The 142460-nt window shown below is 47.5% G+C and overlaps 4 protein-coding genes across 4 annotated transcripts in view; 1 reads left to right on the top strand and 3 right to left on the bottom strand.

Moving 5' to 3' along the window:
* Positions 1–2573, bottom strand: part of RABAC1 (Rab acceptor 1) — a 4301-nt gene extending 1728 nt beyond the window's left edge. Inside the window, exons 1-4 of the mRNA XM_036742877.1 lie at positions 2171–2573; positions 1983–2068; positions 429–644; positions 43–140 (exon numbers count right to left, since the gene is read on the bottom strand). Coding sequence (XP_036598772.1) covers positions 43–140; positions 429–644; positions 1983–2047 — 379 coding nt within the window. The 5' untranslated portion in view covers positions 2048–2068; positions 2171–2573. The remainder of the gene's footprint in view (positions 1–42; positions 141–428; positions 645–1982; positions 2069–2170) is intronic.
* Positions 2574–44672: 42099 nt separating this feature from the next.
* On the bottom strand, positions 44673–74329 carry ATP1A3 (ATPase Na+/K+ transporting subunit alpha 3). Its single transcript, XM_036746337.1, has 23 exons — positions 74148–74329; positions 68055–68144; positions 67584–67643; positions 67129–67332; positions 66146–66259; positions 65638–65772; positions 65279–65396; positions 57471–57739; positions 56638–56836; positions 56355–56464; positions 55586–55720; positions 54805–54997; positions 51306–51481; positions 51052–51188; positions 50018–50168; positions 49394–49562; positions 48725–48879; positions 48276–48399; positions 47400–47545; positions 47044–47174; positions 46019–46120; positions 45341–45432; positions 44673–45114 (listed from the first exon to the last, which is right to left on the bottom strand). The coding sequence occupies exons 1-23, from the start codon at positions 74151–74153 to the stop codon at positions 45086–45088; spliced, it is 3045 nt and encodes a 1014-aa protein (XP_036602232.1). The 5' UTR covers positions 74154–74329; the 3' UTR covers positions 44673–45085.
* A 6784-nt stretch (positions 74330–81113) lies between these two features.
* GRIK5 (glutamate ionotropic receptor kainate type subunit 5) lies at positions 81114–112497 on the bottom strand. The gene is made up of 20 exons (XM_036745414.1): positions 112475–112497; positions 105682–105811; positions 104991–105155; positions 104432–104529; positions 104182–104347; positions 103753–103931; positions 100208–100261; positions 99678–99839; positions 98395–98547; positions 97198–97302; positions 96859–96966; positions 96154–96357; positions 95226–95339; positions 94887–94996; positions 93895–94068; positions 92909–93074; positions 91290–91515; positions 88728–88856; positions 88498–88619; positions 81114–81545 (listed from the first exon to the last, which is right to left on the bottom strand). Exons 2-20 carry the CDS (start codon positions 105758–105760, stop codon positions 81114–81116), a joined length of 2946 nt encoding a protein of 981 aa, XP_036601309.1. The 5' UTR covers positions 105761–105811; positions 112475–112497.
* A 9324-nt stretch (positions 112498–121821) lies between these two features.
* On the top strand, positions 121822–130441 carry ZNF574 (zinc finger protein 574). The gene is made up of 2 exons (XM_036742875.1): positions 121822–122160; positions 126926–130441. The coding sequence occupies exon 2, from the start codon at positions 126938–126940 to the stop codon at positions 129581–129583; it is 2646 nt and encodes an 881-aa protein (XP_036598770.1). The 5' UTR covers positions 121822–122160; positions 126926–126937; the 3' UTR covers positions 129584–130441.
* Positions 130442–142460: the final 12019 nt, after the last annotated feature.

Below are 142460 nucleotides of genomic sequence, written 5' to 3'. Positions count from 1 at the left end.
AACCTGGAACCCTCTCCCTGGGGGATGCAGGGGCAGCCTCACCGAAGAGGACCAGCTTGGACTGCAGGGTACGCAGGTAGAGGATGTAACAAGCTCCGAAGAAGACGGCCAAGGCCACCAAGAGCATGGGGGACGTGACCCTGTGGGAGCACGGGAAAGACTCAGAGGCTGCACGAATAATGTGCCGGAGTAGAGAATGCCGGCCTGGAGGAGGGCCAGGGCCATGGGCTAGGACCCTGGCTGGAGGGCGGAGCTTACAGAGGAGGTGCCCTGGAGGCGGGCTCACAGCCAAGTGGGGTGGGGGGAGGTTTCACATTAAGTTTGCACCGTGGAGGTGGGGCCTGCACTGATTAACGACCTTAGGGGCCTGGGGCTCCAGCAGAAGTTTGCGCCCTGGGGGTGAGGTGTTGGGGAGGGGCGGGGCTCACACGCAGTACAGGATGAGGCCCAGGAAGACGAAGACGTAATTGCTTTGGTAATGCTCCACGTTGCGCACCAGGCGCTGGCACAACTCGCCAAGGTTTCGAGGCCTCGAGAAGCGCCGCTGGTCCAGGAAGGGGCCCCAGGGCCGGATGGTGGCCCGTCGCTGCTCCAGCCACTCCCGGCCAGCTAAGCCTGCCGGCAGTAGCTTGGGCAGCAGCGTCCTGGGGCAGAGAAGGAAAGTGGCTCAGTAGAGGATAGGAGATAAGGTGCAGGAGGAGGTAGGGGACCAGGACACCTCGAGGGGACTAAGGAAGAAGGATACCTGAAGGGGGCGGAGCTGAGGGATCAGTACGCCAAAGTTCCCCTGCCAGGGGCAGGGCAGAAGGAGTCAATACAGCTGGGTCCCTGATAGGACCCGGGGGTTCAAGACCCTAGGATTTCCCAGGGGGCGTGGCTGTGGGTCAGGAAATCGGTGGCCCTATGGGGTGGGGCTGGGGATCTGGACACCTGAGAAGGAGGTAGGGCTAGTGGTGGCTGGGGGTCTGGACGTCAGGGTCCCAGAGAGGAGAGTTTGGGAGGTCAGGATACAGGATCCTGAGGCGGCGAGGTTTCTGGGAGATGAGAATGGGGGTCCAAATTGCTAGGTCTTGGGGGTGGGGTTTGACAGTACTTTCTGGGTCCCAGGGGGTGGGCTGGACTCATGCAGGGTTAGTGGTTGGAAGGGACTCGGCATCTGAATTCCTGGCTCCTGGAGGATGGGAGTCTAGACTCCTGGGTGAAGGGGTAGAAGTGGGGAGCCTGGACTCCTGAAGGGTCAGGAAGAGACCAGGTATCTTAAGTCCTGCATACTGGGGGATGGGATGGGGGTCTGAACTACTGGGTAAAGGGGTAGGAGTGGGGGGGTCTGCACTCTTGCAGGGTCAGGAAGGGACCAGGTATCTGAAGTCTTGGATACCGGGGCATGGGGTGGGGGTCCGGACTCATGCAGGGTTGGGGTATGGATGAGACTGGGCATCTGAATTCCTGGTTCCTGGGGGATGGGGGTCCGGACTCATGCAGGATTGGGGTGGTGGTGCACGGGACTGGGTATCTGAATCCCTGGGTCCCAGAGCATGAGATAGGGGTCTGGACTACTGGGCAAAGGGGTAGAAGTGGGTGTTGTGGACTCTTGCAGGGTTGGGGTATCTGAAGTCCTGGATACCGGGGGATGGGGTGGGGGTCCGGACTCATGCAGGGTTGGGGTGGTGGTACACGGGACTGGGTATCTGAATTCCCGGTTCCTGAAGGACTGGGGTCCGGACTCCTGAGTAAAGGGGTAGAGGTGGGGGGCCTGGACTCCTGCAGGGTCAGGAAGGGACCAGATATCTGAAGTATTGGGTATCAGAGGTAGGGATGGGGGTCCGGACTCCTGGGCAAGGGGGTAGGGACGGGGGTCCAGACTCATGCAGGGCTGGGGGATGGACGGGACTGAACGTCTGAATTCCCGGTTCCTGGAGGACGGGGGTCCGGACCCCTGGGTCCCGGGTGGTGGGAGTTTGCAGTCCTAGCTCCCTGCTCACTTGGCACTGAGCCCCGGACCCTCCTCCTCCGTCCCGGGGTTAAACAAGTCGCTTCCCGCCGCCATCGTCTCCAACAGCTCCTACGGCTGCGGGGGGGAGAGCAGGGAGAGTCTCGTCGCCGCCTCCGGGACGTCCCCCGGGGTGCGCCCCCTCCCCATTCTCCCGCCCCCCGCCCCCTACTCGCTTACCCTCAGCTGCTGCAGCCACCGCCTGCGGAACCGATGTGGCTGCGGGACCGTTTGTCGTGACGAGGAGGCTGCTGGGAGTCGTAGTCTGAGGGGTGTGGTGGCGGCTGTAGTTCCTCTTCTGAGCTGGGTCCTGGGCTACCGGAGCGGAGAAGCGTGGGAGCAAGGCATCATGGGAGATGTAGTCCGGAGGCGGGAGGGCCCGGCCGGCGCTCTCCGCTGCTCTCTCTGATCCCTAAGGTAGGGCTTTGGGGGAAGTCGATTCAGGATAATGCGACAGCTGTAGTTCCTGAGTCTGAGGGAGCATGGCGTTGTGGGAGCTGTAGTCCTTAGGCCCAAGAAATGGCTACGGTCTTAGGTCATTGGGATTGTGGGAGCCGTAGTCTTCTGATACGAGATTGAAGATGGTTGTAGCCCTCAGGCAGAGGGCATTGTGGGAGTTGTAGTCCTTGGGCCTCAGAAATAGACGCGGTCTTCTGTCATTGGGATTGTGGGAGTTGTAGTCTTCAGGACTAGGGTAGTCGGAGAGCTGACTCCAGGCTAGTTTGGCGAGACCCCCAGTGTGGCAAGGGCTGACTCCCATGTGTAGCCTAGGTGTGTCTGGGAGTGGCTCTAAGGGAGACATCTCTAATAGGCATTTCTGGCCTCTTCTCCCTTTCATTCCTGCTGCGGGGGAGGGGGGGAAGTAGGAGGCAGGGGCCAGAGGCTGACCGCTCTGCTCTCCTCGGAGAGAGGGTAGGAGGCTGGACTTCTATCTGCTCCTTCCATCTTGTCATCTAGGAAATGTGATTGTCAGGGTCAATCTTACTTCTGATGGCTGTTTCGTTATTAGGGGAGAGCAGGACCCACCCCAAGTTTTCTATTCAAGGCTTGACTCCTTTCCCCTCAACCACCAGGTCCACAATGAACACACATTGGAAGTAGCAAAGAGACCCATTTTTTCCAAGTGGATAGAAAAACAAATCAGAGAATGTCTACATAGGAGATTTTATACCAGACAGTACAGAGTGAAGGAGCTCTCCCATTGGGAACGACGCAATTCAACTAGAAGGAGAGAGCCCCTTAGATCTGGTGGGGGGTGGGGGTTGGGGGAGGAACTCTCCAAAATCTTTAGTGTAGCGTGTGGGGGGATAGGGCCACAATGGAGACTGCTCTCTCCTCTCATGTTGGCTTCTTCCCAGGCTTTTCCTTCATCCTGAAGTGGGGTTAACATCAAAGCTAGAAGCCAGAATTGCCCAAGGGGACTGTGGAGCCTCGAGAGACTCAAAGCTTGAAGAGGACACAAAAAATGAGAGACTAGAAATCTCTTCCTCTTCCTCCTCCTCCTCCTCCTTCTCCTCCTCCTGCTCTTCTTCCTCCTCTTCTTCTCCTCCTCATTCTTCTCCTTCTACTCCTCCTCCTCCTCTTCTTCTCCTTCTCCTCCTCCCCTCCTCCTCCTCCTCTTCTTCTTGTTCTTGTTCTTCCTCTTCTTGTTCTTGTTCTCCTCCTCTTCCTTCTCCTCCTCCTTCTTCTCCTCTTCCTCCTCTTCTCCTCCTCATTCTTCTCCTTCTACTCCTCCTCCTCCTCCTCCTCTTTTTCTTCCTCCTCCTCCTCTTCTTCTTGTTCTTGTTCTTCCTCTTCTTGTTCTTGTTCTCCTCCTCCTCCTCCTTCTCCTCCTCCTCCTCTTCCTTCTCCTCCTCCTTCTCCTCCTCCCCTCCTCCTCCTCCTCTTCTTCTTGTTCTTGTTCTTCCTCTTCTTGTTCTTGTTCTCCTCCTCTTCCTTCTCCTCCTCCTTCTCCTCCTCCTCTTCCTCCTTCTTCTCCTCCTCCTCCTCCCCTCCTCCTCCTCCTCTTTTTCTTCCTCCTCCTCCTCTTCTTCTTGTTCTTGTTCTTCCTCTTCTTGTTCTTGTTCTCCTCCTCCTCCTCCTTCTCCTCCTCCTCTTCCTTCTCCTCCTCCTTCTCCTCCTCCTCCTCCTCCTCCTCCTCCTCCTCCTCCCTCTCCCTCTCCCTCTCCCTCTCCCTCTCCCTCTTCTTCTTCTTCTTCTTCTTCTTCTTCTTCTTCTTCTTCTTCTTCTTCTTCTTCTTCTTCTTCTTCTTCTTCTTCTTCTTCTTCTTCTTCTTCTTCTTCTTCTTCTTCTTCTCCCTGAGTTCAAATCCAGCCTTAAACTCTGAGCAAATCTGTCTCCATCTCAGAAGTTTTCTCATCTGTAAAATGGGGATGATAATAGCACCTACCTCCTAAGTATGGTGTTTGGAAGAGTACTTGTAAGAATAAAATGAGATAATATTTGTAAATCTTAAGGCATCTACAAATGCTGGCTATCAGTATTAAGTGCAGCTGGAAGGAACCTCAGCCCCCTCTTGGGAGAGTGGTAGTCCTAGGATTTCAAACTGTAAAGCACAAACATTATTGTCCAACTCTTTCACCTGATAAATGGGTAAAGGGGAGAGAGGCATTTGTGGTTGTTCATGCCTGATTTTTCATTGCCCCATTTGGGGTTCTCTTGGCAAAGGTTCTGGTTCACCATTTCCTTCTTCAGCTCATTTTATGGATGAGGAAACTGATGCAAACAAGGTTAAGTGACTTGTCCAGGGTCACACAGCTAGGAAGTATCTGGAAGCATTCAGATCTGAACTCAAGACAATGAGTCTTCCTGACCCCAGGGTGGGCACACTATCTACTGTGCCACACAGGTGCCCCAGGAGAGGCCTTCTCTGGTTTCCCAGGACTCCACAGGTGCATGAAGGTGGCTGACACAGGGTATACTGTGGGACTAGTAGTTCTGGGCCACAGGAAATGGTTGGAAGCATAATTTCTGACAAACTGATCTAGATATTGACAAAATAATACTAATGGAACATTGTGGGAGCCTTAGCGTATGCCTAAAGACAGGGGTGTGTGGTAATAAATGTTTAACAACTGACTGAAAAAAATGTACTCAGAACACACATTTACATTTAATCTTCACTATTAACTTTTCATTCATTAATTTCTTAAGTCTGAACAATCAACAAAACAATGAATCAAGCCCTGCTTTGTAGCATTTTCTGATTTTCAAGGTGTAAATATTCATGTTGTAAACATAAAATTCAGCCCTCGGAGCTGGCGTGAGCTGCCCCCAGCACACCCCTGCACGTATCAGATTGTGGGGCCTATAGTGCCTAGGAGTTTTAATATTCAGGCACTTGATACAGTGTTGTGGGTCACAGGATACGGAACTCTAACAGTGGTCTAGTTCGATACTTTGTTTTACAATAGAGAAAGTGAGGTACACAAAGAGATGATGACTTCTCTAGGGTCATACAAATCCTGGAGTGTGTTTGGAGGCCAATAAAAATGTAACTACTGAAGTAGTTTCCATGATATTTGGTATCTCTTATTCTATGGCCTTGGCCATATGCAAGTACACATTTAGCTATTTAAGATTTTTGTAACAACAGATGCCAGCCCTCCTCTGTGAATGTAAACAAATGGATACTGCTTGTGATCGGGTATACTATGTGTATTATATTGATATATTAGAGCTTTTTCTTCCTAGTGATAGAACTCTTGCTGCCCTTCACTCCATAGAGATGAATTCATAAGAATAATCAGAAAGGAAAGTTGTAAACTCTTGAATAAAGGGTTTAAGTTTTCTTCAAGCTCAAACTCCATCTTCCGCTGGAAGCTTTTCTTGGTCTCTCTTCTCTCTCCCCCAACATTCCCCTCCTGTCCACGTGCTAGTGCCTTTTCCTCTGAGATTATCTCCCATCTACTTTGTACATGTCTTTTATGTGGCTACTAAATTACTTATCTCCACCATTAAAATATGAGCTGCTTTTCTTCCTTTGTCTTCCCAGCCAATTTAGTTCAGTTGCTGTTCAGTCATGTCTAATTCTTCATGAACATATTTTGGGTTTTCTTGTTAAAGATACTGGAATGGCTTTCCACTTCCTTCTCCAGCTCATTTAACAGATGAGGGAGCCAAGTCAAACAGGGTTAAGTGACTTGCCCAGGGTCAGACAACTAGTGAATGTCTGAGACCACATTTGCACTCAGGAAGGTGAATCTTCCTGATTCCAGGCCCAGGGCTTTATCTACTGTATGATCTGGCTGCCTGGGATGGATCAACTGACTCAACTGTTCTCCCTCAAAACTTTCCCTTAACAATGTGAAAAAGCTGTTTAAAGGCTATTTGGCCTTATACCCCTAAACTTCTGGGTAAATCTGTTTCAAAGTTGTGATCATGTTTTCAAAGTTGCAGTAATGCTCATCTCATTTGTTTATTTGTTTTTGGTAGTATACTAGTTTCTATAGATAACAGATTTTTGCATCTTGAACTAAAAAATGAAAGTTCAGTCTTTTCATCTCCCCACTGGACATCGCATTCAGTCACTGGGATGACTGGGGTCCAGAACATAGAAACCTTACTGGCACAGCTTCAGAGGAAAAACTTTTTTTTTTTTGGTATGTAAGGGATGTTTCTTGACATATGTCTGCCTTAGAGTTATGGAAGAAGCAGTTACTAAGTTGTCTGACTCAAAGTTCTGAGACAGCAGTTGGTCACTTGCATACGAGAAGCTTTCGAATATTGGATCAAAAGAAGCACGCAATCTGCTTTAGTTATTTGTAGGTAAAGGATTGGAGAACTTTTAGGTCAATAGCTAGGGAAATGGGGACACAGACTGTTTTATCGATCAATCAATAAACATTTGTTAAGTGGCCACTATGTGCCAGGCACTGTGCTAAGCACTGGGGATACAAAAAGAGGTAAAAGATAGTACTGCCCTCAAAGAGCTTACAATCTACATGTCTACAAAATAAGCTATATACAAGATAAATAGGAAATAACCAACACAGGGAAGGTACTGGAATTAAGATGGGTTGGGTAGATCTTCCTGTAGAATATGAGATTTTAGTTGGGACTTAAAGCCTGGGAAGCCAGGAGGTGGAGATGAGGAGAGAGATGCATTGTGCCAGGTATGGGGAACAGCCAAGAGGGTATGCCCAGAGCAGAGAGATAGAGAGTCTTGTTAGTGGAATAGCCTAGAGGCCAGTGTCTCTGGATTAGAGAGAACATAGAGGGGAGTAAGGTGTGAGAAAACTGGGAAGGTAGGAGGCAGCTGGGTTGTGAAGGGCTTTGAATGCCAAGCAGAGGGTTTTGAATTTGATTCTGGAGGCAATAAGGACACGGAGAGTGAGGTATAGAGGAGTCAGATGACTCCTAGGTTGTGAGCCTGAAGGACTGGGACAATGGTATCGCCCTCGACAGTAATGGGGAAGGTGAGGGGTTGGGGTAGGGCTTAGGGGGGAAAGACACTGAGTACTGTTTTGGACATAGTAAGTTTAATACGTCTATTGGACATGCAGTTTGAGATGTCTGAAAGGCAGTTGGAGATTCAAGATTGGAGGTCAGGAGAGAGACTGGGGCAGGAAAGGTAGGTTTGAGAATAGTCAGCATAGAGATTAAATCCTTGGATCACCAAGTTGGATGAAGATAATATGCCTGGTCCCAAATAGAAGTTGAGCATTTGATTACAAATCTTATGCTAAGGTGGGGTCCTTGGCAAACAGGATCTACCTGCTAAACCAAGAAAGGTTGGGGGAATGAAAGAGAGGGAACGAGAAAGAACAAATTTCAAAACGATGTCAGAAAAACAAAAACCAAAAACAAAGCTGCAACTGACATGTCACTTGTTACCAGGCTGATTGGTTGGAAAGCTCTCTACTGCCATCTGCTGCTGAGGAGTAGTAACCAAGGGAGAATTGTTTTCTATTATAATTTACTGTTAAAAAGAATAGAGTGAGACAAAGGTTACTTCTGCACATTGTTGCTGCTCCGAGGTGGAGGAGTAGAATCCTGCAAAGGACAGGAGGCTCTCGCCAAAGTTTAGGTTGAAGCCTTTTGCCTTTACTTCATCGCTATCCAGCAGAAGGTCCAGCTGAGCAGAGGAACAGCAGGTAGCAGAGAGGATCCAAGAAGCTGCCTGGGGGGTGGAGTGCTCTGTCTGAGAGACATTGTGCCCAGTGAGGAGTTAGTGCTTCATTTCATCAACACAATGGAAGCTTTTGTTTAGCCAGAGCAGTGGTTATCAAAGAACTTTTACAGAAAGTTATTGGGACAGAAAAGAGATACCAAAGTCTGCAGTTCCAAAGTTGTTAACTGTAACAGCAACCACACTGGCACACTCAGGATGGCTGCTAGCACAGGTTCTTTGATCTGCTTTTCTAAAGGAAAGCAATTTTGAAGAGTTCAACAATCTTAGTTTAATTAAACATATATATATCATTCACTTAGTTCAGGGGGAAAGTCAGCACCCTGAACTTCAGAGAAAATACAAACAGAGATTACAAGCAGAAATTACCAGTAGAGAAAATAGCACAGATCAACAGACATATCCAACTGTCTGACCACAGCAATATAGAGAGAGAAACACCAACATCTGGGTTTTCAAAGCCAGGGGGGCTCCTTAACCCAGAGTCTCCTCTGGCCAAATCACTGGAACACTCTTCCAATGAGTGAGCCCCAAAGCAAAATGCCAACCCCAGAGTATATATGCACTTTTCAGAGCCAGAGGGCACCATAACCCTCCTGACCCAGTGCCTAATTAGAAATTAGCAAAAGGTGTGAGCCTTCCTACAAACAAACCTCCTTTACTCAAGCTTCCCTTAATGGGCTCCACATGAGGCCTATTAATGGGCGGGGAAGATCTTCCCATTCTATTAACCTTACATTAACATACCCTTGACACATGTATTCCTTATAGGTGTGCCCTCCCAACACCTCTAGGAGTTACTATTCTGCCCCCACCCCAGTAACCCATCCTGTTACCATAGGCTTCTATGCAACAAGAGAACCAAATCAGGACTCAGACCTGGGGAACATTCTGTCTCATCTCCAGCTTTCTCAAGACTTCTGCTGAATGAAGAGAGTATCTGTCAATAAATCTCATTTACTGAAGAGAGCTAGGTTGGCACAGGGCATGGAGGGGCTTGTCTGTAATGATAACTTGCAGAGAAGGTGATAGTCTGCATTGGTACAGGGATAAGGGAGTTTCTTCATTGAGAATTTCCTATTCCAATGGTCAAAGAAAAAAACCATAATGCAACATTACTGTCACCATATCATCATCACTCAGCACAGTATTTGGCTCATAGGAAATACTACAGAAATGTCAGCCATTGTTACTACTACTGCTGCTGTAAATCCAAACATTTCTTCTTCAGAGAGAGATGGCCATCATGTTGTTAGACATGTCTCTACCCTGGACAATTTCAGAGAACATTTATAGGAATCTTGAGCAAGGAAAAAGTCATGAAATGTTAAAATGCAAGTGTGTTTTTTGTTTGTTTTGCCGGGGTAGGCTTAACATTCTAGAATAATAACCACTTAATCGTCTACAATAAGCATCTCTTGCTTGGAAAAAGATGCCTAAACCAGCAAGTCTCCTCATGCTTCTCAAACATGTCTCTCTTTAAACAAGAAATGCTTGAAGTTTGAAAAATATTACATTAACAAAAATGCCCTTTGTGTCCAACATACATATCCAAAACGCAGAGGAGAGTATTAATATTTTTCTTTGACCAATGACCAGCACTATCCTCACACTTTGCCTTTTTTTCTGTTCTTGGCCTAGGTTATTTTCCTTTCTGGGGGTTGATAATAAATCACAAAATCACATATTTGTAAAAGTAGGAAGTAACATGGATGGGAGAATCTGGTCAATTCCATTTTTCAGTTATTTTCTCCAAAACCAAAAAAGTAACCTTAACCCATTTGGTAAAAGAAGTAGATGACTAATTTGAGATTGGTATGCCAAGTTTGTGGGAGTGGTATTCTGAGTCATGAGGAATTCTTGGGGGGATCTGTTTTTGGAAGTCCTAGATGGATGATGATGAAGCGGGAGTCACAGAGAATTGTGGGATTGGTAGTTTGTGGTGTTGGAAATGGTGAGAGCTGTAGTGCCAGCAAGCACAGCATTATGGGAACTAGAGTTTGTTTGTGAGGATGGTATTGTGGGAGCAAGATCTCTATGGCATGAGGCATTGTGGGATCTGTAGTTTCTGAGAGTTATAGTTTCCATGCTGTGGAAATAATTGGTTTGGCTGGTTGTTGTCCTTCCTTCTCTAAGAGGACCAAAATGACATCACTATGCTAGAGTCAAGTTTCAGTTTGCCTGACTGTCCTGTGCCAGTGTCTCCCATGTCACACAATCAATTCCAAAGTTCTGAAAGTGTCATCGTATTGCTTCTTCTGACCACCATGTGAATGTTTGTCCTGTGTGAGTTCTCCATAAAAATAGTCTTTTTGGCAAGCATATGTTTTGCATTCGAACAACTTGGCCAACCCATTGGAGCAGCACTCTCTGAAGCAGAGTTTGAAAGCTTGACACTTTAGTTCGAGTAAGGACCTCAGTGTCTGGTACCTTATCCTGCTGGCTGATCTTCAGAATCTTCCTAAGACAATTCAAATGGAAGCAATTCTGTTTCCTGGCATGGCACTGGTATACAGTCCAGGTTTCACAGGCATACAGCAATGAGGTCAGCCAATGGTTCTGTAGACCTTCGGTTTGGTGGGCAAACTTCTGTCTCACACTTTCCTTCAGAGCCTCCCAAACACTGAGCTAGCTCTGGCAATGTGTGTGTCAGCCTCATTATCAATATGTACATCCCTGGAAAGTACACTACCAAGGTAAGTGAACATATCCACGACACTCAAAACTTCTCCATTTGCTGTAACCAATAGTTCCCTGTTTAGATGGTGTGGTGGTGGCTGATGGAGCACCTTTGTTTTCTTGGTGTTAATTGTTAGGCCAAAATTAGTACAAGCAGCAGAGAATTGATTCATACTTTTTTGCATCTCAGCTTCAGAGGCTGCATTGAGCGCACAATCATCTGCAAGCAGAAAATCACACACCAACACTCCCTCCACTTTGGTCTTGGCTTGTAGCCATTTCAAGTTGAAGAATATATCATCAGTGCAGTAGCTGACCTTGATGCCATTTTCATCTTCATTGAAAGCATTTGACAACATGGCTGAAAATATCATCTCTGCCCATTGAAACAATAATCTTGAAAGTAGAGAGCATGGAGGGAGCCGTAGTCTTTAGGCATGTGGCATTAAGGGAGTTGGATGAATAACAGAGAGTGCCTTTGTCAAATTTATGGGAGAACTCCCTTTATCTGATCACAATGCCTTATGACCTTGTTCTTCATCCTCACCTCCAATTACTTCCAATTAATCCACCACTCAGTTATTTCCCAAGCCACCATCCCTTCACTGGCTACACTCTCCTTCCTTTCCCATCTTGACCTTTTGGTCAAGGACTCTGTCCTCTACACTATCTTCTACATTCAAATTCCTTGCTCCTTGTCCCATCACAATCATGCTTTGCCAACCTCCAAGCTTTGATTACTCCCACCATCTGCAGCCTTTGCTTCTGTTTACATGCTGCTGAATGAAGCTGGAGAAAATCACAAAACTGTGCTGATCAAGTCCTCTACAAATTCAGGTAACAATCTCAATAGGGCTCTCACTGCTGCAAGGCAATGCTTTTACACCTCCCTAATCAATTAACTAACCCACTCATCATAGAAGTTACTTGAAATATTTTCATCCTTCTACAAGCCTCCTACAACACACACTCTCCATACCCTCTCAGCTGAGGATCTTGCCTCATGCTTTATTAAAAAAAAATTACTGAGAGCTTCCTCTTCTCTCCTCTTCATCTCAATTACTCAGACGTCTTCCTCCATCCCTGTCTTCCATGAAGGGGTGGCCATTCTCCTTGGAAACTCCTCTACATGTACCCTTGATCCCATTCTATCCCATATTCTCCAGTAGATTGCCCCTCTACCATCCCCATGCTCTCACCAATCTTCATTCTCTCCCTGTCTACTGGTTACTTCCCTATTACCTATGAAAATACCCATGTCTCCCATATCCTTCAAAACCCTCACTTTATCTGTCCATCCTTTTTAATTATCCTCCCATATCTCCCCTCCCTTTTGAGAGTGCCATCTACAATAGATTCTTCCACTTCCTTTCTTCTCATTTTCATCAATTCTGTGCAGTCTAGCTTCTAGCCTCATCAGTCAACTGAAACTGCTCTCTCCAAAGTTTCCAGTGATTGCCAATTCTAATGGCCCTTTCTCAATCCTCCTCATTCCTGACTTCTCCTTGTAATGTTAAGCAGGGTGGGACTTTTTTTACTGTTTTCTCTTTTGGAATGCTAAGGCAATCAAGTGCCTTTAATGAGTCTTTCCTCTCCTGATTGTTAATGAATCGGGCAGGTAGAGTGGGACCTTTTGCTGCCTTTTGTTTTGGAGTGCTTCTCAGCACTGAGGCAGTCCTGTGTTTTTGAGTCTTGCCTTTGTTTGAATCAAGATTCATTGATTGGAAACAAAGTATATGATATAGTGCTAGTGATTAAAGATCTTTCCCAAGCCCTTTTGCTAAGTAGGTCGCTGAGACCTCAGGGCCTTGAACAGGGTATATATGATCTGAGGTTGGTGTTTTGTTTTGGGGGCACACTCATTGGAAGAGTGTTGGTGATTTGACCAGACAAGACTCTGGGTAGCCATTGGAGCCCCCCCCCCCCCCCCCCCGCCAGATGTTAGTGTTTCTCTCTCTGGGTACTATGTATATAATGTCTGTGGTCAGACAGGTAGAAGCCTGTCTGTTGATTTGTGTTATTTTGCTCTGTTTATAATTTCTACTTGTAATTTCTGTTTATATTTGCTCTGAGGTTCAGGGTGCTGACTTTTACCCCTGATCTAAGTGAACGATATATGTATGTTTAATTAAAGTGAGATTGTTAACCCCTTAAAATTGCTTTCCTTAGAAAAGCAGATCAAAGAATCTGTGATAGCAGCCCTCCTATGTGCTCTTGTTGTTGGTCTTGTGGTTGGTCTTTCACCTCCACAGCAGTTGCTAGCAACATTGTTGTTACACTCCTCAGCCTTTGACACTTGATCACTCTCTCCTCCTAAGTATTTTCTTCTCTCTGGGTTTCTGTGACCCTGGTCTCTCCAGGTGGCAAAGTGGATAAAGCACTGGGCCTTAAGTGAGAAAGAGTTGAGCTTAAATACAGCCTCAGGACAAGTCATTTAACCTCACTCAGTCTCTTCCAATTTCCTCAACTATAAAATTGACATAATAATAGCACCTACCTCCCAGGGTTTTTGTGAGGATCAAATGCAACAATATTTGTAAAGTGTGTAATATAGTGCCTATTACATAGTAGGCACTCAATAAATGCTCCTTTCCTCCTTCCCTTCCTTCCTCCCTCCCTCCCTCCCTTCCTTCCTTCCTTTCTCCTTCCCCTCCCTCCTTCCTTCCTTCCATCCCCCCTCCTGTTTGACTGCTCTTTCTGTCTCTTTGTTGGATATTCATCTAGTTTGTGTCCTCTAACTGTGAGTATTTCATAGGGCTCTCTTCTTTTCTCCGAATAGAATGGAAGGGACTCTTCCTCTGTAGTATCCATTTCAGTAATCTCATCAGCTCCCCTGAGTTCAATGATCATCTCTTTGCCAATGATTCCCAGACCTAACCTTATGTGTCTAACCTTAGCCTCTCTCTTGAGCTCCAGTCCTGCATCACCAGCTGCCTTTTGGATGCCTCACACTGTAGCATCTTAAACTCAACATATCAAAAAATGAACTCATTATCTTTCCCCCTAACTGTGCCCTCTTACTGACTATCCTGTTACTGTGGGGGGCATCACCATCCTCACAGTCACCCAGGATTGTAACCTAGCAGTCATCTTCAATTTGTCACTTATTTATTCAATTCTTTACCCCATATATCCAACTGTTGTCAAATCTTGTCATTTCTACCTTTACAGCACCTCTAGTATATGTCCTCTTCTCTCCTCTGACTCTGCCACCACCTTGGTGCAGGCCCTCATCACCCCATGCATGGACTATAACAATAGCCTTACAGGATGGGACCAGCATTTTCCTGACACAACTTCTTTCCTCCCACACACAATATGGGAAGGTTTTACCAAAAAAAAAAAAGATAAAAGTGCCTCTGGGACCTGATTCATCCCTTGTTCCATGACACAGCTTCCTGCTGTTTTAGGGCTATAAAAAGCTCCAGTCATGAAGAGTCTAGGGACTCTCAGACTTGGTAGGTGCCTAAAACCACATGAGTCACTACAATGTTTTAGTTGTTCCAGTCGCATCCAACTCATTGTGATCCCATTTGGGGTTTTCTTGGCAAAGATACTAGAGTGGTTTGCCATTCCCTGCTCCAGCTCCTTTTGTAGATGAGCAACTGAGGCCAACAGGGTTAAATGACTTGCCCAAAGTCACACATCTAGTTAAGTGTCTGAGGCCAGATTTGAACCCAGGAAGATGAGTCTTCCTGACTCCAAACTTAGTACTCTATCCACTGTGCCACCTAATTGCTCCAAGTCACTATATCCTGATGACTCATGTTGTACCTGCCAGACTCCTTTCCAGATGGAGACAAGGGCAGGGGACACATCCAGAGACAAAAAGTACCTCTGTATCATTTTTGCATGTCCTTACTATCTCAGGACCTTTGTGTTAAATGTTCGATGTTTCACAAGAAACTCATCAGTCTTGAACTAAGAGGGTGCTAGCATTAGAGCTGCCCTTCCAGTGACTTGCTAGTAGGTCTCCTTGCCTCAAGTCCTCTTCCCACTCCAATCCATCCTTCACTCAGCTGCCAAAGTGATTGTCACAAAGCACAGGTTTTACTATGGCACCCCTTTACTAAATAATCTCCAGTACCTCTATCACCTATAGGACCAAATGAAAAACAACCCCTGTTTGGCATTCAAAACCCTTCATAACCTTCCTCAGCCTCCTTCCCACCTCTGCCTCATACTTGGATATTCAGCTACATTGGCCATCTTGCTCTTCCTCACATTCAACACTCCCTGTCCCCACTCAGTTCCTTTTCATTGATTGTCCGTGCCTAGAATGCCCTACTCCTCACCTCTGCCCCCAGCTTTCCTGACCTCCTTCAAGACTCAGCTCAAATCCTACCTTCTGTGGAACAACCAGCCCCACCTTCCCTCTAGGATTATCTTCTGTTTATATGGAATGTATCTTATATGTACTATGTATCTTGAATCTTGATGTATTTTTCATCTCTCTTATTAGAATTTGACCTTGGAGGCAACCCAAGTTTCTGACTTTTGTTGTATCCTCAGAACTTAATATAGTGCCTGGCACACAGTAGGGGTTTAATAAATGCTTGTTGACTGGTGGAATTTTCCATAGAATCCTAGACTATCAGATTTGGTCAGCTCTGATTGTTAGGATCTTGTTCCCTTTCCATTAGGGTGGGGGAATCCCAGTGTGAGAACTCCCTACATCAACTGTAGATCCAACCCTTCTGTTACTTAGCAGATAAGGCCCAGGGAATTGCTTGAGGAGGCAACTCAAGAAATTTGAGTTTAGGTGTTGCCCAGTGTCATAATCTAGTAATCTGAGCTCCGGTCTTTCTGACTCAAAGCACCAGTTTATTATTATTATTTATTGAAATAATAAAATATTATAAATAATACTAAATATAACAATTATTCATAATAGCTAACCTTTACATAACACTTTAGGGTTTGCAAAGATCTTTACAAATATAATCTCATTTGATCCTCTCAGCAACCCTGAGATTGTCATCTCCATTTTTACAGATGATGAAACTGAGGCAAGTAGGTTAAGTGACTTGCCCAAGTTAACCCAGCTAGTGTCTGAGATTCCCTCTTCCTTATGTCCACAATAAATCTACCTCCATGTAACTTAAAACCATTCCTCCTAGTCCTGCTTTCTAGGGTCAAAAAGAACAAATAGAACCCTTCTTCCTCATGATAGTCCTTCACATCCTTGGAGACGTTGGTTAGGAGGCATAATTAGATAAAGCTTTGTGCCTGGAGTTGGGAGGAGCTGGGTTCAAATCCAGCCTCAGCTACTTCTAGCTGTTACTTCAAGAACCAGAATAAAAAACTTTTACCTTGCTGAATAGCCCCAAGCAGGACAGAAGTGAGACAATTTCTTTTTTCTCCCTTGAAAGTTCAAAAACTGGGTACTGAGAAGGGCTTTGCTAAAGAGTCATTTAGAAGCATTAACTTGTGATCCTGGACATGGATTTTTCCAGGTCTTAGGTTTCCTGTCTTCTTTCAAGTCCCAGCTAAAATCCCACCTTCTACGGGAAGCCTCCCCAAATCCCCTTTAATACTAGAGCCTTCCCTCTGTTATTTCTCTTTTATTTATCCTATATGTAGCTTGTTTGTACATAGTTATTTGCATATTGTCTTCCAATTAGATTATGAACTCCTTGAGGGCAGGGACTGTCTTTTACCTTGGAATGCCCAGCACTTAGCATAGCAGTGTGTTGGGCACTTTAGTAAATGTTTACTGATTGACTCATGAAATTGGACTAATTGGACTTGTAGGTCCCTTCCTGCTCTAGAGCTGTCCATGATCCTGAACTAAAGTTGGCCATGGGAGAACTGAGTACAGAACATAGGGAGTGTCATGATGCAAATCTTACTTCCTATATCATTTCCATATTAGTAAATGTATTACAGTCTGCATATGAATGAGTGATCCTCTTAGGTCATGTGAAATTGGGAAGATTAAATTCTCAATGGAATGGGGGCAAACCTGAGTTTTGAGTTAAATAAATGATGAGTTATTGTTGGGTGGAAGGTCCCAGGACTCCATTAATTCCTTGCCTTGACCACCAGACAAGACAAAGCAGGTCATCTGACATGTAGCTTTCTCTTCCCCACTCCAGGTTTCCATTACTCACTCAGGGATTGAGAATTAAATCTCTATTACCATTTCTTCTATGAAGGTCACAAGCAACCCATGGGTCCACTCAAAATCCCTGGAATTCAGCCTAGGCTCAACTCCCTTCCCCAGCCAACTCTCCTTCCTCCAAAGCACTTTACAAATACCTCATTTGATCCACACAATAACCCTGGGAGGTAGGTGCTCTGATTTGCTCCATTTTACAGATGAGAAAATGGAGGCAGAGAGAGGTTAAAAGACTCACCCAGTGTCATGCAGCTAATAAGTGTCTAAGGCTGGATTTGAACTTGATTCTTCCTGACTCCAGGTCCAGTCCTCTATCCACTCCTTCACCTATCAGCTCCCCTCCTTTGTCCTTATCTCAGGAACCCCTATTCTATTGTGAACCCTTTGAATTGAATGTATGAAAATTTTAAAAAGTATTTATTAGGCTCTTACTATGTATAAACAGTCAATCAATAGACTGGATGCATGGCCAGCAAAAGAGACTAAGGTGGGAGGGGCAGGGGAGTCAGATAGATGGGAAGAGAACCAGGAGAGAAAGAATTGTGCTAAGCACTGGGGATATAAGTAGAAAATAGGAGACGGTCTGCTCTCAAGGAGCTCATATTCTCAGGGGAGAAAAAGCACATAGAGGAAATTTCAATTGCCAGTCAGATAGAAAGGACTAGTGGTCCTTAGGGTGCAGCAGCAAAGCAGATGGTAACAAATCCTCTTTAATGTCATTTCCAAGGATAAAAAGCTATCTGTTTCTGCTATTGAACCATTTGTCAGGGCTGAGGTCTTTGGTGGTGGGAGCTTCCTTTGCCTGGTCTTTAGTAGCTGTGGCTGCTGAGCAGGTGCAGACAGCAGCACCTGCCCTTTGCTGGCAATTGGTCAGTGGTTGCAGCTGATTGTTGCCTTTTCTCCTCCTCCCTCACTGAAATTATTTTGCATATCTTTTATATTTAATTTTCTATGTCCACATTTGTTTCCCCCAAATAAAATATAAGCTTCTTGTATGCAAGGAGTATTTTTTTCTTTATATCCCCAACATGTAGAAGGGTGGTAGGCTCATCAACCATGTCATGCCCACTAACCAAGGCGCTGTCCTGGGCTCTCTTCTCTTCTCCCTTTATACTATCCCGTTTGGTGACCTCATCAGCTTCCATGGGCTCAGTTATCATCTCTATGTAGATGACTCTCAGATCTATCCATCCATCCATCTACCCTTCCATCCATCCATCCATCCATCTCTGTCTATCTATCTAATCTATCTATCCTTTCTGCCTGCCTATCTATCTATCTATCTATCTATCTATCTATCTGTCTGTCTGTCTGTCTGTCTGTCTGTCTGTCTGTCTGTCTATCTATCTGCCTGCCTACCTACCTACTTATCTATCTATCTATCTATCTATCTATCTATCTATCTATCTATCTATCTATCTGTCTGTCTGTCTGTCTCTCTATCTCTCTATCTATCTACCTGCCTACCTACCTACTTATCTGTCTGTCTATCTATCTATGTATCTATCTCCCTAGTCTCTTTTCTGAGCTCTAGCATCTGGCTTTTGGACATCTCAAACTGGATGGCTCCTGTAGCACGTCCAATTTTAACACATCTAAGAAAGAACTTGCATCTCCCCTATCTCCCCACTCTCCCTCATTCCTAATTTCCCTATTATTGTCCAGGACACCCTTCCTTTTTCCCCTGCCCTGGACACCCACCCTAGGTGTCATCCTTGACTCCTTATTCTCACTCACCCCACATATCCAATCTGTTGTCTAATTAAGTTGTTTCTGTCCCCACAAGATCTCCTGGATATCCATACCCCTTTTCTCTCCACCCACACAGTTCCTACCCCAGGTTTTCCTCACCTCTTGCCTGGACTATCATAAGAGTTTCCTAACTGGTCTCCCTGCCTCAAGCCTCTTCCCATTCCAATCAATACAACACAAGCTGCCAAAATGACTTTATTAAAGCAATCTGATCATGTCACCCCACTTTCTCCACTTTCTCCCCATTCAATAAACTTCAGTGGCTCCCTATGATACCCAAAAACAAAATCAAACTCCTCCATTTGAAATTTAAGGCCCTTTATACCTTCCCACCTTTCCAGTCTTCTTACACATTGCTCCCTCCACACACTTTGTCCAGCCATACTGATATACTGATTTTTCACACATCACTCTGCCTCTATGCCAAAATAGAATACCATCCTTCTTTACCTCCTAGAATCCTTGGCTTCCTTCAAGCCTCAGCTTAAACACCTTATGTCCTGGGAAGCTTTTTGTCCATGGCTGGGTTGACAATTTCTCCAAGGTTGCCTTGTAAGACCTTCATTAGTATATGTCTTATATACACCTCTGTGTGTAAATGCCATCTTCCCTATTAGAGTGTAAGCTCCCTGAGGGTTAGAACTGTTTCCCTTTTGCCTTTGTATTCCCAGCACTTTACAAATGCAGGTGTAGATTGGATATAATCAAACTGGATTCACAGGAAATGCAGGCTTGGGCATTAATAAGAAAAGGTGGTAGCTGTAGGACCCATGCAAGTCCTATCCTCACACATACACACATAAGGATGCAGCTAGGAGGCACATGGATAGAGCACCTGTCCTGAAGTCAGGAAGATCTGAGTTCAAATCCAGACTCACACACTCACTAGCTGTGGATATATAACTTCTTTCTGCATCTGTAAAATGGGAATAGCAGCAGAACCTTCCTACTAGGGTTATCGTATCAAAGGAGGTAATAATTATGAAATGCTCAGCCCAGAGCATAAGCACTATGCAATTGTCATCATTATTTTTAGTAAGACAGAGGAAGAGGTAAAAGCTCACAAAAGCTGGCTCGGCTCAAGCTTGGAGTGCCATCTGGAGGCAGAAATAGAGATTACATCCTAAGTAACTTTTCCCCCACCGCACTCCCCCACCCTCAGGAACTAATTTAGGTAGGTAGGTCTCCTGAGAATAAGTTCAATAAAATATGTTGCATAGTCCAGCCCAGAGTCTTCAGGTCTTTGTTGATTGCTTTGAAATGATCTAGGTCAACAGTATCTACCCATTTGTATTTGAACCAGCCTTGCCATTACGTTGATATAGGAAACAGCCAACTTGGAGATTCCCTTTTCAAATGTTAATAGCCACCTTCTCTGCAAGGTACAGTGTCAGAGTCACTTGGAGCCCTGAGAGGTTAATCAATCAGTGAATACAGGAACACGTATTAAGCACTTACTAATCAGAGAGGATGCAATGGGTTGGACAGAGATCTTGAACCCAGGTCCTGATGCTGAGGCTAGCTGTCTACCCAATACGTCAGATTGTTCACAAACCATCCCTTTTTCTTAGCTGATGTACATAACTGTTATATCATTGTAGACAGAGATGTTCCCTCTCCCAGCCCAAATGTAAAGGTTCCATGCTCCTTTTTAAGATAGTACAAGAAATTTCACTGTATGTAGAAGCACCTCTAAACTGGAAGAGAAAGAGAAAGGGCAGGACTTGTGGAAACTTTAGCGGTTAATGCCCACCAGGGACCCTTTAGGCAGCTCCAACATCACCTGGTGCTTCTTTGAGTGTCTGGATACTATGAACTCATGCTTAAAAGTTAATAGTCCATGATGCTTTGTAGGTGAGTTTTCCCACATGTCCTGGTGGCATCAACATCTCCTCCTGATACTGGTCTCTAACTCCAAACACCTAAGAGAATTGGAGTTAACTTACTCCTACATCACAGTCAAAGGAAACACCATCTAAAATCTCCGTGTGTCTAACTAACTTCCATGCCATCTACACCTACCTCTTTCTCCTCCTTGTCTTTCTGCCTCCTGAGTATGTGATTCATCTTGTTGTAAGAAGCAGGAGATCAGTCTGGCTGGGATAGCAGGAGGTAGAAGTCTGGTGCAGATGGAAGCCAAATCAGGCCCCTTGACACTGTTCCTGAAGGGACATATGCATCAGGAGATGGAAGTCATGCATGGTCGGTTGGCACATCTTTGCACCTGAAGCTAGAGATTGGGCAGGTGCAGAAGGATGTGGAAATCTCCTGTGTACATGACATTTGTAAAGTGCATTGCACTATATTAAAGCACTATATAAATGTTAGCTGTTATCATTATGTATATGGGACCTTCCTTTCTACCTTACATCATCTTTTATGAAGTCTTTTCTCCTTGCTCACCTTGGAGACCAGGGAAAGATTAAAGTGGAAAGTGAGATGGAGTTCCAGAAGCCCACCACTGACCAGGGTGTCTCCTGATTGGCTGAGGGTTCTGGGAATTAGAATACTTGGGAGCCCTTGAAGGAGAGGCATGCAGGGCTGACACTGTAGGAAGCAAGAGGTCATGGATCTTTGAAAGGGGTGGAAGATACTGGGGGAAATTTAGGCAATGTCAAAAAATAAAGGCATCAAAAAATCTATTTTAAAAACATTTTTCCTTTGGTATTTTTGTGTCTTCTTTGAATTATCTCTCCTGGATCTACTTTCCAGGTCAGTTGTTTTTCCAATGGTAAAAAAGTTTTACATTCAAATTGCTGTCTTCCTAATTTTCCAATATATTTCCCATCCTTCTCTCAGAAAGCCATAGCAAAGAGTAAGAGAGGAGAAAGACAGTTGAACAAAACTTACAAATACATGAACCAAATGTAATGTTATGTGCAATAGCCCTTATTTCTCTTTTTAAAAATTTTAAAAATTAATTAATTTTTAGTTTTACCTTATTTCTTAATAAGCTCCGGCAACTCACCTGTGAAATGAAGGAATTAGGCTGCAAAATCGCACAATTCCCTTCCATTTCTAAAGCTGCAGATGCATGAGCTGTTCACAGCGCCATCTGGTGGTAACATCTAGAGTTTTCATTCAGGAACATTTTTTTTATGGCTGGATTTTTGTCAATGTATGAGCAGCCTAGGGATGTTTCTGGAATTGTGTGTGTGTGTGTGTGGTGGAAAGGGAGGTGGATGTCGAAGAGGACATATATATATACTTTTCCTATTGATAATCCCCTCCAGATAATAATAGCTTTTATGTCAAACAAGATATTTTTTTTTTCGCATTGAATTAATTTATGCACTAGTCAAGTCGTGGAGAAGAATTTTGACCAATGGAATGAATCATGAGAAAGAAGAAACAGAACCAAAAAAAAAACAACCCAAAAACAAAAACAAAAGAGAAGCAAAAAAGGCAAGCATGTAGTGTGCCTCAATCTGTATTCAAACTTCGCAGTTCTTTGTCTCGATGAAGATAGCATTCTCCATCGTGAGTCCCCTGGAGTTGTCCTTGCCCCTTAGGTTGCTGAGAAAAGCGCAGTATGTCAGGGTTGGTCCTCACGGAATCCATATATCTGTGGCTGTGCACAACGTTCTCCTGGCTCTGCTCCGCTCACTCAGCATTATGTCGTGTAGGTTTTTCCAGGTTGTTATGAAGTCTGCATCATCCCCATTTCTTATGGCACAATAGTATTCCATCACCTTCATATACCACAGCTTGTTCAGCCATTCCCCAATTGATGGGCATCCCTTTGATTTCCAATTCTTGGCTACCACAAAGAGAGCTGCTATAAATATTCTTGTACATATGGGTCCTTTTCCCGCTTGTGTGATTTCTTTGGGATACAACCCTAGAAGTGGTATTGCTGGGTCAAAGGGTATGAACATTTCTATAGCCCTTTGGGCATAGTTCCAAACTGCTCTCCAAAATGGCTCACAACTCCACCAGCAATGCAACAATGTTCCAATTTCCCCACATCCTTTCCAGCATTTATCATTTTCCTGTTTTGTTATTTTAGCCAATCTGACAGGAGAGATGTGGTATTTAAGAGTTGTTTTGATTTGCATTTCTCTAGTCAGTAGTGATCCAGAGCATTTTTCCATATGCCTGTAGATAGCTTTAATTTCTTCCTCTGAAAACTGCCTGTTCATATCCTTTGACCATTTCTCAATTGGGGAATGGCTTGTATTCCTATATATTTGGCTCAGCTCCCTGTATATTTTAGAGATGAGGCCTTTATCAGAGATACTAGTTGCAAAGATTTTCTCCCAATTTTCAGCTTCCCTCCTAATTCTTGTTGCATTGGCTTTTTTTGTACAAAAACATTTCAATTTGACATAATCAAAATTATCCATTTTGCATTTTGTAATGCTCTCTATCTCTTGTTGGGTCATGAATTCTTTACTTTTCCACAAATCTGATAAGTAAACTATTCCTTGCTTTCCCAAATTACTTAGAGTATCAACTTTTACTCCTAAATCATGAACCCATTTTGACTTTATTTTGGTATATGGTGTAAGATATTGGTCTATGCCCAGTTTTTGCCCTACCATTTTCCAATTTTCCCAACAGTTTTTGTGAAATAGTGAATTATTAGCCCAGAAGCTGGCCTCTTTGGGTTTATCAAAGATATTTTTAAAGCACATAGCCTGGCACATAGTAGGTATTTTACTTAATAAATACGTGTTCCTTCCCCTCTTTAAAGTTTCCAAAACACTTAACAAATGTTATCTCACTCAATCCTCACAACGACCCTGTGAAACAGGTGCTATTTTTGTCCCCATTTACAGATGAGTAAACTGAGGCTGATGGAGATCTGAGACTCACAGAATCACAGGGGATCACAGAGCTGGGAAGTGCCTTAAGCAGGATTCGACCTCAGGTCCTACTGATTCCACATTTGACCTTCTATCCACTGCATCACAAAGCAGCCTCTTGAAATGGAGGCAGTTGTTGTGTTTCCAGAGGCAGCTAGGTGGCTCCATAGTGACCTGGAGCCAGGAAGACCTGAGGTCAAATCTGGCTAGCTGTGTGACCCTGGGCAAGTCACTTAACCTCTGCCTGCCTCAGTTTCCTTATATGTAAAAGGGGGATGATAACAGCACCTGCTTCACAGGGTTGTTGTGAGGATCAAATGAGATAATCAAGTGTTTAGCACAGTGCCTGGCCATGTAGTAAGTGCTATATAAATGTCAGTTATCATTACTATCCTTATGCCTCTGTGCTAAACCTACACCATCTTCTTCACAGGTTACGTGGTTTTATACTTTGGCACTGATGTCTGTAATATTAAAAAGAAGAATGAGAGTTGAATACTTGGAACGTTGGCAGGAGGCTTTAAAATTGTATCCCCATGAGGAATACATGACGTTAGGAGTACCTTCTGGCCCTGAGGTCAAAGACACTGGGGAGGGAAGGAAGAAATATACATTTATTAATACCTACTATGTGCCAGGCATTTTACAAATATCTCATTTGGCCCTCACAATAATTCTAGGAGGTAGGTGCTATTATTATCTTCATTTTTACAGTTGAGGAAACTGAGGCAGACATTAAATGACTTGTCCAGGGTCACACTGCTAATAAGTGTCTGAATTTGAACTCACTTCTTCCTGACTCCAGGCCCAGTACTCTACCCATGCACATTTGAAAAGTGTTTTGGAAACTTTAAAGTGGAGGGTGGGGCACACATATTACTAAATAAAACACTTACTATGTGCCAGGCTATGTGCTTTACAAATATCTCATTTGACATAAAAGTTATTATTACCTGAAGGGGATTATCAGTAGGAAAAGTAAAAAAAAATACCCTCTTCAACATCGCCCCCTCCCCCCCCCAAAAAAAATCCAGAAACATCATAGGCTGCTCGTACATTGACAAAAATCCAGACACAGAAAAATCTTCCTGAATGAATAACTACCTGGCTGCCCCTCTCAGACATAGTAGTATGAATGACATGGATTTGCTCTCTCTCTCTCTCTCTCTCTCTCTCTCTCTCTGAAATAGGTGATACAAGGAGGCAGAGAGAGGTGCTCTATAAGTTACCTGAACTGAGGACATTCTTGTATCCCCAGGGAGATAAAAGTTAGGGGGAACATCTGGAACCTGAAGAATCTCCCACAAAGGAGAAAGATTATATGAAAATATATGAAGAGAAGGTGGTGTGTGAATGCCTAGGGCTACCTGTCAGGGTCAGGCCTCCACCTGAGAATTGCTGTGTCCATCAAGAGAGGAACCATTTGCATCCAGGAAAGGCCATGCCCTGGACCACGCCACAGCAGAAGCATGACAGTGGCAGGTGAATGAAGTGGAGAGAAAGAGGTTGATGGAAAGTTGGAAGAGCCTAGAATTTGACATGATACGTGGTCTTCAACAGAAGGACCCTGTCCTTACTTAATTGGAATGGTTAGAAAGCTTAGAGAAGCAATTGGTATCTATAGCCCTCATTTTCCAATATATCCTTTGTCCTCCTCCCCCCTCCCAGAGAGAAAAAACACAAAATTTAGTAAAACTCATCTACACATCAAACTAGCCTGTCATCAAATGCAATGCTCCACCCCCATACCCCCCATCTCTGCAAAGAGGCCATCAGGTCTTAACAGGGGGGAGGAGGGGCAACTCAACTGTAAAAGGGAGGGACTGGGCTGGATGAGCTCCGAGTCTTCCACAGTGATCTTCTGCTTGGTTCCTGCACACGTTTCAGTGCCAAGGGTGCAAACTCTTCAATTCTGTGCTGCCGATGGGTGGACAGCCTCAGAAACTAGAAGTCAAAGGATTAGCAAAGGCAGATGCTCCTTAACTGTTACAGGTGACCTGTGGTCTGCGAGTCAATCCAGAACTAACTGGGCTGAACATTGGATTGGATGACCAGGTGTTATAGAGACTAAGATATACTCGCAATGCATTAGCATGGAAAGGGAGAGGTGAGCAGCGAAGAACATTGTCCCCTCAGCATCTTTTCATGTATAGCTCGAGGAAAGAGGGCAAGAGAGTTCCCCTTCCTACCCACTAGTTGCTCAGGCTTGCTGGCAGCTCAGGGAAAACCTGATGAGACATAGAATGATGGACAGAATGACTCCACTGTTGTAACAGAGAGCACCACAAAACTACAGTGAGGGACTATGTAGATATGTGCTGGGGGATTTGTTTTTTATTTAATTGCTTAATGGGGGGAGGTAGTGGGAAGGACAGATTGATTAAAAATACTTGTCACTCAAATTTTTTTTAAATCTATAAAAAATCATGGCAAGGATACCAATATTTTCAACACAAGAGTATTTCCAGAGAGCACTGACTGTGGTGACTGCCCAGTGCATGAAGAATGAAAGAATCACTTGAGGAAGAAACTCAGCACGAAGACTACCATGTTATTGTTCCATGACTGGAATTTTGGTTGGTTGATTGTTGTCCTTCATTCTCAAAGAAGACCAAAACGGCATCACTATGCTAGAGTCAAGTGTATCTGACTGTGGCTGTTCAGACTAACATGAGCTTGAAATGTCTCCACATAGTCCATGCAAACATTTAAGGTGGATTCTCTAAAATCGCACATCTCATGTTTCTTTTGAGCTACTTCAATTCCACTTTGCTTACAGAGCACAGCCGTGATTTGGACACGCCATGCTGGGCTGTCCTGTGTCAGTATCTCCCATATCCCACAATCAATTCCAAAGTTCTTAAGGGAGACCTTGAGAGAGTCCTTGTATCCTTCTTCTGAACACTATATAAACACTTGTCCTGTGTGTGTTCTCCATAAAATAGTCTTTTGGGCAAGCATATGTTTTGCATTCAAACAATGTGGCCAGCATGTTAGAGTTGCGCTCTCTGAAGCAGAGTTCAAATGCTTGGTAGTTTAGTTTAACAAAGGACCTCAATGTCTGGTACTTTATCCTGCCAGGTGATCTTCAGAATCTTTCTAGGACAATTCAAATGGAAGCAATTAAGTTTCCTGGTATGATGCTGGTAGACTGTCCAGGTTTCACAGGCATACAACAAATGAGATCAGGCAATGGTTCTGTAGACTTTCAGTTTGGTGGGCAGCCTAATACTTCTTCTGTCTCACACTTTCCTTTGGAGCCTCCCAAACACTGAGCTAGCTCTGGCAATGAGTGAGTCAACCTCATTATCAACATGTACATCCCTGGAAAGTATACTACCAAGGTAAGTGAACTTATCCACAGCATTCAAAACCTCTCCATTTGCTGTAACCAATAGTTCCATGTATGGATGGCATGGTGGTGGCTGATGGAGCACCTGTGTTTTCTTGTTGGTAATTTTTAGGCCAAAATTAGCACAAGCAGCAGAGAATTGATTCATACTTTGTTGCATCTCAGCTTCAGAGGCTGCATCGAGTGCCCAATCATCTGCAAACAGGAGGTCATGAACCAATATTCCCTCCACTTTGGTCTTGACTTGTAGCCTTTTCAAGTTGAAGAATGCAGTAGCTGACCTCGATGCCATGTTCATCCTCATGGAAGGCATTTGACAAAATGGCTGAAAACATCATGCTAAAAAGCACAGGAGCAAATAAACAGCCCTTCTTTACTCCACTGGTGACTGGGAAAGCACGAGAGCATTGTCCATTATCTAGAACCTGGGTAAGCATGCCATCGTGAAATTGACATACAATGCTGATGAACTTCTCAGGGCAACCAAATTTTGACATAATTCTCCATTCACAACTGACAGTGTCAAAGGCCTTGGTCAGATCTACAAAAGTGTACAGACCTTTTTTCTACTCCTGGCATTTCTCCTGGAGTTGTCGGGCAGCAAACATCATATCAACCGTTCCTCAGCCCTTTATGAAGCCACATGGGCTCTCAGGTAGATGACTCTCTTCCAGGTGAAGGAACAGCTTATTAAGGAGGACTCTGGCAAGCATATTGCCAGCAATGACAAGAAAGAGGACCCCCCACCAATGATTGTCACAGGACAATAGATTTCCTTAAACTCCTCTTGCCATGTAACCAGGAAAATTTCAGCCATGAGTGGAATGTAGGGTATACCTGAAGAGCAGCCCACAGAACCCATTGTAATCACTCCCAGTCTTTCAAGAATAGTCTTGAAAGATACTTTCTTAGAGAGGGAAAAACTTAGAAACCTCCTGAAGGAAGTATTAGCCAAAGGCACCCTCTTAGAGTCCTGAAGTCCATGTGCATCACCCATAGTGTTGGTACAGAACACCGGGGAAATCCAAATGTTTGTAGACTATGAGATTTTGAAAGAAAGTGACCAGTGAATCATGAATGTGTTTGAGATGCTCTGGGTTGTTTGCTAGGAAGCTAGTAATCTTCAGTATTGGACTTATGAAGTTCATCCTAACACATCACCATAACAAAGGAAGACAAAGAGAAAACAGCCTTCATCTGCCCAGCATCGTTATTATTCTAATCATTAGAATTGTTAGCTTTGAAGAGAGCCATTACTAAGATGTTCCATGATACCGTGTATGGAGTTCAATTTCAATTTTGGGTTGACCTATTTTGACCAGCCATCTTTTGGGTGGTGCCTTGTAAAGTAGCAGCACTAGCCAACAAGTTGAGCATGCCTTTATGTTTTTTTATGTACAGCTTTTCAAAAAATTAATTAATTGATTAATCTTTATTTTTCAACATTCACTTCCATAAGATTTTGAGTTTCAAATTTTCTCTCCTTCCCTCTCCTCTCCCCTCCCCAAGATGGTGTGCAATCTGATATAGGATTTACTTGTGCATTCAGATTAAACATATTTTCACATTAGTCATGATGTAAAGAAAAGTTAGAACTAATGGGAGGAACCATGAGAAAGAAGAAACAAAACAAAACAACAAAAGAAAAAGAGAGCAAATAGTATGCTTCCATCTGCATTCAGACTCCACAGTTCTTTCTCTGGATGTGAATAGCATTTTCCATAGCGAGTCTTTTGGAGTTGTCTTAGATCCTTGCATTGCTGAGAAGGGCTAAGTCTATCAAAGTCAGTCATCACACAACGTAGTTGTTACCAGGTACAATGTTCTCCTGGTTCTGCTCATTTCACTCAGTATCGGTTCATATAAGTCTTTCCAGGTTTTTCTAAAGTCTGACTGCTCATTTCTTATAGCACAGTAGTATTCTATTACATTTGTATACCACAATTTGTTCAGCCATTCCCCAATCAATGGACATCCCTCAATTTCCAATTCTTAGCCACCACAAAATGAACTGCTATAAATATTTTTATGCATGTGGGTCCTTTTCTCATTTTTATGATCTTTTTGGGATACAGACCTAGAAGTGGTATTTCTGGGTCAAAGAGTATGCACAGTTTTATAGCACTGTGGGCATAATTCCAAATTGTTCTCCAAAAGGCTTGGATCAATTTGCAACTCCACCAACAATGCGTTAGTGTTCCAATTTTCCCACATCTTCTCCAGTATTTATCATTTTCCTGTTAACCAGTCTGATAGGTGTGATGTGATACCTCAGAGTTGTCTTGATTTGTATTTCTCTAATCAACAGTGATTTAAAGCATTTTTCATATAATTATAGATAGCTTGAATTTCTTCATCTGAAAACTGCCTGCTAATATCCTTTGATCATTTATGAATTGGGGAATGACTTGTATTCTTATAAATTTGACACAGTTCTCTATATATTTTAGAAATGAGGCCCTTTATCAGAGATACTGGTTGTAAAAATTCTTTCCCAGTTTTCTGCTTCCCTCTTAATCTTGGTTGCATTGACTTTCTTTGTGCAAACCCTTTTCAATTTAATGCAATCAAAATTATCCATTTTGCATGTCATAATGTTCTTTAATTCTTGTTTGGTCATAAATTCTTCTGTTCTCCATATATCTGACAGGTAGACTATTCCTTGCTTTCCTAGTTTGCTTACAGTACCAGCCTTTATATCTAAATTGTGTACCCATTTTGACTCTATTTTGGTATATGGTATAAGATGTTGGTCTATGTCTAGTTTCTGCCATACTATTTTCCAGTTTTCCCAGCACCAGTGTGCCCTCATAAGCCAGCAAAGATTAATTGGGATGCCCTGTCCCATGGGCATTTTGAACCTAAAGAAAGATAAGTATGAGAACTGTGCCTTGTGATTTTACTGGTACAGGGAAATCCTGAGAAAATTAAGGTTGATACTGTATCATTTATTTATCAATCCTATTTATAATTAATTGATTTTGTCCTGTAACTGCTTAAGTCATAGTTCTTTTTCTTTGAACCTAGTTTAGAATTTAGCTGTCTTGTAATGGGTTAATTTTAGACATCCAGCTCTCCTGCTAATCACTAATCTATTCCTGCCTCAAGGAATTTAGCTGACCTTGGGGGATATATGTCAACACAGGGGATTCAGGCCTAATGTCTTTATACCACCAAGCCATCCTTCAAGAAAGTTCAGTTTGTTACCTTGCACCTGGAATCTTAGGAGAAACAGAGGGGGGTGTTGCAACCCCTCATTACCAAACTTCTAACCAATCATGTTGTTCCTTGTGCCTCAGTTCTATGACAAATCATGTTGCCCTCAACTATATGATGACATCTACCCTGTTCGATTCTTTGTTCTGTACTCCCCAAAACATACATAAAGGGAACCATCCTTTTGCTCTGGGTCTTTGGCATATATAGAGGCAAGCCACTGACCCAATTTATTGACAGGTAGCATGCCCCTGTTAATAAATGTTGTCTTCCTTGAAGAATTGCCTCAGTTTGACTTCTTGCTAAATTTCAGTTGCAACATCCCATGGGAAAAAAAAAACTATCTTCCCATACACTTGCCTGGAGCACCGAGATATTATTTGTCCAGGGGTCACACAGTCAGTGCATGTCATAAATCCAGGTCTTCTTGGCTTCAAGGTCAACTCTCTATCAACTACGTCATGCTGCCTTTCCGTACCCAAGGAAGACATGGAAACAATTAAGATGTACAGGGAGCTGGTCCATTGGGCCCATTAAAGTGTCCCTTGGACCCTGAGATTTTCACTAGAGAGTGGCATCAGTATTAGTGAACTGTGTTGTCTCCTCTTTATCTCATTTGTTCTAGGATGTATGGCAGTGGAAGCAGCTGCATGATGAAGGGCCAAGATGAGCTAAGAAATCAGAGAGTGATCCTCAGGGTTGCAAGTTTCATTTCCCAGGGGTTGCCTTAGAGTGGAGACAATAGCACAAGGTGAAACTATGCCCCACTAATGGAGTGTGGTAAGAGACTGTAACTGCTTCCACACGTGGCCCCATTAAAGATTGGCATTTGGCTCAATAGCCATGGCCACTCTACACCATGAGAGAACTTTAAACTAGTAAGAAAGAAATTCTATTGCCCACCCCATAAAAATAATCAAATATTGATAAAAAGTTTGAGACGTGTACCAAACGCTAGAGATGCCAACTGTAGCTCCATAGGGTCACAGAGTTGAAGATGACTTCAGAGACCATCTAATCCAACTGCCTGGTTTTACAGATGAGGAAACCAAGACCCAGAGAGAGTGGCTTGCCCAAAGCTACATATGCATAAACATCAGAGACAGAATTTGAACCAGGTCTTCTGACTGCAGAGCCAGGTTTCCCTCCCCTTCCCCCACTATGTTATGTCACTACTTCTATTTGGAGAGTATAAGCACCAGCAAACCTTTGGAATTTGTGGTGTTTAGGCTTTTTCGTCCTTAGGAATAAAGAGGAAAAAGTAGGCAGACCATTTATACATCCCTTATGGATAAGCAGACTCATCCAGGAATGAGAAAGCTTTTATAATTACTCAGAGGTTGTAGAATAAGCATTTCTTCTTCTGGAGCTTCCCTGCCAGGGTCTATTCTGACCGAGGGAAAGATTTGAAGAGGAAGCATCATTGGCCTTGGCTGACCTCAAGAAGTCTAGGTAGCTGTAAGGGAGACTCGCAGCTGATGTTTCAATTTCATGAAGCTGGACACGCTGGAGACCTTGAGGCCTAAGCAGAAGGCTCAGTGATCTCCACACTGGAAGTTCCTTATGCAATTTATACAATGGACAGACTACTAGGAATGGTGCCCCAGGGTTACAAGATAGTATTTGGGTGAGAGCCACGTTTGCCTATTGACCAGTAACTTAAGGTCTCAAAAGATGGCACTGACATGGATCCTCATAATCAGCAAGTCTCTTAGCCAAGAGATCGACTGACAAAGCTTGACGCCCTAGCTTTGACCACAGCTCGGAAAAGTACTCATGGCAACAAGGGACAGACTGGTGCCCAAGTTCATTGTCAAGATTTTCAGCAAGTTAATAGAGTCTTGCTAAGATATTTTAGTATGCAGGGAACACACAAAATTGCAGAGCGATAGAAAGCTATCCCATAACAAGTAATTGAGAGACTGGGCAACCTGCCAGTCTATAAGATAGGCCCAGAGTGTTGATAATAGCTCAGAAGTCAATGTTTTGGATGAGGGAGAAATAGAATATTTGCAATTCTGCAGAAGGTCAAGGAAATCAGCTGAGTGTCTTGGTCCCAGAGGTACTTTTGTTCAGACAGGGGCTGAAGGTTGAACCCACAGGCAGTATCTTTTCAGTCTAACACTCCAGATTTGGGCATACTTTGAGAATAGAGCTTAACGGGTGTGATAGCCACCCTGAGGAATCCTCGAGCTCAGGATAGGGGCTACAGGTCAGCAGGTTCCTGGATTCTGATAATTGGATGCCTGGGCCATAAAAGTAGCCATTCAGTCCACAAGCAATTATTAAGCACCTACTATGTGCCATTCAAAAGGTCAGGAAGTCAAGATAGGTCTGCCAGGTCTGGTAGGCCAATGACCAAGCCTACTTATGGTTCTTTACTGGCAGATAGGCGATATAATGGATACAATGCTGGGCTTAGAGGCTTAAGTTTGAACCCTACCATAGCCACTTACTAGCTGTGAGAAGGCCAACTTCTGCCTGAGTTTCCTTACCTGTAAAACAGGCATAATAATAGCATTTATTCCACAGGGTTGTTGTGAGGCTCAAATGAGTGTAATGTGTGTAAAATATTTTTCATATCTTGTAGTTATTCAGTCACTTTTTCAGTTGTGTCCAATTCTTCATGACCCCCTTTGGGGTTTTCTTGGCAAAAATACTGGCGTAGTTTGCCATTTCCTTCTCCAGCTCATTTTGCAGACGAGGAAACTGAGTCAAACAGGGTTAAGTGACTTGCCCAGGATCACACAGTTAGTAAATGTCTGAGACCAGATTTGAACTCAGGTCTTCCTGACTCTGGGCCTAGTACTCTATCAACTGCAGCACCTAGCTTCCCTTTCAAATCTTAAGGCACCATAAAATGCTAGCTATTATTACTACAATTAATATTTAGAAGAAATGGAAGAAGTTTTTCATAGCTAAACAACACCCATTATTGGAGTCCCTGTGATATGTGCTTTGTATGTTACTGCCATGTGGACTGTTGTGTGTTAGTTATGACCTGGGTTTTCTAGACAACATGCTCACGTACCTTCTCAGAGCTCTGGGTCAGTAGTGTCAGACGGGTGGCTGTGGGCCACAGGTAGCCCACAACCCTTCCAAATGCAGGGTGGAATCAAGTGAAAATGTAATTGGGGAATATTTACCAAAATAAATAAAACAAATTAAAACATAGACAGTATTAATATGCTATTTTCTAAGTCAATATGCAGCTTGTCTGAAGGGATTCTTGCATGCGTTTCTACTTGAGTTTGACACCACTGCTCTAGACAATTCTGTAACTTGCAGAGAAGGTATTAACTTGCTTTGGGAGGGATGCATTTCCTCGCCTTGGAGTTTCTCTATATCAGTGAAACAAGACGGGGTCCTATCTCTTCTTATGTTATGCATGTTAGACTGTGAACTCCTTGAGGGCAGGGACCATACTTCTGTTTTTCTTTGTATCCCTCACACTTAGCACAGTGCCTAGCAAATACGTGCTACATAAATGTTAGCTATTATTATAATAGATGCTTAATAAATGCTTGTTGACTCGACTTGACTAAAACAGCCATCTTTCTCAGCAATCACAGCTGCTGAGGACCCAGAAAAGAAAGTTCTCAACATCAAAGACCTTGACACTATCAAATGGCTTAATCTCAGGAACAAATTATTGTCATCTGCCTTGCTGCTGCAATCTAAGGATCATGAGACCTTTCCATCTGACTTACAGCTGAAATCTCCTCCGTGTGTTGTCTTCCCCTCTTAGAATGTATGCTCTCCAAGGGCAGGGACTGTCTTTCTTTACTATCTGCATCCCTAGGGCTTAACACAATATTTTGCACATAAATTCTTAATAATTGGTTGTGGTTTGTTTTTTATTCATTCATACTCTATGTCAGAAATTCTTAACCTTGTTCCTGTCAAGGACCCCTTTGGCAGTCTGCTGAAGCCTATGGACCCTTCTCAGACTCATGATTTCAAACACATCAAGTAAAGTGGACTACCTACCTACCTACCTACCTGTCTACATACTTACCTACCTATCTACTTACTTACCTACCTACCTATCTACCTACCTATCTACCTACCTACCTATCTACCTACCTGCCTACCTGCCTACCTATCTACCTATCTATCATTTATCTCTCTACTTATCTATCTATCTATCTGCTTATCTATCTATCTGTCATGTTAACTTGATGTATGGAATCCCAATATGAACACCATGTATTAGGTACACTCATGTGAATTATACTGTGAAATTGAGATAAGTTCTGGAGATTACAGAATATGTCAATTTATGTTATTTATGATGGAAGTCCACAGGTGTTCATGTGTATACCAGGTAATTTCAAAGACTGTGATTTTTTTTCCCTTGGAGAAATAATGTAAACTATCCAGTCTGGGGACACAGCACTCATCTGAGCAGAGAGGTGCCCAGATAATTAAAGACAATGATCATACTCCCTCAAACTCCTCTTCTTCAGGTTAAACATCCCAAGTTCCTTCAATTAATCCTTGTATGCCACAATCTTGAGGCCTCTTCTCAACCTCTGGTCATGCTCCTGTTTATCAGTGTCCTTCCTGTGTTACTGCTCTGCCATATCCTTGAAAACTATCTTGATCGCTGGACCAGAGACGGCGCCCTGGAGGACTTAAACCTTTCACCCCCCTGCCCCACCTCCCAATCAAGACTCACCAAGTTTTGACTGGTGAATAAAATGGAAATAACTTAGCACAAACAACTGCATTTTGTTTTAAGTTTCTATTTTGTGTTTAAATTTATGTAAATTATTTTCTGTAATAAGATAAGTACTTGTGTATGGTTTGATAATGTAATGTTTGTCCCGTAGATCTGGTTAACAACTGGTAAACACCTGCCAATGATCTTAGAAAACTAAAGCTTTAACTGGTAGTGTCCTTTCGTGGTAAGCTTAGGTAATTTATCGCCAACCAGAACTTAGATACCAGCACCATAAAAACCCACTGCAGGTCCCAGCTATCAGTCTGCTTCTGGGTGGGCACAAGAACTAACTCCTGCATTCCTTGCATCTTACAATTGATTAAAGAGCAGTGTTGATTGACACCAGAATATCACCTTGGAGGGAGACATACTGCCTATCTCTGAGCAGAGAGGGAATATTCCAAGTCCCAGTATGAGACACACTTGGGACCAGTTAGTGGTTTGTTCCTACAGGGTTGATGTCTGTATTATTGAATAAATCATTGAACCCTGCTGATTAATAAAAACTGATGGCATGCATTGTAAGTCTGATTTAGTATTTCTGTCAATACAAATAAAGAGGAGAACGAACTCATATTTAGCCCTAAGAATAAACTTGTCTAAACTTAGGAAAGGACATTTGAAAAGAAGGTATCTTGCTAAGTCCATCTCCCCAGGGGGAATAGAGGTAAGGTAGAGGACCTTCTAAGCAGATGCAGATAGAATATAGATATGGGAAGAGGTCCAAGAAGTGTGAGTGACAAAGATAAGGATGCTAGACCAGTGGTCCAAGGTTATAGGACTTTGATAAAGTCAAAACCAGCAGAACAAAAATTTAATAATACTCCTTTGCAAGATGTTTAGAATTTCCTACTTAAAAAAATTTAGGAGAAAAGGATAGACTTGATTACAGGGAAAAGTCTCTCTCTCCTTATGGAAGTAGAAAATGAACTAAGAAATTATAAAAACAATGAACCTATGATTTGGGGTTTAATTACAGACATTATGCCAAGTAGACTTGAGACACAGGAAAGCCAGAACAATCAATAGAAGGCAAAGAAAGAATCATGATTTATTTGAAAGTGGTTCCAATGACCCATTGCCAGAGGGATGCAAGGATATGGATGATGCCATATAAGTCTTTTGCCCTCTATCAACCCACAAGATTTTTAAGGTTAGAGAGGAAACAGCCACTAACTTAGAGCCTAGAACCTATGATAGAATTAAGCTGGGTCTGACTTTATAAAAGAGTTAGAAGCCACCTGGTTATTGTCGTTGTCATTCAGTCATTTTCAGTCATGTTTGACTCTTCATGACCCCATTTGGGGTTTTCTTAGCAAAGATATTGGAATGGTTTGCCATTTACTTCTCTGGTTCATTTTACAGATGAGGAAACTGAGTCAAATGGGGTGAAGTCACTTGCCCAGGGTCACACAGTTAGGAAGTGCCTGGCTCCAGATTTGAACTCAGGAAGATGAGTCTTCCTGACTCCAGGCTCGGCGCTCTATCTACTGGATCCCCTAGCTGCCTTACCTAGTTATTAAGAATCTATTACTCAAGTGATGAATCCATTAGGTTAGACTGAGACGAGGTTAAAAATTTAGGGATGATTAGTAAGGACAAAACACTGACCCAAACTATTAAGAAAGGAGAAATTGTTAATAAGCAGCATAATCAAGAGGTTAGCAGAAGATACTCTCCTGCATTAGAATTTTTTGTGCTTAGAGGAAGTAATGGCCCACTAATAAAAGGACAATTAAGCCTTAGAAAACTCTGCCTGAGGCAGTACAGCTGTTATTAAAAAACAGCCAACCTAGAATGGGAATACAGAGATTTAAACCAGTATATTGAAAGACCAGCACTGAGACACTGCACTGAGCAGAGGAAGAGAATCCTGATCAGAGCAGGTCTGAACAGCAACAAAACTTTCCTCCTTTCCCTCTTTGGGAGGAACAGATTCTGTGGAACAAGCCATGACAGCTTTAAGGTTAAGTGAGGATGTTAGCTGAGGAACGAAATATTCACAGAATAGGAAACCCAAGCAGTGGAATAATGTCTTTCAGGGGTAAATGATGGTAACCAAGGCAATCTTAGGAATTACAGAAAGAACAAGATAGGTCGTGAAATGAACAACATCCTACTGGGGACAGCTATGGTACAAATTAAACCAAAGAAGAAGACCTTTGGAATTCATTATTATCTTCAATTCATCCTGTCTTTATCTTCCTTGTACCTTATTAAACTGTGAGCTCCTTGAGGGCAGAGACTCTCTTCCCTTATCTTTTGAGGCAGCTGGGAGTACAGGAGCTAGAGCAAAGAGTCTCCAGTCAGGAGGTCCTGAGTTCGAATCCAGCCTCATATATTATTGTGTGACTCAGGGCAAGCCACTTCACCTCTCTCTGACTCAGTTTCCCCAGTCCTAAAGTGGAGATAACAGTAGCCTCTACTTCCCAGGATTGTTGTGAAGATTATATGAGATATTTGTAAAGTGTTTAGCACAGTGTATGTGGCACATAGTAGGCACTTAGTAAATGCCCCTTTCTAGAACTAATTATTTGGCATAAGGGGGCCATCTCCAGTGGTCCTGGTCCCTATCTAGCCCCTGGACCCAGATGGCTCCAGAGGAGGAAGTGAGGCTGGTGGCTTTGCACAGCCCTGTCTCACTTCAATCCAATTCACCTGCATGTTATGGCATCACCTTCCTGATGTCATGATCCTCTTCAAGAACAAAAGACACACAATACCAGCAACATTTGACATAATCAGGGGTGGAGATTATCACATGCTGACGCTGTTAGACACCCATTCACAAATGACCAGACTCAGTAAGAGAAAATGAAAAAAAAATGAACAAAACCAGACTCGGATAAATGTTTTTGGAGATTCCCAAACCCCAGGTTGGAAAGTATGTAGAAAGTTAAAATTTTGTAGATTGGCCTGAGGAGATCTATACATGTGCTATGCTAGGATTAGGAGAAGCAATAATCAAAATGAGAGAATTAAGTCAAAATTTTGCCTTATAGAAGAAACCAAAAATTAACATTTAGTTATTGACAGGAAAAGCCTTATGGGTTTCAGTTGTCTTGATGCCACAGAGCAACCTGTAAATACCCTTCAGCACAGAATTAAAGGAAGAGTTAAGGAAATTATCTTGAAGGATTTGGAACAAAGAGGTAGAAGTGATTAGGTCTTATGGTGAGTGCTTTACATAACCTACCAGCCTTACTTGACTTTACTTACCAGCTGCCATTGTGAATAGGTGCACAAATTTTCCCTCTTCCCACCCCCATTTCCAGTTCTGGAAGCATTAAGCTCCTACTACAAGACAGTCATCTTGGCTTACGTCCTGCCACTGGACTTTGATGACTCTGGAAGAGAAAGAGCTGATGACTTTGTGCAACTCTGCTTCGCTTAAATCCAATTCATTCTAAAATCAAGACATCACTCTGGGGTGTCATTAATCCTCTTTGAAAATGAAGGATGAACAACAACTTTAAGACTGGCTCTGTTCTAGGTGATAAGGATAGTAAGTGCTAAGAAAGAAACCATCTGTACTAGTAATTAGCTTGGTTGTTGTCCTTTCTTCTAGAGGAGGACCAAAATGACCATCACTATGCTAGAGTCAAGTTTCAGTGCATCCAACTGTGAATAATCAGACCAATACGAGGCTTGGAATGCTCTACCACAGATCGGGCACAAATAGTCCATGTGAACATTTGGAGTAGATACTCTAAATTTGTGCAGCTCACATTTCTTTTGAGCTATTTCAACTCTGCTCTGCTCATAGAGGAAATGTGGGCACGCCATGCTGAGTGGTCCTATGCCAGTGTCTCCCATGTCACATAATCAATTCCAAAGTTCTTGAGAGAGACCTTGACAGTGTCCTTGTATCGCTTCTTCTGACCACCATGTGAGCACTTGCCCTGTGTGAGTTCTCCATAAAACAGTCTTTGTGGCAAGCATATGTTTTGCACTCAAACAATGTGACCAGCACTTCAGAATTGTACTCTCTGAAGCAGAGTTTGAATGCTTGGCAGTTTAGTTTGAGAAAGGACTTCAAGGTCTGGCACCTTATCCTGCCAGGTGATCTTCAGAATCTTTCTAGGACAATTCAAATGGAAGCAATTCCGTTTCCTGGCATGGCACTGGTAGACTGTCCAGGTTTCACAGACATACAACAACGAGGTCAGCACAACAATTCTGTAGACCTCCAGTTTGGTAATCAGGCTAATACCTCTTCTCTCCCACACTTTCCTTCGGAGCCTCCTAAACACTGAGCTAGCTCTGGCAATGCGTGCATCAACCTCATTATCCATGTGTGCATCCCTGGAAAGTACACTACCAAGGTAAGTGAACTTATCCACGACATTCATAACTTCTCCATTTGCTGTAACTGATGGTTCCATGTATGGATGGCGTGAAAGTGGCTGATGGAGCACCTGTGTTTTCTTGGTGGTAATTGTTAGGCCAAAATCAGCACAAGCAGCAGAGAATTGATTCATACTTTGTTGCATCTCAGCTTCAGAGGCTGCATCGAGTGCCTGATCATCTGCAAACAGGAGGTCATGAACCAACAGTCCCTCCACTTTGGTCTTAGCTTGTAGCCTTTTCAAATTGAAGAATTTGCCATCAGCTGACCTTGATGCCTTGTTCACGCTCATTGAAAGCATTCAACAACATGGCTGAAAACATCATGCTAAAAAGCATGGAAAGAAGCACACAGCTTGCTTCACTCCATTGGTGATTGGGAAGGCAGGAGAGCATTGTCCATCATCTAGAACCCGGGCAAGCAGGCCATCATGAAACTGACATACAATGCTGATGAACTTCTCTGGGCAACCAAATTTTGACATAATTTTCCATAATCCCTCATGACTAACAGTATCAAAAGACATCACCCATACCAGTAATTAGCTTACACCCTAGTCAAATGAATGCTGCCATGCCAGTGTTACTGAAAGAGTTTGCCAGTTGCCTCCCCTATTGGTTCCACTCACCAACAATCCAAAATACTCTTCCCTGGCCACCATCCCTCTATAGGTGTGGTCTCCTTCATTAAAATGTAAGCTCCCTGACTGAAGAGACTGTTTTCCATTTTTATTTTTTTTATCAGCTAATGCTTAGCCATATAGTAAGCACTTCACAAATGCTTTTATTCTCATTCATGGCTAAAATGTGGCTTCTAGACTTACATCTCTCTAGATTATGTCCTCTGACTTAACATTTGGAGGGGAGAGAAGAGGAGAGGGGAGGGAAGGGAGGGAAAGGGAAAGAAAAAAGAAAAGGGAGAGAAGAGAGAGCTAATATGTTTCTGAGGACAGATCTGAAGTGACTTTGGAGACAATCTGGTCCAACAACTTTATTTTATATGAGCATACTCCTTTTAGACTTCAGCAAATTCACAGGTCAGAAGGATCAAAGAGAGAGAAAATAAGAGGCAAAGGCAAAGTACTTTCAGAAGTGAATTAGTGATTCCGTATCTAATAAAGGATACAAGGCTTTGAGTAGCTCATTTGTATATGAAAAAGCCAACAGAAACAATGTTGTAGCCCCTAGGGCTTAGGTTGACCCACAGAGATTTTTAAAAATCTGTTGAACCCATACACACTCCCAGACGTATTTGGTATTTGATACTATGAAAATGTCTATTACCTACTTATAACCTAGCTACTGAGATGAAGATTTGAGAAACATACTGGACAATCACCATACATTAGTAAGAGATCTCTCACTGGGGGGACCTACCCCTGAAATGGGGAGTTTTGTCAAAAGGAAAACTTAAACCTTTTCCTAAGAGACCTTGAAGATATAATGAGCTTCAGAGTTAAGTATCTGAGACAATATATCTAGGTATGTTTTTACCATTCCTAGACTAAGCTTCTGTTATTTCTGGAAAGATGCATCAATACCTTAGCTGATGATTAAAGTAATGGTGGTAAAAAATACTCCTGATCATTAAGGATGAAGGTTGGTAGAATCCAGAAAAATGGCATCAAAGTGCCACAGTACCAAGATTATTAAGTTATTTTGACTATCTTTACTCCTTACATGTTCCTCACTATAATATTTTAAGCTGGTACCTATTCTTAGAACTGACACAGAGTGTGACTTAGCTTATAAGGGAGAATTACTTTTTATAATTACTGTTCTTCCAATGACATTTGAAATGCCTTTACTAAAAGCTAATTAATGCTACTGGCTGGCTGTTAATGAGAAGCACACTAGTAGGGGCTTAAGAACTATAGCAGAAGCAGTCCTGCACAGGGTTATGTCTAGAAACCAAGATGGCAGTCACTTCTTGGGGGCTCAACCCATGAGTATAAATTGAGGGAGAGGATCCCAGAAGGTCCTATATATGGATAAGAAGATTGGGTTCCAGAGAAGGCAAGTGATTTACCCAAGGTCACATAGCTGGTAGAGCCAGGATTTAAATTCTGATACCTTGACCCCGAATTCTGTGCTCTTTATTTTGCACTAGGCTTCCCTAGGAAAGGGCCCAGGATCCTCTGCACTCTCCCCAGGATCAGAGTAGAGATCCCTGGAGGGCCCTCATCTCTACAGTAGATGTAGTCTTAGTGGGGATGCATCCTTAATGAGACTAGACTGCATTTAAGGGAGCTCTTTGTATGTTGAGTGAATCACTTGGCAATTGTGAATTCCTTGAGGTCAAAAGGAGTTGATAGGAGCTGTAGTTCCTGGAGGTAAAGTCTGGAAAGTATATGGGAAGGGAGAGATGGGAAGGGACATTAAGGGAAGCACAACCAATGTGGGACAAAGTCCTGGGATTGGACCATGGTGGGGATCAGAGTCATCTAGGAGAAGAGAATTGTAGAGGATGCAATCTTGGAGCAGAAGGATTCTATAAAATGGAGCCTCCAGAAGTAAAGGATTATGGGAGATGGAGTCCCCCATAAGAGCTGATTGAAGAACATCTAAGGACAAAGGATCATGGGAGATGGAGTCTCTCGGAGGGGAGAGAATGGAGTGATGATTGAGAGAGATTGTGAAAGATTCAGTTCCCCAGGAAAAAAGGATTGTGGGGAATAGAGTTTGTGCCCAAAGGAACTGTGGGAGATGGAGTCTCCAGGATAGAGAGGTTATGGCAGAAAGAGTCCTGGAAGGAGTTACCAAGGGGCTGGGGGCACCAAGCATTTGAGCTCCGCAAAGAGGGCCTGTGGTTGATGTGGGCTGGAGGAGGGTGTCAGGAGGGATGGGGTGAAAAGAAAATTAGAGAGCTTTGTTAGGGTCTCATTCTACACTGTCTTTGATGGTTCCTGAAGCCAAATGGTGGACTTGGAGGTAGAAGAACTCACTACAGTCCAGGCTCTGTCACCTTGGACAAGTCCCTTTCCTTTGCTAAGCCTCCATTCTTCCCTCTGTTAAAAATGTGGGGGTGGGTCTGCCTGGTCTCTAAGGTTAATTCCTGCTTTGACATTATGTTCTCCATTCTAGGGCCTCTGCTAGCTCTGACATTAGCTGTTCTAAGACCCCTCCCAACTCTGACATTCCCTGTTCTAAGGGCCCTCCCAGCCCTGACATTACCTGTTTTAAAGGCCCTCCCAGCTATGACATTGACTGTTCTAAGGCCCCTCTGTAAAGGCAAGCAAAGTGGGACTTTTTACTGTTTTTTCTTTTGGAGTGCTTCTCAGCCCTAAGACAATCAAATGCCTTTGATTGAGTCTTGCCTTTGATTGAATCAAGAGTCTTTGATGACCTACCTAAGTCACAAGAAAGCCTAAGTCACATGAGTTTGAGTCACATGGTTGTGACACCTTCTGACCCTGAAGAAGTGTATATATATTCTGAGGTTAGCATTTTGCTTTGGGGCTCACTCATTGGAAGAACATTCATGTGATTTGGCCAGACAAGACTCTGGGTAACTGTTAAAGAGTGTCTCTCCCACCCCCTTTGAAAACCTAGATGTTGGTGCTTCTCTCTCTGGTAACTATGTATGTATTGCTATGGACAGACAGTTAGAAGCCTTGTTGACTGATTTGTGTTATTTGCTCTGTTTATATAATTTCTGCTTGTAATTTCTGTTCATGTTTTCTGTGAAGTTCAGGGTGCTGGCTTTTCCCCCTGAACTAAGTGAATGGTATATGTATGTTTAATTAAAGTAAGATAGTAAACCCCTTTAAGTTGCTTTCCTTCAGAAAAGCAGATCAAAGAACCTGTGCTAGGAGCCCTCCTGTGTGCTGGTGTTGTTGGTCTTACATCTCCATAGCAGCTGCAAGTAACATTGGTGTTACAACCTCCCAGCTCTGACATTCCCTGTCTTAAGGCCCTTCCCAGCTCTGGCCTGTCCATTCTGAGCTCTCTAATATTCAGGACATCCTTTTCCCTTTTGCAGATGGTCCAGGCTTTTCTTACAGCCAAGAAGTTGGTGAAGTTTATTGTTACCTTCCCTTGCTGTTCTGGTACTTTGTTCTTTCTTTGTTTGGCACATGGGCACACACACATACATACACACACACACACACACACACACACACATACACACACACTCACTCACATACACAAACTCAGCTCAGAGGTCCCGTATGTGTGCCCTCCTGCAGTGCCCACTAAGGTTGGTAACTGATAGCAGGTTGCTGGGCTGGGCTTCCACTCTGCAGATGAGACCAGGTGCTCTGTCTCCTCCAAATTCTTAAGTCACTTTGGGAATTTGTACAAAATTTTTACTCTCCCAGTTTTTGAAGGTGGGACATAAGCTGATCTCTGGGGTCCTAAGCAGGGCTTTTGGAATAATTTTCACAATATATGGCATTTATCTAACACTTTGAGGGTTGCAAAGCCCCTCTCTGATCCCTCCCAGCACTGTCATTTGAGCCGTGTCTGGCCTCAGTTTCCCTTGTAATACACTTGAGTACATGTCTTACCCCCGACCCCTCCCTCAGTAGAATGTAAGCTCCTCAAAGGCAGGAACCTTTCGTTTTCTTTGATCTCATGCTCACCCCAGTGTGCGGCACTTGGTACTGCTTAGTCAATGCCTCCCGAGCTCACATGCTAAGATCCTAGTTTTCCCAAAGATTCCAGTATTTTACAGAGTCGGGGGTCTGAGATTCTTATGGAGAACTAGGTTAAGAGCTGGAAGAGACTTTAGCTACCATCAAGTCAATTTCATCACTTTATAGATGAGGAAATATAGCCCTTTGGAGATGAAATGGCTCGCCCATAGTCAGTAATAATGATCGTTAGCATCTGCACAGAACTTTAAGGAAGGAAAAGTACTTTACAAATAATATCTCATTTGAGTCTCAAAACAACCTTGGGATGTAGATGCTATTATTATCTTCATTTTACTGATGAGGAAACTGAGGCAGACAAACATTAGCTGACTGGCCTGGGTCACACAGCCAGTATGTGTCTGAGGTTGGATTTGAACTCAGGTCTTCCTGACTCGGGGCCCATTGCTCTATCCCCTATACCACATAATTTCTGGAAAGTAGCAAAGATAGGAACACAACCACAGTCCTTTCAACTCCCCTCCCAGGGCACTTTCCATGGTACCATGCTGGCTTTGAATATTCTTATCCCCATTATACAAATGAGGAAGCTGGGGCATTGAAAAGCTAGGGGACTTGCCCAGGATCACACAGCTAGCGAGTGTGTAAGGCAGAATTTGAACCCAGATCTCCTAACTCCAAACTCCTTACTTATTCCACCACATCCTGTTGACTCTGTCTTAAACGTCCCAGAATTCTCATCTGGAATCTGGGGTTCTAAGAACCTGTAAGTTCAGAATAAAAGGATTCTAGAACCCTGTTGTTTGGAAGTCTGCGATTTGAAGATTCTAATGTTCTCTGCCTACGTGTGCCAATGACAGCCCAGGACGCATTGACTCGCACCAAGGACGTACCAACCATTCATGCCAACCCCACCCCTCCCCTTTCAGCAATGACGACACGGAGTCAATCTCTTCTCTCTCTCCACCAATATATTTTATACTTGTCCAGAACCAGAGAGATGGAGTCGGCCATTGGGAAATAAAAAAAGAGGGACAGGGAGAGAGAGCCAGAAAACGGAGAGAGGGCGACGAGGACACGGGGGGATAGAGGGGAGTCGCTAGACGGAACGGTGAGGAGAGAGAGACAGCGACATGGAGAAGAGGGGTTACGGGGAGGAAAGAAAACCAGGGAGAGAAAGCAAGCCAGGGAGAGCTGGGAGCAGGACGTAAGAACTTCGGGGGTTGGGGAGGCCGGGGGGCCGAGACCCGGCTAAGGGAAGAGAAGGCCCCTCCCCCCAGAATACAAAATGAGGGCGGGGGAGCTGGGGGATGGTTCTCTCCTGGGCTGGGGGGTGAGACAGGATGGGGCTGTGCTGGGAATGAGGTCAGTAGTAAGTCTCCTTCTCCACCCAGCCTGGAAGGGAAGAGACAGAGACACAGTGACACAGAGGCAGACTAAGAGGGAGAAACAAAGATAGAGAATCAAAGTTAGAGAAGAAAGGGCAGTGGAGAAAACGGAAGCCAGTCAGGTGAGTTGGCAGAGCCTTTCTGGGTCCATCCCCTAGACTCCTCCCCACAGGTCCTGAGGTCCTGTCCTGGACCACTCCCAGCCCCGCCCCCATCCCAGCCCCAGCTCTCACCCCCGGGGTTCCTGCGCAGGATGAGTTTTCTGATTTCATCATAGACAAAGATGAGGAAGCTATAGGGGAAGGCACAGAACCACCAACTGGGTCTGCAGAGTCATCCAGGAAACACCGAGATGCCGAACGAAAGGTAGAGACAGACCCAGAGAGAGGAGAAGAGAGAGAGGCAGAAAGAGAAAAAGAAAGATGAGAAGTGAAGGAGAGACAGAGGGATGGGAAAGAGGGGGGCATGGAGAAAGATTTAGGTTAAGATATTAAGGGGCAGAAATGGAAAGGGAGGGAGGAGGAAAGGAGAGAGAGAGAGAGAGAGAGAGAGAGAGAGAGAGAGAGAGAGAGAGAGAGAGAGAGAAGACAAAGACAGAGAGATAGAGACAGAAAAACAGAGACAGAGGCAGACAGAGAGAGAAATATATTAGTAATTAGTTGTTCCTGGTCTAAGAGTGCTATTCGTTAGTAGAGAAAGATCTCTGGGCCCTGGAATAGGGGAAGCAGTTTCCATTTTCAAGGTTGGGACCAGAATCTGCAGCAGATTTGGGGAGTCCCAAAAAGGCTGAGAAGGAAGAGGAGGAGGTCTCCCAAATTCGGTGTGAGAGATTGGGGTTGGTTGGAGTGGGTTGGTTAGGAGTGGAAAGTGAAGGCCAGGGTACGTGCCAAAGTGATGGGACAGACACTCACTTGAGTGGGTACATGCGTAGGGCCACATCCATGCCAGGGCAGTAGGACAGGAAGGCGGCCAGCGCTGTCTCTTCAAACAACCCAAAGATCAGAATCTTGTTCCTGTGGAGGGGGAGAATGTGATGAGCATCTGGGCAGGCACAACCTCCTCAGGCACACACACACACATACACACACACACACACACACACACACATACACACACACACAGAGCATCCTCCCTCACTAATCCCCTTCAGCAGCCTTCTCACTCATGACACACTCAGACATAGTGACTCAGAGGAACCTACATAGAGACAGAGAATCAGGGAGGCAGAGAGACAAAAACAAAGAGATAGATTCAGAGTTATAGAAATGGGCCAAGATTGAGAAATGAGGAGCATAGAGCTAGAGACAGAGCTAGAGAGACCCTATGAGAGGGAGACAGAAATACCAAGTGACAGCAATGTAAGAGAAAAAAGAGGGAGAGAGACGCAGGGATGTACTTAGACATGCCCAGATAGAGGTACAGGGAGAAACAGACAGAGACACATTCAGAGGCAGAGATTCAGAGGCAGATACCACCTCATCTCTCCAGATGGTTCTCACCCATCTTATTACACAAGGAGATAAGGGCAGCAAAGACATGGAGATGTGGAATTAGAGAGAAACTCAGAGATAAAAAGAGGAGGGGAGGAAGAGAGGGAGAGAAGGGCAAGGACAAGGAGGAGGAGAGGGAGGAGAGAGAGAAAAAAATGTTGGGGGGGGGAAGAGATTGAGAAAGACACAAACATAATAAATAGGAAAGCCCTGAAAAATGGAGACAAAGCAACATAGAGCTAAACATCCTCAGAGAAAGAGACAAATGAAGAAATTCTCAAGAAGACAGAGACACTCAGAAATATGCCCAGAGACATAGAGATCAAGAAAGAAAGGGACTGGGAGAAAGGCTGATAGAGAGATGGGGACATAGATCAGAGGAAAAGCCTACTAGAGACACTGAGAGTGAGGAAGGTAGAACCCCCTGCCTGCCCCCTAACCCTCACTTCATGCCCTGCTGGAAAACGGAATTCCTCCTGGTCTTGCAAATGATGAGATCTGCCCACTGCACGACCACAATGCTGACGAAGAAGGCTGTGTGACAGGTGAACTCCACTGACTTCCGCTGCTCGTAGGTCTGGAGGAAAGATGTGTAGAGGAGGGTTCAGCCTCACCCCACTTCTCTCCCTCCTACAAGAAGCTGTCCCAGATTGACTCCACACCAAAGGCTTGTTCTATTGCTTGCCTCAGGGTGTCCCCCAGGATGAGCTTCCTATACCGAGGATAGGTGACCCTCTCTGTACGCATTCTTCCCTCACTCCAGAAGCTTCCATAGCTGTCTGCTCCCTGCCTTACTACTCACCCACTGCTGCCCATAGCTGTCCTCAAGGTCATTGACAGTTCTGTCATCCCAGTTGAGCCGAATGCCCACGAGGTTAGAAGGCAGGAAGCCGTTCTCTGCCAGAATCACAAAATAGGCAAAGAAGCCACCCAGAGCCTGGATCATTCCTGCAGGGGACAGAGGAAAAGGGGTTCAGATTGGGCAGGGACCCCCGACCAGACCTGCCTTTGAGGTTACCAGAGGTTAAGGCTTCCCTGAACTGCTTCTGTCCTAGGATTTAGAAATGGGTGGGACCTTGGGACAACTAAACCCTAGAATGACCTCCCATTTTACAGATGAGGAAAGTGACTTCTCTGAGGCACCCCAGGTGTCCTGAGATCACACGATAGCAAGAACCATATCAGGGATAAACCACTCAAGGGCCATCCCTGAAAGGAGAGTCTCATCTGAAAAGGGCTGCCCAAAGGGGTCAGGCAGGCAGACAACAAGCATTTATTAAGTGCTTTTTGTGTGCCGTGCTTTATGCTAAGTACTGGAGACACAAAGATGGATGAAGGAATGGAAGCTGAGAAGGTAAGTGACTTCCCCGGGTCATACAGCTAGTTAACTGTCTGAGGCAGAATTCTAACTCAGGTCTTCTGATCTCAAGTTTGAGACCTCCACTCATGTTGCCTAGGTGGTACCTAATCACCTGAGGGACACCTGTGGAGGGTTACCTAAAAGTTATGTTAGCTGATGTGGTCACCTGAGGGATCTCACCTGAGAAGGGTCAACTGAGGGGGCCTCTTGCCTAAGATGGGTCACTTGAGATAGTAGCCTCAGGCAGCAGCCCGGGGACCTTGGATGCCTTGAACTTGGCATCCAGAGGGACTTTGTAGACAGACCGTAACCCCTTACCTATCTGCCCATATGCCATACTAATGAGCCTCTCGTTCACCAGCTTGTCTGTCCTTGGATTTCGGGGCTGTCGCTTCATGATGTCACTCTCAGCAGCCTCATAGGCCAGGGAGATGGCAGGGACCTGTCCAGGAGAAAGTGGGGAGCCACCTCAGTGAAGGTCCACCTTAGACTGGTTATCTAAGAGGGGAAGTCTCACCCGAGATCACTTAGCTATGGTGAGAAGTCTCCCCTAATTTGGGTGACCCAGCAAGGTCTTGAGAAAGATGATTTAATGGGATCCCTACCTTGGCAAGTTACCAGAGCCAGATTACCCCAGCACCCTCCTCTAACCTCAGCACCTTTAAGGGACTTTCAAGTAGAGCCAGCCCAGAACTACTAGCCATATACCACAGCTATGGGCCTGAGCTCCCCACAGCCCACTGGGGAATCTGAGCAGAGGGTCTTACCATATCTGTGCCCAGGTCAATGCAGAGGATGGTGATGGTGCCCAGGGGCAAGGGGATGTTTGCCATGATGAAAAGAAGGAAGGGGGTAATCTCAGGGATATTGCTGGTCAGGGTGTAAGCAATGGATTTTTTCAGGTTGTCAAAGATCAGTCGGCCTGAGGGAAGGAGTTCACAGTGGGTCAAACCAGGCAGTCAGCTGCCTTTCTGAGGGGTGAGCTTGACCTTCCACCAGGGTAAAGGAGCTTGGCCTTCCTCATCTTCCTACCTCTTCCACCTCCTTTCTCCATCTCCCAATTCTCCTGAGATTCTTCTAGTGACCTGTTTTCTTATCTATCCTGAGGCTGTCTCTATTCCCACAGAGAATAGGAGTGGGGGGAGAGATGAGGAGGCTCAGCATCCTCTTGACCCCAGCTCATGTATAAATAAACACATAGAACCCCGGAATGGAATGATCTTTTTGGATCATTCATATGGTCCTTCCCACTTCCTTTTACGAGGACAGAGACTTTGATATCCAGAGAAGGGCCCCCAAGGATTTAAAAATCACAGAATGTCAAAGCTGGAGAAGACCTCAGCACCATCTAGTCTAATCCTTTCATTTTACAGATGGGGGAGCACAGTGAGTCAGTTGGCACAGCTTGGCCTCCAGATCCCCAAGCCTGTCCTTACCCTCTTCTACACCAGTGACGATGGAAGCAAAGTTGTCATCCAGCAAAATCATGTCAGCTGCCTGCTTGGAGACGTCAGAGCCGGCGATGCCCATAGCTACACCTATATCTGCCTTCTTAAGGGCGGGAGAGTCATTCACACCATCTCCAGTCACTGCTACAATGGCGCCCTGTGGGGAATAGGGTGGGGGGAGGGAGAGGGAGACAGAGACTCAGGCTTCTGGCCCTTGGCTGTCTTAGGGACTCAGTCGTCCAGGGTCCAGGCCTTGGTCTCTCATCTGGATCCAGGCATTTGGACCTCCAGTACCTTCCCTCTTCAGGGACCCGAGTGTCCAGTGTTCCAGTCTCTGCCCTTCTGAGGACTTAGTTATACAGTGTTCAGGATGTGCTGCTCTTAGGGACTCAGGCATCACAGAACCATGGATTTCGCTATTGTTCCAACTTGTCCAAATGCCTCAGGAATCCAGAATTCTGCACTTCCATTCCCAGGTAGTTGGATCCCCACCCGCTGGTATTCACAGCCTTTGCCTTACTCAGAGGCCCAGGCATCTGGGCCCCCAGCTTATGCTCCCTTGGTACCTCAGGCCTCCTGATCTCCCCAAGGCCCAGGTGTCTAAGCTCTCACCTGTCTCTGGCAGCCTTCCACAATGATGAGTTTCTGCTGGGGGGAGGTTCGGGCAAACACGATTTCTGTGTGGTTCTGCAAGATTTCATCAATCTGTTCTGAGGAGAAATCCTTCAAGTCTGTGCCATGGATCACACAGGCCTTGGCGTCCCTGCACAGGCACAGAAGGTTGGTGAGGGATGCCCCAATCCTGGGCAAGGGCAAGAGAGGAGAGGAGGTCTGCAGGGGTGATGGGGGAGAGAGAAGGGTTGGCAGAGAAAGGGAGGGAGGGATGGGGAGAGAGAGACAGGGAGAGAAGGAGGGGCAGATGAAGAAAGATTGACTGAAATCAACAGAAAGAAAGAGAAGCGGAGGGACAGGCAGATAAGGACAAAAAGGAAGAGAGTCTGAGAGAGCAGAGACAGAAGGAGAAAAGGATCATAAAGATAGAGCTGGAAGCATCCTCAAAGACCAACTTGTCCAACCTCATGTGCTGATAAACAGAGACCCAGAGAGGTTAAGTCACTTGGCCAAGCTCGCACAGCTAGTAGGTAGTGACGTGGATTTGAACCCAGGTCGTGTGTGTGTGTGTGTGTGTGTGTGTGTGTGTGTGTGTGTGTGTGTGTGTGTGTTTGAGAGACAGAGAGACAGAAACAAACAGAGAGAGAGACAGACACAGAGAATCAGAGAGACAAAGAGAAAGACAGACCGAGAGACAGGGAGAGGGAGGGGGAGAGAGACAGACAGACAGACAGACAAAGACAGAGAGAGAAGGAGAGAGAGAGAGATAGAGGAGAAAAAGAGGGAGACAGAGGCAGAGAGTCAGAGAGACAAAGAGACAGACAGGGAGAGAGAGAGAGAGAGAGAGAGAGAGAGAGAGAGACAGAGAGACAGAGAAACAGAGAGAGAGAGGAGGTGGATCCAGGAACAGAGTCAGTTGTAGGGAGATCAAACAGAGTCAGTTGTAGGGAGACCAAAGGAAGATGACAGGGAGAAAGGAAACATGGAAGAGTTGGGCAGAGGCCAGTGGGTCCAGGATAAAGTAGCTGCCTTACCTGGGATTGACCTGGCTCACAGGGATGTTGAGCCTGGCAGCAATGTCCTCCACAGTCTCATTGCCTTCAGAGATGATGCCTACACCCTTGGCAATAGCTTTAGCTGTGATGGGGTGGTCGCCAGTTACCATGATCACCTGCACAACAAAGGAGGAAGTAGATGTCATAGTTTCTCTTTCCCCTTTGCTATGCCGGTCAACCTAAGGAACTCAGGTGTCTTGGTTCCTTCCACCCTCAGCCACTCCTGAGCCCACCTTGATCCCAGCACTTCGGCATTTGCCCACAGCATCGGGGACAGCAGCCCTAGGTGGGTCAATCATGGACATGAGGCCGACGAAGCAGAGATTGTCAGTGGTGAAGTTGACATCATCACAGTCGAAAGCAAAGCCCTTGGGGAACTGTTCCTCGGGCAAGTAGTAATGGCAGAACCCTAGCAGTGTCCAGAAGAGATGGTTAGAACTTAGGATCTGGTCCTACCTCCCCTACCCCCAGACCTACATCCCCAGCATGCTACTTGGAAGTCACTAATCTCTCAACCTTCCAGTTTCTCAACTCCCAATATCCACATTCTTCTACCACCTTCCTAAACCCCTTATCCCACCCTGGTTCTCAATATTCCCATTTCCCAGTGCCCCTCCTCCCACCCTGTCTCCTCCTCATCTCACACTCCTAAAAAGTTAAGGTTTACAGAGCTCCTTCCTCGCAGCCACTCTGTGATCTAATCGTGCAGGCATTATCTTCATTTTGTAGATGGGAAAATGGAGGATCAGAGAGATTTGCCCAAAGTAAATAGTAGATGTCAGGACCAGGATACAAAGCCAGGTCTCTATGGACTGATTCCCTGTCCCCCATTCTCAGGTTTCAAAATCTTTAATGCTCAACTCCTCAGTATTCTCTTCCTCTGACCCTCAACTCCCCATCTTCCTAGTCCTACAACTCCCCAACTATCATATTCCTATAGCTCCCCAATGTCCTAATCCCTTATCTCCCAACTCTGCAGTATCACCAGCTGGCTATCTCCTCAGTCCCTCAACTCCAGTGCCTTCTCCTTTATTCCCCCAGATTCCTAACTCATCATCCTCAACCATTGTATTCTTCAGTTTCCTAATTCCTTATGCCTCAGGCCCCCAACTCCTTAGTCCCCCCCCCAACTTTGGGAAGTTCACACTCTTCATCCATCCAGGTTTCCAATACTTTAACTTCTAATTCCCCAGTCCCTCGACTTCCCTAGTTCCAACCCAACATTTCACCAATTTCTCATTCACCCAGTTATCCAACATTCTGTCTCTCACTTCTCTCTCCCAGTCCCCAACTTCTCTTTCTCTAGCTTCCCAATTTCCCTCCCCCATAATTTTCTAGTTCCACATCCTTCAGTTCCCTAAACTTGTCTCCCCACTCTTCCAACTCCCTCTCTCAACTCCTAATTCATCATCCTACCAATCCCTAATTCTCCACATTTCCCAACTTCTTATTCTCCCATTCTTCCAATACATACACCATTCTTCAGTCCTTTGACCCCCTAACCCTTATTCCTCCAAATCTTCAACCCCTAGGCTCCCAATTCCTCATTCTGCCAGTTTTCCAGTCTTCCCTATTCCTCAGACACCCAGGTCCTTATAAGACCCAGTGTTCTACTCCCTTATCCTTCTGGTCCCTCAGTTTCTTATCTCCCATGCTAACACTCCATTCCCCAGTCCCTCAACTGCCCATCCTCCAGCCCCCAATTCTAGTCTCCAGTTCCTCATCCCCAATCTTCCTATGCCCTTTCTTCCAACCACCTCTTCTCCACCTCTGTTTTGTCTCCTCTTCCTCTGTTCTCATTCCTTCATCTCCCAAACTCATTGCTCAACTGAAACTACTCTGTCCAACATTACCAGTGGTCACTTAATTGCCAAACCCAATGGCCTTGTCCTTGTCCTTGTCAACCTATCTGCAGTATTTGACATTGTTGACCATTCTTTCCCTCCTGGATACTGCCTTTCCTCCTAAGTCTTATTACACTACTCTCTGTCTCTCTGTCTCTCTCTCTCTCTGTCTCTCTCTCCCTTCCCCCTCGACCCTCTCTCCTTGCACAGTCTTGATCTTCTTGGCTGGATTATCATCCATCATCCACTCACAGTTGGTATCTCCTAAAACTTTGTGTTGGGACCTCTCTCTTTTCTATGAATGCTCTCTCTTTGGTGATCTCAGCAACACCAGTGGGTTTAATGATCATCTTTTTGCAGGTGACTGACTCCTGGATCAATATATCCAACTCCAGACTCTTCCCCCAAGTTTCAGTCCCACATCACCAACTGCCTAATAGACGTTTCAAATGGGATGTCCCAAAGGCATGACAAACTCATCATGTCTGGATAAAACTCATCATTTCCATCACCACCACTGTCCATTCCTCTTCTAAACTCTCCTACTTCCTGTCAAAGGCACAACCATTTTATAGTCACCTAGCTTCAAAATCTTGGTGTTAGCCTTAACTCTTTATCAGACCTCATCCCACACATCCAACTAGCTGCCTGCCACCACAGCATCTCTCCCCTCTCATCCCTTCTCTCCACTCGTGCAACCGCCACCCTCATTCAGGACCTCAGCATCTGTCCTCTAGATTATTGAAACAACTTATGATTTCCCCACCTTGCCTTAGGTCTCTCCCCACTCCAGTCCATCCTCCACACTGCTGCTAATGTGATTTTCCCTAAGTGCACATATGGCTATATGACTACCCTATTTTACAAACTCCTGCAGCTTCTCATTGCCTCTAGAATCAAAGACAAACTCTTTTGTTTAGCTTTTGAAGGCTTCACCACTTGTCCCCAGGCTATCTTTTAAACTTTATTTAACATTATTCCCCTTTCCATCTTCTGCAATCCAGCCAAACTGGCTTCTCTGTTCCTCATACACAACAATCCATCTCTCACCTCTGTTTTTTTTGACTACCTGTCCCCTGTGCCTAGAATGTATTCCCTCCTCACCTTTACCTCACAGAATTTCTTCAAGATTCAGCTCAAGCATGACCTTCTATGCGAAAACTTTTTTTTTCCAAACCTCAATCAGCTTAGTGCCTTCCTTCTCTAGCTACCTTGTATTTACCTAGCTTGTATTTATTCTCTCTATAATCTGGACTTGCCTCCCCGTTAAAATGTAAGTTCCTTGAGAACAGGGGTTATTTCAATCTTTGTATTTGTATTCCCACCTTCTGGCACAGTCCTTGGAACATTGTAGGTATTTGATAAAAGTTTGTTGATTGATCTTCCCAGTTCCCTAATCTCCCACTCCCCAGTCCCCCAAATCCCCATCCTCTCAGTCCCCAATCTTCAAATGCCCTATTTCTCTAGTCCCCTGAGCAGTATCTTTCAGTCATTTGTTGATTATGTCCAATTTATCCTATTTATATCTTGTTAGTACATAGTGGTTTGCATGCTGTCCCCCCCATTCCCCCCCACAAATTAGACTATGAACTTCTCCAGAACAAGAGCTATTTTTGCCTTTTTTTACATTTCTAGAGCTTCACACAGTGCCTGACACATAGTAGGTACTTAATAAATACTTCCTGATTTGACCACAATTCCCTATCCCCCCAGTCCACTGCTTTTCCAACCCTCCGTTTCTCTCAGCTTCCAAATTCCCCATCCCCATTCTCCCAGTAATATAGAACATTCCCCCCTGCACCTCCACTCCACTTGCACCCCCACCCCCAAACCCCAGTCCCTTGGTGCTAAACCAGGAAGTGGAGACATGGGCTAGGCTGACCCATACCAAGCACCCGTTCACCCAGCCCGCCCAGCTCCAAGTAGGCATTCTGGAAGGCCTCCTTGAGTTCATCATCCAAGGTCTGTTCTTTGCCCTGAAGCAGAATGGTAGAGCATCTGTCCAAGATCCTCTCAGGGGCACCCTTCATCACCAGTAGGTATCGATTGTCATTGGGGTCCTCTGTCTCGTGGATGGAGAGCTGGGAAAATCCAGTGAACAAGTCAGGGGTGGTACTTGGTGTGCACACACTACCCTATCACATCAGTCCTCCCCTCTCCACACCTCACTCCATGTGTTTTCCCATCCATCTGTCTCACTCTTTATCTCTTTGTATATCTGTATCTCTCTCACTTTCCCTATCTTGCTGTCTCTACATCTTTGTCTCTCTTCATCTCCCTGACTCTGCATTTGTCAATATTGTATTCTCTATCTTCCTGGCCTCTGTATGTCTTCTGTGTATTTCCACCTCCCTGTTTCTGAATCTTCTTTTGCCTGCATCTGTCTATGTGTGTGTCTCCCTTTACCAACTTGGTGGAATAAACCCTGGGCTGGTTAGGGAAGGGGGAAGGCAGTCAGGATACCCCGCATTTTAAGCTCAGTTCTTCCCCCTTGGCTCAGTGTGACTTTGGACAAGACATTTTGCTTTTCTGGGTCTCAGTTTCTCTATCTTTCAAATAGTTCTTAGTGGTAAGCTTTCCCCCTTTCATTGTTGGTGGAGTAGAAGGGGATTCTTCCCCTCATTCCTGGTCACTGTTGGTGGTGTTGAGGGGGATCAATCTTCACATACCTGGTATTTGTTGGTGGAATTGAAGGGGATCTCAGCCACTTTTTTGTTCCTTTCCCGCATCAGTTTCACAGAGCCAGATGACAATTCAATGCATTTCAGAAGGGCTGACTCAGAAGCATCTCCTGCCACATCCCTCTACATGAGGGGTAGGGGTGGGAGAACAGGGAAAGGGAAAGACCAATGGCAACAGTTGCTAGGTTAGCCTGGCAATGTTGAAGATGGAAGCAAGAAATGAGTAATGGGGCTTAATCCAAGGGAAGGTGGGTAATGCTAGGGAAAACCAGCTGTGACTGAGAAGGACTAGGTCCTTGGAGTAGAACCCACAGCTGTATGGGCATAGGTGAGCACAGCTAAAAGGGAATGAGAGGGGACACATATGGAAGGGGGTGGATACCCAGGTGGACATGGGGGAGGAAAAGAATGGCTGTAGAAAAAATAAAGGTCATAGCCAGAAGGGAATTAGGGGCAGTGGAAGCTGTGGGAAGAACTCTAAATTTGAAATGCTGAACTTGGAATCACAGGACTTTAGTTTAAATCTCAATTCTGCCACTTACTAGTACTTCAGCAAATCACTTAACCTCTCTGGATCTCAATTTGCTCATCTGTAAAATGAGGAGGATTGAATAAGATGACCTCTAAGGCCAATTCCAGATCTTTATCTATGGATTCATAAGCAATCTAAGCCCAGTTGTAAGGGTTGGGAGCTGAGTCTGAGAACCTCTAGGGAACTGAAAAGGGTAGGGGGAGAAGAACCGTAGCCCAGTCCCACCTTGAGCACAGGTATGTTGTCCTGGCCTCCCTTGAAGACAGCTCGGTTGCAGAGGCCAGCAATGTGGGACAGGGCCACCCAAGTGTGGGAGCTCTTGTCAAAGGAGGTTCCTGTCAGGGGTGGAGTGACAGATGTGGACTCAGGGTAGGCTTCAATGCCTGTTCCTCAAGTTGACGGTCTGGGGCCAGCCTCCCTCCAGGTACCCTTATCGACCCAGTTTTCTTTGAATACTTCCCCAGTCCCTCTATTTCCCCCCTCCCACAGCCAGGGGGGTCACAATCACCAGACTGGTCCTCAGTGGTGTCTGCCTCATGGATCTGGTTGTCAAACCACATGTGGGCAACTGTCATCCGGTTCTGGGTCAGAGTCCCAGTTTTGTCTGAGCAGATGGTGGAAGTAGAGCCCAGCGTCTCCACAGCCTCTAGATTCTTTACCAAACAGTTCTTCCGTGCCATGCGCTTGGCCGTCAGTGTCAGGCACACCTGGAGGAGGGGGGAGATATGGCATCCAACTTCCCAGTCCCTGCCCCTCTAGGGAACCTAGACATCTGCTTCTGCTGCTCCTGTCCTTTTTGGGGACACTACTGTCTAGCATTCCAAAGTATGCCCTTCTCAAGGACTAAGGTATCTTTTCCTCCCAAATAAGTCTTCTTATAGCAAATCCAGAATTTCTGCTCTACCAAGGGACTCTGTCCCCCTTTAGAAGGGAAAGATCCTTCTTCAGGGGCCAGACTTTGTGCCACTGGGGATCCAGATACCCTATTCCTTGCCCTCCCAACCCCCTCCAGTGCTCAGGTGTCTAGTTCCCTAGACTCAGACTCTCTCAGGGATCTAGGCATCTTGTCCTCCCAAATACCACTCCCTGGAGATCCAGGTTTCTAGCTCCACAATCTGATCTCTCTCCAGGAGTGAGATGTTTATTCCCCCAGCCACTCTGCCATCTGATTTCTCATCTCCAAGTGGCCCATATGGCCCAATCTACCAGCCCTAATTCTTCATGATTCCAGGCATCTATCCCCCTAATCCCCATCCTATGAGGAAACATGGGGTCCCAGTCCTCCAGCTCCTACCCTTTCAGAGACCCAGGCATCCCTGAGCCCTTAGGGGAAGCCCTTACAGTGACAGTGGCCAGCAAGCCCTCAGGCACATTGGCCACAATGATGCCAATGAGGAAGATGACAGCCTCGAGCCAGGTGTAACCAAGGATGAGGGAAAGGATGAAGAAGGAAACGCCCAGGAAGACAGCCACGCCTGTAATCAGTTGGATGAAGTGTTCAATTTCGATAGCAATTGGAGTCTTGCCCACCTCCAGGCCTGAGGCTAGAGTTGCAATTCGGCCCATGACAGTCCGGTCACCTGTGGCCACCACCACACCTCGAGCTGTGCCTGAAGTCCAAAACAATCAGTGAGAGAATGCATGAACAGAAGTAGGGAGGGCCCAGGAGAAGAGAGGGGCTCCACTGATGGAGGCAGGGCCTCAGGGAAGGAAGAATGGGAGTGCTCATGAAGGGGGAAAGGTTCACTGACAGGATGGGGCTCAGGAAGCATATGAGCAGTCCAAGGAAAAGATGAGAGTGGGGGCATTTAGTGAAGGGGATTAAGGCTCAGTTAAGAGACAGAGGATCAATGAGGGGAATGAGGCAGGGGCTTCAATAGGATGATACATCTTCACAAGGTCAAGGAGTTCTCAATACCCTATTCCTTGCCCTCCCAATGGGAGACTCAGTGAGAGTATTGGAGCTCTAGTGGGCAAGGCAAGACAATTGGGGGCAGTGAGTAGATGGGGGTTCAGTGAGGGAATGGGAGTGTTCAATGAAAAGAATGGGAATTCAGTGGGGACATGATGAGGCTTTGAGCTGGGTTAGAGTTTCAATATGGTGGCTGGGGGTTCAGTGAAGAGGATATGGTTCACTGAGGTGATGGAGGTTCAGATGAACAATGACTATGCTCAGTGGTGGGCTGGGTACTCACTGGGGAAGTGAAGGCTTAGTACAGGGCTGAGGACTCAGCAGGAGGAAGGGTGACTCAATGAAAGGCATAGAGATTCAGTGAGAGAGATGTGAACTTAGTTAAAAGCTGAGGATCAGTGAGAGGAATGGGGCAAGGGAGTTTAATGAGATAATGTTGCTTCATGAGGGCAGGAGGTCTCAACAGGGTGTTGGGGGCTCTGTGAGGAGATGGGAGACTTAGTGAGAATATTGGAGCTCTAGGAAGGGAAGGACTCTGGGGAAGTCGTGGGGGACCCATTGATGTGGTAGGGATGTTCAATGAAAGGGAGGGAATTCAGTGGAAACATAAGTCTCTGAAGTGGGCTAAGGGTACAGTAGGGATGAGGCTCAGTAGATAGATTGGGGATCCAGTAGGGGAGGTGAGGGACTCACTGAAGTGGATGTGGCTCAGTGAGGAGATGGGTAATGATGGGGAAATGATGGGCCATGATGAGGTTTGGGGGTCAGCTACAAATTTAATGCAGGAATAATGATCTGGTAATAGGTGAGGGATTTAGTAGGGGAATGGGAGGCTCAGTGAAGGGGAGGGAGCTTAGTGAAATGATAGGGGGTTCAGTGAAGGGTATTTGAGTATGGTGAAGGAAAAGGGGATACATATTGGGCTGGGAACTCAGTGGGGAAGTGGGGGCTCAGTGTTGGACTGGGGATTCAGCAGGGAAATGGGTGAAGGGGGTGGAGGCTCAGAGAGGGTGATGAAGGCTTAGCTAAAAGATGCCAGTAAGTGAGGGGAATGGAACAATGGGGTTTCAATGGGAGGGTTGGCCTTCATGAAAGTCTGAGTGGGGCTAAATAGGGGGAAGGGGATTAGTGAAGGTATGAGTCATCCATGAGTAGGATGCTAGCTTAATTTGAGTAACAAGGACTCAGTGAGGCGGGTGGTGGAGAAAATGAGAGAAGGAGGCTCCCTAGGGAGAATGGGGAATGAGTCAGAGGAATTAGGGACTTAGTGAGGGAATAGAGAGATCAATGATAGGAAGAATTGTTTACTGAGGAGGATAAAGTTAAGGCATGGGTAGAATGGAGAGATAGAGACTTATGAGTGATAAGGGATCAGTGAGAAGGAAAGTCATCAATAAAACATATGGGTTAGTTACGGGGGATAAGGGCTCATGAGAGGACAGGGTTTTATGAAAGCATGGGGAAAATATGGGAGCATCATGACATGGGAGAACTCAGTGAAAGAAAGAGATTCAAAGGGGATGGGGTCTCCCTGAGAAGATGGGAGCTCAGTGAGCAGAATAAATGTTCAGTTTTGTGTGTTGGGGGTGAAGTTAAGGGCAGATGAAGGGAATAGGTGACTAGGTAAGAGAATAGGGATTTAATTGTATAACTGGAGGCTCAGTAAGTGGGTGAAGAAAATGGAGGGCTCAGTGACATCATGGGGGTCCAATGAATGGATAGAACTCAGTGGATTGAGAGAGTAATTTAGTGGGGCATATGTTCTGTGATGGGATGGGGTGTCACTGAACAAATGGAGGGTTCAGTGAAAGGGATAATAGCTCATGGGAGGCCTTCATGAAAGCACAGGGATGTAGGGATATAGGTTGTGGGACTGATAAGAGGAAGATTGGTTTAATGAGGCCATGGGACTTCATCATGGCAGCTCAGAGAGAGGGGGAGGGCTCAGTGAGATGATGGGTCTTCAGTGAGGGACTGTGAGGCTCAAATGAGGGGCTGAGGAGCTCAGGAATGGAAATCTAGGGGCTCAATAAGAAGCATAGGAAGCCTAGGAAGAAAGGATGAGGGTTCAGTGAAGAGGGTAAATGTCAATGGGGGTATGGGAGCACAGTGACAGTGATGAGTACTCATGAAATAGATGATGGGTTCAGAGAGGCCATCAAAGGCTCAGCGGGGGCTGAGTGAGAGAAATGGGGATTAATTGAAGGAATAAGGAGTTCAATGAGGGATATAGGAGGGTCAGTGAATGTATGGATCAGGGTCTTCCTCATAGAGTAAAGGAAGGAGGATGGGAATACAGGTTCAGTGAGGGTAATGATGGCTTGGTGAGCAGGGTGAGATCTCAGGGAGGGAATAAAGCTTAGTCAGAGGGATTAAAGGGATCATCGATAGGGGTCAGATTCAGTGAGGAGGCTGGGAGCTCAGTGAGAGGGACGGGAAGCTCAGTAAGGGGAAGGAAGCTAAATGAAGGGAATGAAATCTCACTGAGAAAACAGGAGCTCAGTTGGGGATGGGAAGCACAGTTAGAAGTTATGGTTTTCTCAAGGAAGCATAGTGAGTTACATGTGGGTTGATTGGGGTTATAGGGCTCCTTGAAGGAAATGGGTGCTCAGTGAGAAGAATGAGGTACTCAGTGAGGGAAATGGGGTGGAGGTGCATGGTCAATGGAAAGATGAGGATCTCAGCAAAGTGGCTGGGGGAACTGTGAGGAGGGATGGAGCTTCATCAGGGAGGGAGACATAATATTGGCTCAGTGAGAAGGGCAGGGGCTAATGGATAGTTATTGTTGGATGAAGGGATGGAAAGTGAAGATGATGAGGGCACAGTGATGGGATGGTGGGGCTCAGTGACTGAATAGAAGGATCAGAGGAAAAATGGGTCTCAGTGGTAGACATGTAGGTTCAGTGAGGGGAATGAGAGGGTTCAGTTGGAGAGATGAATGGTTTAGTGATTGGATGAAGAGAACACCAATAAGAATGGGTGTTCAATTTGAGGGATGGAGGGGCTCAATGAGAGGGATAAATACCAAGAGAAAAGGATGTGGACTCAGGGAAGGAAAAGTCATCTCAGTGCATGGAACTAGGGCTTAGGGAAAAGGTTAGACTTCAAGTGGGCGTGCAGGTAAAGGAGAAATCACTTTGGAGTCAGAGGACTTGAGTTCAAATTCCAACTTGAACACTTATTAAATGTGTCACCTTGCAAATGTAACTTCACCTCCCTGGGCTCAATCTCCTCATTGGCAAAATGAGACTTGGATCTCTTGGATCTTGGCTCCTGAGATCTTTTCATCATCTATGATTCACCTGTTCCTATGACTTCAGTGAATAGGATGAAGGCTTAATAAAGGGAAGCTGGGAAATCAGGGTGGGAGATGAGGCTCCAGGAGGAAATGAGAGCTCAATGAAGGAGATTCAGGCTCAGTGAGAGTTATGGAGTTCTAAAGATACTAGAATTCAGTGAATGGAATGGGGGTTAAGTGAGAGGGATGGGGGACTTAGTAAAGGAGTGAGGACTTTAAGAAGGCATGAGGAAGGATTGGAGAACAAAGGAACATAAGGGTACAGTGTCAGAATATGGGTTCAGTCAAAGGTCATGGGAGGGAGATACAAATTCAAGAAGGAGGAAGAAGTGTCAGTAGAGGCATGGGGGCTTAGAAGGAGAGGGGGAGGCTCAGTGAAAGGGATGAGGGCTAAGTGACCTGATACAGGGCTCATTTATGACGGGATTGGGGCTCAGTGAGAAGCACTGGGGAGCTTATTGAGGGAAATGTGGGCTTTAGTGAATGAACTAGGAATTCAAGGGAAGAAGAGTTCATGGATGCTTAGTTGGGAGGATGGGAAGCACAGTGAAAGGATCAGAGCAGAGAGAGGAAATGGGGGCTCAGCTGTGGGGTGGTTGAAAGTGGCCAAGTGAAGGAACTAGAATTCAGTGAGAGACACGGGGGATGAGTGATGACGGTAAGGAAAATGGATTAGTGCAGGGAATAGAAACCCAGTAGGGGAAATGAAGGCTTAGGAGAGTTTTGGCGACTCGGTGAGGGGATGAGAACTAATTGAAGTGGTGGGAACTCAGTGATGGGGGTGGAGATCAATGAGGGATTTGTCAAGAAATGGGAGTTCAGTGGAGGAGACAGACTCAGTAAAGGCAATGGAGGAATATTGGGGAAATGTGAGCTCAGTGGAGGTAGTAGAAATTCACCTAAGTGAGAGAAAAGGGGCTCAGTGATGGTAATAGGGTTCAGTAATGGGATTTGGAGGCTGCTAGAGGGTGGGAGATTACTGGGGAAGTGGGAGATCAGAGGAGCTGATAGGAACTCAGTGAAGGGATTATAGTTCAATGAAGTATATGAGAGCTGAATGAGGCTAAATGAGGGGGATAGGGTCTCAGTGGCAATAATGGGAGATAAGTGAGGGGAAATTGGGGCTCAGGGGAGGAGACAGAGAATCAGTAAAGGAGATGAGAGACTATTGGGGGAATGGGGGTTAGGTATGAGAAGTTGTGGATTTGTAGGGGAATGGGGTCTCAGGGGAAAAGATAGGATCCCAGTGAGGTGGATAGAAGTTAAGCAAGGGGGAAATGATAGATATAGACATGAAGAATCAGTAAGGTTATATAGGGACTCAGGTGAACGGGAGATTATTGGGGGAATGGAGGCTTAGTGAGAGTGATGGGGATTCAGTGGGGGAGATTAGAATTAATAGAGATGGATGGAGGTTCAGTGATGGGAATGGAGGTCAAGTGAAGAGCACAGAGGTTCAGTAATGGCAATAGGGGATCAGTGAAAGGGGAATGGAGGATTAGTGGAGGAATGAGAACTCACTGGGTGAGACAGGACTGAGTTGGGGGATATGGATATTCATATAGTGATAGGGGTGAGGCATTATTTGGGGAATTGGGGCTCACTGGTGGAGAAGGGGTTCAGTAAGTGAAATAGTAGATTTGTGGAGGGAATGGGAGCTCAGGGGAGAAGATAGAGGCTCATTGAGGAGTATGGAGATTCAATGAAGGCATAGAGGCTCAGTGATTGTGATAGGGGAATTGGTGGGGAGAATGTGGGATTAGTAGGGGAATGGTAACTCAGTGAGGGGATAGGAGCTCAGTGATAGTTGTGGGGGATCAATGAGGTGATGGATTAGTAGAGAAAATGGGGCTCACTTATAATATGGGAAGACTAAATTCAATGAGAGAATTCACTGAGGCAATGGTAGCTAAGTGAGGGGGAGAGGAGCTGAGTCATGGGGATTAGGGTTTGGTGATCGCCATAAGGAATCACTGAGAGAAATGGTGGATCAGTGGGGAGACTGGGAGATCATTGGATAGTTTTGTAGCAAAGGATGGTGAGACCCAGTGAAAGAACAGAAGCTCAGGGAAGGAGCTAAGACTCAAGGGGTGAAGTATGAGTTACAAACTATGAGGGATGAGGTTTAGTAATCAGGATTAGAGTTCAGTGAAAGCATTGGAGGCTCATTGGGGCAGGTGAGGCCTTAGGTGAGGATGAGGAAGGCTCAGTCTTCAGTTAGGAGGCTCAATAAGAAAGATGGATGATCAGTGGAAGGAGATCAGTAACAGACATAGGAAGCTTAATGAGGGAGACGAGATTCAGTGAGGGGGCTAGAGATCAGGAATCCTCGAAGGCATGTGGTATTAAAGGAAGGGATGGAGTCTCAGTGAGGAGAAGAGTACAGTGATGGGATGAAGAACTCATCAAAAGAATGGCAGACTCAGGAGTCAAGGAACTAAGTGTAAGGATGGGATGCCCTGGGTGGGGGCAAAGGGATCGGTGATAGGAAAAATGGTAAGGATAAAGAAATGTTGAAGAGGGGACTCAGTGAGAGGAATGAGAGCGCAGGGAGAAAGAATAGGATTAAGTGAGGATGATGAGAACTTGGTAAAGAAACATGGAGCTCAGTAGAGGGCTGGAGATTCATTTGGGGGTCTGCATAGGGAGTGGAGAATTGGTCAGCAGATAAGGGCTCCAAGTAAGTAATTCTATCAGGAGATGAACTCTTAGTTAATGGATGGCAGAGTTAAGTAGGAAACACTGCAGTGAGTAGGGTGGAAGTTCAAGAAGGACCCCAAAAAGGGCACTGGATTAGGACTTAAGAGAAGGAATAGAGGCTTGGTGGTGGGCTGGGGGATTTAGTAGGGCAATGAGGGGGTTCAGTAAAGAGGAGGGGCCCAGTAGGAAGTTAGGAGGCTCAGTGAGGAGGATGAGGCCTCACCTAGGGTGGGGCATCATGAAGTAGTGGTTGGGGTGCTGGACTTGGAGTCAGGAAGACCTGGGTTCAGATTCTACCACAGGCACTTACTAGCTGCATGACCCAGAGGAAGTTATTTAATATCTCCGAAGCTCAGTTTCTTTATCCATTAAAAGGGCATAATAACAGCACCTACTTCATAGGATTATTGTAAGAATTAAATTAAGTCCTGTATATAAAGTGATGTATAAACGAGAGTTATTACTGTTATTATCAGTGATCAGATAGAAGGCTCAATGAGGAAGATGGGAGTTCAATTAAAATGGGGGCTCAGGAAAAAGTGTAGGGTGGTTGGTGAGGGGGATGGGGCCTCAGGGAATGGGTTGGGGACTCAGAAAGGGTGATGAGAATTTAGGGGGCCAATGAGGCATCAGTAAAGGAATAGCAGGTATGGTGGGGTGGATGAGGGATTAAGTGAGGGAACTAGGGGCTCAGACAGGGGTTGAGGACTCTTGGAAGGTTCAGTGAGGTGATAGGTTCTCAGTAAAGGAGATATTCAGTGAGGATGGGGGGGTCAGTAAGGAGAATTGGGTCTTAGAGAGGGGATAAGAGTTCAGTGAAAGCCTAAGGGTGGGGCTCAGTGATAGGCTGGCACATTAGTAAGGGGGTGGGGACACAGTAAGTAGAACAGGGGTTCAGTTGGGGGCTGGTGGCTTAGTGAGGATTATAAGGACTCAGTGAAGGACTTAGGGCTCAGTGCGTGGGATGGGGGCTCAGCATATTGGATGAAAGCTTAGTTAGGAGGATGGGGAGCTCATTATGTAGATAGGGGCTAAATGAGAGTAATGAGGGCTTATTGGGGGAATTAGGGTTCCAGAAAGCATGGGGGCTCAGTCATGAGGATGAAGGTTTGATGGTAGGATGAGGGCTCAGGAAAAGAATGGTGAGTAGAGTAGGATGCTCAACCTACGCCAGTCCTATTTGCCCCCCCTTCCTCCCCTTATTAGTCCATGCCTCAGTTTCCCCTAGGATGTTCCCACCTTCCACACAATTGGTGGAAAAGAAGGTGATGTTCCTGGTCTCCAGAGGGTTGTCATGTGTACAGTCTGGGGATCGTGTCTGAGGCTCAGACTCGCCAGTCAGAGAGGAGTTATCCACCTGGAGAGAAAAATGCAGTAAATGAGCAGGGATGGGCATGCTAGGACCATTGGTGTAGGAAGAAGGCAAGCTGTCCCTGAAGAGGAAGATAGTCCTGAGGGCAGGGATGCCTGGTCCCTAGGACCCTCACATGCCAGGAAGCCTAAGTTCCTGGTGGACTAGGGTCTGGGACACTTGAGTTCATAAAGGTATTGGGAGTGGGGAGAAGAGACTTCTCCTGAGGCTGGGGACTCTGGCTCACCTTGCAACCATGTGCTGAGATGATCCTGAGATCAGCTGGGACTCGGTCCCCACCCTTGATCTCAATGAGGTCACCAACTACCACCTCTTCTGCATTCACCTGCATCTTCTCTCCCTCTCGGATCACCAGGGCTTGCTGCAGGAGGCACAGGGGTAGGGGGTGGGAAGGCAGGTGGGAAGAAATCATATCTGGTCCTTTCATATCTGGTCCTCCCCCTAGCCTACAAGCTCATACTAGATGCATCTCCCTCTGGAGGTCCCCCAAACTTTCCTTGTCCTCTAAGCTCCACTTCCATCTCTAGCCAGCACTTCCAGGTTCCCCCATCTCTGACCAGTTTTTAGCTTAAGCTATTCCAGACTTTCCCTTCTGTTCTTCACCTAGTGCTTTAAGCTTCAACCACCAAAAACTCCACCTATCACCAAGATCAGAACACTTGCCCCAACTCAACCAGGCCCAGTCTCTCCATGCCTTGTGCCTTGTGCCTGCCCCAGTCTCAGGGACCCCTGACCTGAGGGACCATGTTCTTGAAGGATTCCATGATTTTCGAGCTCTTAGCTTCCTGGTAGTAGGAGAAACAGCCGGTGATGATAACCACAGCAGCCAAGACGATGCCCAGATATAGCTAAGGGAAGGAAGTTACCCACAGGTCACAGAGATGTCCCATTTCACATGCAGGACCCATGTACTGTGTTTGCCCCATGACCATTCTGTCTTCTGTGTGATCCCTGGTAAAACCCATGCTGTATTCCCACATGGGTGTGTGTGCACACCCTTGATCATCTTGTGTCCCATTTACATTCACATGCTATGTGAATGAGCATCCCATGCCTCCTGTCTGTCCCAAGCACATCATGTCCCACATGTGTGGGGTACAGATCATAACATTTAGAATGGGAAGAGACCTAGAGGTTCCCTCTTCCAATCCTCTCATTTTAAAATGAGCAAACTCAAGCCTAGATAGTGTAAGTGATTGACCTGTTATCACACAGTTTCTGAGTACTAGGGCTGAAGTTTGAACTCTTCCAACTCCAAATCCACTATGTTTACCTATCATATAAGCCCATGTCCTATCTCCTGTGCATGTATCATGTGTACATATGTATGTACCACATATATGCATGTCTGTGACCCATATGTTCATGTGCCCCACATGAAAATATGTTCCATATCCTTATGTGTCTCCTGATTAAGCATGTCCTTCATTCCCGATACTTGCCCCATGTCCCCAAGTTCCTGTGTGTTCTCTAAGTGTATCACAAAGCTCATGAAGTTCTCCCACACAGACATCTTTCCATAACAAATGGGCCATGGGTGAATCACATGTACCAGCATGTTCCATGCCCCACGTCCTTTGTGTGTCTCTCTAGTATGGGTGTCCCATATAGCCCACATTCCCTATGCATCCATCTCCCATGTCCAATGTTTGTCCCTAGTGTGTATCTCTGGCACCCCATACAGATCTCACAAACGTTCCAGCCACCCTGCACTCACATTGTCTCCTGAAGGGTCGTCCTCAGTGCCTGCCTGGATGCCGTAGGCTAGGAAGCATAGAATAGCCCCAATCCACAGCAGAATGGAGAAGCCTCCGAAGAGCTGTCTGCAGAACTTGACCCATTCTGGGGTGGTGGGGGGAGGCGTGAGGGCGTTGGGGCCGTCTCGGGCCAGGATCTCCTGTGCTTTGCTGTGGGTCAGACCCTAGAGGACACGCATCTCAAACAGATCAGCCCTGCCTTAAAGGATCCCTGGGGCCCCAGTGCCTTGTACCCAGAACTTCAAGACCACAGGGTCCCGACTCCCAAACACTCCACCCATTCAGGGTCCCCAGGGATCTCGAGCGCCAGCCCCTGTTCTAGCCCTTCGCCTTCCCCACCTTCACCCCTCCCACCATCCCGAGGCATCTGCCCTTTCCCCGAGCAGTCCAAGGGCTCTGGGCAACCCAATCTTACCTGCACACAGTCTGTGTTGTATTTCCGACAAACCTCTTCCACTGACATCTTGTGCTCTGTCTAAGGGACAGAAGAAGGAGAAGTTCCAATCAGGCCTAACTGACCCAAAAGGGCAGGGCGGGGGAGGAAGAGGGAGGGGCGGAGGAGGGCCCGCGGCTCAGGGGGCTGCCTGGGAGGACCCCGGGAGGAGCGGAGCCCCAAAAAGGACTGGGAAGCCAAGGGAAATCAGAGGCTTCGATATTTGGAACTGACTTTAGACACCTTCGATTCTATGCTCCTCATTTGACAGATGAAGAAAATGAGGTCCAGGGAGGCAACGAGACTTGCCCAAGGTCATATAGCTCAGGGGCGGCTCCAGATCTTCTGACTCCACAGCGGCACTAGGCCGAGGATGGGGGAGACTTGGGAAGGGGTGGGCCCTGGAGGAAAGGGGGTGGGGGCGGAAAGGGGGCTCCACGGATCAGGGCTTACCATGGCCACCTCCTTCTTGAGGTCGTCCAGGTCCCGGCGTTCCTTGCTCGCCTTGCCCTTCTTGGGCGAGCCCTTGTCATCTTTCTTGTCCTGCGAGGTGGCGACACGATAGCTGTCAGAATGGCCGCGCTGCGGGCGAGAGGAGGTGACAGGGAGGGACGCCCCCACAGCGCCCCGCGCTTCGCCCCCGCCGGCCTCAGCTCTAGCCCTCCCAGGCAGGCTTTCTCTCGATGTCCCTCTCAGTTTGTCTATCCCTTCTCTTTGTCTCTCCCGGTGTTTGTGTGTGTGTGTGTGTGTGTGTGTGTGTGTGTGTGTGTGTGTGTGTGTACTATTTTTATCCCTCTCTCTATTTCTCTCTGTCCTCCTCTGCCTCTCCGACTTTTCCCTCTCTTTTTCTCTATCTCCCTCTGTCTTTAGGTTTCTCCTACTGTGTCTCTTGTCTCTGTGTCCCTATACTTCTTTGTATCTCTTTTCCTGGTCTCTCTGTGTCTCTCTCCCTCTCCGTCCCCCCCTCCCCCCAGCTCTCATGTATATGGATATGTCTGCTTCTTTGTCTGTTTCTCTTCTCTATGTCTCCCTCTGACCCTTTCTCCCTCCATTTATGTTTTTCTCTCCCTCTCTGTGTATCTCTTTTGATCCCTTTTTTTTCTCTGTGTGCCTCCCTCCCTCTCAGTTGATCACTCCTTTTCAGCTTCTGTTTGTTTGTCTATCCGTCTGTCTGTCTCTCTCTCTCTCTCTCTCTCTCTCTCTCTCTCTCTCTCTCTCAGTTTCTGTGTCTCTCTCTTTCAGCTTCTGTGGTTCTCTCTCTGTTGCACTTTGTGCTTCTTTTTCTCTCTTTTTCTCTGTCTGTGCCCCTTGCTGTGTATTGTTTCCTTTCAGTGTTTCTTTCTCCGTTTGTCTCTTTTGCTAAGTGTCTCTGTCTCTCTCTCTCCCACTCTTGCTGTCTGTGTCTCTGCCTCTAGCTGTCATACACATAAATGCCTGTCCCCCTATCCTTTTTCTCCCAGACCAATACTGCTAGGCACATTGTCCCATCTTTGCCCCGGGCCCCTGTTTCCCCATCTGTTGGCCCTCAGGGATCTTTCTCATTTAATGTTCCCCCCTCCTTCCTCAGGTACAATCCTCCTCCTCCTTGAAGAATATGAAAAGCTAGTCTGAGAGACAAAGAGAGATAAGATACATAAGGAAAAGAGAGACAGGTGGTCAGAGAGACAGAAAAACAGAGACAGGCAGAAATAAAATGGGGGGGGGGGAGGATGATGAAGATAAAGAGGGAGGGGGAGGGGCAGATTCTGTCTCCTCCTCCCCAGCTGGGCAGGCTCACTAAGCTCAGAGGAATCCAGCCCAGCCCAGTCCTTCTCAGGCCAGCTCATCGGCTTCAGGGATGCTAATCCCTTAGTGACCTTGCAGAGAGAAATAGAGAGTGCATTCTTCCCTCACCAGCACCAGCACACACACACACACCTAACCCTCTCCAGGCCCTTGGGTGCTGGGATGAAAGAAGCAGCTGACTGACCAGGGGTACTTCCCAGCCCTGCTCTGTGCCTCAATATCCTCATCTGTGAAATGGGGTCAGTGGTTGGTCTAGATAGACTCTGACATTGTATGAGAAACACAGCATGACAAGAAAGAACATAGAAAAGGGGAGCAGGAAGATAGGCCAACAAAAAGAGGCAGAAATATGGGAAGAAAGGGAGGAAAAGGGAGGGGCAGAGAAACAGGGAAAGACAACTAGAGATACAGGGAGACAGAAAGACAGAACCAGGGAAACGAAGGGGGAAAGAAGAAACAAGAAAAGGTAGAGACACAAATGGACTTTGAAAGTCACAGAACCAGGAGAGACACATACAGTAAGAAGGATGCAGGGAAAGAAAGATATGGGCACAGAGATAGTGGAAAAGAAGAAAAGACAGAGAAAGGTGAGGTAGCAATAGAAAGAAGTAGAAGGGAAAACAGAGATAGATATAGAAAGAGTCAGAGAGACAGGTAGTAGGGAGACAGAAACATACACAGAGAAAGGAAAACAGTAAAAGAGATAGACCAGGAAAGAAGAGGTAGAGATATAATATGTTCACACTTATATAGTGATTTACAGGAAAATGGAGACTCATTGAGAGATAGAGAAAGAAAAATGGGAGGGAGAAGCCAGCTGTCAATGTGCAGGGAAGAGGAAGATGAAGAGGTCTAGAAGGAGGGGAGGCCTGGCCACTGGCCAGCCCTGCAGCAATACTGTGCCCTAGGAGAGTCGGGGCTCTGAAGCTGGGCTTTAACGAAATCCAAGGATTCAGGGTCCCCACAAAACACAGAGAGACAGTGACGCAGGGAAGGGTAGATATTTGAAAAATGGAAAGACAAAGAGACATGAATAGAGAAGAATTCAGATGCTGAGTGACTGAGAGATACTGAAAGGCAAAGATAAAGAGAAAAGCATAAGAGAGACGGAGAGACAGAAAGGGGGAGAGAAAGAGAGAATCAGAGGGAGCCCTCTAGAGGAAAAGACAAGGGGATAAATGATGGGGGATGGAACATAGACCCTCGATTCCAGTGTTTCATTAACACCCCCCTAGCCCCCTAAACCTGGGAGCACAGGTTGGAGTGCATTAGACCCAAATGCCAGGATCCCTGAGGTAAAGGGGACTGGGGGATAAGGACATCTGGGAAGTCTCCTCTGGAGACAAGGCTGGAGGGAGATGGGATGCCTACTCAGGCTGAGAAAAAGACACAGATGGAGAAACAGCAGGGTACAAGGAGAGACTGAGAAGGGGGAGGAGGGGAAGAGGGGAGGAATACAGCAAAGGACAGCCCAGGGGATGCCCAGTTATACAGCTCCTGCCTCAGTGTGTGTGTGTGTGTGTGTGTGTGTGTGTGTGTGTGTGTTTCCACTTGACTGTATTGCCATATCTTCTTTAGTTTTTACTCTCTCTGTTTCTGTCTCTGAGTCTCTCCATTATATCCATCTTTTGTTAAGCCCCCCTTCTTTCTACTCTCTCTGACCTTCAGATTTCCTCTTCCCTTTCTTAATCTCCTAACCTTTGTCCTTCAGTCTTTCCCTTCTCCTTGCTGAAATGTGACTCTAGAGGCAGAGAGACTGATAGACAGATGGTAAGAGAGATGGAGAGACAAGAAAGAGGTGAGCTAATAGGTGCAGAAAGATGGGGACTGCAGAGAAGCAATGCGGGGTGGGGGAGGGGAGCCATTAAGACACAAGGACACAGAGGTGGAGAAAAAGGACATTGTCCCAGAGTGAGAGAGCAACAGAGATTCAGAGACACAGGGAGACCAAGACAGGGACACACTATGACAGAGAGACTGAGGGACAGAAAAGCAAGACAGAGAGAAGGGAGAGGTAGACTGAGGAACAAAATAAGGGAGACTGTGAGGAAGAGAGGTATGTGTTGGGTGGGGCTGAAGTCTGCTCTGTCTGTCCCTTCCCTCACACTCTAACCCAGTCTTCATCTGCCTCTGTGTCTTGATATAGCAGAGAGTCTCTTCCTTCTCTGCTGCCCTGTCTCTCTCCCCTTGTGACTCAATCCCCACCCTGTGATACCTTGTTTTAAAGCCACTCTGTGTCTATTTCCTCATGTTCTACCTCTACCATTGTCTATCACTCTCTCTCTGTCTCTCTGTGTCCCTGTCTCTCTGTGTCTCTGTCTCTGACTATCTCTTTCTCTCTGTCTCTCTCTCTCTCCCCCCTCCCTCATTTCAGCTTCATATCCCTAGATTCTCTCTCTTTTCCTAGATCCCTCTTGTAATTATCTGTCTTTTCCTTTCAGTCTATACCCCGTGTTCTCATATCAGTTACTTTTTTCCATTATATTTTGATCTCATTTCATCCATCTCTGTCTCTTTTCAGCTCTATCTACTTGTGTCTCTCTATCTCTGTCTCTCTGTAGTAATGTCTCTCTCAGACCAAGCCTCTCTGAGTCTCACTTTTCTATCTCTCTTCTTTTATTTGTAGGCATCTGTGAATCACACGTCTTTGTCCCTATGTCTTCTCCAATGTCTGTCTCTGGCCCCTCCCCCAAGCATCTCTGGGATTTTCTCTGTGTGTTATATGTATCTGGTCTCTCTTCCCATCCCCACTCCCATTTTTTTCTTTCTTTAAATCCCATAATCATTTTCATTTCTTAACCCTTCTCCCAATCTCCCCATCTTGCCTTCCCTCCCTCAGTCATCCTCCCCCCATTTCCCTCCCCCTGTCCTGAGGCACTGGAACTCTCCAATCCAACTTACCTGGAATTCAAAAGCCCTCATTCCCTTCCCCTCCCTCCTCCCTAAATCCATGTTTGCCCCTTCTTTTTATCCTCCTCCCCACTCCAATCCCATCTCCAAGCTTATTTCCACCCTCCATCTTTATCCCACCTTCATTCCTGTTCCCAACCTCCATCTTTATCTCAATCATGGTGCAGTGGGGAAAAGACTGAATATGATGACAAATGGCCCCAGCTCTGCCACCTACTAGACTTGTGACCTTGGACCAGTCTCTTCACCTCTGCAGGCCCAGTTTTCTCATCTGTAAATTGAAGAAGCTGGACTAAATGACCTCTAAGGTCCCTTTTTGTTCTAAATTGATTATCCTCTGGTCCCCATTCAAGCTTAGCTTCTCATAGTGTCATCTACTCCCAGCTTTCAGCTTGACCCTCCTCCCCTTCCCCCAAATTGGCCTGCATTCCCAACGAACATTTACATAGCCCTTTAGGATATGCGGAATGTGTTCCACACAACAGCCCTGTGTGCTAGGTCATGCTAGGTCATATTAAATATAACAGATGGGGAAACTGAGGCCCACAAAGACGAAATGCCCAATCCAGGCACACACAGTGGCAGAGCCCAGATTTGAATCCTGGCCTGTCCTAACTCCAAAGCCAGACTCCTTTCCCTACGTCATGCTGCTATCCCTGTCCCCAACACATTCTCCCTCATCCTTCATTTGTAATTCCATCCCCATCCCCTATCTTTATCCTCATGCCAATCTCAAACCCCATCCTCTGTTCCCATGCTCCATCCCTGTCTCCACCCCCACCCTCCATCATTGTCCCAGTCCCCATCCCCTTCCTCTTGAAGGCCATTTTCCCCAAAGCCCCCGGGCTGAGGATCAGACAGAATGGGATCCAGGTCTGCGGAGGGGGTCAGGAAACCGAAGCGACAGCATCTGGTGGAGAGACCCAGGGACAGAGGCAAGGACACACAGACAAGGACACGGGGACACGCAGCTCAAGCGTTCTTGGGCACAGATGCTGATCTTGCTCCTCTCCCTCCTCTTCCCTCCCTCCCTCTCCCCAGGGGCCGGAGCTCCCCCCTCCTGTCATGTCCCCCAGGGCTGGGCAGCTCAGGCACGCACGGACACACACAGACACACACAGACACACACAGACACACACAGACACACACGCCTAACAGCAGCGGCGCACTGCGGAGCCCCCCACCCTGATGGACCAGGCCGCAAAGGAGAGAGGGAGGTCATTTCTGATCCTCCCCCTTAACTCTCCGACTCTGCAGTTAGAGAGGGGGATTTCGCACAGATGCACACAAGGTCACTCAGACATACACAGTCACACCCGCAATCCCAGCCACCAATGTCAAAGGCGCAGGCTCACATATACACAACCTCACTGAGACTCGCAAAAGCACCGAGACACACAAATGTCTCAATGACACCACCTCATCGAAGCTCACAATGCTGCACACAGATACAAACACCATCTCACAAGGCATACAGCTCCACAGCCCCACAATGTCATACACAGACCGTCAATGACACAGAGACACTCGACATCACACAGGCTCGCAATGTCACTCAGACCCACATCTCACGCTCAGATACCCAGTGCCCCAGAGAGGGGCACAATGTCACACAGACCTACATCTCAAACGCAGGCACTCAACATCACACAGATCCGAACGTGTCACACATCAGACAACGCCACACTCAGACCCACGACATCGCACCCAGTCCCAAATCCCAGCCCATGGACACACAACATTGGCACACAGCCCCACAATCATACACACACACACACACACACACGCACACACACACACACACACACCCCAAACACACACCCTCTGCCCCTTCCCGGCCCGGGCACCTACCCCCATCCTGGCGGCTTCTCTGGGCCGGGGGCCGGGGAACGGGGGTGGGGATTGGGCTGGGGACTGGGGGCTCGGGACTCAGGGCTCCGGGCTCTGGGGTTGGGGCTCCGGGTGCGGGGCGCGGGGCTGGGCTCGGGGCTGGGTCCGCGCGTCCGCTGCTCGGTCCGCAGAAGAGGCCGCCCGCCCCCCGCCTCCGCCTCCTCATATGGCCGGGCGCGCGGGGGGGCAGGAGCCGGCCAATCGGAGGACCCGGCGAGATGAGTGGCATCCTGGGCCCCGCCCCTGACACTGCAGCTGTCGTGGCTGCCTCCGCAGGGGGGGCGGGGCGGAGGGGGGACAGCGCTGCGGAGCCCCTGCCTCAGGCGCCCGGGATGCCAGGCTCCCTGGCCCCCGCCTCTTCTCTCTTCCAACCTCACCCCTCCCTCCCCGCCCAAGGGGCAGCCCCGGGAACCCTCTGCAGTGCGGGGAAACACTGAACGCGGCCTGCCACCCACAGGAAGCAGAGACAAGCAGAGACACAGAGACCGGGGAAAGAAATGCAGAGATAAAGAGGCAACTAAAGATAGAGAGATGCAGGGTCAAAAAGACCAAAAGATTCACAAGGACAGTGGCAGAGATAAATACAGAGGAGAAGGGACTGACAGAGGGAGACTGAGAGACAGGGACACAAAGGAAAAAGAGACAGAGTGAGAGAGATAGTCAGATTCAGAGACAGAGAGATAAGAAGAAACAGAGTAACAAAGACCCAGACTAGACAGAGACTGAGAGAGACAAAGAGAATTAGAGAGACTCAGAGAAACAAGACAGGCAGAACTCGGGAGACAGAGATAGAGGGAGACAGAGATAATAAAGGACAGAGAAAAGAAAGACACTGAGGGAGACCAAGACAGTGAGAAACAGGGACAAAAAGAGAGATGTAGAGACACAAGGCAACAAGAAGAGACAGAGCTCAGAAGACTGGCATAGAGGGAGGCAGAACCAAGGAGGGGGACAGAGATAAAGAGGATTGTAGGGTTAGGGTTAGAGGGACACAGAAATCATACAGACAAATCAGCACCTTGCATGATAATTAATATTTAGCAAACTTTCCCTAAGGGCCCATTACTGCCTGGGGCCTTGATTCAGCACCTGACAGAAAGAGACTTTGTCACTGGCCTCCTGAAGCTCTACAGTGCTAGGACAAAGGATAAGTCACTGACATTTGGAGTTAAACTACCAAGCAGGCTGTGCTGCCCTTTACCTGCCCCCCCCCCCAGCAGAAATGGCCTTATCCCTGCTCTACACCCCCCTCCCATGTCTGCTTCTCTCCCATGAAACTTGTTATTTAATGGGAACTCAGACGGCAGGTTCTAGAATAGGTCAGTCATTGATTGATAGAACATTAGACATGGAAGAATCTCAGCATTTAGGGTATAAGAGAGAATGTGAGAGCTGAGCAGGTGCTTAGAACAAAGACTTTAGAACATAAAACCAGAAAGTTGGAAGAGTCTTTAGCAAATACAATGTGAGAGTTGGAACCGTCCTTAGAACAAAGAATCTAGAAATTCGAACTTGGACCTTGAAGGCCATCTTAGTCTAATTGCTATCTGGACATCGAATCCTCTGTAACACTCCCACCAATGATCGTCCAGGCAATGCTTAAAGACTTCCAATTAAGAGGGGTCCAACTATCTTCTGAGGCAGCCCATTCCATTTTAGAGATGTTAGAAGATTTCCCACCCCACCCCCACTCCCTCTGATGTTAAGTCTAACCTTGCCTCTTTGCAACAACTTCTGCCCATTGCTCCTGGTTCTGCCCTTTGAAGACAAACAAAACAAATCTAATCCTTCCATATGAAGACTCTTCAAGTGTGATGAGAACTATGATGGCTTGCCTTTCATGGGCTAAACATGTCCAGTTTCTTCAACCCACCACATATGGTATGATCACTGGAATCTTGACCTTGGCTGCCTTCTGGACACTCCCCCTTCCTGAAGTGCAGTGCTGAGCATTGAGCCCAGTCCTCCCAATTTGACCTGCCTAAAGCAAAGATGCTCTCCCCTCCTGATCCTGGTGACTCTGCCCCTCTCAATGCAGCCTGAGATAACCTGGGCTTTCTTGGCTGACGTAATATTGTTCTATGCTAAAACAAAACAAAACAAATCAAAAAGCGGTGGAAACTTGGATGGTTTTTATCTCATCTGAGAAACCAGTTATTCTTACTGTTCTCCCCAGTTCCATCAGGGAGAAGACATTTGGGGGGAAAGAATGTTTGCTTTAATGGATAGGGCAAGGGAGGGGTAGTGGAATCAAGTCCAGAGACATAGACTGAGAGACAGAAGAGAAAGAAATGGAGTCAGAGATAGAGACCCAGCCAGCAAAAGGCAGAAAAACACAGAGCACACAGAAAGGTGGAGATGGGCCTGCAGAAGCAGAGGCAGAGGGAGACAGGCAGACACACAGGCTGGATGGAGACATTCAGAGACGCCCCCATCCCCAGAAAAGGCTCAGGAGCTGCTGGTTGCCCAGGTAACAGTAGGCAGGCTACACTGAAGGGCTGAAAGGTTGTGGAGGGCTGTTACTATGGAGACTGGGAGGCCTCTGTGGTCCAGTTCCAGGAGGCCCTATTACTGTCTTCCCATAGTCGTCTTAGGAGGAAGGGAAGGAGAGGCCAGAATCTTCAATGTGGTTTCTCCCCGTACTCCTGGTGTTGGGTCCAACATAAATACACACACACACACACACACACACACACACACACACACACACACTCACAAAGAGAGGGAGAGGGGGGAGAGAAGGGGAGAGAGAGAGAGAGAGAGAGAGAGAGAGAGAGAGAGAGAGAGAGAGTCAAATGAATGGATTGGAAGTTTGACTCTGCTACTTGCTACCAGTGGCACCATGGGCAAGTCAGTTCCCTTCTCTGGGCTTCAGTTTCCCCATTTGTAGAATGAGAGAATTATATAGAAGCTTTTGACCCATGGTGCTTAAAGAAAAGAGGGGACAGGTCCCTGAAAGAGTTGGGGTGGGAGGGGCAATATCACCTAGGTTCTAAGGAGGCTGAGGGCTAGATTGTCTACATTCCTGAAAGGAAGAACATTGGGACATTGCTTGGGGAGATTAAAAGCCAAGAAATCTAGGTCCCTGGGCAAGAGAGGAGGGGCAAGAAGCATGGTGTAATGCAAGTTTTATTTCAAGTCAGAAGTAGCACTCTGGGTGCTGCTGGTTATTACCCATTTGACTCCAGGCAAATCACTTCCTGAAGGGCCTCAGTCTCTTATCTACAAAATGAGAGGGGTACACCAAGTGATCTCTATAAGTCCTATGCCCCTATAATAATCCTGAGCCCATATAAATCCTATGATTAAAATCACATGGCCCACATACCCACATGTTATTCACCTAAAATGGGATGTTCCTAAAGACATATACACATGGTCACAGGCACATGTTTAGATACAAAGTTCCACAACAACACTCTCACATTCAAGTTCTCACACACATGCAGAAATGCATGGTGATGAACACAGAAAATACAGTCCCATATATACAGTTACACATAGGAAACCAGTCACACACTCACTGACACCAGACCACAGAAGGACTGATGACTCTGCAGCTTCCCTCCTCCCTATGCAGGAGCTGCGGTAGCACAGAGAAAAGAGAAGGTCACAGGGACAGAACTGGGGACTTCTCAGTATCTAGAGAACCTGGGGAAAGAGACAGAGGGGAGCCACTGACCATGAGACAGGGATAGGTACTCAAAGAGAATGATTCAACAAGGGAGACACACAAGAGATATGAACAGAATCCCTTTAGGATCAGAGACTGGGAGAAAGCAAGGGAGACCTTGAGGTTCAGAACATGAACCAGGGTAGTGTCTGCTCAGCGGGGGGACCCAGTGTGTGGGCAGTGTCTCGTTCAATCTGGCTGAGGGTTCTAATGCTTATAATGTTGGAGTGGAAGAGATTTACAGTGTGCAGGGGGGAGTAGTGTGAGGAATGGAGAGTGTGTGGTTGTGGTACGTAGGGTATAAGGAATGGAGTACTCTTTTCAGAGGGTTAAAGAACAGGGTGTTAGAGGGATAGAGAGTGTGCTGTGGAAGGAAGTGTGGGGTTTACAGGGTGGCAAGTGGGGTGAATCATATGCAGCATTCAAGAATGTATAGTTTGTTGGGGCAGACATATGTCATGAGGAATGAGTGGGTGATGTGACAGGTGTAGGTTGAAGGGTCCAGATGACTAGTGAATAAAGGTGTCTCTTGTGGGGTTGGGGGTGGGAAGAAGGGTATTTATATTGTGAGTGGGTGATGGATATATAATGGGAGGTATAGAAGGTGTATAGTAGACCCACTCACTCCCAAGGCTTCCATTCCCGGCAAATACTGGTCCCTAAGCCGCAGCTGTTTCCCTCAGATTGTGGTGCTGAATGGACAGCGACCTGAGTCCAGAGCCTGAGCCTAGATGGTTTGTCTTTTTATCCTTCACTCTCCACTGCACTGTCACTGCGATTGTCCTTTTGGTCCCTCAGCTCACCCTCTCTCTGTCTTTCACCCTCTTCCTCCCTGTCCCTCAGTTTCCCCATCTGTTCCTCAGTCTCTCCTTCTTCTCTGTCCCTCCCTTGGTCTCTGCTCTTTCTGTTCATTGGTTTTCTTCCTTTTTCTATGATTTTTTGAGTCTCTCTTCACTCTATCTTTTTCTCCCTGTGCCTTGAACTCTGCCTACATTAATTTCTGTCTTTCCACTTCTCCATGTCCCTGTCTCTCCAGCCTGTCTCTCCTTTCTCCTCGATATGACCTTCACTTGTCCTTTCTTTGCTGCAGTTAAGTTTTCACAGAAAAATACTGGAGTGTTGTGGGGATGGAGGCGGGGCCGTTAGAGAGCTCCCTCCACCCACCCCAACTGGGGAAATTATCATCTCGCTCCTCTTCACCCCACCCCCTTTGCTATCTAGACACACAGAGACAGTCACACTCACATGGAATATTCACAATTACACAATCTCACAACAAACCACTCGCGGAAACACACAACGCCATCACAAAAGGAACAGACAAAAATCACACAGTCACAACTATAAGTATTTATGGAGCACGGGTCAGCACTTTCAGGCATATCTGGCTCACATCTATAAATGCCTATATTCATGACACAAAGTCACGCTCATGCTAAATAGCAAAAGCAGAGCACCCACAAAAGCCATGTCACACTCAAGTTACACACATCATGAAAACAACAATCATATATGTCATGTGATGTCACATGTCACCCACACACTCTGCAAACACTATCACACCCAATACCACAGTTATACACAACTACATAATCACACTCAGTCCTTTTGTGAGCCAGGTGGACTTGAATGGACCACACATCTTGCCTCTATTGATTACTACCTTTGTGCCAAGTTATTTTATCTCTCTGGGTCTCAGTTTCTTTCTCTGTAAAATGAGGGAGCTGGACCAGATAGAGTCTGAGGTCCCTACTAGTTCTAAATCTGCGTGATCTCCCTCGCTCCTCCCCTTAACATAGCGCTAGCAATCTGTCTCTGTCTTTCTGGCTCTGTCTCCCCTCCCTCCAACATCAGCCATATCTCTCAGTGTCTCTGGGCACTCAGCACCAGGGACTGAAAAGAAGGGCGGGACTGAAGTGCCAGAATCTCGGTTGCCTTGGAGATGGGAGCCCCCCGCCCCCTCCCTCACATACACACACCCGGGGGTGGGAGGAAGGGCAGGTCCCGCAATGCGACTGCGCAGAGAAAGAAGACTCCGCCCCTCTTTGCCTGCTTTTCTGGAAACCTAGAATATGGGCCTGTGGGGGCAGCGGCGGGAGGAACCTGCATCTGATTGTCAGGAGACTCGGAATCTAGTTCTGGCCTTGCTTCTGGCTTGGCCCTTAGTTTCCTCTTTTGTCAAATGACTGGAGTAGGGGAAGTGGGATGGGATGAAGAGAAGGGCGAAGTAGGGAAAGGACTATGTGGCTCTAGGGCCGAGGGAGAAGAAAGGGACAGAGACAGGAGGGGACCAGTTCTCACTGAGCAAGTCCAGGATGGTCCTCAGCTAGGCCCCCACTTCTCCCTCCTGGCTCCTCGGAGAACCGAGTAGCCTCATCCCTTATTCTCCATACCCTCAGGAACCCAGGCGTCCTGATCTGACCCGCAGACGCTCAGGGCCCCAAACCTTCCGATCTCTCATTGTCCATCGTCCAACCTAGACGTCCATCTGCTCCGCCACTCTCCGCCCCCCTCCGCAAAAGAGGCCCAGGCGTCCCCAAGGGTTAAGGTTTTCTTTGATTTTTTTATTCCAACGGGGACAGGGGACTCGGGAGGGGGAGGGACAGGGGAACCACCGACCCCCTCCCTAGGGAGTGTCATAGAAATCCGGGGGCTTCTCCCCAAAAATAGAGAAAGAGACAGAGACAGAGACAGAAAGCTGGGCCGGAGGTCGCCTCCCCCTCCTGCCCCAAGTTGGGTGGGGCGCTCAGTCCAGAGGGCATTCGGAAGTGGGGCCCCTGGGCGTCCCCCAGTCATGAGGAGGGATTCAAGCATCCAGGCTCAGGGCCTTCACCTCCGATATCCGCTCCTGCTCTCCGTTACGCCTCGACGAGTCCACCAGGGGGCTCCTGAGGGCAAGAGACCCCACCTCCACCCCCGTTCCGCCCGCCCTCGGGAGGGTCTGGCTGCCAAAAGGCCAAGTCTTGGGAGTCCGGAGTCGGAAATTCTCTTTCCGTGATGCTCCCTCCAGTGGAGAGGGTCCGGGGGCCCAGCCACTTGGGTTCCCCTCTAGCCAGGCCACCAGGTCGCCTGGGTCGCATTCGCGAGAGCAGCTGATAGGCTTCTTGATCTCTCTGTAGTCCACGTTGCACCTCGTGAAGTCAGGAGACCGGAGGCCTAGGTCCTTCTCAGTCTCGGCTGCTCAGAAGCCTGAGTTCTCCCCGAAGCCTGAGTTCTTGAGCTGGCTGCCAGCCCGCCCCATGGAATGGGGGCGGTCACTCTTGCTCGGACAACTCCCGGGGCGCCGGGGGCCCCGGTCGGGGCCTCGGGGGGCTGGTGGTCTCGGTTGGGGGAACCAAGCCCCGAGGGGGCCCCCCACCCGCAGCCCGTAGGGCCTGGATGCGCCGGCACTCGTGGCAGACGCGGACATGGGTGCAGCCAGCCGGGGCGGGAGCCGGAGGCCGACTCGGGGGTCCGGGGTCATCCAGGAGGCGCTGGGGGCCCCCGTGACCCCCTCCCGAGTCTCCGCCACCCGCGCCCGCAGAGTACAGTTTCCCATTGCTGAGGCGCATCTCCCGGACCGCCCGCAGGGATAGAGCTGCCCGGCCCGGGACCCCCGGGTAGCGGCGGCGGCGGCGGGAACGGGAAGTCTTGCGGCAAGACACGGCGTGACGAAGTTCTTGCAACATCTCCTGGCAAACCGACACCTGCGGGGAAGAGAAGGCGGGGGCGGGCGAGGGAGGTGGGGAACCGCAGGAGAAGCTGGATCAGGCCTCGATTTCCGGACTGGCCCCACCCCCTTTCCACCTTTCCTTTTCTACCCTCCAGCTTCTCTCGGTTCCTCACCTACTCTCCACCTCTCATTTCTCCCCCTCTCCTTTGTCCCATTTCATTGCCTCCCCTCATCTTTCTCTGACCTCTCTCACCCCCTCTCTCCACTTCCTGACCCATTAATTTCTTGTTTCTCTCAATAATCTCCCTCGATGTCTTTCTCTCTTCTCTGACCTCTCCCATGTCCTGCCTCTATTCCATGATTCCCCTCATCTTCTGCGTCTCTTGGATTCTCCTCATCTCTTCTCCAATCTGGCTGATCTTCACCTTCTGTCTCTTTGCTCTGACTCCCTCAGAGTTCTTTGAGGGGAGGGATTGTTCTAATTATATCTTTGTACTCCCACTCTCCAGCACAGCCTCTGACACAAAGTAATAATAATTGCTGGCATTTTTATAGCATGTGTTAAGCTCTTTACAAATATCATCTCATTTGATCCTCACTATGAGGTTTTTTTACAGTTGAGGAAACTGAGGCAAAAAGAGGTTAAGTGATTTGTCCAAGGTCACACAGCTAGAAGTATTTGAACTCAAGCTTCCTGAATCCAGGCCCAGTATTCCATCCTCTGTGCCACCTAGTTGCCTCTTCTTTAACTAGGCTTTGAAATGATTGTTGATTGATCCTTCTGTCACCTTATTGGGGCTGTGGGCTATTTTTGGCCATGAGTGTCTCTGTCACATACAGAGTGGGATGCGATCACAGGGTCATAGATTAGAGCTAGAAGAGACCTTAGAGACAATCAGGTCCATCCTTCTTAGTTTACAGATGAGGAAACTGAGGCCCAGAGAATTTGAAGTGCCATTCCCAAGATCACAAAGCTAACAAGTGTGACTTGGGAGGAGCTCAGGGGATCTGTGAGTGAAGTAGCACATGTCTCTGCACTTGAAGGTTGGGGGTGTGGAGGGGGTCTTTTTTAGAGATGAGATAAAACTTGAATCTTATGGGACCAGGCTTTCCATTCACTCCTATATCCTTTTGAGGATGAAGGAGGGAAAGGATCCCTTGAGATGGTAGGAACTTGTGGCATAAAGAGCAGCTGGCTTCAGAGGGCCTGGGCTCAGGTTCCAGTTCTGTGGCCCATTAACCCATTCATTGAGTCTCAGTTTGCTCATCTGTGAAAAGAAGGGCCTAGGCTTAATGGTCTATAAGGTTCCTTCTGGTTCAGCTCTGCAAGATAGGAAGGCACCAGATCATCAGGTGGCTTTCTGATTGGAAGTGTGGGGGGGGGGGGGGCGGGCAGGGTGGTTGTAAAAGAGATCAATGAGCTTGATCCAGAATGGCCCTGGTGATTGAATCCCAAGTCAGCTGGCATTGGGAATTGGGAGGAAGTTGTGGGACAGCAAAATCGGTAAAGGGAAAGTGGAGGGGAGGTGCAGAGTGGGACTCCTGTCTCAGAAAGAGGGAGTTGCCTAAGCTGGATTGAAAAGTGGATAGAGTCAGGCTTGCAGACAGAAAAACTTGAATTCAAATCCCGCCTCAGAAACTTGCCAGTTGTACCTCCCAGTCTTTTGGGAGGAAAGTGTGTGTGTGTGTGTGTGTGTGTGTGTGTGTGTGTGTGTGTAAGACTGCCAGACTTGAAGGCACAGGACTTCTCCCTGTGTGGACTTTGGCAAGTCACTTCAACTCCCCAGGATCCGGTTTCCTCATATGTAAAATCAGGGGATGGTACTAGATGATTTCTAAGGTCCCTTCCAGCTTTCCATCTATGATCAGAAGAGTTAATATTCCCTCTCTTTCTTCCCTTATTGAGTAGAGAGCTGACCTTGAAGCTAGGAAGATAGGGTTCAAGTCTTACCCGTGATACATCCTGGCTATGTGACCCTAGACAAGATACATAACCTCAGTGCTCTAGACAACTTTCTAATGCTAATTTGCAGGGAAGGTTTTGACTTGCATTAGTAGAGGGAGTTTCCTCACCTGAAAGTTCCTTACACCAATGGAATCCTAAGTACACTCCTTATCCATATTCCTGTAAAGTAAGAATCAAATACCACCTCCTCCAGGATGCCTTCCCTGATCCCATCTCTCTCCCTATAGCAATGTCCTTCCCCTTGGGACCTCCTACACTTTGCTTGCAGCTCTCTGGTAGTCTTTTCCTCCCTCCATCCTCAGCTCAGATCTATGATTTCATCAGTAAAGGAAGTTCTTAAGGAAACTTTCTCTTCCAACCTGGCCATCACTAGTTGTCCTGATCAATATCTTGCCACTAGACCTAGATGGGTCCGAAGGAGAAAGTGAGGCTTGTGACCTTGCACAGCCCTGCCTCACTTGAATCTGCTTCATTTGCCAAGTCCTGTCATCACCTCTCTGATGTCATGGTCCTCTGAGAACGAACAAAGGATAAACGATAACATATCCCTCTTTCAATACAGATGGGCAACTAGGCTGCAACTCAGAGCCTTAGAGAACTGTCTAGAGCCCTAAGAGATTAAGTGAATTGCCCAAGGTCACAAAATCAATCTGTAAGAAGCAGGATTTGAACCCAGTTCCTTCTGACTCTGAGGCAAAGCTCTCTAGTGGATACACTGGGCTGTGACTCTTAGCCAGGCAGCTAAGTGGAGTAGTGGATAAAGTATGGGACCTCGGAGTCAGGAAGACTTGAGTTCAAATTCAGCCTCACATACTTAGTAGCTATGTGACCCTGGGCATGTCACTTAACCTCTGTTTGCCTCATTTTTCTCAATTGTGAAATGAGGATAATAGTAGTACCTCCTCTCAGGGTCGTTGTAAGGAACAAATGAGATAATATTTGCGAATCACGTAGCACAGGGCCTGGTGCATAGTAGGTGTTATATAAATGCTTATTCCCTTCCCCTTCTGCCTCTTGGACTTGTCATGTGATGTTGTATGTTATGGGTGTCTGTGCTTCTGCACACTGAGCTCTCTGAGAGCAGGTATTAGGTCCTGCCTAAACTCTCCACCGCCCCCCCCCAGCAACGTGTGGCTTTGCACACAGCGGTGTTTAATAGATGGATACCAAATGAATGATTTCCAAGGTCCAGTAACTTTCAAAAGCCCATGATCCTAAGATTCTCTCAGCATGGTTCCTTCCATTGACTCACTCAGCTCACAGCCCTCACCCCTGCCACAGTTTATGGCTTCAAGAATTCCTCGACCAAAAAACTTCTCCCCAGGAGACTAGTGCTTTGGTGCTGAGCCCTTCTGCCTTTAGCCAGCTTGGTCCACAGACGCCAGACGCACCATCTGTCTCTGGGCCGGTCCTCGGAGCATATCTAGCTTGGCACGACCTGCTAGGGTTTCTACTCCGTGAACGTAGCCCTCAAAAATTCAAGGTCACTTCCACATACTAAGGTATCAGAGTAGGAGTTTTAGGCTAGTTTCTTCCCTGATCCTCTGGCCGCCTCATTCTGATGAATTATTTCTGACTTTGTCCCAGCAACGGAGTGGGAAGAATCACTCAATTTGAGCAATTGCTTATCACCTTTTTGTATGACCTTGGGAAAATCCCATTGCCTTTCTCTAAGCCTTACATTCTCACCTGCAAAATGAAGATGATTAAGGCAAAACTTACCTCCCAAGAGGGATGAGAGCTGAACGGAGGGCAACATTGATGCCAAATTAATTTATAATTAATGTAATTGATTTATGATTAGTGTAGTACCCTACTTAAAAGTCAGCTATTATTGTTACTCTCTCTTTCCCCTGGTAAATATGTCAACCTCTTTAGGGATCTGGGATTTCATTAGTGTGAGTGTTCTTCCCCTGATTCAGGTGTGAGCCCCTCCGGCTTTAGTAAATCCTTCTTTATACTTTAGTAAATCCCTTTCAACTGTAAAATGGGGATAATAATAGTACCTACCTCTCAGGGCCAGGGTTGTTGTGAGGATCAAGTGAGATAATATTTGTAAAGCGCTTAGCACAGTGCCTGCTTAGTAGGTGTTTAATAAATGCTTCCTTCCTTCCTTCCTCCCCCCTTCCTTCCTTCCTCCCCTTCCTCCCTTCCTTCCTCCCCTTCCTTCCTTCCTCCCTCCTTTCCTCCCCTTCCTTCCTTCTTTCCTTCCTTCCTTCCTCCCTTCTTCCCTTTCTTCTTGCATTCTTTCCTTCCTTCTTTCAATCCTCCCTTCCTTCTGTCCTTGCTTGCCAAGTCAGGGACATTAGTAGAAGTGGGGAGGTAGTCAGAGGTGGAAGAGGCTGATTTTTGAGTCTTGAGATCCAAGCTGCCTCAAGAAGCAGACAGATCAAGGGATTTGATCTTGAGTGTATGAGGGCACGAGAAAGGTGAAATGGCTCAAAGAAATATAAAGAAATTTGTGAAAGGGGGCCTCAAGGCTAAGGTTCGCTGACAGCAGAATCAGGGTAGCTGATGAAATTCAGGGAAGCCTAAGGAGAGAAAGATTGTATCCTTTATGGAATATGAGCCAGGACTCACTAAAATGAGGGGGACCTTTGTTATAGGGGCAGCGGTGTCTGAAAGCCTGGAGCCTGGTGGGAGGAGCTGACTCTGAAGAGAAACAGAAACCAAGAGATAGGTTTAGGTAAAACCTCAAAGATAGGAAGAGGAAGTTGGATAGAAATCAGAGAATTTAGCAATGGAAGGTACTTTAGATCACAGGCTCAAAAATGTAGATCTGGAAGATATCATCTAGTCCAATCCCCTCTTTTTACAGATGAGAAACTGAAGCTCAGAGGTTAAGTGACATGTCCGAGATCATATAGAGAATAGACTTGAACCCAGGTCCCCTGCCTCCCTTTTCTCATCCCCATTCAAACTGCATATCTACATCCCCATTCTAGATGCTATAATCTCTGCCTCCATATCCTCCATACCTCCATCCTCCATCTCCACGTTGCTCATTCCCCCAGACCATGCTGCTTCAAGGATCACTTAATGCCACCCCTTCATATTAAGGATGTGGAAACTAAAGCCCTATGAGAATAAGAGAGTTCTACAGTATGTCATAGAAACAGAAGTCAAATCCAGAAGAGAGCTGAGAGACCATTTATCCCAAATACCTCATTTTGTGGAAGGAAAAAACTAAGGTTCAGAGAAGTAAGGACAGAGTGTGAGCACCTGGAGGGCAGGGGCTTTCACTTTCTTCTTGTATCTCCATTGCCTGGTACAATGCCTGGACCGGAGTAAATGCTTATGGAATGACTACTATTCTTACAAAGAAAATAGAGAGATGCAGATTTTACATTGGATGGCAGGACTCCAAGGATTCCTTCATAGGTCAATGGAAATGTCATGGTACGGGGAGGGGGGGTCTCCAATAGAGGATCCCAGGGATCTGTGTTTCAACCTACTTAACATTCTTTTTAACCAATGACATGGATCATGGCACTGATGAGTGGGCTGAAGCTAATAAGGAAAATTTCCAATAAACTGTAGTCTTAAACTTGGGTACAAAAAATCAAATCCACGAGTATAAAGCAAGAGAGGCTTAGACATCAAGTTGTCCAAAAAAGATCTGGGAGATTTAGTGGACCAAAAGCTCAGTGTGAGTCAGCAAGGGAATATGGCCCTCCAAAATGCCCAGTATGACGGGTGGGCTGAATTAAGAGAATAGCTTCCAGGAATAAAGAAGTGATATTTCTGTGTACTCTACCTTGATCAGACCACACCTGCAGTATTGGGTTCAGTTCTGGACACTGGAATTCAAAACAAGGACACTGACAACCAGCATGATGAAACCCCTTGAGATCCTGTCATATGAAGATCGGTTTAAGAAATTGGAAATGCTTATCCTGGAGAAGAGCAGCATGGCATGAGAACTGTATTGAAGCATATGAAGGACTGTCATGGGAAGGATTTGTGATATTTGGCCTCAAAGAAGGGAGTGGAATAAGAATGGAAGTTGCAAAGAGGAAAATGTAACCTTGATGTAAGACACACACACACACACACACACACACACACACACACACACCTAACAACTAGAGATGTTCAAAAATAGACCAGGTTTCCTCAGGATGTGCTGAGTTCTCCTTCCACGGAGCTCTTCAATCAGAGACTGGACGACCACTTGCCAGGTATGTTACAGTAGAAATTACTCTATGGTAGAGTTTGGGCGAGATGGCCAACAAGGGCCCTCCTAACTCTCAAATTCCATGATTCTGTGGATGAGGTAACTTTTCCAACCTTGCAAAGGTGTTAAATATTAGAGCTGGGACTTAAACTCATTCTCTGAAAGGATTCTTCTTATGTCACAGCTGGTCTATGATGGGCTTTGTCATCATATCCGGGTTTCTGCAGGGTAAGGTTCTTGGTCTCTATTACTCAACAATTCTGTGCCTTATGAGCTTGACTTTTTTTCAGCTCCTCTCCCTTAATCGCGAGTAAAGGCTCCCTGAAAATCTCAGCCTCTCTTGAGGGAGACATTACCCATGAAAACCAGGGAAGATCTAGTACAAGAGATTAAAGAAGACAGAAGCCCAGGTGGCTCTAGACCTGGCTAGTCTACTTTGTACCTGGGGATTGTATTCCTTCCATTCTCTTTGCTCTCTGTACTTCATCCCTGACTCTTCCCTTTCTCTTTCATCCTCTCCTCTTCATGTAGGTTCTCCATACTCCTTTCCTCTCTGCTCCACTCACCACCTTTGTCTTTCCACTTTGTTCACTCCCTTCTTCTCACTACCCCCTCTGCAGACTCCTCACTCCCCCTCAGTCTCTCTTCTCTGCTGATTCACTTTCTCTTTCTACTCTCACTTCTGTCTCTTCTTTCTTTTCTCTCCTCTGCTTCCTCTCTTCTCTTTCTCTCTCTACATTTTATTCCTTCCTTCTCTACTCCCTTGTCTTATTTCTCTACTGTTACCCTCCTTGTCTCCCCACATGCCCTGTCCCCCATCCTCTTGGCTCCTTGGACTCTCACCTCGTCGGACTCTGCTGACCTCCTCGTGGACCACACAAACTCCATGACAGCGACAAAGACAGCAATGATGAGGCCACAGATGAGCACCACAAATATTCCACCAATGTTCTCCATTCCCAGCCCTGGAAGGAAACAGAGAAGGGGCCAGGGAGACACTGAGGGGTCAAGAAAAGGGAGGGACCTAGAGTTTGGTACACTTATTTTAGGGTGATGGGAGGAGGGACACTGACCTTTGGCTCTATGATCCTCCTCCTTGGGGCACCGGCCCCCCTCCCACCACTTTCGCTTTAGGATCTCTAACCGGTTGTTCTCTTGCAGTTGCAAGATAGCCAATGTGATCTCGTCCCGGAATGGGGAGCCTAGAAAGGGAAAGAGAAGGTGTTTAGGACCTTTCTGTCTTCACAGATCCTCCAGGGGCTCTTTCCTCTGATTCCTAATCTTCCCCACCTTCGATTTCCTCTTCTGTTCCTTCCCTCTCTGATCCCCCATCTCTCTAGATTCTTCTCATGCCTAGTATATCCATCCCTCTCTTGACTCATATTTCTTACTTTCTCCATTCTGTCCCTTTCTTTTTCTTTCCCCCTATGTCTTTATCTCCCCCATCTCCCATAATTCCAATCTTCTAATCTGCCATAGCCCCCTCCCCTCCTCTATATCCCCATTCTTTCAGTTTCTTCTCTTACCCCTATCTCTCCAACCCAGATTTCCCTGTATCATTCATCCATTTCTCATCCCCATTCAAACTACATACCTACATCTCCAGTCTAGATGCTATAATCTCCGTCTCCATATCCTCCATCCTCCATCTCCACATTTCTTAACCTCCCATCTCCTTCTAGATTCTCCCATTTTTTTCAATTCAACAAACATTTATTAATTACCTACAATATGCAAGGTAGCATGCTAGGCTGCCCTATCCATGGGCATCACACTAGCTATATTGTACAGAGACACTGGCTGTACATGGAGCTGGCACACCCCCTTGAGAAGCAGCATGTAAAACTCTCCACTTATGAATTCTGTGTGTGTCTTTTCTTCCAGTTGGTATCACATTTATTTATGCGAGAATGCACTGAAGATTTATAGGGCAGTTGTTCTGTTGCTACTTCTCTTACTACATTAAATTAATAAATGTCTGTGCTTTGAGTTAATTGTGTCCCAGCTGAATAAAGTAAAGGTAAACACAGTGATAGAGACTTGTGAACTATACTTTTAGGTACATGGAATCATAGTGTACCTTTAACCTGGACTAATCAACCCTCCCAACACAGAGCCCAACTTATAAGATGAGTCAGGGACTGAGGTAGACCAGAATGGGATTACAGTGTTCATAGGAATATCTATAAAAGGGAGAGTTCAAACTGTCCTCAAAATTATCACACTATTATGTGTCCTTGGATGCATCACATATGATGAATATTCCAATACTCATTTGGCTCCCTTGACACAGAATTTCAAATTTGGAAGAAACCATACTCTCCTCCCCCAAACCCAGTATGACCAATCTGACAAGTAGCTAGCCAACCTCTACTTGAAGTCCTCCATTGAGAAAGACCCCACCCCCTCTTGGCAGTATAGTCCACTTCTGGATGGCTCTAATGCATAGGAACTTCTCCCTTGAATCAAGTCTAAATTTTCCTGTCTGCAACATCCACTCACTGCTACTGGCTCTCCCCTCTAGAACCGGAGAGAACAGGATCATAGATTTAGAACCAGAAGAGGTCATCTAATCCAACACCCTCATTTTACAGATGAGGAGACTGAGGTCCCCAAAAGATAAATCACTTGTTCATCATATCTTAGGTGGCAGAATTAGGATTTGAACCCAGGTCCTCCGACCCCAAACACAGTTCTCATTCCATTATACAACACTGTCTTTCTGCTTAACAGTATTTGTATGCTTAAAGATTCCTCAATCCTATTGTTACTCCTGTGCTCTCCCCATCCACATACATCCATCTCCCATGTCTGTCTTGTAATCTCTATCCACATCCTTCATTCATCTTCCATAACCCTTTTCCACTCTCCCTCATCTTCCCATATTTATATCTTCCCTGTCAATTTAATCCAGTTTAACATTTTAAAGCACTGTCTATGAAGAAGACACTGTGCTAGGAACTGAGAAAAGAGATAAAATGAAAGCCAGTTCTTGTTCCCAAAGACCTTATGTTCTATTTACTTCCTCTCAGTCTCCACATTCCCATTCCTTAATCCCCCAGCTCCCAACCCTATATCTCTCTATTCCCTACTCTACCCGTCTTCATATCACCCTATATCTCCTATCATTCCATTACCCATCTTCTCCCAGTAACTAATGGCTCTGGATCTGTGTTCAAATTCACCTCTGATGATTACCACCTGTGTTATCTGAGGCAAGTCACTTAAACTCCCTGGACTCAGGATTGATGAAGGAGTTAGATTAAATAGCCTTTGAATCTTAAACTTATGATCCATTCCCCCATCTCTTCCTCATCTCCATATCCTCCTGTAACTCCTATCATCTATCTTCTCCACCTCTATATCCCCCATAGTTCCCATCCTCCAGTTCTCTGTCTCACAATCTTCATGCATCCACCATTTCCATCTTCTAACCTTCATTTCCTCCAATATCTGTCTTCAAATCACCTCCCATCTGCCAGTGCCCCATCTCCATATTTTCCTGTTTCTCCCATCTCTTAATTTCCCACCTCATTATTCCCTTATTTGCCTTATCTCCCCAACCCCGTACCCCTACTTAATGCCCACATTCCTGGGTGGGTCTCCATGCTAAGGCCCATCAGGCCATGGCGCACCCAGTGGCATGCCGATGCCATAGCCCTTGGTATCGAGGAGGCCCCCAATCTGGGTGAGGTTGCAATTGAGGCGCCTGTGGTACTCATTCATGGTAGACTCCAACAAGAAGGCATAGCGGGAGTTGAGGACTCGGGCAATGCCTTCCTCTGTGCTCTTCACAAACACACTGGGCTGCTTGGATTGCATGTAGTTCCACATCCGCTGGTAAGTCTGGTATCGAGAGTTCTGGCCGATGTGGGAAGGTAGGAGAAAGGAACACCACATGAATGCCATGGTCCTCCATCATTTCTGTGCCCCTCATCCTGTCTGAGCCCTTTCCTCTGACCCTCCTCTGCCTCTCCAAGTCTTGCTCAGTTTCTCCATCCCACCCCTTCTCAACTAGGAACCTTCTTGATTAACCCTTCCCTACATCACCTTTGGTGTTCATGAACTTGTTTATATTTTGATAACTTTATTTCAATATAATTGGTTTCTTTTTAATCTTATGTATTTTATTTTATATGTTAAAAATACAAGTTGTGGGGGCGGGGGGAAGGGTTGGCATTTTTCATCAGATTAACTGTCAAAGGGTTCCCCGATTCACACACAAAAAAGTAAGAATCTCTGCTTTACTTAGTAGCCATTTGGCAATTTGAGGCTCCGGGCCAGACCATTTCTTTCCCATAATACCATACTCCATCCAAGGACAAGGTCATGTATCCCCCTAAAAGGGGGAGGGTTCCCTTTCCCTACTAGGACCGAGGGGTTTCTGAGAGCTATGATTTCCTCCTCAGCCTTGGGATTCCTGGAGGGCAAGACCCCATTACCCACCTAAGACACCTGAAGTCTGAACTATGCTCGCCTTCCTCAGGGCAAGGTTAAGGTATGAGTTGTATTTTCTCCTCAGATTGGGCCTCCTTGAGAGGGTCCCTCTTTCTCAGGATGGGGAGGGTTGCTCCCTGAGAGCAGGGGCATGGTTCATTTCTTTGTCGCCCCCACTATGGTCCATTGGAAGCTTTCAATCACTGTCCCCAACCCCACCCCGATCGATCCACCCCCCATCCTTGACTTGCACTAAGTCAATAGTTGGTCAGGTAGGGAGGAGCTAAACCTGTTCCAGACACTCCAGACAGCCCTCTAAGAGCTGTCCTTGGTGCTGAACCTGATCACCCAACCCAACATGATAGACCCAGCTCCTCCGTTCAGCCTAATTGTGTTCTTTTCCAGGAGGGACAAGGACTGAAGGAAACGCTGAGGAAGGGGACTGGGGAAAATGAGAGAAGGGAACTAGAGGAACATCTTTGGAGGTAAACTACTGAAAAAGGAAGATTCGGAAATACTGAGGGAACTGGGGAAGACATTAAGGAAGGGTTCTGAGGGAAGCCAGTGGGTGATTGCTAAGGGAAAGGACTAGTAGACACTGAAGGAGGGAATTGATAGATCACTAGATGGAAGGGGCTAGAAACAATGAGGGAGAGGAGAGGACTAAGGAGACATGGAGAGAAGGGAGTGTAAGATATTGAGGGAAGAGACTGGAGAAGTGGAAAATTAAGGAGAACTGAGGAGAACCTGTGGAGACAGTGATGGGGAACACACTGGAGGAAGATAAAGCCTAGGGGTTGCTCAATTTTAAAAGTACCTGGAAAAATGTCATGGTGGAGCCCGCGTGGATGGTCCCATATTCAATATTGGTCTGGTCGGCCAAGTCATCAGCCGACTCCACGGGCACCTCCATTCGCTGCACGGTGAGAAAGGCCGCCAGGTTGGCCGTGTAGGAGGAGATGATGATGAGAGTGAAGGCCCACCTGGTAGGAGGGGGCAGTGACTCGCCCAAGTCCCCCTGTCCTGGAAGCATCAGACCCCAGGCTCCTGGATGCTTAAGTCCCCTACTTGCTCCTCAATTCCCTAGGCCCTGAAGCTTCAGGGCTCATGTATAGCCCATCCCAGGGACATCTTCATCCCAACAGGGATTTTCTAGAGATGTTGTTCCTTCAGACTAAGGTGGAAAGTGCCATGGGTTCTGATCCATCCAACTTCTAGCTGGTTGTATCCTTTCTGCATTTCAGTTTCCTTAATAGCTAGTTGGACCTAATAAACTTTAAGGTCTCATCCAGTTCTGAAATCCTGTATTCTATGTTTTAAGGTCCCTCAAAGTTCTGACATTCCCTATTCTAAGGACCCCATCACCTTTACCATTCTATTTTCTAAGGTCCCTTCCAACTCTAGCATTCTATGTTCAAAGTTTCTTCTTCTCTATGACACTCTCTATCCTACATTCTAAGGTCCTTCTCTGATCTGACAGTCTCTGCTCTGAGGCCCCTCCCAGTCCTAACATTGTATGATGAAGAATTTTTCTAGATCCCTCTGCAATATACAAGAGCAGGCTATCAGGAAGGTTGCATTCTGACCCCAGAGATGTCCCTGATATGCTGTGGGTGACTGGGTGATTTATTCCCCCTCTTTGAGGAGAATAAATAGGTTTTCCCATATCCATAAAATGAAGATGCAATTAATGGTCATCTCTAAGTGACTTTTAAACTGTTCAAATACCCCAGGATCCATCCACCCCCAGCCCACCCCACTCCCCTGGCCCACTCCATCACCCATTGTGATTAGTGCCCTCACCAGACCCCGCTGACACATCTCGTAGAAAGTGCCCGAGGCATGATCTCGGAGCCCTGCTGCATGAAGCCCCCAACGGGGAACCACAAGCTGTTGCCCAGGGTATACTGGTTCTCCACCACATGGGGACGTGCTCGGAGGCATGGGTGAGGGTTGTACCACTCATAGGGGCTCAGCCTGCAGGAACATGGAGAGATGGGCCATGGCAGAGACAACGACTGGCAGCCAGAAACACAGGCAGAATGACAGACGGAAAGATAAGCAGGCAGGGGAGGAGGGGAAGCCCGGGAGGTGGGAGGAGGGGATGGATGGTGCTTAGTGACCCAGGAACAGAAAAGACACTAGGAGGGGGAGAGAGAGGAGAATGACTTAGATCAATAAGAAAGAGATGAGATCAGGGATAGACAAGAAAAATGACAGAAATAGTAAAAGACTGAAAGGGAAAGAGATAGGAGGAGAGAGGGGTGGGTCAGGCTTAGGAAGGATAGAGACAGAGATAGGGACTTGGGGTATGTAGCTGGGGAAGAGGGAGGCACTGATCAGGGTAGGGACAAAGGAGAGAAAAATAAAAAGAAAGATGACAGAGATAGATTGACAGGAGAAATACAGGAAGAGAACAGAAAGGAAGAGGTGGGAAGCAGGGACTGACAGAAAGAAACAAGGAAAGACCAGATCAAGGAAGAAGTAGGAAAAAAGAGAAGAAGAGACAGATAAAGAGAAAAGACCAGGTCAGAGGCAGAAGAAACCAGGTCAGGGCAGAGGTGGAGAGGGAGGGACTGGGAGGGACTGAGAGAGAGCAGGGTGCAGGCAGAAATAGATGCAGAGGAATTGTATGGGGGGGGGTGGGCCAGAAGGGAGGAAAGTGGTAGGTGGTGCTTGCCGAGATGGGGAGGGACCAGGGCAGCAGCAGAGATGGAGAGAGCCTGGGGCCAGGACAAGAGACAGAAAGGGAGGCCCAGGCAAACAGGGATACAGAAACAGGATCCGGGCCTCACCTGGCTGCCAGGAAAAGGACACAGCTAACAGCCAGGTAAGCCAAGAGCATGAAGAGCCACACAGCAGGTGAGAAGGGATCGAGGAAGGAGAAGTAGCCAGGCTTTCGACCCTGGGGCAGGGGGGAGAGAGCCAGGTGTCAGTGATGCTAGTGCGTACTCCCTCAAGGATACAGGTGACTTCATCTTTGAGTGCCCCCCTCCCAAGCACACACCCTCTGGAATACCCAGCTCCCAGATCCCCTACCTTCCATTCCCCAGGGAACTCAAGCATCCCAACCCCCGAGTCTGCACCTCCTCAGGAACCCAGACACTTGGTGACCTGGCCCCAGGGACCCCTACCATGTGCACTCTGTAGAGGATGCTGATCCCAAGAGTCATGAAGGGTTTAGAGAAGTCTATGACCTTCTCCCGCTCAGCTGTGATTGTGAACGCAGCCACTGCCAGGTCTGCCTTCTGCTGGGGATGGGACGGGGGGGGTGACAGACAGACAGACAGACAGAGACAGAAGGGGGAGGGAGGGAAGAGAGAGAGAAAAAGAGAGAGAGATTCAAAGAAAGATGGGGAAGCAGAAATATGAAGAGGCATAGACATAGAGATAGAGATAGAGAGGAAAGTTAGAAATAGATGTGGGGGAGGGAGACAGATACAATGTGAGACCAAGAGAAACAATCCAGGATTCAGATGTTGGGGAGCAGGGGTGTGAAGAGGAGGAACAGCTCATTTGGAGCCCAGGAAGATATTCCCACATAAGCCCTGGCTCCCCCGCCTACCAGAATTCTTACCTCAGTCTCCCCCAAGGACTATGGTCTCTTGTCTCCCATCTCCCCTGCCCAGACTATTGGATTCCTCTCCCTATAGCTTGCCTCAGATCAAATTCTCTCTTCATTCAGGGACTTCCCAGGGTTTCTTGAGTCTCTTGATATTCACTTTCCTCATCCTAACACTCAAGACCTCTGAGGTCATTCTCTAGCCCTCTGTCGGGCTCATCATCTCACCTGGAATGCCCTCCCCACCCTTATCTGAAGCCTTGTCAAGTCATTTTCTTCCCTAAAAATGAGAAGATTGGACTGAATGACTGTCAAGGTGCCTCCCAGCTCTGACCTTCCCAGATCCAACATTCTCTGCTCTAAGGTTTCTTCCATCTTCAACACTCTTTGCTCCATGGCCATTTTTGCTCACTCTCTGTCCCTCTCTCTCTGTGCTCTGCCTCACTGAGTGGTCCTCCCTCCCTCCCCCCCTGGGCCCAAGAGCTCCCCCTGCCCCATACCCGGTTGATGAGTTCCCCAACCATTCCAGTCCAGGAGCCATTGGGCTCTGGCGCCCCATACAGCCCATCTTCTACTAGCCGAAGTCGGAAGCGAAAACGGAGCAACTCAGCCAGCTCTCGGAGCATATCCACACAGAAGCCCTCAAACCGCTCATTTCCTGACAGTGACTGGAAGTTGGGCCTTCGCATGACATATGGATTCTCCTGGGGAAGAGGGAGGGGAAAGGGGGGTGAATGGTCAGATTTCAAAGCTTCAGGATCAAGGATTAGATAAAAGTATAGAAGATCAGAAATGGAGAACCCACAATTATCAATCAAGAACTTAGAATCAGGGGTCGAGGACCTGGGATCAAGGTTCAGGGATCAATGACCCCAGAAAGAAAAAGGATTCAAAATGAGTTATCAGGGACTGAAGATTAGTGGTCATGGACTAGAGTTTACTTAATTAGAGATACTCAGAAAAAAAAAAATAAAACAGGAAAGACCACAAAGAATAGCAAAGAGCCTCAAGGTCTGGGTTGAGTCTCCCAAGGGCAGGACCTTCACGGGGCAACTGGCTGGAGACACCAAGAAGTTCTGCAGTTTTACAGACATGAGTGCCCCATGGTCCTTGGGGAGTCATCCTATCTAGAAATTTATAGTTTGGTCTCTCCCAAGTTCTGCTTCTCCCCAGTAAAAGTCCCCTCCCTCTCCTCTGCCTCTTACCAAGATGGTGGTGACCACAAGGGTCTTGTTGGCTAAGGTCTGGGACAAGTTGATGTCCAGGGTGGTGGCATTCATAGCCAGAGTCCTATTGGAGTACCACACCCCAATCTGGAAGGAGGAGACAAGTTCAATCCTGACCTTGGGGAGACAGAGGTGTTCAACACCCCCCCCAATCCCACCCCCAGGCCTAAATCTTCAGGGACCAGGCATCTGAGTCCCAAGTCCATGCCTGCTTCAGGACCCAGGCATCCAGTTTTAGCACCTCCCTTCCCAGGATTTCCAGTATCCATCTCCTCCAACCCTTCCAGCTCAGGAAACTCGGTGGTCAGCCCAACTCACCTCCCGATGGCCCTCCCGGGACTTCTCTAGGATCCTCAGGGTGTAGTTGGTCCGTTGACCTTTGCTGTTGAACTCAACTCGCCCAGTCAGCCCATCATACTCTACCTAGCCAGGGAGGGGAGGTCGGGGAGGGGACAGGAACGGAGGGCAGAACAGAGGAGGGCAGGAGAGATAGAGACAAATGGAAACAGAAAGACAGAAATATACCCAGAAGAGTCAGAGAAACAGAAACCAGAAGGAGAGAGAGAGAGATGCCCAGAGGTGGAAAGAGAAGTAGAGGGAGAGAAAGGGAGGGAACAGTTCAGAGAAAGAGTAAGAGACCAACAAAAAGATAGAGACCAGTAGTGAGAAAACAATACCAAGAGACAAAGAGAGTGGAAAAGAGGCAGAGAGGAAAACCCAGAGGAAGAGACAGAAACAGAGACATATAATGACCAAAACACAGAGAGAGATGGAAGGTAGGAGAAGTAGAGATGCCCAGAGGAAGAAAAAGGGACACCCAGAAGGAGTGATGAGTGAAGAGGAAAGTAAACACATACAAATGGACAGAGGAACAGGATAGGAAAGTCCAAGCAGAAAAAAAGAGAGGGACAGAGAGATTGATAGAGAAACAAAGGGACACCCAGAGGGAAGGTAAGAGACAGAGAAGAAACAGAAGCCCAGAGAGATACGTAGAAAGGTGAAGACAGAGACCAACATAGAAATGGAGATAGAAATGGTGAAAACAAGAGAGACAGAAAGATGCAGGCAGTTAGACCCAGAGAGACAGACACAATAAGAGAATAAGGTAGAAATGACAGAGATCGTCCATCCCCACCCCTCACCCATAGAGGTCCAGAGGGAGGGGGAAACATAGAGACGGACACATAAAGACAATCATATAGATGCTCACAGAACAGAAATGTTCAGAAGGAAGAGACAGTGTCAAAAATAGACACAAGCCAAGAGGGAGAAAAGTCCCCCATGGACAAAATTAGAAATATAGATGGAGAAAAACAGAAAGTGAGATATAGAGACAGAGACAGAAGAGAAATACCCCCATGTACACACATAGAGACAGAAAGGAAGTACCCAGAAAGCCCAAAACATAGGGGTTGAGGCCAGGAAAGAGAGTGAAGCAGGGATGGGCACACAGTAGGCTTTCCCACCTCTCAATCCCAGCCCAGCCTCATCCTAGTCCCCAGCCTGCCAGCTCACCATTCGAAGGTAGTTCATGAGGCTGGTCCCATGGGGCCAGATGTTGGAGGAGGTGCAGGCCAGGGGTTTCACGCCAATCTCCTGGCTTCGATTCAGTTCCCTCACAGCACTCACAACCACATGCACAGCATCAAACATCAGGGCTGCAGACAACTGGAGTGGGGAGGGAGACAAAGGAGCAAAGGAGCTCAGCAAGGGCAAAGCCTGATCCAAACCCCCACCCCTGCTCTTCCCTGAGGGCTTTGGGGCCTCTCCTTTCATTATTTTCTTTTCCTCCTTTTTCCTTCTCTTTACCTCTTCTTCCCTCCTTTATCACTCTCCCTCTCCCTCCTTCTGCCTTCCTTTCTCCCTCCCTATATCCCCCTTTCTCTCTCTTCATCTCTTTCTCTGTCTTTCCCTATCTCATCCCCTCCACCTCTGCCTTCTTCCTGCCTCCATCACTCCATATTCTTCCCCTTCCATCTTTCTTTTTGTCTGTCTGTCTCCTTGGCTCTGTCTGCCTTTATCCCTCAATCTCTCCCTCTATCTCTCTCTTTCCTGATATCTCTCCATCCCTGTGTCTTCACGTCTCCACATTTAACTTTATGACTCTTCCTCCCTTGTTTCATATCCTGGTCTCTTTCTTTCTGCCTCCATCTTTTTCAAATTAAAATTTATTTTTGTTTAATTAACAAGAATTTATTTTCTCTCCCTCCCACATCCCCTCCCCACTAGAAAAAGGAAAGGAAAGGAAACACCTTGTAATAAATATTCCATCTCTATATTTCTGTCTTTCTTTCCCCAGGTCTTTCAGACCAGCTGTTCCGTAGACTGAAGGAGAGGGCAGGGTTATTTCTGCATTTCTTGGAGTATCTGTGGTGTGTGTCTGTATATATATATATACATTTGGGTGCATGCATTTCATGAGGCTGGGTTCTTTCTATATTTGGGTGTGTCTGTGTATGCCTCAGGAATTGTGTGTGTGTGTGTGTGTGTGTGTGTGTGTGTGTGTGAGAGAGAGAGAGAGAGAGAGAGAGAGAGAGAGAGAGAGGACAAACAGATGGGAGACAGAAGAGACACAGACAGAGACAGAGAGACAGAAACAGAGAGACAGAGAAAGACAAAGATAGAGAGAGAAAGAAAGGAGGGAGAGACAGAGAGACAGCAATAGACAGAAAAAGGTTGGGGATAATTGCACCTGAATGTTTCTGCAATTGTCTTGGTTGTGCATGCCTGTCAGGGGTGTGTGTATCTGTGTCTGTGCGTCTGTGTGTGTAGAGGAAGCAGAGAAGACAGAGGCTCACCGCAGGACCTGGGTACATGCTGGCCTCACAGTTCTCCCTCCAGGACATGTTGAGGCTCCGAACAAACTCCAGGTAGAAGGGGTGGGAAGTGTTGAACATGGAGAAGCCCAGAATGTTGGATGAGTCTTCCACAATGCCATCCAAGTGGAGAATAGGGAAATCCTAGGGGTAGGGAGGAGGGCATGGGATCAGGACCCAGGGAAGTAGAGGCTCAGAGCCTGAGACAAGGGGCAGGGAGGCTCAGAGCCTGCGATGGGGAGAGGAAGGCTCAGAGAGGAAACTCAAGACTTGGGGACAGAGAAGGGGAAGCTCAGAACCTTAGACAGGGAGAGGAAGGCTCAGGCTCCAGGGACAGGGAGTCTGGAAGTTATAGGAAAGGGAAGTAGAGGCTCAAAACCTAAGACAGGGAGAGGACGCTCAAGGTTTAGAATAGAGAGAAGAAACTGAGGGGCAGTGGGTAGATAACTGAGAAATGGTGGGTCAGGGGAAGAGGCAAGCGGGCAAAGGCAGGGGATGAAAGGGGGACTTACCATGGTTGTGAGGATGTATTTATAAAATGCTGAGGTCATCCCCAACTCTGAGGCCTAGAGGCAAAAGAGACAGTGGGGGCAGGGGAGACAAAGACATCCACAGAGACACATAAATGGAAACACCAAAAGAGATAAAGATATAAAGACAGTAACAGAAAAGAGATACAGACAGACAAAAAGATGAATGTTGACAAACAGAGGTTGTGGCAGAGATATAAAGGCAGAGGCAGAGAGAGAGAGACAAAAGCAGAGACACAGAGAATTAAAACCAAAGACAAAAATCAGAGAAACCACCAAATTAGAGAGAAATACCCAGACATGAACATCAGCACAGATTTAGAGGCCAAAACAGAGAGCCACACAAAAAGACAGGCAGAATGGGTCAGGGGATGGCAGAGAGCCAGTGCTGAGGCCCATGAGGCAAGCCAGGCAAGCTCTCTCTCCATTGCCTGTCCCCCAACTCTACTCTCCACACCCCTCTGAAGTCGGAAGACCAAGGAAGGGGAGACTAGGATGGGGATGAGGAATTTCAAAGATCAAAAGAGACCACCTAAGGAAGATGCAGAAAAGGTGCCTGGAGGCTAAAGGCAAAGGGGCACAGGTGGACTCACAAAGACCTTTCTTCTACACCATCCCAGAAAGCCAAGATCAACACTTGCATTTGTAACTGTTTCCATTTTTCCAAATGCTCTACAATTTGAAAAGCAGTCCAGTCCTCCCTGTCACTGTCTATGTCTCTCCATCCTCTCCCTCAGCTACCTCTCTCTGTCCCCCAATATCTTCCTCCCTCTGCTCCTGTCATCCCTTCTCTCAATACTTCAATATCTCTGTCTTCTGCTCTGTCCCTCAGTCTTCTCTTTTATCTTTCCTTCTCCTTCCCTTCTTCCTCTGTTTCCCTCTGTACCTCAGCTCCTTCCCTTAGTGCCCTTTAGTCTGTTCCTCTTTTTGCTATTCCTGTCTTCTCTTTCTGTCTCCCGCCTTTAGTATCTCTTAGTCTTCCTCTCTTTGTCTCTTGTCCTCCTCTTTGTCATTCAATCTCCCCTTGTCTCTCAGTTTCTCCTCCTCATTCTGTCTTTTTTCTATCTCTGTCTCCCTTTTAACTCTCAGCCTTTACTCTGTCTCTCATCCTTGCTATCCCCCAACCTCCCCTTCTCTTTCTCTGTCTTCCATTCTGTCCCTCAGCATTCCCTCCTTCATCTCCATCAGTCCTTCCCTTTCTGTTCCTCCGTGTCTTCTCCACAGAACCACAGCATCTCAGAATCAGAAGGGAGCTCTAAGACCATGCAGCCTAACCCACTCCTGACCAAGAATTCTCTCAATTCCCATTAAGTGACCATTCAGCTTCTGTTGGCAGACCTCCAGTGTCAGGGAAGCCACCACTTCCAGGGGCAGCCACTTTAGAACAGCTTTTATTGTTAGGAAATTTTTCCTCCCATCCAGCCCGAATCAATCTCAACAATCTCCACCCACTGCTTCTGGTTCTCCTCTCTGGGGCGGAAGAGAGGAAGTCTGTAATACATCTTCTATGGGACCAATCCTTCTGGGCAGTGGTTGCGGTGACCCCCACCCTCGCCCCAGCTTTCACTTTTCTGATGGTCTGAAGGTACCACGTCAAACTCTGATAGAAATGGAAAATCCTATATAACGATCCCTGCAGGCTGCATATTGACTTAGAAAACCCCATATTAACATTTCTTTGTTCTATTGTATTCTTATTTATTTTGTTAAAAATTTCCCAATTGCATTTTAATCTGCTTCAGGCAGAGCTCAGGAGGGTTGGAGGCTGCCATGCTACCACTGGAGGTGTCTGGTCTAGAGGACTTTCACTATACCAACCATTCCTCAGATGGCCCAGTTTGTTAATGTCTTTCCTAGAATGTGGTACCCAGAACTGAGCACTTGTGACTTTCATTTGCCTTTTTGGATGCTAAAATCTCTTAATCACAAAGATTATTATCTAGCCACAGTTTGAAGACTCAAGTTTGAATCTGACCTCAGACACTTTCTAGATTGTGAACCCGGGCAAGTCACTTAACCGCTATCTGCCTCAGTTTCTTCATCTGTAAAATGGAGATACTATACCTCCTACCTCCCCAGGCTTGTTGTGAGGATCAAATGAGATATTATTTGCAAATCACTTTGCAAACCATAAAGTGTTCTATGAATGTTAGCTATTACTCTTATTACAGAGATCAAATTAAATTTTATTAAATTAAACCCATTATTCTAATCTGCCTAAATCTTTTTGGATCCTACTCACTTAGCTATCTCTCCTAGCTTTGAGTCTTCTGCAAATTGGATGAGGATGCCAGCTATGAGGTCAGAACATTAATGGATAAAAAAAAATGGCTAACAGCCCAGTACCAAGCACAGATCCCTGGGTGCCTTCATTAGAGACCTCCCTCCAAGCTGACATTAAGCTCTCAATAGCTATTTTGGGGGGCCAGTCTTTCAGCAAGTTCTGAATCCCATACTCTCTATCTTTCTCTGTTTCTCTGTTGTCTTTAGTCTTGTTTCTCTATACCTTATTTTCACTAAATAGATTGCCATAAGAATAGCTAGCTACCTTTTATATTGAACTTTAGGGTTTGCAAAGCCCTTTACACACTTAATTTCATTTGATCCCCATTTTACAGATTTCTTATGTGAGAACTGAGAACTTCAAATGAGGCTGAGAGAGTGACTTGCCCATTGTCATACAGCTATAGGTGTCTGAATCACGATTTGAACTCAGGTCTTCCTGATTCTACGTCCCCCCACAATATGCTTTCGCACCACCCAGCTTCCTCTACTGTCATCTCTCTACTTTGTCCAAAAAAATACCATGACTTCAAATGTTTTGCTAAAATCAAAGTAAATTATTCAGCATTCCCCTATCAATTTGGTAAACCAGTCAAAAAAAAAAAAGCAAATGTTTACTCTGGTGTGACTAATTCATTGTGAAACCATAACTGATCACTGCTTCCTTCTCTGGGTGTGCACTAACCATCCTTGTTACAAAACATGACCAGAAACTGTGATCAAAAGCTCTAGTCAATAATTTACTGACTCTACTCTCCCATTTTTGGCGAGCATGGACATTTGCCCCTCTCCATCCCTTGTGGGGTCTCGTCTGTTCTTCACAATCTTCCAAAGGTCATGGTCATGCATGATCTCCCTATTCCTCTCTCTATCCCTCCCTCTAGCCTTCGGCTTCTTTCTGTTCCTCAGTCTTTCCCCAGTCACCCTTCTCTCAGTCTTCCTCAGACTGTTCGCTACCTCGACTCATCTCTAGCATTTTTCTGCCCTATTTTTCAAGTCAGTGATTTCATGTTCATGTTAGCCCTGGGCATCAATAGGCATCATTTTTCCTATACTACGGGTGAGGGAAATGAGACTCAGAAAGTGAGAGGGACATATCTCAGTGGTCCAGCCTGAAGCAAAACCCAGGTCTTCCAACCTCTCAATCTGAGTCTATTTTTTTAGGGTAGTGGGTCATGGCTCTGAGGTCAGAAGACTGGGATCAGGAGGAGAAAGTTGAAAGTTAGGGGGAGAATGACACAGACCTTCTTGAGGATGAGATGGGAGATGGAAGCATTGGCATCGATGATGATGGTGGAGACCTTGTCGTCCCGAATTTCTTTGAGCAGAGGCGTAGGGTCCCGGCTTTCATCAAGCATCCGAACTGACAAAGTCTCCTTGGAGATCAGGAAGCCTCGAACCAGCTCCTCCAATCTCAGGAGGCCTAGGGGAGAAAGGGAGCAGGTTTGGGGTGAGGACTCCTGGAGACTGGGAGAGATTCTGCAGAGGTGAAAGAAGGGTCAAGGGGTAGATTATAGGCTGAGAATCTGGACACCTGAGTGCCCAGGAGGATGGGGACTAGAGCTCCCATTGACAGAGAGAAGAAACTGAGGAAACGAAAGCAGGGGTGCCCAGAGAGGGGCTGGGAGGTGGTATCATGCTTGGGTCCCCCATGACAGCGTCCCCTCCCTCACACTCTGCCTTGGCACAGATGAGGCTGGCTGAAGGATAGTTGAAGGATTTGAGGATTCGGGAGACAGCCAGACTGACATCTTCGTTGCTGGGGTAGAGGCTGACAGAAGCAAACCGAAGGTACTGGAGTCGGGGGGTTTCCTCTGGGCCCACCTTAATGTGGGGTATCTGGAGAAGGAGACAGAGAAAAGTCTGTAGTCCTCCCTACTCATCCCTGTCCCCTTGGTCTCCAGCTGCCCCACAGCCCCTTACCTCCTTCTCCCCACAGATGTGGCTGACAATGGAGGCTGATGCTGGGCTGGAGGAGGGTCCTAGGACAGACACGACCCCCTTGGGCAGGATCTGGCACACTTCAGAGGGTAGAAAGGGAACCTCCCATCAGGCACAGGCCCCAAACCCTGCCCCTTCCCACTTCAAGTGGAGCCTTACCCCTCCCTTAGCCTTCTTTACTCTGAGATCCTTGGGCCAAAGACAAATACACTATCAAGTCTTGGTACTCGAGTGAAGTTTTGACTGTCAAGTTCTGACTGTTGCTTGGGACCATTCAGACCCACTGGATTGTCCTCTCTGGGACCCATGAATGGTTCCTTGGGGTGTCCCTTCAACCCACTCCCCCTCAATTTGATCTGTATTTGCAATGGTACCCAATGGTAAGAGCTGAGGGAGAGATAGACTGAGGGGCAAAGAGAGGAAGGAATTGAGAGAAATGAGGAAGCCTAAGGGAGAGAGAGGGAAGAAGGACAGAGAGAAAGCAGGCCTGGGGCCCTGCCTCTGTCCCCCCAACCCAGGCCCAGTCACTGGCCCCGCTCACTGGTGTCCGTAGTCTCGTACTGGCTGTCTCTCTGCAGCTCGAAGATGTCCACCTCTACTCGGGCCTTGGCTGGGACTTCGATGATCCCGTTGATCTGTTCCCGGGCAAGGGCCAGGGCCAGGCGTTCTCCCCGGCCACACACAGTCTGGTCGTCCAGGATAGCGGCTGTGGGGACAAGAGGCTGGGAGACCAGAGGCCCCTGAGGGAAGCACCCCTCAGGGATCAGGATGCCTAAGTCCCTGTAGAGGCACGGAATGGGGGATGAAGACTCCTGGATCCCTTAGGACCAAGGACTGGTAGATTAAGGCTTCTGAGTCTCAGAGGGGCAGGGACTGAAAGACCTGTACACCTGGGGCTCTGATGATCAGGGCTAGGGGTATCAGGGATCCTGGGGCCATTGAGACTAAGGATCAGGAGACCGTGGATTCTGAGTCTCTGAGGGTCAAAGCTGGATGATTCTCAGAGGTCAGGATGCTTGGGTATCTGAGGGAGTAAGAACTTGTTGATAAGGGTGCCTGGGTCACTTAAGGGCAAAGGCTTAGGCCACCTGAGGCCCCGAAGCACTTGGCCTGGAGGATCAGACTGCTTGGGATTGTGAGAAGGCAGAGCAGGGAGTGAGGATGAACAGGGTCCTCGTGAGGCAGGAACTCTGGGGTCTCTGGGAGTGTGGAGTCTGTGGGGGAGGCCTCACCCATGCGCAGGGAGGACAACACCTGACCACTGGGGTGGGCAAAGGCAACAATCAGCAGTAGCAGCAGCTCCGCCGGCATCTTCCTCCCCTCCTCATGGAGAAGCTGCTGCCCGAGGCCCCCACGCACCACCTGCAAGGGAAGCCCATTCCCAGGTCTACTGAGGCAAGCTAACAGCCCCAGGGCACTGCTGAGGGATGCTCACAGATAGACGCTTCATTAAGGGAAAGTCCTTAGCTTTGGGCTACTACAGAGGCAGGAGATGCTAGCCCAGGAAGCACATTTGGGGTAGGGAGTTCATGGGCCCAGAGGCACTACTCCAGGGGAACTCTACTCCAGAATGGTGCTGGGGGACAGGTCACAGTCCTGGGACTCTGTCGGGGGGAGGAAGGGAACAGGACTCAGAGCCCCAAGGAAGCTCATAACCAGAAAGGACTGGGGCACTGCTGAAAGGGGGAGCTTGTGGCCCCTGGGGCCCTGCTAAAGAAGCAGTCCTGAGGAGGTTCAGGGAGGAGCGAAATGTTGGAGTTAAGATTGCATCCCAAGAGCATTGCTAGATTGGAGGCGGGGACAGCTTTCAGCACAGGGTCAGTTTTGGAGAGGACTCACAGCCCAGAGAAACAAATACAGAGGAATTGGGGTTGGGGAGAAGCTGGAGATGGGTCCAGAAGCTCTCAGTCCTCATGGCACCACTGGAGGGGGCAGCTCACAGCCCAGGAAAACTGCCTCAAGTGTGGGGGAGTTCAGAGTTCCAGAAGAGGTCCTTGGGGGATTAGGGTCACAGAGAGGCTAGCCCCACCCCAGAATCAGAATCGAGGCCAGGGAGCAGCCCCCGCCCCTATCTCTGGGCAGGCGCCTGTCACTAGGCAACTGGAGGCGGCTAGAGAGGATGCAGCGGTCACCAGGCAACGATATCCCAGCCCAGATCCTTGCCACCTCCCCTCCCCTGACGTCCAGCTTTCCCACAATCCCAGGGGGCTGGGGCCTGACAACTGGGGTTGGTGGGGGGCCGGGGGGAAGGGGAGAGAGAGAGAGAGAGAGAGAGAGAGAGAGAGAGAGAGAGAGAGAGAGAGAGAATCATAAGGAGTGGAAAGCACAAAGGTGGCAAAGATGAAGAAAGAAAGAATCAGAGGGAAAGATGGAGAGGCAGAGGGGGGAGAGGGAGACACACACACAGAGACAGAGCACAAGACTGAGAGACATCAGTGAGAGACATAGAGGGAAAGAGGGACAGAGATTCAGAAGGAGAGAGAGAAGAAAAGTAAAAAGAGGAAAAGAGAGAAGGGAGAAAAAGGAAAAAATAGTAAAAGAGGCAAGGCAGAGGGGTTGTCAACCTTTCAAAAGTGATTTACTTGACTCCTGTTCTGGTGTCCTGGGGGAAGGTGGGAAACTAGCATCAGAGCAGCAGCAGGCTCTCAAGACAAGAAAGGATCTTAGAAACCATTTAGTCCAAAACCCCTATTATACAGGTGAGAAAGCTGAGGCTCACAGAAGGTCAAGGATTCACATAGTGTCAGAGAGAGGTGTGATCCAATTTAGGGTTCTGCCCATTGCTGCTCCTCATAAATATCCTCTGTTCCATCCCCATCCCAGCCCTACATACACCCTTCCCTCATTCCCTCCAATCAGAAAGATGCTGAGGTTAACCAGCACTTAGGAAAGATAAATTCACCCAGGTGAGCCTTTAGGTCATTCATAGAAACAGACCTTCAAAGCTGGAAGGCACCCTAGAAGGCATTGAGTCTCAACCCATACTAGAAGACAAGGAGTCTCTACAGCATCCCAGCCTCTGCTTGAAGACCAGAGTCGAAACCCTGGGTTCTATCCCTCATACCTGTGTGACCTTGGGCAGGTTCCTTAATCTCTCTGGGCCTCAATTTCCTCATCTGTGAAATGAAGGGTAATGACTAAGTGTCCTTCTAAGATCCCTTCCACCACTAAATGTATTATCCCAGTGACCCCTAGTGATAGGGACCTCACTACCTATCTATGTCATTCTATTCCAGATGGTTCTGCTGGAGGACAGGGCTCATATTGACAGCATTTTTCCTTATGCCAAGCCAAAGGCTGCCACTTTATAGCTTCCACCCATTGCTCTTTGTTCTGCCCAGTAAGAACTGGACTAACCCATTCCCCACAAGACAAGCCTCCAGATATTTGAGGACAACTGTCATGGCGCCCTTGAGTTTCCACCATCTTTATACCCCACAGTCTCCAGTCCCCTCACCACCCAATTTGACCTCCTCTGGATGAATTCTGGTAGTTCACTGTCTCATCTTAACCGTAGTACCAGAATGGAATGTTATATGGCCCCACCACAATTTGGTAGGAAAGCATTTCATCAGCTTGGGTCAACAGAAGGAGGTTAGACAATTTTTGATGGGAGAGTCAAGATACCCTGAATTTCTCCCCCCTCCTCTCTTACCAGACCTGTAACTCAGAGAGTGTTAGAACTGGGGGGAGGGAGCTTTTAGGCCATAAGGCAGAGAATGCCAAAGACAGGAGAGACCTCAGGACATAGAATGACACAGCTGGAAAGGGCCTTAGAACGTGGAATGTCAGAGCTGGGAGGAACCTTAGAATGTGGAATTTTAATTCCAAAGGACTCATGATGAAAAAATGCTACCCACCTCCAAAGACAGAATTGATGAACTCTGAGTGTAAATTGAAGTATAATTTTCTCACTTTATTTTTCTTGCTTTTTAAAAAATATGGCTACTATAGAAATGTTTTATATGATTTCATATGTGTAATTGATATCATATTGCTTGCCTACTCAGTGGGTGGGGAAGGTGGTGGGAGAGAGGGAGAGAATATGGAATTCAAATTTTTGAAGAAAAGAATATTAAAATAAACAAATAATAATTTCTTTTAAAATTAAAGCAATTAACTTTTTCTGTTAAAAAAAAGGAAATTGAATGTCAGGGCTGGGAGGGACCTTAGAACAAGGAATGTCAGTGCTGGAAGGTACCTTGGAACAGAATGTCAGACCTTAGAATATGTAATGTCAGAGTTGGGAGGCAATTTAGAATACAAGATGTCAGACCTGGAAAGGAGAGACTGTCAGAGCTAGGGTTGGACCACAGAACATAAAATATCTGAGACCGGAAGGACCTTAGAATACAGACCATAGAATGTCCTATCTGGAAGGGATGTAAGAACACAGAACATACAATTTCAGAGACCATAGGAACCTTAGGCTATATAGAGCTGGAGAGGAGAGTGGCAGAGATGGAGAGACCTTAAAATAGACAATATCTGAGCAGGAGGAGATGTTAGAATATAGAATGTCATACATGGAAGAGGCACAGAAAACAGAATGTCAGTGCCAGGAGGGACTGGAGAACAGATGCTGTCGAAGCTGTGTATGTACCTTACAACACAGGTGTCTGAAATGGGAAGGACATTAGACTAAAAAACATAAACTGTTAGGACAGAAAGGAACCTAAGAACACAGATCATGCCATTTCTGAGGCTGTAGGGATTTTAGAACATAGACTGTCAGAACCAGGAGGGACCTTAAAACACAAAATGTCTAAGCTGGCAAGTCCCTTAAAGATTATCTGCTCCAGCCCCCTCATATACAGGTGGAGCAACTGAGGCCCAGACAGAGAAAGTTATCCAATGAAGTAACACATGGAAATGCTTTGTAAACAATAAAGTGCTGCATAAAATACTATTATTACTGTTTTATCACTACTATTTTTAGAATGCCTATTACTAGACTTTTCCAATATTATAGGAATCCGGGTGTCTTGACTCCCAGTCATTTCACTACCACTACCTTGAGAAGCTTTGGGTTACCTGAGGAGACTTGGATGGGGAGAGGGAGGGGGAGAGAGAAGATCGCTAAAGATACTTTGGACAGCTCCTAGGGTGACCATAGTCCCAGACCGGGAGTCAGGAAGAAAACCTATCACAATTCTAGTCCCAACTCTAACTTACTGTGTGACCTTGGATAATTACCTTTCCCTCTCTGGGCCTCAGTTTCTCCATGTGTTAAAAAAACTAGATCAACTCTGAAGGCTGGCTCTTTGAGCTCTGTGACTTTGTGCTTTGTAATTCTGGGTCAGACCTTATAAATGGCTGGCTTAAGGGTCTCTGAAGGTGGGAGACCTAGAAGAATGCAGGGGTCACTTGAGTGAGAAAGAAGCCTGAGTCATGTGAAGGTAGGAACCAGTGAGGAAGAAAGATGGGAGGGCAAAAGAGTGTGTGTGAAGGGAGACAAGGAAGAGGAGAATGCCAAGTGAGAAAAAGCCTACTGGAGATAGAAACAAGAACCAGGAGATGGAGATGGAAGAAATATACAGAGATAAATGGAGAAGAAAGAGATAGGGGGGAGAGAGTGTGTGTGGAAATGAGAGACAAAGAGATAGAAACAGATGGGTAGAGTAGGAAACAGATGACTGACAGAGATAGAGAAAAGAAGGGAGAGGAGGAAGAGTGACTGAAAGAAGGAGGTAGAGGTGGGAAGTGAGAGAAAGGGAGACAGAGAAGAGACAGAGAGATGAGAGACACTTAGGCAGGCAGAGGGACAGTCACACACATATACACACAGAGTGCTCATTGGATCAGAATAGGAGACTTAGGTAGATAATAAAGTCAAACCCAAAACAACAGGCAGACAGAGACAGCCCAAGGCAGCAACAGGCAGACAGACAGCCAAACAAACCAAAATGGGCTGAATAAGTGCTAGGGAAGACAGGGAGCACAGGTAAATTAGGCAAAAAAAAAATGGAGTAGGGGAGAAAGAGGTCTCATAGAGAGGGAGAGAAAGTTAGAAAGAGACAGGAATAGAGACTTGGAGAAAGGAAAACACAAAAACAAAAACAAGGAGGGACCTAGAAGAAAAGAGAAGGGCAAAAATGATGGAAATGAGAGCAAGAGAAGGTGGGAACAAGGGAAAAGGAGAGCGATGGAATGAATGGGGGTCTGAAAGGAGGCTGAGCAAGACAGAAAGGACAGAGAGATGAAAAGGGGAGGAGGCATCAACAGAGACTGACAGCCATGGGAAAAAAGAAGACCCAGAGTAAGAGGGAGACAGAGACACCCACAGCTAGGTCTGCAGAGAGGGATGGAGAAAAGAAGAGGGGATCAACTGACAGGCACTGCCTGGGAGAGACAGGGGTTGAGATGGAGACAGAGAGACACAAAGAGAGAACAAGAGATGATGATGAAAAAGAAGGGGGAGAGAAGCAGAGACAGAGAATGAGAGTGAAAAGACATTAACAGAGACAGAGTGAGGAGAGCCAGAGGCACACAAAGGGGGCCAGAAATGTGGACATAGAGGGAGGGCTGCAGGGATACACAGAGAAACAAAGTGAGAAAATCCAGAAACAAGGCACAGAGGGAGGAAGAGATAGGGAAATAGATGGTGTAGACCCAAGTGAAAGACAGTAACATAGAGCAGACATGGAGACAAGCAGAGACACAGTGAGAGAAAGTCAGAGACACACAGAGGGAGGGAAAGAGAGAATAATGAAACCAGGAGGAGTGAAGAAAGGAGAGAGGAAGAGAGAGAAATGAGATACATAAAAGTTAAAGTGGAAAGAGAAACGAAAGAGATAAATCAAGACAGAGACATAGGAGACACAAACAGAGAGACAGAGACAGAAAAAGAGAAAAATAGTAAGGCAGAGAGGGAGAAAGAGAAGCAGGAGACAGAAGGGAAAATAGACAGCAAGAAAGAAATAAGGACAGCGACAGAGACAGCATGGGACTGAGAGACAAAGAGAGCCCCTGACATGCAGAGTGAGAGAAAAAGGAGATCCAGAGACTAGCCAAGAGGTTGCTGGGACACAGAAAGAAAAGATGAGCTAGGAAAGTTAGAGAAAGCAGATGGCCTAAGAAAGACAGAGATAGAAAAACAAAAAGAGACAGTGAGATGAGCGCCTGAGAAATAGAGAGAGATCGAGCCTAAGGAATATAGAGAGATGACCAGAAAAGAAGAAGGCAGGGTCATAGAAAGCCTGAAACTGGGAGACGTGGAAAGACAGAGCCTAAGAGCTACAAGGAGACAGACAGATACAGAGACTGAGAGAGAGACAGAGACACAGACACAGAGAGACAGAGACAGACAGACAGAGACAGCGAGACAGACAGATAGAGAGACAGAGAAACTGAGACAGAGACAGAGACCAGGATGCAGAAATTAAGAGACAGAAAAAGACTGACAGGCACAGGAAAAGGAGCTAACACACAGAAAGCGTGATATAGGGAGAAAAAGAAGAGAAACAGCAAAACAGACTGAGAGACACTGGAAGAAGGAGACAGCTAGACACAGACTGAAAGGCACCGGGGAAATAGAGGCAGAGATTGAGAATAATAGAGAAAAGAAAACAAAATAGAGGCTAGCTCATGAAGACAGGGACAGAGAGACATGGCAAGGCAAGAGACAGCACACATTTGAAGAGAGAGACTGAGAGACAAATGAAAAGTCAATAATGTGTCCCGAAGGGTGGGAGAGGCTGGAGTACTGGGGGAAAAGGGGAAAGAGAGGAGAGAAGAAGCAAATACTGGAAGTATCTAAAAAGTGATCTGGAGAAATGAGGGGATGACAGGACGAAAGATGCCCCCCCAAGCCCCAGCCTATGCTCCCTGGGGGAAGTAGAGTCAGTGAGGGCACTTAGCCAGGGACCTTGGATAATGGTCAAATCTACCCGGCTCTTAAGAATTGCCCCCCCCCCATGCCCCCAAGGAGTCTACCGCCTCCAGCTTGGCTGCGCCCAGCCCCACTCACCCACCCCGCCCCCACTCCCACAACCCCACCACCCATACACACGGGCAGACACTCACGGATCCTGGTGGGCCAGACGGCTGGGGCTCTCTTGCCGGCTCAGGAGCCAAGAAGGGTGGGGGTGGGGAGGGACAGACACTGAGATGGGAGTAGGGGGAGAGTCTTCTGGTCCCCAGCTGCTGGAGGTGGGGAGCCAGGTGGAAGGGGCGAGGGAGAAAGGGAGGGCTCGCGGGCAGGCCTGAGAGGGGAGAGGAGAAGGGGGAATGCAAGGAGAAAATGGAGGAGAAGGAAGTAGTAATGGAGGGAGGGAGGGAGAGAGCTGGCCCAAATGGGGCTCCCCACCCCCGGCCCCCTCCCCTCAGCCAGGTCGGCCTGGGGGGGCTGCTGGGGGTGAGGAACGGGCCAAGGTGCAGCCCGTGGCCATGAGGTGAGGGGGTGGGGGAGGGGAGGGGCCGGCAGGGGGAGGGGGTTACCCCTTCTCCCCCCTCCCCCCCCAGGTCTTGCCCCTCCCCTGGGGCAGCGGGGGAGAGGGGAGACTAGGGATTCAAGACTTCAGGCCTAACCAAGAGAGCATCAGGCCCCAGGGGTGAGGAAGGAGGATGGAAGGGAAGGGAATAGGGGGTGTCAAAGACAGTGGGGGAGATGGTGAGAGTGGATGATGGGAAGGATGGGGAGATAAAGGAGGCTCGGAGAATGGGGGGATTGGGAAGCTGGCAGCACAGGGAGGGTGGAAGATAAAAGAGACTGGGGGCACGGAGTGTGGGGGATGGGGATGCAGGAAAGTGGGTGATGGGGAAAGAGGGGCCGGGAGAGGCTGGGAAGATGGGGGAGGAGAGGATGGGAGAGATAGGAATAGGAAAGGAGAAGGAGATGGGGAAGTGAAGGAAATAAGGAAGGATGGAGGAGGAGAGAAGGGATAGGGAAACAGGAGAGACAGAGGGAAGGGGGGATGGAGGAGAGGGGGAGATGAGGAGGGGACAGGGGGATAGAGAGCCTGGTGGCCCGGAAGAGAGGGGTGGAGGAAGCGGGAGAAGGAAGGAGGAGGAGGAGGAGAAGGAGGTAGGAGGGAAGGAAGGGGAGAACCGGGGGGGGGGGGGGGGGGAAGGGAGGGATGGGGAGGAAGAGCAGGAGAAGGAAGGATGGAGCGTTCCTGAGTCGCTACTCGGCTGGCCTCCTGGCTCCCCCTCAGTGCGGAGCCACCGGCCTTCACAGGGCCCTGCCTCAGGCCACCCCTCTCCCTCTTCAGCTGCCGATTCTCTTCCCTTCTCCCCTTCTCCGAGACCGCGTCCTCCCTCGATGGCTGGCGCTGGGGGGAGGAGGGGAAAAAAGGAGAAGAGGGAGGAGGATGGAGGCAAAGAGGAGGGAGGGGAAGGGAGGGAGAGAGGCAAGGGGAGGGAGAAGAGTAGGGGAGGGGGAGGGAGAGGCTGCTATTGGTTGGCAGCCTGGTGGGGGGGCGAGAGGAGAATACCAATGAGGGGGATGGAGCTGCACTGGGCATCGGGGACCACCCTAGGCATCCTCTCCTCCTGCGCCCTCCCCAACTTCCCCCCAGAGACACACAGAGACCCAGAGGCAGCCAGAAGGGAAGAAGAGGGGGCATAAGGGAGAGCAGGGGGACCCAGAGACAGGCAGAAAAAGATAGGAGAGAGGAAAAGAGAAAGAAACAGAGACAGAGTGAGGGAAGGGGAAACATGGAGAAGGAAGAGGTCTAACCAGAGGCAGAGGGGGGACAGGGGAGACTTGGAGAAGAAAAACAGAGGCCAAAACAAAAGGGGTCAAAGAATGACCTGGATGAGACAGTCAGAGATCAAAGAAAAGGAAGGGAAAGAGATCTAGAGAGAGCAAAGAGAAGAGATGGAGAGGAGGGGCAGGACAGACATAGAGAGAGCCCAAGAGAGGGAGAGAGAGGTCTAGCTAGAGGCAGCCACAGACCAAGGGAGGCATGGAAAACAGAAGAATCCAAAGGCCAGTCAAAGACAGAGAGGGAAAGAAGACATGAAAGACCAACAGGCAGGCAGAAAGAGGGGCAAGGAAACATGGAGAGGCCCAAAGAGACAGAGATTAGAGACAGGGCCAGGGAGAAACACCTAGGGGAAAGGGAGAGACAGGCATAGGGAAAGACAGAAGGGGGTGGAGGAGGGAGATGGGAGATAGTCCTGGGGGGGTGGGGGGTGGGAAGGAACAGACAGTTGGAGCTGGAGGCTGGGACCGGGTGACTCATCACCGCCCCCATCGCTCGTGACTGGGAGGAGACACACATGGGCTCACGTGTGCCAGCTTCACATGTGACCTCACGCCTTACACACACCTGCCACATGGCACTAGGGGCCCTGCACACCTTTCCCTCTTCTAACACTCCACACCCCAGGCTTCACAGATCTCTAGTCATGGGGACCGATATGCCTGCCACACATCACACCTGGTCCCTGGGCCTGTCATACCCAGTCACACACACCTGACATGTGTACCACTAGACCTCAACCACATCTTCTGCTCAGGGGCCCCCTCATACCTAAAATGCACCAACCAGAGGGGCCATAACCTTCTATCAAGGGACATCAACAATACACTGCCCAAGCCTCTGCGCCACCAGCCAAGCCTTGGATGCACATGGCCCTTGAGGTTGAGCATCTTCTACAGGCTTGCTCCCAGACACCTTCATGTCTCCCACAACTCATCCACATTATTTCTCCTTTGTTTTACCCAGCTTCATCTCTCCTTCCTCCCCAACAGACCTACTGCATACCATCAAGTATGCAAGAGGAAAGAGCCCATAACCCAGGGTTATTCTGTCTGAATTCTAGTCCAGGTGCAGTCCTGAACTTGATGTGTGATCTCGGGCAAGTCTCTTCACTCGTCCAGTCCTGCCCCCCCTTCTCGAAAATGAGGGGGGTGGATTAGATGATGCCAAAGGACTCTTCCATAAGAGCAGTCCAGGATAAGGAAAAGAGCCTTAGGCTGGGATTCATTATCAGGATACATGGTTAAGATTGCTTCATCTAGGTTCTGAGGGCCTGGGTTGGAATCCCAGCTCTACTGCTTAGAATCCATTTCCTTGGGTGTTCCTTAATTTCTCTGGGTCTCAATAGAGTAAGGTAGTTGGACTCAATGACCTCTACAATCTCTTCCCTAATCTAAATCTATGATCCTGAGGTTCTAGCACTAGGTCTGCCTCTGAGCCACCAAGTTCCCCATGAGCTTTCAAGACTTAGAGTCCATTGGATTCCTAGGACCAGGTTCAAATACTGGCTCTCCCAGTATCATAACCTCAGTTTCCTCACCTGTAAAAGAAGAGGATGAGGGTGATTAGATGAACTCTAAGATTCCTTCTAACTTTAAATTTATAATCCTGTTATGATCATTTTCCTGCCCCACCTGATCTCCACATCAGAGGTATTTGAGAGTATCCCAAGAGATCATGGATAGGAAAATAATCTGTAACCTAAATAGCTGTGCAAACATGTTTAAAAAGGAGAAAGAGAAAGAGAAGAAAGAGGAGGAGGAGGAGGAGGAGGAGAAGGAGAAGAAGAAGAAGTGGAGGAAAATATGAGGAAAAGGAAAAAGAATGACCCTCTTCCATTTGCTCATGCTGATGTTCTCTCCTCCTAAAATGCTTTCATCTTGCTCCCTTTCTCACCTGAGCTCTACCTGTCCCATTCTTCTTTACCTTTCCAAATGCTCCCTCCTTAAGGAAGCTGTCACCAATTTTTGCCCCTCCTACAAACTGATAGCATTCCTTTTTCCTCAGAACACTCAGTCTTATGACCACCCATCTTTCATGGCCCTTATCACATCCTCCTCTAACTAGACTTTGAGCTCCTTTTGTATCTCCCCCAGCTCCTAGTTCAGTGTTGTACTCACAGTAGGTATTTAATACCTGGTTTTGAAATGTACTCATCTACCTGTCAATTATAAAGAGCCTACTATGCTCAGCACATGAGGAGACAGAGAACTCCAGGTAGGGTGGGTGTCATGGGCATGTGACAACAACCTCAGAGGCATATTATCTCCACTTTACAAATGAGAGAGCTGATGTTCAGAGAGAGTGAATAACGTGCCCAAGGTCACAGAGATGCTGTAAAAAGTTCGTAAACCCCATGTACCCACTCAGAAGGGCAACCAACTCTTGATATAGAGGTAATCTGGTGAAAGGAGGGCTTAACTTTGCTGATAAACTTGGAGCCCTGTGACCTGAGTTTGAATCCTGACACTGCCATTGTCTATCTATATGAATTTGAACGTGTCACCTGATGTCTCTGAACCTCAGTACCTTCTTATGCATAATGAGGTGGCTTGACTAGATGACCTCTGAGGTCCCTTCAAGCTCTAGAACAGTGATCCTATGTGACTGCTGCTGTCCATGGTAGGCAATAGCTATTCAGAGTGTATTATCTATGAAAGCCACCAGGTGGCTCTCTAAACTGAAGCTACTCCAGCTCACCTCCGGTGCACATGAATGAGAAACTTCTAGGGTAAGCAATTATATATAGCATTTTAAGGTTTACAAAGCACTTTACAAATATATCATTTTATCCTCACAACAACCCCGGGAGATAGGCACCTTTGTTATCTCCATTTTACAGATAAGGAAGCTATGGCAGACCCACTTGCCCAGGGACATTCAGTCAATAAACAAACATTTATTACATTTATTAAGCATCTAGGAATAAAAAGGTAAAGACAATCCTTGCTCTTGAGGAGATCATAATCCTATCAGAGGAGACAATGGACAAATAATTATGTACAAACAAGTTATATACAGGATAAATTGGAAATAATCAACAGAGGGAAGGCATTAGAATTAAGAGGAATGAGGAAAGACTTCCTGTAGAAGGTAGGTCTAATGCTTAAGGACAGATTTGAACTCGAGTCTTTCTGACTCTGAAGTCCAACATTCCATCTCCTGTGTCACACAATTACTTTATTTACATTTTCAAAGTGGTAAAGACTCCATGGGCCTGAAGCCAGGAAGACCTGAGTTTAAATCCAGCCTCAGTCACTTACCAGTCTTGTGACCTTAGACAAGTTACTTAACATCTTCTGCCTCAGTTTCCTCATATGCAAAATAGGAATAGCATAATATCTATTTCCCAGAGTTGTGTGAGGATCAAAGGAGATAGCATACACTTTTACAAACCTCAGAGTGCTATATGAATGCTATTATTAAATTAACAGTGTTGACCTCAAAACACCAGCACCAGGCTCCCTGCAACCCCCCCACCCAATTTTCTGGATCCGGCTTTACACCCTAAAGACCAGTTCAGGAGACACATTACCTCCCAAGCGTTTTGGTTTCAAGGGTTTTGGGTTTGAGGCAGAACCTCTCTCAATTCACCATGAACTCCTCTCACCTTCTGGCTACTCTTGTAACAACCCCCACTCAAGAACTAGCCTCCTGCTAGGTAAGTCTGACATTGGCCAGCTGCCCTTTGGAATCTCATCATGAGGTACAGCAGCCCCCTTGTAACCCAGTCAGCAAGTGTAAATGCCCACTTCTATTGACCTTAATCAGTCAATCTGGTTCCATCTCAGTTTCTGCCAGACTGCCAATCCCACCCTGTTCCAAGTGTCTACTGTTGGCTCAAACCCCAGGAAGATGGAGACCCCAGGGAGAGATGCGGCGCACTGACTTTCCCACCAGGAATCCCACCGGGACTCATAATCTCTTGCAACCCTTTGACTCAGTCCTCACATTAGCTGAACATTCTCTTAACCACTATCTCCCCTTGATACCCGTAGAATAGTCAGAGTCATAAGCAGAAGTTGCTTCCGAGAAAGGTTATGCTAGTGACTATCAAAGACAGGATTTGAACCCAGGTCATGCCAATTTCAAGTCAGTATTCTATCCACTTCATCAAACTGACTCTCGTAGAAGATGAAACCCAACTTTGCTCCTTACTACCTATGTGTCTTTTAACAAGTTCCTTCCCCTCTCTGGGCTTCAAGCACCTCATCCAAAAATAAGAGAGTTGGACTAGGTAAACTATATTTGGCTCATTACAGTCCTAATATTCTATGATTCTCTCCAGGCCTCTACTCGGCACACAGAGACACAAAAGCAAGAGAAAATAGACTGTCCCTGGGAGAGTTAACTAAAGAGACACCTGTGTCTTCCCCCACTTTCCCCTATTTGGGGTCTGTCTGTATGAGTCACAGGTCTTAACTAGATAATAACTAAAAAGTAATAGAGAAAAAGACAGACTATTGGGTCTGAAACCGTAGAGAAAACTTCTACCCTCCTGAGGTCCAACCAAGTCCTGGGCCCCCCAAGGTCCTAGGAAGAGGAAAGAGAGAGGCCTCAGGGGTCTGATAACAGAGGAGAAACTAAGCCCTGCTCAGGTCCATGTAATGTAGATAGACTGGCAAGGGGTATTGGAAATCATCTTTCCTTGTAAGGAGAAGGAAACTGAATTTCACAGAGGAGCAGAAAATTGCAAGGTCAATTCAACTCAAAAAACACTTATTAAATGCTTGAGATATAGAGACAAGATGGAGACACTGAAAAATAGTTCCTGTCCTCAAGGAGCTTATATTCTCCTAGGGAGATACACTATGCATATGTAGCAACCTCTCTAGGCCACCCTCCCAACTTGTGTTTGTAAATTGGGGGTCTCCAGAGGCTGGCTACTACTACTCTCTCAAAGTTCTAGGTATTAATTCCAAAAGACTGGGTTTCTAGATCTATTGCTAATAAGCCCCTACCAGCACGCTTCCCATTGACAATCAGTAATCTCAATCAGTTTTTTAGCAAAGGTATTTACTAAGATGGTATAATAAAAACAATTGATAGAAAACATTCACCCCTAAAAGCATGGGGCACACTCTCCCACAAATGCATGCATACCAGTGAGCAAAATGGGCTCGAACTTAGAGCATAATAGTAAGGAGTCATCCCTTACATGTGACAAAAAGGTAACACAACTCCCGGCACTCTGTGGCCTGGATCAAATGATACAATATTTGTAATGTGCTTATTACACCACCTGGCACAGAGTAGACATGATATATGTGCTAGTTATACAAAACATCATCATCATCATCAAAATCATCAATCTTTCTTGAGTTCATAACCAGAGGTCTTCTCTGATGCAAGAAGCCATGATCCTTGAAGTTGTTTCCTCCATTCTGCATCCATGTTTATCCTCATTGGGCCTCTGTCTGGTCCCAGCTGGATGTGTTGTCTTCTACTCATTTAGTCTGTCTAACAGTATGAGCATTGTGGGGACAAGGGGGAAAGAGGGAGAAGAATAGAGAGGGAGAGAGAGACAGAGGGACAGAGAGAGAGAGGGAGAGAGAGAGAGAGAGAGAGAGAGAGAGAGAGAGAGAAACTCTATCCTCTCCCAAGATCTATTATCTGAATTGTTCTTCCATCAATAGATTGGTACTGCTTTATCTTGAACTAACTGACATTTTTATATGTAGGTCCAGAGGTGTGCTAAGTTTTTGTACCAATCTAAAGCTATTTCCAGTATGCTATCATCTTTCTCCATTCAATGCTCAAAGTACATTAATCCTCTCAAATTAATTAAGGATTTATTCATACCTAGTTCATACTTTTGATTTATGGATTGATTCAATCCAGTCCACAACTCCTGTGATTAATTGGAGTGGGGGTGGCGCCCCATATTTATACATGCAACTAAGTTAAATACAAGTTCACTTGAAGAAGGTGAGGATACTCAAACAGGGAGGCTCAGGGAACATTTTTTCAGAGGTGGCCCCTGAACTGAGCCTTGGAAGGAGAGCTAAGGATTCTATTCTGTTTTGCCATTAATTTGCTATGTGACCGAGGGCAAGGCCCCCTCAACTTCCTTTTCTTCATCTGTAAATGAGGGGCTTGGACTAGATGGTCTCTAAGGTATAGGTAAGGTTACCCTCTCTGCTCCTCAGCCTTGATTCTCTCTGCTTTTCTGTCCCCTCCTATCCCTCCTCCTCTATCCTTCAGTGCCCTCCCCTCTTTTCCCTTTAGTCTTCCATCTTTCTATCCTTTAACCTCCCCTAACTCTGTCTCTCGGGGTGCCCCTTTCTCTGTCCATCACTCCCTCCCCCTTCGGTTTTCCTTCTTTCTGCCTCTCAGCCTACCCTTACCTCCATCCCTCAATCTTTCTGCTCTGTTTTGCTTTGTCACCCTCTCTCTGGTTCCCTGAGTTCCACTCTTTCTCTTGACCTGTCTCCTCCTCTTTTTGTCTCTCAGATTCCCCTTCCGTTTCTGGTTTATCCCAGATGCAGAAGACCCAGGAAAGAAAGTTCTGAGCATCAAAGTCCTTGGCACTGTCAAGTGGTTTCAACTCAGAAACAAATATGTATCGCTATGGGCTTTACTGCTGCACCCTAAGGACCACGGCCCCCTTCCAAGCAACTTGCTTCTCCTCGAGCTGTCTCCCCCTTACAAAGCGGGCTCTTTCTATTGGGTCCCGGCCTAATAAGCACTTAAGGAATACATCTTCCTGCCGGCCTGCCTTCATTCCTGGGTATTTGTCACTTCCTCGAGTGGAAGGCAGGCTCCTCGAAGGCAGGGCCTTTTTGTCTTTGCATTCCCAGAGGACTGGAACCTAGGGAGCACTGGATACATTTTTTGGTCGATTGATGCTTCAGAGCCACGTGTACAATCCCTTTTACGAAACAGAATGTGAGCTTCTTGAGGACAGGAACTGCTATCATCTTTGTATCCCCAGAGCCCAGCACAGTGCCTGGCCATAGCAAGAGCTTAAGAATGCGTAATGAAGTATTGAACTGAGCTAAAGCTTGCAAAAAGCTATATGGATACCAACTATTGCCAATTTATTTTTAGCAATGAATATTATTCTGAGGCAGTATGGCGCTGGACCTGGCACCCTAAGGGACTGGGTTCGAGCCCGGCCTCTGATTTTGCCACATTGGGTAACTTCCTCTCTGAGCCTCAGTCGCTTCTTGTGTAAAATGGAGAGAAGCATCCTTGTGCTCCCTCTCCCCCAATCCCTCTCGCTGGGCTGTTGCTAGGAGGGCACTTTGCAAACCTCCAAGGGCCTTACAAGACGGGGTTACTATATTTTGAGGATGATCGCTCTTTTATCAAACCACCTCTCTTCCCTCCCCCTCCTCTCCTTCTCTCCATCCCCATGCCCCACAAGATGGCGCCCGCAGCCTCATTCCTACTTCAGCTGACGTCACTCCTAACTTGCTCTCCGCCCCAACCCGCACTGAACGTGGGGGGCGTGGCTCTCCGCGAGGCCAAGGGAGGGGCGGGGCGACGGCGCGAGCGCCGGGGCGGGCCGATGGAGAAACATCGCGTGCGGATTGGTGGCTTTCAGCAGAGGAGCCGAAAAGGAGGGCGGGCACCTCCGCTCCGCGAGCCATCATTGGACTCGACCCCGGCCTCGCGGGCAGCCGATTGGTCTGTCCGCCCGGCCGCCCGCCCGCCGGACGCACCGCCGAGGTGGGGAGGGGGCCGCCGGAGCGGCGGAGAGGGGCGGGGCGTTGCTGAGGGCGACTGGCGGCGAGAGCGAGGCTGAGAGCGAAGGGTGAGAGGGAGAGAGAGGGAGAGAGAGAGAGAGAGAGAGAGAGAGAGAGAGAGAGAGAGAGAAAGAAGAGAGGGAGGCCGAGAGAGAGAAGCTGAAACGGAGAAGGAGATCTAGAGCGAGATCGCTGCGCAGGGTCGCGTGGGCGGACGGTCGACGCGGCCTGCTCCGGCCCGAGGACGGAGCAAGGCAGTGAACCCGCGGGCCCGAGGGAGGCGGAGGACGGGCAGGACGCGTGCGCGGGCCCGGTAAGTGTAGGGCGCGAGGCGCCCTGGGCTAGGGCCCTTCCCCTCCCCCCCCCCACCCCCCGCGCCGCGCGCCACGCACCACCCCGCCTGCGCAGAGAGTGCCGCGCGCCGGCCGGGAGGCGGCCACGAGACTCTGCAGACCGCGCGTGCGCGCGCCGTATCCTCGGGGGAGGGAGCAACGGTCGCCCCCCCTCCCCTCAAATATACTGTGCGGGGGCGCAGTCGCGTGGCTGGGGGTGGGGTGGGGGGACTCTTGGAGGGGGCGTCCTGAAGCAGGGGCTGGGCCATGCCCCCTTCCCCCCATCCCTGTCAGCCTGGAAGAGCCCGGCGGGTCCTACCTAGGTCCAGGGTCGGAGGCCACAGGGAGCTGAGCCCTTGAAGGAAGGGGGTGGGGTGAGGGCATGAGCATTGATTAAGCACCTGCTGTGTACCAGGCTAGGCGATTTAGCCATGTTATCTCCTCCCTGCGCTCTGCGGGGGTGGGGGGGGCCTGCTTGAAACCTCACTTGCCCCCCACCCCCAAAAGTGTGACCTGCTAGCCTTAGGACTCCCTGAAGTGTCTGATCCCACGGTCGTCTTTGTCCCTCCCCCCAGCCCCAGGCTCCCCTCTCCATTAAGTAAGCTCCTTGAGGGCAGAGATTTCTGCACTTTGGCCTGACCTTAAGCTCCATTCCCGAGAGAGAGACTTAACGCGTACCTGTGGATTGATTCCTGTTCCATGATCCACTTCCGCTGTGCTGACCTTTTCAGGCCTGCCCTGCTCTCCCTGACCTCTTTTGGGGTTTTCTTGGCAAAGATCCTGGAGGGGTTTGCCATTTCCTTCTCCAGCTCATTTTACAGAGGAGGAAACTGAGGCAAACAGGTGAAGTGACTTGCCCAGGGCCACACAGCTAGGAAGTATCTGGGGTCAGATGTGAACTCAGGGAAATGAATCTTCCAGACTCCAAGCTCAGTGTTCCGTCCCCCCCACAACCCCTTTTCTTCATGATCATTACCCCGTGACTATACTCTAAAGCCACAGGACATGAGATCCCTCATTTCTCATACAGAATTCTCACTGTCGCCCCATTTCAGGCTTGGTTAACTCTGGTTCGCTCTCCAATTCTTCTTTGCTCGTTATCACAGGAAGGGGGTTCCCTTTCTGCTTGTCGAGGTTAACCCCGCTGTTGTGCCAGTGATCCTCCTGCCTGCCCGCGCGCGCGCGCGCACACACACACACAGAGCTTTTTCATCGTCAGACATACTCTATCAGTGGCACCTTCCCTGAGGCCAATAGGCATCTATGTAGCATCTGCTATGTACTGGGCACTGTGCTAAGCCCTCAACAAATATCCCATTTGATCTTCACAGCAGTGCCCAGGTGGGTGCTGTCATTATTACTATCTGCATTTTACCGTAGAGGAAACTGAAGCAAATGGGTTTAAGTGCCTTGCCCAGGGTCACACAGCTAATAAGTGTCTAAAGCCTGATTTGAACTCAGATCTTCAGCACTTCAGGCGGAGCACCAGTCTTACACTTCCTTTAAAATCCATGCAGCTCCAGCTGTGGTCCTCTGTCCCTTCTCATTCCTTGCCAGATTGCTAAGATGAGCAGTATATGTTCCTTGCCTCCACTCCTCCCTCTCACTCTCTCCTTCGCCCTTTGTGGTGGAGCTTCTAACCCTGCCATGCTCCTGAAGGTGCCTGGGCCTCTTCTCAGCTCAGCCTAATGGCCTTTTCTCAGACCTTGTTCTCCTCGGTGTTTCGGGGGCTTGGCTTGGTTTGGTTTGGTTTCATACCATTGGACATACTGGACCACTTGTCTTTCTGGATGCTCTCTTCATCCCGGCCTCTGTTCTGGTCTGCTTACTTGGCTGACTCCCCTTAGTCTCTGGCAACGTTTCGTCCTCCTCACTTCTCTGGGGTGCCCAACACTCTTTTGGTGATCTCACCCCTCCCCGGGTCTCCATATCGGCCTGCGGAGCCCACTCACATTCGGCCCACGCTCCTGCCTTGCCCCATTTCTGACTGCCTTCTTTCTCCTGGCAGCACCACCACTGTCCGAGTCACCCGCGTCTGAGACTGCAGTCCCATCTGTGTCAAGCCCCATCCCTTGTTCCCTCAGTCTCCCTCATTCAAGTTTCATTGCCTCTTGTTTGGAATGTTCTAAAAGCCTGCCAGCTGACCTCCCTGTTTCTGCCTTGAGGGAGCCCCAGGGACTTGGAGTCAGGAAGATCTGAGTTCAGATCCCACCACAGACACTTAATTACCCCCTTCCAGCCCCAGTTTCCTCATCTATAAAATGGAGATAATCGCCCTACTGTTCGTTATTTGTCCTTCATTCTCAAAGAGGATCATGACATCGGGGAGGTGATGCCATGACGTGCAGGTGAATTGGATTTAAGTGAGGGAGAGCTGTGCAAAGTTACCAGCCCCTCTTCCTCCTCCGGAGCCATCTGGGTCCAGTGGTGAGATATAGATAGCCCTGGATGCAGTGGGGAACCTTAGCATTTTCAAGCTAAGGTCTTTAACAGGTCTCAGTTTGACTGTGGCAAAGCCTATTCCGCAAATTAAGGCTTAATAAGAAATGAGGCAGAGAGTAATCTCTTTACCTAGTCCAAAAAAAAAATGGATCTGGGAGGGGAAGACCCTCAGGGTTTCTGGCCAAAACAGAAACTATTGCTATTTACTTTCATTCTGAGCCAGTCAGGGCCCAGACAATGACCAAGTGGGGCTTGTCATGGGATATTGTTCAGTCAATGAAAATGAGTGATTTGGGCTTAAGGCTGGTCTTTAAGATGGGAAAAAATACGCTTTTGTAGATTAAAATTTACATTCCCTTTGGGCAGGTAAGGGTGTGATGCCCTACGTGGACCAAGAGAAGAGAAGGAAAGAAAGAAAGAATTGCCCAATTGTCCAGTTCCACTTTGGTTCCCAGTGGGCACCTCCTTTCTACTCACGTGGATTGTTGTTTGAGGGGGAAGGAGAAAAGATAAATGCTATATGGATAAATAACCATATTACTGATATAAATAGGAATACCCATAATTACTAATTAATCTCAATTCAATAAGCATTCATTAAGCAGCCATTAATTCAGTTGTACTATATGTGCTCGGTGCTGGGCATACAAAGATGGAGATGTAACTAACCTTCTCTGCCTTTAAAGAGCTTCAATTCTAGCCTGGGAAGCCACTTGTATATGGTGAGCCTGCTTCTGTTAGTGTGTGCAGATGTTAACTGTGGGGACCCTATTCCCTCTTGTCAGCAAACCTCCAAAGGCCAGCAGCTGGCAGAACCCAGCCTCTGGGCTCTTAGGGCATGGCCATCAAAGGTTGACATACACAGAGAAATACAGAGTTTACACTAATGCAGAGACAGTCAATAAACAGACGTGAATTAAGCACCTACTGTTTCAGCTACCTGTGCTAAGCAAGGAAAGGTGAAAAATCCTTGACCTCAAGGAATTTACATTCTAATTGGGGAGACAGTATAAATAACCAGTTACATAAAGTTCTAGAGTTGGTGAAAAGCACCAAGAGAGGGGAAGGTATTAGCAGCTGGTGGAGGGAGTTGGAAAAGGAGGGGATCAGGAAAGGCCTCCTGCAGAAATAGGATACTAGGAGGCTGAGGGGGCAGAGAATTCTAGGCCTGGAGAACAGCTGAGGTGAAGGCACAGTGACGGAGATGTGGGCTCTGGTTATCCCTTCCATATCACCACTCACCAGCCTCATAGGTTGGTGAGGATCTCATTTGTAAAAGTGCTGTGCAGACCTAAAGCACTGTGAGAAGGCTGGCTATCACTCATTTCCTTCCCCTTTCCATTCCATTATGCTCACAGGTGATAAATTGCCTCCCTGATCCTCAGGTCCAGCTCTGAAACTCAGAAACCTTGGGTGGCTCCCCATTTTCTGGGGGTTCTCCATTTTCTGCCATTTAAGGCACTCTGCAGTCTTTCCAGTCTTCTTTCACAACCCTGCCCTCAGGTCCCATGTCCTAGACAAGTTAAAGGGCCACTTTCTTGAAGTCAACATGTCCCCCTGCCACCAGTGTGCTCACCTCACCTCCACTCCTGCTTCAGGCCCATTCAGCTGCTGCCTTCTCTCTGAAAATCCTTCCTCATCTCCCCTCAGGCTTTGTCAGAATAGAAACTTATTGAGGACAGGAATTTGGTCATTTTTCAGTTATACTGCCTGCCGTGGCCCCCCACCCCACCCCCACTCCCTGGCAAAGCTCAGTGACTTGAAAATAGTAGGCATGAAAGTGGGGTTGATGGAGGGGAGACTGGAATGTAAAGGTAGGGGACCCAGACTGTGGGAAAGAGGTTGGGGGATGGCGTAGAGAGAAAGGGATCTGGAGGCCTTGGCGCTGAAAGACAGGGAATCAGGAGTGCCCGGCTGGCCAGAGTGATGGGGGAGTGTGGCAGAAGGGGAATGGACACGTGAAGGAAAAGTTGGAGATGGAACTGGAGGATCAGATACGGGAGCAGAGGGTTAGGCTAGTGGAATTAGTGAAAGGCCTGGAGTCCTAGAGAGGGGAGGGAGCAGAGCAGCCAGAAGGGATTGGGATGGGGGAACCAAAGCTGGGTGAGGTTGGGTGGGGCTTCCTGCATAAGCCGGGGTTTGGCCAAGAAGGAGCTCTCCTTTCATCTGTGCACAGGTGGGATGACCCTCTTCACTGGCCGCCTCTGGAGGGAACCCTAACCCAACCCTCCTCCTGACGCTTCTTTTTTCCCTATTGGGGATTGTTTTGTCTCTTTCTCTCCCCTTCCCCTTCCTCTCCCCCAGGGCCCAGCCACCATGACAGAAGAGTCTGAGGAAACGGTCCTCTACATTGAGCATCGCTATGTCTGCTCTGAGTGTAACCAGCTCTTTGGCTCCTTGGAGGATGTGCTCCTGCATCAGAACTCGCATCTCCCTCAGCAGCACTTTGAGGTGGTGGGTGTGGCCGATCCTGGGGTCTCTGTGGCTGCAGAAGCTCCCAGTGGCTCTGGCCTCTACCAGACTTTGGTGCAGGAGAGCCAGTACCAGTGCCTGGAATGTGGGCAGCTCCTCTTATCCCCAGGTCAGCTGCTTGAGCACCAGGAGATGCATCTCAAGCTGCTGAGCACCCAGGAGCCGGCCCCCCCCGAGACGCCCCCAGCCAAGCCACCCCCCGCCATCTCTGCCAGCACCATTCACTATGAGTGTGTGGACTGCAAGGCGCTCTTTGCGAGGCAAGAGCTGTGGTTGAGCCATCGCCAGACACACCTCCGGGCCGTGGCAGCTGTTGCAGCTGCAGCAGCTTCCCCTCCCCAGCCTTCCCCACCCCCGGCTGTTGGGCCCCAGCTAGGCCAAGCCCAGGTGGCCCTGGAGCACTCCTATCGCAAGTCAGAGGAGGCCGGGGAGGCTGCTGGCCCGGCAGGGGCTGGGGAGGTGGTGGCCGAGGTCGAGCTGCTTCTTTATAAGTGTTCTGAGTGCTCCCAGCTCTTCCACTTGCCCGGTGACTTCCTGGAGCACCAGGCCACTCACTTTGGTCCGTTGGCCCCTGGCCCTGAGACTGCTGGGGCCCCTGACCTGCCCCCGACCTCTGACCACAGCTACGAGCTTCGTAATGGTGGTGAGGGTGCAGGCAGTGGGAGCGGGCGGGAGCGCAGGGGCAGCCGGCGGCTGCTGCGACGCGCTAGCGGGGATTCCCCTGGGGTGGCCTCCCCAGAGCTCTTCTGCCCCACCTGTGACCAGCTCTTCCTGTCCCCACATCAGCTGCAGCAGCATTTGCGCAGCCACCGCGAGGGGCTCTTCAAGTGCCCTCTCTGTAGCCGCGCCTTCCCCAGCCCACCCAGCCTGGACCAGCACCTGGGTGAGCATAGTGGTGAATCCCACTTCCTGTGTGTGGACTGTGGCCTGGCCTTTGGCACAGAGGCCCTCCTTCTGGCGCACCGCCGCACCCACACCCCCAACCCACTGCACTCGTGCCCCTGCGGCAAGACCTTTGTCAACCTCACCAAGTTCCTTTATCACCGGCGCACACATGGTGCAGGGGGTGTCCCCATCCCCGCCCCTGCCCCTGCGGCACCCTCTGAGGATCCTGAGCCTGCTCCCACTGAGGCAGGAGGAGCCTCGGGGGCTGTGACCTCTCCCACTAGCCTCCCTGCATCGTCGGGCTCCCACCGCTGCCTCCTCTGCAGCCGTGAGTTCAGCAAGGCCCTTCAGCTTGCCCGCCACCAGCGCTTTGTGCACCGGCTGGAACGGCGGCATAAGTGCGGCGTCTGTGGCAAAATGTTCAAGAAGAAGTCTCATGTGCGTAACCACCTGCGCACCCACACGGGTGAGCGGCCCTTTCCCTGCCCCGACTGCGCCAAGCCCTTCAACTCACCTGCCAACCTGGCACGGCACCGGCTCACTCACACTGGAGAGCGCCCCTACCGCTGCGGTGACTGCGGCAAGGCCTTCACGCAGAGCTCCACACTGCGCCAGCATCGCCTTGTGCATGCCCAGCACTTCCCTTACCGCTGTCAGGAGTGTGGCGTGCGCTTCCACCGCCCCTACCGCCTGCTCATGCACCGCTACCACCACACAGGCGAGTACCCATACAAGTGCCGCGACTGCCCACGCTCCTTCCTCCTGCGCCGCCTGCTCGAGGTACACCAGCTGGTGGCCCACGCAGGGCGCCAGCCTCACCGCTGCACAGCCTGTGGCGCAGCCTTCCCCTCGTCACTGCGCCTGTGTGAGCACCGCTGTGCTGCAGCCCAGGCCCAGGCCCCCCGACGTTTTGAGTGCGCCACCTGTGGCAAGAAAGTGGGTTCTGCTGCCCGGCTCCAGGCCCATGAAGCTGCCCATGCAGCAGCTGGTCCAGGGGAGGTCCTAGCCAAGGAGGCAGCCACACCCCGACCCCCTCGGGCCACACGCCCGCCGCCCCCTGCCTCCTTGCCTGCTGTCTCACCTGCCACAGCCCCTCCAGCCCCTGCCCGGCGACGGGGGCTGGAATGTAGTGAGTGTAAGAAGCTCTTCAGCACAGAGACATCATTGCAGGTGCATCGGCGCATCCACACAGGGGAGAGGCCTTACCCGTGCCCAGACTGTGGCAAGGCCTTCCGCCAGAGCACCCACCTCAAAGACCACCGACGCCTCCATACCGGGGAGCGGCCCTTCGCCTGTGAGGTGTGCGGTAAGGCCTTCACCATCGCCATGCGCCTCGCAGAGCACCGCCGCATCCACACCGGAGAGAGGCCCTATGCCTGCCCTGACTGTGGCAAGAGCTATCGCTCTTTCTCCAACCTCTGGAAACACCGCAAGACCCACCAGCAGCAACACCAGGCAGCTGTGCGCCAGCAGCTGGCCGAGGCAGCGGCTGAGGCAGCAGCCACCCTCACAGTGGTGGAGACGGCAGTTGAAGGTCTGCCCCTGGTAGAAACCATTGAGATCTACCCACTGGCAGAAGGCGATGGGGTGCAGATCAGCGGCTGACTCCAGGGTGGGGGGAGTCCCTGTTCCCCTCAAGCTCAGATACAATGTCATTGTCCCCACCAGGCCTGGCTGTGACCAGTTTGGGCAGGAGGCCACCCTGTCCGCTGTACATACTGTGTCCTCTCCTCTCCCGTCTTTGGTGTTAGTTCAGTAACTGGATTTTTCTCTCATCGCAGTTAAGTCCTCCTCATCCCAGGGTCCCTGCTATTCCCATTTGTCCCCTGCCCTCACAGAGCAGTTCCCAGCCCTGGGCCAAGGCAGCCAATAAAGACTGAATTGGACACATATGGGTGTTTTCTTTGGGATGTGGCTGAGGGGGGCATCATTTCATCGGGCTTGCCCTGCTCTCTGTGGTCACAAAGGGAGGTGGTTGGTATACTGAAAAGCAGGGTGGAGGTTGGCCACTAGAGGTCCCCACAGGGCCCCAGACAAACCTGGGTGAGCAGGCAGTCTATTGTCAGGTTTCCAGTGTTGACCGTGGCCTCCTCCCCAAAAATCTCATGTCACACCCCTGCATCATGTCCCTGTGTGGCCTGCCCACATCAGAGTCAGAGTCAGGAAGGAAGCATGAAGGACGTGCTTAGGACTTACATGAGTCTGATCCTAGGGAACCTTGCCTCTCAGTACGGTCACTCAGAGACTCCACTTTATGCATTGGAGAGACTGGATCCCTGTAGGATCAGAAATGACCCTTCTCAACTGGCAGCCTCTCCTTTCCCTCCGTGCTGCTTCCTACACCTGGAGCCAGTTCTGGTTATAATTCCAAATTTCCTAGGGCTTTAATTCCCCCTACAGAGCCAGCATTTTAAGTAAAGCCTTGACTTAAGGCAATTCCTGAGAAATGTGGTCTTGCCACCTCCCACAAAGAGGCATCTCTGAGCCAAAGAAATGGTGGGCCTCTTAATTTACTCCTTAATGTTATTCCTTCTCTTTGAAGCTAAGAAATCGTAGCCTTCGATCCTGTCTTTTGACCCCACCCATCATCCTACACCATCAAAGAAGAGCCCAATCTGGTGCAAGGAGATAGTCCCAAGAATCTTCTGTGACTTGAGCAGTGATCTGACACCTCAGTGCCGGAAAGAATGGGCTGTGAAATAGGATGGTCCCATTGGGAAGGACATTGCAACTCTGAGATGCTCTGACCTGGTGGGGGTACACCAAGCAGGGCTGGGAAGGGTCCTTCCATTCAGGTCTCTCCCACTTTGAATGCCTTAAAGTCATGTTTGAGGCTGGGTAGATACAGGCTAGTCTTAGGCTTAGCACTGGATTACCTGGCCTCTCAATGCCAGACAGACCAACATGTGGTTCCCAAGATGGTCCTAAGATTGGGGGAAAGGGAGGGGGCTGTTCTCTGAGCTAGGGCAGCAGTTCTGAGGCCTGAGTTCCAGGTGATGGAGGACAGATTCCCCAAAGTGCACATGGAGGTGTTGGGATTGCTGGCATTTTTGGTGCCATCCAAAGAGAGGACTGCCTTTGGCTCCTTTCAGCTGTTACAAAGACTGTGTTCATGGGTGTAATTTGGCTCTTTGGGACAAGGAGCAGGTGTGACCTCAGTCTAATTCCATGTGCCCCAACTGCTTACTTATACCCTGCACCTGCCATATTAGGTCAGGATTGGATAAGACCTAGATCATTTGGTCCGAGCTGCACCTGAAATGGAAGGTACTGCCTAACCAAGCCATCTAGTGTGTGCTTGAAGCCTTCCATGTGACACCCACTGTCTCTACCCATTGTGCATCAGGAGAGTGCTAATGGCTAACAGATATGTCCATAGCTCAATTGACGTGTGTCTCTGGGATCAAGTAAACAAGTCCCTCACCCATAGGTTTCTAGGATTTAGAGCTAGAAGGGGCCACAAAGGCTACCTTCCTCATTTGGAGGCCCAGAGTGGTCAACTCAAGCACTTGGTGACAGAGCCCTGTCTTGGGTACTTGGAGAGAGCTGTCACTTACCCCCCAGCATCTTGAGGCCAAGTCTTCTTTACATTCTTGTCTGGCATCACTTCCAGGCTTCTTAGCTGTCTGAGTTAGGGCCCCTTTGGACCATGCTGTGGTTTATCAGGGTCCTTGCAGTACCCAGTGCTCCATGGTCTAACCCAGGGTTGTCCAACCTTGGGTTTTTATTGAAACAATAGACGATATATTTTGATTTGCCATTTGTGGAGAGCTCTGCAGTAGCTCGACTTTGTTTACTGAAGCATCTATGTAAATTTCTATGCTTGTAGGCAGCATTTTGGACAGCCTTTGTCTAACCCAACCATGACAGCAGAACTGGCCCATGGACCCTGCTGGACATTTCCTAAGTCAGTGACTTAGAAAACCACAGGTCAGCATTAGCTGGGTTATATTTTATTCTTTTAGAAACTTCCCCGTTACATTTAAGGTGACTTAGTTGCTGGCAGTCTTTTCATGAACACAGTTTTCTAGTACCTCTTCCCCCATCCTGTACTTGTGTATTTGAGTTTTGATTTTTAAGATTTTTTCATTTTTATTGATAGCTTCTTGTTTTTTAATTTCCAAATGTAGGTTGTTCCAAACGTCTTAGTGCAGTTTTAGGTGTTAATGTCCTCCCCTCTTTTGTTCAGTAAAATGTTTTTTGTAGCAATTGATCGATTTGAAAAAAAAAAAATCCACAGCGTAGGGCTCTTAACATTTAGCCCGAAAGAACTGCCTCCAGGGATCCCTGCCAGAGAAATGGGAGAACAGCTGCTATCCCTATTGGGTTCTCTTCCAAAGGAGAACTGCCCTCTTTCCTCGGGAGAAGAGACATAAGGAGGAAGTGATAGCTTTCTTTGGGTCCTTCATGGGCAGTCATAAGAGGGACTTGGCTCCACAACACCAAGAATAAAATCTGTAGGGTAGCTTATTTCAATTAGACATACCCAAAAACTTTGATGAGGATCCTCAAGTCAGAGTTTTGCCTCAGTTACTACCTACTACCTGTTACTAAAGATCCTCAAAATGGATGACCATTTGTCAGGCATGAGGCCTAGTGCTTTTTAGGGTTGCTTTTCACTCCTCAGATACTATTTGTTCTATAGTCAGGGAATCAGGATGGTCTAAGCCCCCAAATGCTAGGAACCTGGGGTATAGGGAGAAAGGTAGCTAATTGCATGATAGGGGAAATTGCACCTTTTTTTTTTTCTAAAAATGAGATCCTAAAACCAATGGCGAAGGCATATTCTGTAGTATGTGAGGGTCAAGTAAGCATCTTCTGTACTCCTGAGCAGACATGTCAAATTTATGTGTGTAGTCTGAACCAGATTAAAATGTAAATGAGAAATGTTTAGCAAAATAAATTTTAAAAATGCAACATACATGATGTTAATGTGATGTGGTCTTGTAAGTCAACATTTGTGGCAGAAATACATTTCTGTTTGAGTTTGACACCACTAGTCTGGAGTGAGCATACTTCCTGTTTGGCCTTCAAAAGCTGACTGCATGGACCAGTGAGGTCTTGGGTCCACTGTTAATAAAAGAGCAAACTGTCCGTTTTCCCATTGCCAAGTCTACCATGAATGCCCCTAAAAGTGTCTGTGTGAATGCTGACTTAGGAGGAAGGAGTTGGCCAGTACTAGGAGATCTGTGGCCATATTGCCATGCCTGGAGTCCATCCACCAATAAAATGCCAAATCGCGAACAGATATTAACGGCTATGATTCCCTTAACAGGATCTAAACTTGTTAAAAGGTATTTTGTTTCACCCTAAAAGAGACAAAAGAGTCCATCGTTAATATTTGTGCTTGACTCTTCTATTTAAAATCCATTTGTACCATTTGAGCTGCAAGGACCCTTAGAGGTCATCTGGTCAAATCCCTTCTTACGTGTGGGGAAACACCCAGAGAAGCCTTGTTTGACCCTAGGGAAGCTGTTGCTCCTCACTGATCCTCCTCTATAAAAGGAAGGCATGGAGTAGTAGATGCCTTCTCAGGCCCTGAGAGCTGCCCACGGTCACATTGCAGAGCTGAGAAGAACAGGGGCCAAAACACAGTAAAATCTCCCTTCTGGGCAGGACCTCGATGGTCCCCACAGCTTCTGTTCAATGACCGCTAGTGACGGAGATCTTAATATCCCCCATGGCAGACCACCTGTCCCACATTTGGTGGTTCTAATTGTTATGATTTTTTTTTTCCTTTGCACTAGCCTCTCTTACAAATTCCCCTTGTCCCTAGGTCTAGGAACTTAGTCGTCTAGTCAGAAAGACCCAAGTTTGAATCCAAGCTGACAATCAGCCATGTGTCCCTAGGTAAGCCACTTTACCTCTGTCTGCCTTGATTTCCTTAACTGGAAAAGAACAGCACTCACTTTGCAATATTCTGTGGCTCAGATGAATATTTGTAAAGTGCTTAGTGTGGTACCTTGCACATAGTAGGTACTATATAAATGTTAGCTATTTTTTTTATCATCATCATCATTCTCCCTTTCAGGGCCAACCATGGCAAAGTCCAAATTTCTCTTCCTCATGACAACTTCTGATATCTGAAATACTTAATCCCGTCACTCCTGTCTTTATTTCTCTAGGCTAAATATTGCCAGTTCTCTGTGTATATCATGGTCCCCAGTGTTGTCCCCACCCCACCCCTAGTCTTATACTGCTTATTAATGTCAGTCCTAAAACATGGCACCAAGAAGCAAATACACCCCTTCTGGATGTGGTCTGACCAAGGCAGAGTGGACTGGGATGGCCACCTCCCTCATTTTGGACACTGCCTCTCAATATTAGCCTTTTATTAGCCATCTCATTACCCTGGTGACTCTTAGACTACTCGACTCCCCAGATCTCTTTCACATGAATTGCTATCTTAGCCATAAGATCAGTCATTTCAGTTGTGTCTGACTCTCCATGACCCCGTGCTGGGGTTTTCTCAGCAGAGGTACTGGAGTGGTTTGCCATTTCCTGCTCCAGCTCATTTTACAGATGAGAAAACTGAGGCAAATCTGGTGACATGATTTGCCCAGTCATACATCTAGTAAGTTTTTGAGTTCACATTTGAGCTGGGGTTTTCCTTACTCCAGAGCCAGTACTCCATACACTATGGCGCCACCTAGCTGCCATCTTAGACACATCTCCCATTTTGTACTGGGGAAAATGATTTTTGGACACGTTTATCCCTACTACTTCATTTGCCAAAATTCTAACCCAGTGGTCTTTCCTCTCTGAGACACTGCCTCATAACCACTGATCTAATAAAAATCACCATTCATTTCCTGTGTTGGAAACCATAAATAGGAGGTGACTAGATAGCAGTCTGGTTCAGGACAGTTCAGACTCAGGCACAGCACATCCCTTTTCTTTCTCTACCATCCTGTGTAGCAAACCTGTGTGCCTCAGCCTAGACGCTCTGTAATCTCAGGATCAGGGTGAAAACCCATTCTTGACCCTTGGAAAAGAAAGATCTGCAAGGCGGAGGGGCCAGGGAAGATTCTGATTAGCCCCAGACAGTCTGACCACCAGGCTGAAAGCTGTGACAGACCATAGAGGTCACCCAATCCAGTGTCCTCTTCTCATAGAGGAAAAGACTAAAACCCAAGATACGGCATCACTCCCAAGGCCACACGGTAATAATGGTAGTAGTAGCCAACGTTTACATAATGCTTTAGGCTGCTAGGTGGTGCCATACTGCATAGAGCATTGGGCCTAGAGTCTGGATAACTCATCTTTTTGAGTTCAAATCCAGCCTCAGACACTTACTAGCTGTGTGACCCTGGGCAAGTCACTTAACCCTGTTTGCCTCAGTTTCCTCATCTGTAAGATGAGCTGGAGAAGGAAATGGCAAACCACTCCAGTGTCTCTGCCAAGAAATCCCCAAATGCTGTCATGAAGAGTTGGCCGTGACTAAAAAGGCTTGCAAAGTGCTTTATATACACTCACATCTGAAACCCAGTAGTGCCGTGAGGTAAGTGCTATCCTTATCCTCGTTTTGCAGATGAGGCAGCTAGGTGTTCAAGCTCCAATAGAAACAGGCCACTTTCATATATAAGAATCCCTGTGGCCACATAACTGACCGGGTTTTAAATTGTAATGTTGCCTATGTTTTATTGTACTTTTATTTATTTTGTCAGATATTTCCCAATTACATTTTAATCTGGTTCCGTGAACTGACAAGTGTTGTGTGCCATGTTGGACAACTGGTTTAGTGGTTGGAGCACTGGACTTGGGGTCAGGAAGATCTGAGTTTGAATTCTGCCTCCTATATTTACTCTGTATGTGAGCTTGGGCAAGTCAGCCTCAGCCTCATTAGTAAAATGGGGGTAATAAATAACTTCCTTATTGTGAGGCTCAAATGAGATCACTTTGCAAAACTGAAAAGCGTTATATAAATGCTAGCTCTTATGAGCAGACAGTCTTAAAGAAGTTGAGTGATTTGCTCAAGGCCACATAGCATATGCCGGGCAGGTCAAACCACTACCAGCACTTTGGCCACCACCTCCCTTCATAGTCTGATGAAAAAGGTCCAAGACCCTGAGTCCAAGGGCCTTGAGAATAGCAGTATCCCATAGGCCACCAGACCCATCATTGAAGGGAGAAATCATTGTGGGAAATGCTGGGCCATCATTAGTTGTCTGGACTCCAATGACTCTAGAGAGCGAGGCTGATGACTTTGAGCAGCTCTGTCTCACTTAAATCCAATTCACTCAAAAGTCAAGACATCACCTTCATGATGTCATTGGTCCTCTGAGAACGAAGGACAAACAACAACATTGTACGAAAAGGGGCCGACCTTCATCATTACCAATAATACCTGCTGACCAGCTGTCCCCCCATCGGCAGCCTGAGCACCCTTAAGACCACCTGTCCTGCTTCCAGCCTGGCCAACAGAGTCATTATCCAGGGAGGTGGCTCCCTTTTAGAAAGGGCCAGCTATCCCCACCAACTACTAACCAACTGCCACTCACGGGGTAGGCAAGCCAGCCTTGCTGTAGCAAGGCACCCTGAGAGAGACAGGAGGCATTTCCCCTCAGACCCTGATGGAGATAAGCCCAGGCCCCTGAACCCAAGAGCTTTGGGAGTAGCAGTGGTTCCAGCACAATGTGCAACCATCACCCTGGGAAGCAGCCCCTTTGGAGATGCAGCCGGGCCCCTGCCCAGACAGGAGCTGCAGCCACGGCTACTGAAAGACCCTGAAAGGAAAGGTCTAGTCACCAGAATTCTTGGTTCTCGCAAATCGGATCAACACCAGAAACTGATGTGATTTTATCAGTAGACACGACATTAAAAAGCATTAACACCTGCCTTGCCACTGCACCCTAAGGTTCACTAGGACCTTTCTGTCTGATTTTCCCCTGAAACCTTCCATGTGTGTTGTTACCCCATTAGGATATGAGCTTGAGGTCTGGGCCCACCCTACTTTCCTATTTGTATTCTCAGTGCTTAGCTTGGTGCTGTGTGCATAGTAAGTGTTTAATAAATACTTCATTCATTTCTTCACTCATTCAAATAGCTAGTATGGCTCCTGGAGGATTCAAACTCAGGTCTTCCTGACTCCAAGGCTGGCACTCTTACTTGGCAGGTGTTTTTCTGATCTATGAAGCTGATGGTACATATGCACCGACTAAGTCATGATGACATGAAAGAAGTTATCTTTCTCCCAAGCCAAGTCCAGGTTAGATGTGTTACCTAGATTTCATTGGCATTCATGTTAAAGGGAGGTAGTGCCACTCTTGCCATGGCTGGATAAAATTCCCTTGAGAATAGCCAAAAGAAGGGGACTACAGAGACACCTATGTGTGAGCAATATGAACATGTTTGGAAAAGAAAAGTGACCAGATCCTCGTGTTCTCCCCATTGGCTACCTCAGCCTGGTGGCGATGGGGTGAAAAACATGATCGTGAGTAGGCTGAATTGACAGAGATATGACTGGAAGAGAGTTAACTTAATTCCAGAGTCACACCCATCAGAACCTCACTCAAGGATTATGTCCTATTGGGATCATTGAGTTTCAAACAGGAGGTGGAAAAAACAGGACCTCTGGAGACCAGAAACAAGAAAGATCAAAGAAATGGAAAGAAAACACCATGTGTTGGGTTCCTTACCCTGCCTTCAGATCTAAAGGCAGCATAGGAAAGGGGTGGGCACTGACTGCATAATCTTGGGCAAGCCATATAAAACCCTCTTTGGGTTCTTTCTTCATCTGTAGAAATGAATATAGTTAATACTATCAACCTCAGAGAGTTGTGAACCAAATACTTTGTTAAACTATAAAGCACTGTTGAATTGTTATCAAGTCCAACCCTGGAGGAAACTGAGGCCCAGAGAGGAGGTGAGGTTTAGTACGCTCAGCTGTCATTCTCAAAACTCGACCTTTGGGGAAATAGGCACACCACCAGACCATGAGCACTGGGCAAGGACAGTGGGTCACCAATGAAAGAAGAGGTAAACATCTATTGACTGAATGATACCACAAAGACACAAGACTCCCATCACAAAAGTGTGTCCAGAAAGGAAATGGATGGTTTAGGATCATTGGCCACAGGAATTTTGTCTCAATTGGCTGCCTAGTGATAACTTATGATAGTCATAGAAAACTAGAAGAAGGTTTGTTGAGCTGAGACCTGGATGTCCCTAAATGGAACAGTTCCCCAAGGCGTTGTGATGTTTGTTTATACTCCCATCTTCCTGAGGGCATGGAGGTGCTAAACCAATTGATCCCTCCCTCGATGAACGCATCTCAGTGTTCTGATCCCATCACCCCTACCTACCTACCTTCCTTTGTTATCTGGATGGTCTTCTCCCCTCTCTGATGGAATACATTGGGAACTTGGGTTCTCACACTTAAAGGTTGTTGGATTTGAGAGTGACTTTTGTGGTCACCTTGTCCATTCCGTTCCTTTAACAGTCGAGGAAGCAGTCCCAGACTTGGCTAAGGAGCTCAAACACAGGTCTTCTCAGTCTGCCATATTCTTAACTTGTAATTCTCCACCCTTCTGTTAGTCTTAGCTCTCTAAGCAGCCAGTGAGAATATTTGTTGCCCTATTTCTTATATATAAACCATCCTTGGCCTTAAGCTCCTCCTGGACCTCCCCAGCCCAAGACAGAATTCTATTTTGAAGGCAGGATACTTACTGATATACACTAAATAGGCAATTTCTATACCCAGTACGAAGGAGAATGAACCATGACCTACTCACAGATGAGACCAGGTAGACAGCCCCCACACAGTGGCTATCTTTGGCTCTTTCTCAGGAAGGGAGGCCTGATTCCAATCCATCTCAGCCTAGCCTTGGCTGCTTGGCCTGAATCCTGGATGGTCCTCAGGCTAGGACTAGGATAAAGATGATTATCCTGTGAATGTTTTTAGCACATTCATAGGTACATTTTTTGCATATGCTTGTAAAATTTACTCCAGTTAAATTCTCTGAGGCTTCTTTGTGGCTTGGAGGAGATCCCAGGCTATGCCTTCAAGGAGAGTAGGCCTTATCATACTGGAAAGGTTGTAAATACATGTCCACGACACACTGTGGGTGGTGTGAGGGGCAGCCCGCCTAAGCATTGAGGGTAAGGATTTCTTCATTTCTTTGGCCCTTGGAAACTCATAAAACCATCTACTAAGAGATATTTTTTTTACTAAGTTATGGGAAGGGGTCACAATGTGTATTGGTAGAGGGGATTATCTCCATTGATGAAATCACAGACCTTAAATATTACAAACTCCATCTTCCCTCCTCCAAAAGCTTTGCTAAATTCAGCTGTAGCAATGATGGCCTTGGGGCACAGGAAAGCTCAGAGAATGTGTGGTGGGTTATCAAGAAACAAAGTTTCCTCATGATAAGCATAATTAAAGGACAGGAAGTTCCCCCTTGAGCTTGGGTATGGATATTCTTCCAATGGGCTGAGTCCCAGTTGGGGATCCCAAATGGGGGATCTGTTGGCATTTAAATGGCATCTCCCCTCCCATTCCCCTCGTAGAGTCCTATCCCCTCTTTTCCCACCGTTAATACCCTGCCCTCCGTCCCCCACTCTAAACAGACAGACAGAACCAGGGGACCAAGGGGAGCGGGCATCATTTCTCTCTGTACAATCTTTAATTTTTTTTTGTCGTTGTTCAGATGAATGACACATTCAAGTTACAAAATTGGGCCTTAAAAGAAGCACATCATACAATGAACAAGCAGATTGAATTTAACACTGAAACGCTAATCCGCTACCACGAGAAGAGAGACAGGGAAAGGGGGTGGGGAAATGGGGGGTGGGAAGGGCTTACAGACATGGGGTAGGATGACCAAAGGAGCAGGAGGGGACATGGGCAGGGATCAGGGCATGGGTCTATCTCCTCTCTACATACAGCCTGCCTCCCACCTCATGCATCTATAGTGGTCATTCATGTTGGTAGGTGAGAAATGGCCTTTGATAGGCCAGATAGTCCTGGTCTTTGCAGAAGGAGAGGATGACCCCTGGGATGGGCTTAAATAATCCCAGTCTTTACAAGGCATGGACTGCCATCAATGCAATTGGTTTTGTGATATCAGGCCTCATGCCAGTGCAGACCTGAGCTCAGGACGGATAGCAGTAGCAGCAGTATGGTGATGGGCTGGCCAGTGGGCCAAGCCCACCCCTCTGCTCCTGTGCCCTACCATCTACAAATCTAGCCACTTGAAGGAAAGAAAAGGGAGGAAAAGGAGAAAAGGCCAGCCCTTCCCAATGGCCCAGAAACACCTCCCCTCACCATAGGTAATGGAGATTCCAATGCCCACATCACCCTGAAAGAACACACAAATAAATAAATAAATACAGGGCCCCTGGGGTAGGAGAAGGGGTGGGTGAGGAGGAGGGAGGGAAAGAGGGAAAGGGGAAGGGGAGTCACAGACACAGTAAATAGTTGTCTCCATCCCCAGCGACGTTTCTCTGGAAATTTTTTTCTCCTTTTTTTTTTAAACCAGGAGCTAAAATTTCAAGGACAAATAGTTAAAAATATACATTATTTATTTTTTTTCCCTTCTGTTGTCTTTTCGCTGTCTTCGATGTCTTGTTCTGGAGACTGCTGAGGTCAAAGTTCAAGCCACACCAAGGGACTGTGGCTTGGGGTTAGTTTCCTTTTTTTATTATCATTTTTATATTTTTTTCGCTTTTTTCTGACGTATAAAAAGGTAGCGGAGTTGTCTGGGGTTTTTTTGGTTTTTGTTTTTTTTTTTTTTTGGTTTTTTTTTTTTTAATTGTTAAAATCTTTGGTTTGGTTTTTGGTTTTTTCTCTTGGAGGCCTTGTCTCTGCACTGGGGCCGGTGGGCCCACAGCTCTCTGTCTCTCAGTCTCTCACACTCTCTCGGTCTCTCAAGCTTTGGGCAGGAGTGTTAGGTAGGGATGGGGATTTGGCTTCTCAGTAGGGCAGAAGGTGCCAGCTGAGGCAGGGTTCTCCCTCAGCCAGCCAGCACCCCTCACCCCACCTTCCCTAAAGTCCATCCCAGCTGCCCTGGCTTAGAAATTGACACCACCTTCCACCCCCAGCCCTTGTCATCCCTTCTTGTCGTGGTGGGGGAGGGGGCTCTGTGAAGACTTTGGTATCTGGACTCAGGCCCCTGTCTGAACTCTACCCATCCTGGGTTGGGGGCTGGGGAGGGTTGTGATGGCCCAAGGAAGAGGGTGACCCTCTTGCACAGCCACCCTACCCCCAACCCCAGCCTCTGCCTTCCCCCTTCCCTCCAGGAGATCACAGAGAGAGGTGGTTTGGTTGGGGGAGGGGATGATTTTTGGCACAGTTAGAGGGCCCGCCACATGGCTGGACCCCATCTCTGCCCTCACCTGAAAGGGGGGGGAGAGGAGAGGCCAGAAGAGAGGGGATTCCCCTTTCTCCTTTCTTCGGTTCACCCACCCACCCCACCCCCTCTCTCCACCCCAGACCACCCCCCACCCCGACATCTAACCTACCCCCCAAACTCCCAGGGTCTCCCCCTCCCTAACCCCCCACCCCCCACAAAAAAAGCCCAGTCTCCCCGATTCTCTCTCGCTCACACACAGACACACGGGCACAGGCCCCCGCGCAAATCACAAAATAAAAAGGATGAGATAGTTTTGCTTCCTGGAGTCGGGGTGAGGGGGACAGGAGTGGAAGGGGCAGGAGGAGGGGAAGGGGTAGCATGTGGCTACCACCCCCAAGCCTTCCATGGCCTGGCTCCCAGTCTCTGGCCTCCCTCTTGCTGCCCACCCCCCACCCCCACTCCCCAGCCGGCCCCCTATGCCGACGATATTTGGTTTCTCTTAACATTAAAGTTCTATGAGGTATTTGGTGCCTTATCTCCAGTCCTGGGGGGAGGGGGGGGCCCAGGGGGGAGACCTGGGGCTCACCTGCCCCTCCCTCCCCTACCCCTTCCCAAAATATTTGGTTTCACAGCTGTAGTTAAAGCTTGGGAGTTTGTGGGTTGGGTTTTTTGTTTGTGTTTTCTTAATCCCCCGAGAATTTTTTTTTCCTTTCTCGCCTGGAAGTTGAGTGAAGATGAGGAAGGGTGCCATAGGAGGCCCCTCCTTCCCAACTGCACTGTGGCAGGGCCTATGCCCCAGCCCTGCCTTCCATCTCCCTCATTCCCCATCCATCTGTGTCCCCCGCTGCCCCCAGCAGCCAAGGCAGGGGAGGTACCTGGGGGGCCCAGGCCCAGGATGGGCAGGAAGGAGATGTTGGAGGCGAGGATGGTGAGTCCAGGGGGTGTTCCAGTTTGGTTTTGGTTTGGTTTTTTTGGTCTAGAATCAAAGTTTTTGTTTGTTTTCCAGCGATTTGGAGTGTTCTCCGCAATGCCTTCTGTAGATTTTGTCCATGGTTTTTTTTCCCTTTCTTTTGTTGCGTTCTGTCATCCCTGTCCAGGCAAGTAGCCCTTAGCCCCGTTTCCCCCAGGCCCCTTCAGGGGCCCACACATTCTCATCCTGGTCCCAGTCCCCCTCCTGTCTCTCTCTC

Source organism: Trichosurus vulpecula, chromosome 2 (assembly GCF_011100635.1).
Source record: "Trichosurus vulpecula isolate mTriVul1 chromosome 2, mTriVul1.pri, whole genome shotgun sequence".
Lineage (NCBI taxonomy): Eukaryota > Metazoa > Chordata > Mammalia > Diprotodontia > Phalangeridae > Trichosurus > Trichosurus vulpecula.
The sequence above is the reverse complement of the archived record's forward strand: the minus strand, read 5'-3'. Positions and strand labels throughout refer to the sequence as shown.

Coding starts and splice junctions, on each gene's coding strand:
- ATP1A3 (XM_036746337.1), bottom strand. Junction 65,397..65,637: donor TCTCAGCACATGGTTGCAAG/GTGAGCCAGAGT, acceptor TTTTCTCTCCAG/GTGGATAACTCCTCTCTGAC. Junction 54,998..55,585: donor ATTCCACCAACAAATACCAG/GTATGTGAAGAT, acceptor GGATTTTCCCAG/CTCTCCATCCACGAGACAGA.
- GRIK5 (XM_036745414.1), bottom strand. CDS start 105,760: ATGCCGGCGGAGCTGCTGCTACTGCTGATTGTTGCCTTTGCCCACCCC. Junction 94,069..94,886: donor GTCCTTTTCCTGGCAGCCAG/GTGAGGCCCGGA, acceptor ATGTTCCTGCAG/GCTGAGCCCCTATGAGTGGT. Junction 88,857..91,289: donor TGGCATCGGCATGCCACTGG/GTGCGCCATGGC, acceptor TTCCCTTTCTAG/GCTCCCCATTCCGGGACGAG.
- ZNF574 (XM_036742875.1), top strand. CDS start 126,938: ATGACAGAAGAGTCTGAGGAAACGGTCCTCTACATTGAGCATCGCTAT.